Raw genomic sequence first — 144179 nt, 5'->3', positions numbered from 1 at the left:
GCTATTTTTGTTAAATACATACACACATCCACTGAAAATATTTTTGTTACATACATAGACACTTCATTAAAAAAAAAGGCCATTACGGCTGTCTAAACTTTCGATTTTCGTGTTTTAGACTGCCATAGAGTGGCGTCTCTTAATACATACTAAACAGTTTAATATTATATTCTAGTTTTGCTTGGTAAACCGTAGCGGCAATTTAGCGTGCACTAGATTGCCACAATGTACGGGAACTTTTTATGAATGAAATAAAATTATGAACACATGCATACACACACGAACTTATGTAGGTCTACAGTAGTCACGTCAAATTTAATAGTATACTGTGTAATGCAATGCTATTAGATATATAAGTTTTTCATGAGCTGACAATATGCTATTGGTCGTTTTCATGCTATAATAAACACAGTCATACACAATTAAGAGCACACACACGCGCGCAGACACATACACGCTATACACTGCTATTTTTGTTAAATACATACACACATCCACTGAAAATATTTTTGTTACATACATAGACACTTCATTAAAAAAAGGCCATTACGGCTGTCTAAACTTTCGATTTTCGTGTTTTAGACTGCCATAGAGTGGCGTCTCTTAATACATACTAAACAGTTTAAAATTATATTATAGTTTTGCTTGGTAAACCGTAGCGGCAATTTAGCGTGCACTAGGTTGCCACAATGTACGGGAACTTTTTATGAATGAAATAAAATTATGAACACATGCATACACACACGAACATAATAAATACACTATGATTAATTCAATTATTAAAACTCCACATATGACTTAAAGGAAATAATTAAGTATTTTGTTTCTTTCAGTTGTTTGCATTAAATATTATCTTGAAATAGTGATTTATGATTATATTTACTGACTTGTATATGCTATTTTTATTTTTATTCAGTTCATTTTAGATGTCGAAAGGATACCCTAAAATGTTCACTTTAGTGAATATAGTCGTTTATTATTTTTCTCTTACTCTTGTGATTATTTTTTTAATTTCTTCATTTCTATGGAATATTCATCTTTTTGTTTCCATAATTTGTGTTTTCTTTTTTTCGTTGTTTGTATGTATGGATATGTTATCGTTTATAATAGAAAGCAACTGGACTTTAAAAAAAAATAAAGATCAACCGGACAAGCACACACACATTATCATTTACAACACCCTTCACCATTTTAAATGATTAAATTATGTACTTTAAATGTAAAAGGGCTAAACAATAAAGATAAACGCATAAAAATATTCAAATGGTTAGACGAAAAAAATATAGTATATGCCTAATACAGGAAAGTCACTTGACACATACTTTAGCACAAACCTTAAAAGATGAATGGGACGGAGAAATCTATCTCAGTGGACAACATACTAATAAACAAGGCATTGCCTTTCTGATAAAAAGTAACATAGGGATCACAGTTGATAACCTAACAAAATAATAATTGGCAGACTAGCAAGTATAGATATAAAAATACATGAAACACAACTAACATTAATCAACGTTTACGGTCCTAACATAGATGACTCCACATTTTACGAAACATTACAATCCATTATAATTAATAACCAAGATAAAAATATTATAATCGGTGGTGATTTCAATACTGTCCTGAACCCAGTATTAGATAAAAAGAATGGAAACCTTTATACTCATCCTAAAAATAGAAATATTTTAAATAACATAATTGAAAACTACAATATGATAGATATCTGGCGTACAGTACACCCAAACGAAAGCAAATTCACCTGGCACTCAAACACAAAACCAACAATATTTTGTAGACTAGACTATTTTTTAATATCTGAATCTCTTTGCAACATTATTGACACATGTAACATAAAACCAGGATTTATGACTGATCACTCTCTAGTTGAACTTAAACTGCATAATATACAACCTGAAAGAGGCCCAGGATACTTTAAAATTAACAACAGCATCTTATTGGATACACAATATCAAACACAAATAAAACAGGAAATATTAAATACAGTTCAAAATAATAAAGATGCAAACCCAAACACCTTATGGGAAGTAATTAAAGGAAATATACGTAACACAACAATTAGATACACATCATTTAAACAAAAAGAAACACACAAACTTGAAACTGAAACCATCAAAACCATTGAAACACTTGAAAAACAATTGCATCAAACAAACACAAATGATACCACCGACATTGAAAATGAAATAACATTTAAAAAACAAATATTAGATGGAATCTATCATACACGTCTCAATGGAATAATACTAAGAGCGCGTGCACAGCATGTTGAACACAATGAAAAAAATACAAAATACTTCGCAAACATTGAAAAACGTAGAAGTGAACAAAAAACTATACACAAATTAGTAGTCAATGGCAAAGATATAACAAACATGACTCAAATACTAGAAGAACAACGTTTATTTTTCGAAACCCTCTATAAACGAAAACATGTTGAAAATAACACCCTTTTTAAAAATACACATCATGCTTTAAACGAAGAGGAAAAACAACTGTGCGACGGATTGCTTAATGAATATGAATGTGGATTAGCCCTAAAAGATATGCAAAATAACAAAAGCCCAGGATCTGATGGCATCACAATCGAATTTTATAAAATATTCTGGAATGATATAAAAACACATCTTATTAATTCACTAAACTATTCATTTAACAACGAAAACTTAACTACGCTACAAAAACAAGGTATTATATCACTTATTCCAAAACCTGGAAAAAACTTAGAATCCTTATCAAACTGGCGTCCGATTAGTTTACTAAACAATGATTATAAAATTGCAACTAAAAGTATAGCAAACAGAATAAAAAAAGTATTACCAGCAATCATTTCAAGATCTCAATCTGGTTTCATAAAGGGACGTTACATTGGTGAAAACGTTCGTCTTATCCAAGAATGCATAAACTATTTCAACAATTCAAATAATCCTGGTCTAATATTCTTTGCAGACTTCGAAAAGGCATTCGATTCGCTTGATCATTCATTTATGTTCTCTTGCTTAGAAAATATGAACTTTGGTGAAAGTCTCATTCAATGGGTCAAACTATTCTATACCGATATTAACAGTTTAATCATTAACGATGGCTTCTTTTCAAACAGTTTTAACATCGAACGAGGGGTTCGACAAGGATGTCCACTCTCATCATCGCTATTTATTATCTGCATCGAGTATCTATCACATCACATCCAATCAAATAAACACATAAAAGGCATATCACTAGAACCTGATGAAGAAATCAAACAGTCCCTATTTGCTGACGATGCAACTTATTTTTTAAACGACAATTACGATTCTTTCCATAACCTAATAGAATCGCTAACCCTTTACGGAATGACATCGGGTCTGAAACTAAACAAAAGTAAATGTACTGTGCTACGAGCAGGTAAATTAAAACAAAGTAATGTCCTATATAAAAAAGAAATGAAATTTAATTGGACATCCGATGAAGCCACAACGTTAGGAATTACTTTCACAAATAATGAAAAAGATACAGTTCTTAAAAACATACTACCTAAATTACAGAATTTTAAAAACTGCTTAAAATCATGGCATCACCGTAAACTTACACTTATCGGAAAAAACACAGTATTGAAAACGTTTGCACTTCCTAAATTAATTTATGTATTAACAGTCCTCCCAAATCCACCATATGATATTATTAACGATATAAAATCAGCAATATTTAATTTCATATGGGACGGTAAGCCTGATAAAATAAAACGAACTCAGTTAATTCAATCTGTAGAAAATGGAGGTATCCAATTAACGAACATTGACTCATTCTTGAATGCAATCAAATGCAGCTGGGTTAAAAGATACCTAGACAATGCCAATACAAGTAAATGGAAATTATTCTATCAGAAAATCCTAAAAAAATATGGTGACTCCTTACTCTTTGAATGTAACATCAGCAAATCTATCTTACATGAAATTGCAAACGAAAACATATTTCTGTCTGATGTTCTATCAGCATGGTGTGATGTCACGCATAACCTAGAAACCCAAACAAGCAGTAAAACTATTCTATGGAACAATAAAGACATAACTTCAAACAATAAGACGTTTTTCTATAAAGATTGGTTTGAACGAAGCATTAAATATGTCGACCAATTATATGACTACAGAATTAAGGATTTCTACTCTTTTAATGATATATGCTACATATACGGAATACCTTCAAATAATTTTCTGAAGTACTACACATTAATCAAAAGCATACCCATACATATTAAATCTGAAATCAATACAAATAATACACCATGTACTCAAACAACATTCGTAGAAAATATACTTGGAAGAAAAAACAAAACAAATAAAATATTTTACACACTACAAATTAAAAACCCAACAGAAAACTCAAAAACCCAAAATAAATGGCAAGTCCTTTTCGGAGTACATGAACTTAATTGGAAACACATATTTACCATGCCATATAAAGCAACTATTGAAAGCACTCTGAGAAATTTTCAATATAAATACATACATAGAATTATAGCTACAAATAAATACCTCTTTAAATGCAAATTATCTGACTCAAATCTGTGTGACTTCTGCAGTGAAAACATCGAAACTATAGAACACCTGTTTTGGGAGTGCAAACACATCCAGCCTATTTGGAATCATTTAACATCTTTTCTTGAACAACAGCAACTAAACGTTAAATTATCTTTCTTAAATGTAAGTTTCGGAATTTACTCATTGAAATCAAAAGATTGTAATAATATTGTGAATTTTATTCTTATAATGATGAAATTGTTCATCTTTAACATGAAGTTCAAAAAACAAGTACCAAATTTTAATTGTTTTATCCATAGTCTTAAACTTAAAGTCCAGATTGAGAAAGAAATAGCCCTCAGTAATGACACATTACAAAACTTTGAACAAAAATGGAATCGGATTAAATTCTCATGATGCTTGTCCACTTATATACATTTCACTCTAATGTAAGTTATCTTTCTAAAATATTTTTGTATGTTTTTTTTTCAATCTTATAAGATCATTTTGAATATACAACGAAACACACAAGTCCAGTATGCTTTCTTCCGACTTTATACAACTCATCATTTTTCATAACAATTCTTCTATTATTTTTTTCTATATCTTGTATAACATGTCTGAACTTTATTGCTTTGTACAATCACTATGTTGTATATATTCATGTATACATTGTATGTATTATATTGAATAATAAAAAAAAAAAAGTAAAAAAAAAAAAAAAAAAAAAAAAAAAGAGAACGGTTATCTATTTCATACATAATCGAAATATTCATGCAAGTCAACCGTATGTGTTTTCTGAGAGATATACGGTAAATCGACCTTATTTCGGTTTTCCACAAGAGGCGAATGCTATAGCAACGCATTTTGTGAGGACGGTTTTAGCATAACATTCTTTTAGGCAATCGTAAATATGTTATCTGTTTTACTCAAAGTCAACTAAACCCAATTAAATGTCATAAAGCATACACTAATTTTATTTAAAGAATATTGCCTTGATGTTATATGTAGCATAACTGTTTGTCGGCAGATAACCGTAGACCCATCCGGTCTCGGATTCGATCTCAACGTGCCAGTTGAAGTTGTGATTGGTTCCATTCCACTCCGATCCGTTGCCCAGCAGCATGGACTCGCACTTCCGGATCGCCAGGCTCCTATTGCCGCAATCGCGAACCTGCCGCCTCCGCCCCCTCCTTACTTGGGAGCTCCCGCGGGACTCTACAATGATACTTCGTATCCTCCAGCACTTCGTGAGTAATTCTAATCGACACAGATCGAATGATTTATAAAACAATAATAAATCTATGGCAATTTGTGCATAAATATGACATTTTTAACATATATTTGGGTAGAAATGAGGTTCATATCAATTGCAGCTATACAATCAATTAGTTTGACAGTGTATGTCCATAATTTGTCCATAATTAAAAACATACACGTTTGCTGAGGGCGCTCTTCTCTGTCAGTTGTCCGTAATCTAAAACAAGTGTATATGTCGCCGTATTTTAAGTGGTGAAGAAATTTGACAAGAGCTCAGTTTATCTTTTATAAGTCCATAATTCTAATTAAATATGTTATCTGTTTGAGCACAAACGACGTTCATTCGTCCATAATGGAAAAGAGCATTTTATACCTTGCCGTGTTTTAGCACAAACGACGTTCGCGCAAAGCGCTCTCGGAGCTCACAGCACCGCGGAGGCAGGCGACTCTGAGCACACCTATGGAAACACAAACTTCGAACCCGTGTACACATACTATAACTGGAGCAATCCGAGTAATAACACTCAGTTTGAGATCGAAGGATAGAATTACTCGTCGTTGTGCCGAATATTACATCCATGAAAATAGTGGGTTAAGTTTCAAAGGACAAACTACTGTATTTTTGGAAACCTCTTAGATTATTTTTGTATGCGTTCATGAAGCAATAAAGCCAATTTTGGTTTCATTAACTTTCGACAATCCACTGTTTTATTCGCCAATCATTGTATTCGCATGGTGACGGTAGCTATGCATTATCAACTTTCTTTTCGTGTGTTAATGTTTTATATATGTAGCAGTTTTATATCTGTATTGATCTGTTATATTTTAATATATATTGACACTGTACTAAAATAAAGTTAATCCAACAGTGTATGCATTTGTTTTGTCCTAGGGTTAAAGAGTTGTAAGCAAAACTAGAGGAGTTTCATTATTGTGATCTGACTGCATTTGAAAAAAATAAATAAAGCGACTTTAAAATCACGCAAACGCATGAAAATGACTGTCATTTAATGTATTTATGTTTCACAACTGTTATATGCTGTGTAACGCTAGTACGAGACTTTCATTTCATCACTACCCAACATACTTAAAAGGGTTTAACATACATCCCGTTGAACTGTCAGACAAGAAAGTCGCGAAAGCTATCTTGAATTATTATTTTGAATAAATCTAATGACGGTTTATGGCTTAACACATTAACGATTCGAAAATAGTAATATATTTGTCTGACTCATTTTTTTTCGCCGACAATGTAAGAAGGCTGAAACTATGTGGAGATATATAACTAAAACATCAATATGACATGAAAGAAAAGTATCAGTTAAGAGCATAATACACAAATAAAATGGAAAGGAGGACTATGGGGAACCAATCATCTTTTAAGTTCTACGAAGTGATACAAACATAGAGGATATTCACATGAGGCATACACAGTTACATACCCTTTCACAAAGACTATGTTGATTTGTAACATACCCTTGCACATAGACCGTGTAGGTTTGTAACATACCCTTTCACATAGACTGTGTTGATTTGTAACATACCCTTGCACATAGACCGTGTAGGTTTGTAACATACCCTTTCACATAGACTGTGTTGATTTGTAACATACCCTTGCACATAGACCGTGTAGGTTTGTAACATACCCTTTCACATAGACTGTGTTGATTTGTAACATACCCTTGCACATAGACCGTGTAGGTTTGTAACATACCCTTTCACATAGACTGTGTTGATTTGTAACATACCCTTGCACATAGACCGTGTAGGTTTGTAACATACCCTTTCACATAGACTGTGTTGATTTGTAACATATCCTTTCACATAGACTGTGTTGATTTGTAACATACCCTTTCACATAGACTGTGTTGATTTGTAACATACCCTTTCACATAGACTTTGTTGATTTGTTACAAACCCTTTCACATAGACTGTGCTGATTAGTAACATACCCTTTCCAATAGACTGTGTTGATTAGTAACATACCCTTTCACATTGACTGTGTTTATTTGTAACATACCCTTTCACATAGACTGTGTTGATAAGTAACAAACCCTTTCACATAGACTGTGATGATTTGTAACATACCCTTTCACATAGACTGTGTTGATTTGTAACATACCCTTTCACATAGACTGGACTGTGTTGATTTGTAGCATACCCTTTCACATAGACTGTGTTGATTTGTAACATACCCTTTCACATAGACTGGACTGTGTTGATTTGTAACATACCCTTTCACATAGACTGTGTTGATTTGTAACATACCCTTTCACAGAGACTGTGTTGATTAGTAACATACCCTTTCACATAGACTGTGTTGATTTGTAGCATACCCTTTCACATAGACTGTGTTGATTTGTAGCATACCCTTTCACATAGACTGTGTTGATTTGTAGCATACCCTTTCAAATAGACTGCGTTGATTTGTAACATACCCTTTCACATAGACTGCGATGATTTGTAACATACCCATTCACAAATACTGTGTTGATTAGTAACATACCCTTTTACATAGACTGTGTAGATTAGGGACATACCCTTTCACATAGACTGCGTTGATTTGTAACATACCCTTTCACATAGACTGCGATGATTTGTAACATACCCTTTCACATAGACTGTGCTGATTTGTAACATACCCTTTCACAAAAACTGCCTTGATTTGTAACATACCCTTTCACATAGAATGTGTAGATTTGTAGCATACTCTTTCACATGAACTGTGTTGATTTGTAACATACCCTTTCACAAATACTGCGTTGATTTGTAACATACCCTTTCACATAAACTGTGTAGCTTTGTAACATACCCTTTCACAAAGACTGTGTTGATAAGTAACATACCCTTTCACATAGACTGTGTTGATTAGTAACATACCTTTTCACATAGACTGCGATGATTTGTAACATACCCTTTCCGATAGACTGCGTTGATTTGTAACATACACTTTCATTTAGACTGTGTTGATTATTAACATAAATTTTACAAAGACTGTGTTGTTTTGTAACATACCCTTTCACAGAGAGTGTGTTGATTAGTAATATACCCTTTCACATAGACTGTGTTGATTTGTGTCGAATAAAACTTAGAATTCGATGCTCGAAAGTTAATATCGTACAGCCTCTGCTGTAGTTAGAGACAACTTTAAACAAAGAATAACATATCAATAACTAATATTGTTTCCAAATATTTTACTCATACCCCATGAGGTTTATATCAATACACCATTACACATATAAGTTAGTGTGACTTTTAGTCAACAAAAAGTACATATAATGACATTTATAATACAATGCGTAGAAGAACAGGACCATGCAATTATAAGCATTAATCACGTTTCACAGTGAACACATTGTATATGTCAGATTGTACATATAAATTGATCAATTCATTTGTTTCAAAAAGGCATTTAATTCCAAAAGTAAGTTAAGTGTGTAAAGTTTGCATGCATTTAGTAAAAAAGTGTTCTTACAACATATTGAATATTAGTTAAGTGAATAATAAGCGGTAAATATGAACTCGAATGGCAGATTGAAAATACAACATGACTGTATTCATGTCTGAATGATGCAACAGGAAAATACATTATACGAGGTCGGTATATACATCAGCTAACGAAATTACATCGTCCTTTAAACAAGTAAACATTGTAATAGGTGCTTCAAGTTTCACGTTGGGCACTGTTACACCTAATCAATAAAAATATTACTATAACCATAACCTATTTAATCCATTCGACGTTTATGTGTGTATGAAGACGTCCTTGTGCAACGTATAAAATTAAAAATAATGAAAAAATAGTAACAACTGTCTTTTATTATACATTTGTATCATTTAATTACAGTTTTATTTGAATAAGATTGTCATTTGTTTCAAAATAATTTTGAAATGAATATACCTTATCTTATTACATCTGTTAATTACGACTTATAATGTCGTTATTACCAATTTTCCAATACGTTTTAGACATCCAAAGTCTATGTTTACGTGTAAGTATCTGTCATTATTTGATAATGTATCGACCTTGAAATTAAAGGGGCCGACCATTAGATTTTGTCATGCATTGAAGCTTGTCATAAATGCTTTATATTGATAAATTTAAACATTTGAACTACAAATCTCCAGTAAAAAAAACAAGAATACAATTTAAAAAAAAAGGAAAAAAGTGACCCTCAACAGGGCTTGAATCACTGACCCCTGGAGTCTAGTAAAAAGTCTACCGCCGAGACCACTCGACCATCCATGCTTTTGATTAGAGTGGACGTCTTTTTTTACCTATATAAGCAATCCTCGTAGTGTCCCAAAATAAAACGACAACAACAAAACTTTCCATATTATTCAATCGTTTCGCGTCGCACGACGCATAATAATTTTCAGGTTTTTAAATTATCAAAATATGCATATAATAGATATTTTAGAGAATGGTAAATGGTCAGTATTACTATTTCCTCAAAAATATCATAACTACAACGAAAATTTGCGAATATGAAACAACTATTTTTAATTTTTTGTCAATTTACCAAAACGTGAAATCTGTTGGACGGCCCCTTTAAATCAAGAAACGACCAAGAGTTGCAAATGCACAGCCTTGTACCCGGCTTGTACAAAGATAATTAGCTTGGCACAAACCACAATAATGTCGTTCGCGATGCTTTATTTCCAATATGGAGTTTTGCCTTAACAGGCGTTCACCAAAAAATCTTTTTCAAAGCAATATAAACGATTTTCTACAAAACTAAGCTAATTTGCAATTGATTGCAAACCGTTAATGCCTAAATCGAGTAGACCGCATGTTAAAGGGGCCTTTTCACAGATTTTGGCATTTTTGAACATATTCATTAAATGCTTTATATCGATAAATGTAAACATTGGATCGTAAAAGCTCCAGTAAAAAATCAAGAATAAAATTAAAAAAAGGAAAAGAACATTGCCCGGACCAGGTTTCGAACCAGTGACCCCTGGAGTCCTGCCAGAGTCCTGAAGTAAAAACGCTTTTACCTACTGAGCTATTCCGCCGTGTACACATACTTAACGTATTTTATACCTTATATAAGCAATCTTCGTAGTTTCACAAAATTTAACGACAAAAACAGAACTCTCCAAATTATTCAATCGTTTCGCGTTGCAACGCTTTATAATTTTTAGGTTTTAAAATCGTCAAAAGATGCATATAATGGCTATATTAGACCATGGTAAATGTTCAGTATTACTGTTTCCTCACAAATATCATAACTAAAACGAAAATTTGCGAATCTGAAACAACTTTTTTCAATTTTGTCAATTTACCAAAGCGTGATAAGATACCTTTAAGAGTATCAAGATGAAATATCAGAAATATAGTTTTGCAACACTGCTACAGAGAGAAGTATCTTACAAATAATATCAATTAAAGTGTTAAACGGACATTATAAATTCAAATTGTTGCATATCGTTACTTTAATAAACCAATTTTCCAGCTGTATCATCGGACCTTTGGTACACTATACTCATAAAAAAGTAAGACAATAGTAATTGCATTAAATTGTACTCTGACAAAAACTCATTCAATACAAATTAACGGAGGTACATGTTTATCCATTAAATAAATTGATGTTTATGTATAATTTATTTCGTGATATTTTGCAGTTACATGCAGTTGGGATCAAACGGGCTCATATGAATTTACTAGAATAAGTAATTTTATAACATAGGAAGCCAGCAAGTGATTCCCAACTGCATTATCAGGTTACTTGTTCAGATGCGAGTAGTTTTGTAACATGTTGCACAGCTAAATATCAACACTGAAAATCGTTCCGATTGCAATACACCAGGAGAAGTATAAAATTCGCCGTATTCTTACATAAAATCGAGAATCATATAATTTCTAGTCGTCACAAATTATCAGCAAACAAAACGACAAAAACATAATAAATGCACAACATTGAGAAACAATCACAAAGAAAACATCCTTTCGAAAATAGAATAATAATCAGACAGATGTTTTGCTTTATTTTTTTTAAAGAAAATATGCGTATTTGTAAATAAAAGCTAGTAGGAATAGTAGGAATAGGTCAAGCAATGAAAACAGAGCCCCTTGCTTTCAATAAGTATTTTTAAGTTATAAGATTGGCCTTTGTTGGGTGGCCGTATGAGGTTCAGGCAGTGTAAAGTTTTCGATCCAATATCCATTTTATGAACTTATTCAAGTATTTTATCAAAAGATGATATGCTTTATATCAAAGTAATAACAACCATAAGTATAGCTTTATTTATTTTGTTACTTTTAATTTATAAAAGTGATTATACGCTATTCTTCACAATTAATTGTATCATGAAAAATTAAGAACATGCTTTTAAGATGTAACAATTAAACTTGATATAATGATGTGCATTTATTCATATGTATCTGATAATTATATCTTAATATAATTTTGATTTAAACTTTAAGTTACGAACATACTCGTCACTCGTAGTTCTACAGCTGCAATTTTAATTATTAATTTACGTGTATGTATATGGGCTTCGTAAAAGTTAGGATACTTTACAAAATAAGCATATTACGCCTGTGCATTTTTACATCCACACACAACCCTTTGAAGTGTTTCGCTATTCGGGATTTTCGTAACTAAGAAGTTGTCTCCCATTCGGGTAGGTATCACGAGTATCCCGGGTAAAAAGCGGTCCGTCTAAAATGTGTATATGACTCATATCCGCGGATATGACCGAAAAGTGCGGATATGGACGAATATAAGCAATATCGACACTTTTCTGCAATGTTTATTTCAATGTTTAATGAAAAATACACAATATGTATTAAATATGCAAGGTAAAATTATCTTATATTTGATTGTTACTATAGATTATAGTTTTTTGGTACGTAAAAATATGCACGTTATTTTATTTATTCAAATAAACACAGAATATCGTAGTGCTACATTTAAATGTTTCAAGAATGATTATAACCATTATAGTTGCGCTGTTATTGAAAAGCAATGTATGTCCCGGTAAAATGTAAGATTTTTCGTTAATATTTCAACAGTTCATATCCAATATCCCGATAAGTAAAAATACGAAGCCTATATGTTTAAGATTAATAATACAGCTGTTACATTCACTTTAAAAACATTAAGATTAATATTACAGCTGTTACATTCACTTTACCCGGAATACTCGTGATACCTACCCGAATGGGAAACAACTTCTTAGTTACGAAAAGACCGAATTGGTACATCAATGCTGATAATTCTGATTTAAATCTGTTTTGGGGCAGGGTTAATTAACCGGCAGAAGCGAACAAATGGAATAAATATAGGACATTAGGAATACAATCAATGCATGCAATTCGTTCTTTTCATGACAAGCCTGCTTAAGATCTTAAGATAAACTTCCATGCGCATGCACATCCACATATACCAACACACACATACTCTTACATACATGCACACACATACTCCCACCATAAGCATACACATTATTCAAACAAATTATTATTTATTTCACATATTGATTTATAATGCTTTGAATAATTTGTGATAAAAAGGAGATAAAAATGGATTTCTACCTTTTCTATAAAAAAATAATTTGATTGCACAATAATACGTATTAAGATTTCTTCATGAAAAGCAATAATCCTGGATATACGTAAATACAGAAATATAAGTAAACATTCAAATTAATATAGAATCATAAAAAATATTGTATCTAAGTTTCACAAACTTGATAACCTATGAATCAATCTAGTTTATACAACTGATCGTGAAAGGTGATATTGTTTTTAACAAGCAAATGCAAAATTCATAACCAGTAAAAGGCAGCAATAAAGTAATTTGGGCACTTGTCCAGTCAATACATGCATTACCAACACAGTCATTCGATGATTATCCAATCTGGATAAAAGTAATCCGGATATGCAAATTGACTACTAAGGTAAGATCCATTAATTGCCTTCTGTTTAGAAATGATAGTTTTCCCTCCCGCCAGCCAGGCCGCCCACCAGCCAAAAGAACCTGTTGTTACTATGGTATGGTCGCACAAACTCAAAACGGCCATATCAACAGCGGCAGGGTTATCCTCGACAAACGCCATTTTCCACTTGTTGGTGAAGATTGAAAAGTTACGTTTTACCCACTTTATGCCGTCAGAACAAAATACGAATATTATGTCTTCTCCAAACATTTTAGTGCACAGTTGTATTGCGTGAATAATATAGTCCTTCGAAACAGGATAATGACCGAATTTAATTTTCGATTCCAGGAGGAAGTCTCCTCTTCGAATGTGTACACCGATGTATGTGCGGTTTTTAAATATTGATGTGTCGTTAAACATTGAAGCGATGTCAAGTTTAATTTGTTTGGCCTTAGACAGTATACTTGTAACAAAAGTAAATTCCTTTCTGATATGTTTGTCAATATTATAAAAATATTTCCAGGACAATAGGTATCCGATAACATTAATATCCTCTTTATTACTGAACATGGTAAGTCTTTCGTCAAAAGCACAGCATCGCATTTCATCCACATGTTTGGCATTGAGCGGTATTGGACAGAAAGATACCATCTTGTTGGAAAGTTGAAACGATGATAACAGGTCATCACCGCCATCTAAATGATCTATAACAATATTGCTTAAATTCATCGTGTAAGCCAGTCCGAGGATGGAAGCGTACCCAAACATCTGATTTCCAAGTCGACCGTAAATAGCAATACTCAACGTTCCGTTCCGCATGGGTAAATGGTCACCGTATCGTGTGGACTGTATGCCGCTCTGCATGTGTACATTGCCTATATGACGTGTAGAAATAAAGTACACTAACATCTGCAGGATGGAAAGCACCAGGACGCCCAGACAGAGAGTTTTTCTTTTTGATGAACCTGTAATGAATATTTTAAACCATAAATTTTGATAGCCCCAAAAAGGATGTTCGCGTAAATTATAACGAATCAAACTAAATAATAAATAAATGAACCAGAAACTTACATATCCGTGCCATCGTATAAAGCTTTTTTGTAAATTTTCGTATTTGCCAAATATCCCGTATTTGCCTGCTTTTAAGCCGCCATGATTTGTTCACAAAATCACGACACACCGTTTTAAGCAACCTTAGACGCTATGCGCATAGACCATACAATTATATATCTGGCATTTGCATTGCGTTTTAAATCACGGTAAGCACACAAAAGGATTACATCACCAATTTATTGTATCGCCATGTGTCATTACAATCTTACTGAATAATAGTGAGTATATTATATTACCATAGTATGGTGACATAGAACTGTCGTACGAGTACCACATTAGTTTCGCGATTATAATTGCTTTGAACAGTTATGTGTCGAGCTACTTACATACTTGTTGCGTAAGGTCTCATGCAATTTTACAGACGTGAATTGTATCATGAAAAATATATGCTGACGTAAATCTTATCACGTTAATATTCACGTCAACATAAACACGATATTATTTCCGTTACTAGTTAAAAGTCAGTTATGTTTGTGTTTGTGGTTAAAGTTGAAAATAAGCAATAAAAACATATTTGTTCTTTCTAAAACTCAGTCGATATGTATGCCAAAAATCAACGTATACCTCCTCCAGGTAATGGTTGATTTTCAAAACACCATTTAAAAAAAAGATATCACAATAAACAACAAAATAGAGAAGTCAAGTATTAATGAGATTAATAAAATTACTGCATTTGACCACCCCTAAAAGTCATCGTATACAAAGTGTTTGCCTTCATATAAGGTGGCCCAGGCAAGTCTCCTTACCGTGCTCATGTAACGTGCAAAATAATGCATTTGAACACGCTGTCGATAGTCATTCATCAAAGTAGTAAGTCGATACGTACACCGGGTTTAATATATTGATTACATTGAATAGAGCCGTGTCACAGATTCACATTATGTCATTATGTTTAACACTGAACGGTTGGATCATCTTTTGTTATTTATTAAAAACTGGCAAACCTGTCCCGTTGTGTGTTTAAGGCGCAGTATGATTCGTTGCGATAATATAAAACAAAGGTACTGAAAAGTCGCTGTAAACCGCGTATGACTTTGTATACATTTTAATTGTTTTACATCTTCATAAATTCAATAACATATCCTTATAAGACGACACCCCTATGAATGACATAAAAAATGATTTCAGTAAAGCCGGACGAATCCCTCTGTTCTTTGTAATTTTCTCTAAAATATACCGCGGGTTTAACGTTTAAAATATTCCCAATGGTCATGCTAGTTCGGCGTGAGTCGTTACAAGATCCAGCCAATTTTCTCTGATAGACTAAAGATATATTGGATTCGTACCGTTTAATCACTTGAACTGAAGGTAGCGGCGGCAAAAAAACTTACGATAAAAAGAACGAACGAACATATAATTTTAGAGGAACTGATCAGCGGAGACTTACAGTCTACTTCCAAAAAGGCTTGTAATTTTATATATTCGAAAACAAAATAGTAATACGGCCAATCTTGATAATAATGATCATAATAAACATCTTATTTTAACTTTTACCTTGGTTGACATTCCAATGTAAATTATTCAAACATGTTATAATTTGGACTGTTTTGTAATGGAATAAAGCATGGTCTAGCATGCCATGGAGCATAGCCTTTTGCAGATTGAGTCAAGTCTGGCGACGTGTCATAACCAAGCCAACTTTCGTCGTTTGACGGTCGCCACGGGAGTGGGGGGGGGGGGGGGCTCTTGTTCTCGTGTGCTGTGCGTACTCGTTGGCCTTGTACTCTATTAACGAAATGTTGATCATTCTTGTTTGTTCAAATGCCAGGAATCCTGCATTCTTTGTCCGCGTGAAGCATCCAGGTTTCGCAGCCGTAAAGTAGGAGTGAGACTACGTGGAACTTTTAGAGACTGTATGATTTAGAGATTGTCATAGCGTGGTTTTCGTCGTCCGTCCGTCCGTGCGTTAGACTTTTTCTTGTTTACGTGATAAAGTCCACAGTTTTCATCCGATTCTTTTCAAACTTGTTCAGTGTCTTTATATTAATGAGGACTCGAACCGTATCGAAAATGGGTTACATAAGAGCAAAAAGTCCAGAATTATCTCCCCTTGAATTTGAGAAAATTGTGAAATAAGGCTTGTTTACGCAATAAAGTCCACAGTTTTCATCCAATCATTTCCCAACTTGCACAGTGTCTTTATCTGAATGATGTGTCAAACCCTATCGAAAATGTCCAGAATTATCTCCCCTTGAATTTGAGAAAAAAGCTATGACATAAGCTCTTCAGGCCTTCGGCTAAGAAGAGCTAAAAATGAACTACGAACTTATGTCTTTCAAACAAACATGTAAAATGAACTTATAAATATTATAAGCGTTATAATATTCGTTCAGTGTCAATCATGAGAAGTCTGTGGTAAACTTGACCTGACAGAGACCCTGGATTACTACACCGATTGATATTATACCATGGAAACTGTACACGGGAACACGCAACAGCAGCTGTTTGAATAACAAAAAAATGACGTACCGGTATTTGATATAATACTGTTATACTTGACAGATCCGATATTGTCGAAAAACGACACCGATTATCAAGACAACGAAAGTCCGATTACCGCAAGCAACTCAATAATGCATTAACTGTTTGAACGGGCATTGGTCACAGCTTTAAGAAAGACCCATTTTCATTTTTATTTTCAAACTTTTAAAAGAACGCAGTATATGATCATGTAGCGCATTAATACAAGCGACGTATATACATAATGAAATACATAGTATTTAAAAAAAAAAGGGTAGATCTACCCATCTGTTGTTTTCGTTTTAGTTTGTTTCATCACGTGACTCTTTAATACAAAAAGAATACTGGGTACATAGGTAATGCGTATTGTGCAGTACTCGCGTTTTCATGAATGTTCGAATAAATAGAATGCTTTCTTCTACAACCATTATGAAGTTTATTTTTGAATGGTTTTGTAAAATACATCTTTATAAAATGTGATTTATCTGCTATGTTATTTGTAACACGAGAGTAAAGTGCTGTTTTCTAATATAGATATATAGGATCTGGCACGAGTTGTCATATCATACCATATTTTATTAAACGAGTTCAGGAATTTTGTTAGTAAGCGAGCCTTTGGACGAGTTTAATAAAATATGGTATGATATGACAACGAGTGTCAGATCTTTTTTATCACATGCTTTTAAATGAGCAAATTAAATAAATATTTACGCAAACATAATGATTAATCCCGAATGTTGTTTACATTTCGTGACGTCATTTGACGTTGCAACGTCATTTCAGCAAAATAACAAAATGCGATTGGTCAATAAACGAAAACTAAGCCAATGAAAACGCTTAAAAATGTTGTATTACACATGTGTAATAAAAAATATGTAATTGTTGTATTACATGGGAAACAGGGTATATCATGTGATAAAACTATATACTATTGATCAGGGGTTCCTTTCTTGATGTTAACCTTATTTTCTCAAATGTGTTAGCACTCCGAGTCTTTAACTTTGGGAAACACACCGCGACATTTTAGTTTCAGAGATGTATTTTGTTGCTTATAGGGTCTATAGTAACAATAATAATTTTAAGAAATTCAAATTAAAAACTTGGATAAAGTTGTGTTAACTTCAAAGAAAGACAAAAAAAAATCCTTTATGCATACCTTAACGTCATAAATAACAATCTACGTAAGTTAGCATTTTGCACATGTACGTTGAAATGTAAAGACATCCTGTGGTAAAATGTCTGCCTAAAGACAAACAGACAGATTGACAGACAGGCAAACAGACGGAGAGGCCTCCAAGGGAATTCAAGTATACCCTCCTTTATCTCGTATCACATATGTCATACATTGTGAATAAAATAAATGTGGTTTGCTAAAATGGATCTTTCAATATTTCAATATTAAGATTTTCTTAAGTTTTCTATATCTCACCCTGAACGCCGTGTCCTACTCCAAATCTGAGAAACTGACAGACGACAGTGGCGTCCACATCGTCCCAGTAATCATCGCAGACTGTGCCCCATTCCCCCGCGCCTGCTAGATACACCTCCACGCGGCCATATGTTGGGTCTCCCTCAATGTTTACAAGGCGCACATTCGTCAACTCTGATAATTAACATATTTATTCGATGTGATAATCAATCATTATGTAAACGCGTTGTTTGTGAAATCCAGTGTAACTTTTTTCCAAATATTATAAATTTCACATTTGGATTTATATCTTGCTAATTTGCATTTAAAAAAAAACAAACAAACAAAGATACAGAAAATGGCGTGTAAAGGACAAATGTCCTCAGATTATATTAAAATTGATAAAAAAATAGTTAAAAATCTAAAAATAAAATAAAATGATAATCAGTTATTAAATATTTAAAATAAATACAATAAAAATCGAAATTCGTATTTTGCAACACAAAACACTGACCCATAAATCGTGCCAAAACATCCACGGAACTAACTACGCTGATATCTAATAATTTTCCTACCCAGCTTCTTATCAAAGCATCTTGCGGATGCATCATAAGAACTCTTTCTGCACAGGCTCGCGTAGACCCCCTCCATCTCGCTGGAGCTGTTGAAGCCTGTATGGCGACACTGCAGCAGGCTATCCTCGTATCCGTCACAGCTGACCCGCGTGAACCAAAGCGGCCCCTCCACCTGCCCGTATCTAGCGCCCACCACCTCCAGCCCGTCCTCGAAGCCAATGGTTCGGTAGAAGACGCGCGCGTCCCGAGAATCCCAGAGCCAGTCGCAAATGGAGCCCCAGACCCTGTTGTACATGATCTCCACCCGGCTGGGCTTAGTCTCACCTCTGCCTAGCCGGTACTTGAGGCCATCTACAATAAAGAGGTCAATACAAATGATGAGCGCTCTGGGAAAACGGGGCTTTAACCATGTGCAGGCTAATCAGGGATAACATTTTCAGTTTTTATGTTGTTGTTTTTTGTTTAAAGAAAGTCTTTTTGAACGACAGTCCTGTCTAGGAGGAAAGTGTGGCATCTTACATGCCTGTACTGAATGCAAAGGCTAATCTGGATGTAAGACCATTTATGCACATACCTTAAGCCCTATTTTCCCGGAGCGAGGCGCAAATGATTTTTTTTTCATGAAGGTTGTATCTAAAATTTTCTCATTCCATTATCGATATGAATTCTCAATGTAGATATTAATTTACATGTTCTCATTCACCGTTTTTAGTGCATTCTCCGTGCAGATGTTACTTTCCTTTTTCAAATTGGAAGATATTCCTACATTCTCCAGGCAGATATTATTTTACATAACCTCATTCAAATATATTCCTGCATACTCCATTAAGATATTACTTTAAATTTCCTCACGTATTGATATTCCTGCGTTCTCTATGAAAATCGTATACTTATCATTTTTCTTTTAAAGATCTCCTCTATTCTTTATGAAGACATAACTTTACATTTTTCATTCAATGATAGTTTTGTAATCTTTACGAAGAAAGTAATTTAAATTTACTCATTCAAAGATCTTATACAGTATTGTTTCCAAGAAAGCATACATATTTACGAAGTGTATGGAGAAAAACTGTACACATCCTAAAACATAATTCAAAATGTATTTCTAATTAAAGCTGTTCGCATTTTCACATAAATGCTGCCTTCTTATTTGATAAGCCGCTCATGTTAACAGTGTTTTGTTTCCCGATGAACTCAATAAGTTTGCAAATTAACAAATACATATTAATGACCGCACTACTTTTTGTTTAACAGGTTGTCAGATCCTGAAATTGAACGACATTGCTTTTCATTAGTCAAAACTAAAATTACGTCATTGTTTGTATGGAAAATAACACCTGATTTATTCATAAACGCCGTCAACATGTATTCAAATAAGGCGTTATTTTCAAGACCCAACAGTTCTTAAACCGATGAACTGCAGAAAAATGCTTATCAATTCTTAAGTTTTAATTCAAAATCACACAATTTCTCACAATATAGTATACGTTATAAGGACGGCATTTGGTAATTACATTTCTAGGTTGGATCCAAGGAAAAAAAAACAAGTAGCCGAATTTCAGCGTAACGATGACGACCACATCATAAGCTTATTTGCTCTATAAATGAGTGTACATGCCGCTTTGTGTGTGAGGTTATGAAATAATGAACAACTACATAAGTATTATCACATATTTATTGGTATCAAAATTATTGTAATGAATTATCGCACAAACCACGTCTAAATAAAATATTTTCCATCTTGAATCAAATGATTAATTTCATTACTTTCATATCTGTTTTTATTTATTTTCATGAACTGGCAGTTAAGGTATACAATGTCAGAGCCTTCCACAAGAATGTTTGCAGACGCCCCGGTTCTTGACGGGATGGGTCTTGCGATGGGTAACCCTCTCCGCCCCCTCGCCCTCCCTTATTATTTTTTAGGCACGTACTTGTCAAATGATGTTGTAAAAAATAAATACACGTCGTGAAGTCACATATTGTTTCCATATAATTTCAATGGGTGAATATTCTTTTATTGTGTGCTTTTATTCCAATGTACATTTGTTCAGTCTAAAATACTGCATGTACGTCTGTATTTAGTAACAGCAGAGACTCTGGTAACAGCACATTGTCTGTTGCATTACGCACGCTTTCCATGGGTGGAACTTGACATTGCAGACGACAGCAACAATTTCGCGCTTTTATTAAATAACATGGTTAACATCATCATGATATACATGTATAGTGAATAATGTATACTGTAGACGTGTGCAACGGGAAAAGGACTGTTAAATGCAAATATCATCACGTGGAAAGAATATTCGATATGCACATCATACTATCTCTTATCAATGGATTATCTATTATCTCGTGTGGCGTTTACGGCGATTGCACGTTGTATTATTTGTTTTAAGTAAAACTTGTTAAGAAGGCTAGAACTTCAAAAAGTCTGGGAAGCATACACATTAATGTCTATCAAAATATCATTATTTTCCATATTTTTTTAAATAATATTTTAGTTGCACAGTGAAACAGACATGAAACTGCAATTGCTCATTTGAATAAAAAAACTACTCGTAATATATGTTTTCACAATAAGTAAAGTTGAACGTAGAAAATATTATTTGTTTCTATTTTTTCTGCTGATAATAAAAACCTTGTCTAAAAGGACAGTATTGTCACATTATAAGAATAATACTAACTTGTGTCACTGAAGCAAAACACCCCTGCACGCTCGGCATAGAAATCACAGCCTGTGGTGGCCTCCCACTTGTTGTATGTACAGTTGAGGAGCGAGGTCTCGTCACCACGACAACCCACATTGTCCACCAGGATCACGTTAGAAATGTTCTTCGGAGGTCTGTAGGCGTATCCACTTGAAGGTTTAAAACACTTGGTTTTCATGATGCTTTATATTATCTCACTATATTTTTAAATGATAATTGTTTAAATATTTAATACACCGAACATGATATGGAAAGCAGCGTAAAAAGTCATTAAAATTTAAGAAATATAAATAAACAAGAGATGTGTTTGTAAGAAACACTATGCCCCCTATTGCGCGGCTTTAAAATAAAATTTCAATATATAATTTGGCAGAATTAGAAATTATCTCCCTTTTATAGCTTATTACTTCCTTTGGATTGTATGTTTTGACTTTTTACCTTGAAGGATGACGTTGACCTTAAAATTTGTTTTTGATTATATCCTTTAAAAAAATATTACTTCCCTTGTGAAAATGATCTGTACCTGCAAAATGATATAAAATAGAAATTATCTCCCTTTAAAGCTTGTTACTTCCCTTGAATTTTGTTTTTTGACCTTTGACCTTGAAGGATGACCTTTCACCACTCGAAATGTGCGCTTCAATATTGCAAAAGTTATGGCCAATGTTTAAGTTTTCGGACGGATGGACTGACTGACGGACAGTTCAACTGCTATATGCCACCCTACCGGGGTATAGAAATATAACCTATCACTATTTGGTGAACTGTACTTCTTTTCTTAGCTGACAATACTTGGATAAATAGCAAGTACCATTTATGTTTCATGTAAAAAGGAAAGCATATCTATGGAAAACAGGACTTGGAGATTTTCTAAATACTTTCTACTTTTTTATTGTAATTTGTTTTATCTGGAAACAAATAATTTTCTGCATTTTCAAAAAACAATGGCATATATAGAACATCTAAGTGGAAAAATTAGTAACGCATTAAATAGTGAGCATGCCCTCTGACAGAAATACATGGGTTACAAATATGCTGCTCTTGTGCTAATATGCTAAGATCTGTGTCATGCGAAAATGAGCCTTATGTCATATGTGGCCGGATAGCCCAAGACATGCCTGAGCTCTGATCGGGAGCTACCCAATCTGCCAATAAGACCACAAAACATTGAAAGATTTAATAGTGGCCAGTGTTGCACGTTTGTGCAGGCTGGTTGGAGCTGGGCTGGCAATGTATGGCACATGGTACTATTTGGAATGATCGTTACTTCTGTGAATGCTAGCATGACATTGTCCAAAGCGGAATACAGGACATTTGTTAAGATAAATCACAAATTCCTCTGTGGTAATATCTGTTGTTTTTTTAATGTAATACCTGCATAGCCCATCTGCTTGCAGGCAACAAAAGCGTTCTTGTCAGTCCAGTTTTGGTTACACACAGAGCCCCAAATCCCGTCCACGTGCACCTCCACGTAACCATGGAAACTGTGCATGGACTTCCAATAATTTGGGTTGATACGCACCTGGAAACCTGCAGCGGGACAAAGAATAATAGTACAACAATGCCTGTTATGTGCACTTGTTTCACTTATGAAATTTATGAATTTTTAAACACTTTTTTATAACAAATTAAAAATGTATAGCAATATCCAAAAGAAATGTAATGGGAAAACCTCTATCCCACCTAAAACACATAGGTATATAATTATGCGTGAGTGCGCTAAATGCACAAGAGCTTTTGGTACAGGTACAACTTTGTTGCAAGAAATAAAGAACTTATTCATTCTTCTCTCCTGAGGAAATCAGAATGAAACTGAGAGAACAAACCAAATATTTGTTCTAATATAATATTTAAAAATAAATGCTTCAACACATGGGTTAGTAATGATAACACATTTGTATTTGAGACCATGGCGATCAATATTATCTTGAGACCATGACGATCGATATTATATTGTTACATGCATTGAATTCACATTTAATGGAGTTTCAAACACATTTAATCCAGAATGAAAATGCATACAATATATATAAAAGAAAATACTAGTACCGGTGTACTTTTCTCCACTTTCCAACCAATAAATAAATACAAACACTCTCTGCCTTTAAGCGAGCAATGTGCATTAGACGCTCTTTTCAGAAAGCTACATTAACTATTATAAGAACCTTTGAACATCTTTTTTGCATCCATGTTTGTTAATCCAGATGCCTACCTTTATCAACGATATTCTTTTGGCTGCAATATACGGATGCATATTTTCCTGCAAAACTCCATGGAACATTTTTTGAAAATGTTTTCACCGCCCTTACACTGCTTTGAATGCACGCCTGTTTACAAATATAAGAATCATTAAATGTTGTATATATAGAGAAATATTCGATTTTTAAGATAAACTTTTTCAATGATGATTATTATATTTCCAATAAATAATATACTTATTATGTTACGTAAATCTTCAAAAATGTTATTTTTACAATAACAATAGATCTTTAATAAAATGGTTTTTATGTATGTTTGATGCAGGCATTTTGAAAATAAATATGTCTTTTCATACCATTGGCAAACAAAAGAAATAAAAATAAAAACAAGTAAAAAATTCCAAATTAATAAAAAAAACACTTATGAAAGCATTGCATATCAAAAGACATCAGCTACAGGAAAGTATACCTATAGGGCTAGAGACATTCCCGAAAGCTGAGCCGGGACTGACATTCCCATCAATGAAGCCTAGGGACCGACAAACAACCCGGGCATCAAGTGAGTTGAAGCTGTCATCACAGACCGCATACCAGTCATTGTTGTGGTACACCAGAACCGCGCCCATGGAGGAGTTGTACTCGCCACTCAGTTTCACTAGTTGAAGAATACATCGTTTTGTGGGTAGGACGTGAATCTTTTGTACCTCATATAGATACGAGCCTTGCTCTGGGAAAACAGGGCTTAATGCATGTAAGTTAAGTGTCGTTCCAGATTAACATGTCCAGGCTCATCAGGGACAACACTTTTTGACGGGATGCTTCCCAAAAATCATATAAAGAGGTTAAGGTATTCATATACTAAAAGTTATTGGTATCCGAGAAACTCTTTAATTTAAGATATCTAAATTGCAGAATGCGAATCAAGATATTTTTACATCAAGAACAACACTTAACAACTATTAATGTTTTCTCTTCAGAATTATAAACAGGAATATGGACAACACAGCGAGAGACGTTCTCAAATTTTCATAGTATAGTTTTCTCAATGGAATCTTATAAAAGTCCTTCATATATGCGCATAGCAACTTATATAATACACTTTATACCAACATGACAGTCACTTTCCTATCACAGACAAGCACAAAATTGACATTGCCACCAAACACAGTTCATGTTTATAAGTGCAACACAGTGAAATATAATTTTCATTTCTTTTGCAAGAGTAAATTCGTCGAACATATTTGAATCCAATTAAATGTTCATGCTATGATTGCTTACATATATCATATTGTTGTTCTGATAATCCCTTGCCACTCTGGATAATTTAATTTATTTCCTGCTCATCACAAGTGTGAAATAGAGGATACTTGTTCATGTCAGTGTAAGATCTTTATTTCAGGAGTGATGATAGACAATTATATTTTCACGAGTGACGTCATTATACCAGCAAAATTCTCCATTTAAACTCTTTTAGTTTTACAATGTAAATAAACGGTGAAAAGCATAAAATAAAAATAAATTTTGTTGAAATCGGTGTAATGTCGATTTTAATTCACTCGTGATCATAGAAAATATATATAAAATTATTTATGATAATCTAAAAATAGAAAAAAGAGTTCCGAAAATTTGTTATTTTCACCGGTGAAAATAACAATTTGTTTATTTTTACTGCTGTTATTGCAGAAATATCATATTTTATCATTAGGTATAAAAGAAAAAGTATTTTTTGAATGATAAACAATGATAAAAAAGGACCAGTCCCTGGGAGAACTGGGCTTTTAACATGTGTGTAAAGTATCTGCCTAGATACAAGCCTATGCAGTCCCCACAGACTCATCTAGGACAACACTTTCTGCTGTTATGGATTATTTCGTTCAAATGATGTCTGTTGTAAAATAAAAATCCATTTTAACATCAAAAGTGTCCTCCCCGGACTGCACAGGCAAATCAGGGACAACACTTTACGCACATTAAACCTGTTTATTCTAGAGACTTGCTTAAATAAATTCAAAAAATAAAAATACAAGCGATATATGTGAAACAAATTTTTTTCCACTTACAATCGTTAACACACAGCACTCCAGCATTGTCCTTGTGTGATTTACACTTCCACCATCCCAGCGACCCGTCCACTATTCCGCTGTTAAACCCACGGTGTGGGCACTTGTCGAGACTGGCTTCAGTGCCTGCACACTTGAGATGGCTCATCAAGATTGGGCTGACCTTGCTCTCACCACAATAGCCTCCCTTGATGGCGTATCCATCATGGAAATTCTGCTGGCGGCAGAAAACCTTGGCGTCATAGTCGTCCCAGGATGCATCACAGACTGTTCCCCAAACTTTGTAGATCGATATTTCTACGATTCCCTCTGACGTGACGTTGGGATTCTTGTCGTTTACTATTCGGTAGTCAATTCCTGTACAGACACAAAAGAATTGTTGAATTTCCAAACTTTCATATGCAGATTCATTAGATATGAGAAATAAGTTTTAACTCCAGCATTGCAAAAGTTATTACTTATTAAAATACTAAACAATTGTTGCTATGCTTGCGTTTCAATAACTTTTTGTAAAACAAGAAACCGTTGGAGACTGGTGATGCTCCCCAAAGGTTTTTTTTGTCACAATACTGCACTATATATTCAGATAAAAGGAAACATCTTGAGGGCACAGTAGTTAGAGGGACAATAATTTTTTTATAGAAAATTTCAAAGGGCCATAAATCTGTGAAAATCATCCGACCAGAACCCGCTGATAATATGCACATCTCCTCTTGGTAGTGAAGCTTCCCATTGAGTTTCATTGAATTCTGGTCATTAGTTGCTGAGAAATAGCCCGGACAAGAATTGCACTATATGTACAGTTAATGGAAAATGTCAAAGGGACATAACTCAGTAAAAAAAATCATCCGACCAGAACTGGCTGATAATATGCACATCTCCTCTTGGTAGTGAAGCTTCCCATAAAGTTTCATTGAATTCCGGTCATTAATTGCTGAGAAATAGCCCGGACAAAAATTGTGCACGGACGGACGGACACACGGATGGATGGACAGACGAAGCGGCGACTATATGCTCCCCCCAAATTTTTTAGGGGAGCATAATGACAGTGTTCTGTAAAAAATCTGCTTGCTAAATTGAGTAGACATTATGATAATTCCATCACAGTAACACTAACAAATAAAGATCTTCGTACAGGATTCCATTGATTTAAAATCATGAAGGACCTGAACTCCAACAATCAACAAACTACAAATCCACACCATTCTCATTGTTACATAGGACAGCTGCATGCATTCGGCTTGAGCAATTTTTCTCGTCTAGTCGCTCTTTGAATACGGAGTTGTTTAGGGACGGTTCGTGACCTGTACATTTGACATCACTCATCCAGTACGGACCACGTCCCATCAAGGGAAAGAAATCATTGTCTGCCTGCGGGAATGCGATGCCATGCTGGTAGGTCAAATTGCGACAAAATACATGAAAACATAATTTTTATCCAGTACACACTAAAACAATTATTTCAATAACAGGTATTTAGGTAGGTATGTGTTAACAATATTAGCTTCAAAAAAGATCACAGAAAGCTCTTTCCATTGACTTTAAATCAGAGTCCTTATCTTTTTAATCAGACGTTAAAATTATTAGTTGAAACTCACCATGATAACCAACACGTATTGAAAGACAAATACTTGTAGGTTATGCTTCTATAAGAATGTGTTGCGGAATAAGATTAATAACCTTAACCCTTTGCATGCTGGTAAATTTGTCGTCTGCTAAAATGTTTTCTGCTGAAATTGTAACATTAGCATTTTCTTCGATTTTTTTTTCAAAGAATACTATCAGAATAGCAAACAGTTTGGATCCTGATGAGACGCCACGATCTGTGGCTTCTCATCTGGATCCAAACTGTTTGCAAAGGCCTTTAAAATTCGGTTCCAGCACTGAAAGAGCAAATCATTCCAAAAAAAAACGAAGCAAAAACAATACCATAGGCTGTATTGACAACCTAACCAGTATTTTTGCCCAACATAATAATTTGCAAGTTTTCTATGAACTCTGCCAAACGTTATTTATTGGTCTTAACCCTAAACCCTATTTTAGAAGGCCAGGTTTATATTTCGATAATTTTTTGCTGCCTTTAATTATAATTTCATACAATGCTACATTCACTTCAACTTATAAAGAAACATGTGTTGCTAAGCAATTTTGAAGATCATTGAACATCCTTCATCAAGCGCAGTACCTTGAATATTGTACAAAAAGTTCAGACTGACCTACCTAACCCATTATTTTTGAGATATTATTAGAAACAAACAACTTTTTTGTTTTGCCTTTAATTTTAATTAATTAATTTACATGTATTTATTTATTTTATTTTTTTTTTGGGGGGGGGGGGGGGGGGCAAATAAAATGTATAAATAACTAAATGAAAAAATAATAATTAAGACAGCTTTTGTCATGGAAAAGCTCGTATTGGTATAAATTGTATTATATGCAACAAATATCATTCCCAATTGTAGCACATGCAACAAATATCATTACCAATGGCAACATATGCAATAAATATCATTACCAATGGTAACATATGCAACAAATATCATTACCAATGGTAACATATATGCAACAAATATGATTAACAATGGTACCATATGCAACAAATATCATTAAGAATGGTAACATATGGAACAAATATGATTAAGAATGGTAACATATGGAACAAATATCATTAAGAATGGTAACATATGGAACAAATATGATTAACAATTGTACCATATGCAACAAATATCATTAAGAATGGTAACATATGGAACAAATATCATTAAGAATGGTAACATATGGAACAAATATCATTAAGAATGGTAACATATGGAACAAATATCATTAAGAATGGTACCATATAGACAAATATCATTAAGAATGGTAACATATGGAACACATATCATTAAGAATGGTAACATATGGAACAAATATCATATCTTCATCTCACTGTGTAAATGTATTTATCATATGATTTATTTTTCCAAAAGCATGTAATGCTGATTATGCGAATAAATAAACCTATAAACATATCATAAAAAATTGTACCATATGGAACAAATATGATTATTAATGGTACCATATGGAACACATATCACTAAGAATGGTACCATATGGAACAAATATGATTAACAATGGTAACATATTGAACAAATATGATTAACAATGGTAACATATGAAACAAATATGATTAACAATGGTAACATATGGAACAAATATGATTAACAATGTTAACATATGGAACAAATATGATAACCGATGCGTCAATATCATCCCATCCCTCTGAGCAGATTTTTCCAAACAGTCCGTAGTGACGCACGGAAACCACACCTCAATAGTCCCCAGCAGAACCTTTCTCAATCGAATAGCTGTAGTCTTTGAAAAAACAAGTGGAATATGCTATTTAAATATGATTTTGGGATCCTTTCATTTTATTCTAATAGTTTTATTATACGTATTGTGTAAGTTATTTACATGTGTACATGCAATCTATATATAAATGTATAATTTATGTATGTGTTATTTAAATATGGTATGTATTTGGTTAAAATATTTGCTTATTTTACAATTCGAGATATTTAAAATGCTAAATCCAACAAGATAGCCTCAGCTGTACATGGTAAACTACCATTGTGAAGATGACTGTCTTTGTTTAGATAATGAATTTAAATTAACAACATTTTTATATACAGCGCCTCTTTAAATTCTATCTAAAGTATTTACAGTTAAACATCCATGTAGTCTTACAATAATGACCACAGGACTTTAGCACTAGAGTCTTGAGCTGACAATATTTATTTTTACTGACTGACATTGGTCAAATGAACTGTACAAATTATTAATCTACAAAATATTTCATTTAAATACATAATTGTGAATTTCCAAACATTAAACCATTTGAAAACAACGGTTTTATAAAAATTAATTTAACAATATCGGAAAAATTTAAACAAACATCATTTCCTAAATCAGTACAAATGTACCAACCCTCAGTGAGAGGCAGGTCAGAGTTCATGTAGCAGGCCTCGGAGGCATAGGAGTAACACTGGTTACACAGCCCGGCCATGAGACTCTGGTCTATAGAGGTGGCGTCTTCCGAGCATGACATCGTGTTGTTCTCAAAGATTTCCTCGTTTATCGTGCCAAAGGCAGAGCTCAGGATTGCACGCCAAGTCTAAAATCACATGATGCCATTGTGGGATCTTATTTAAGATTTCCTTATTTGCCCACCATTCCTTGACTTAGAATAAAATGAAATAAGAATTTTATGAAAAATAAGACATCTATAGAAAATAAGATTTTAAATAAAATTAGAATTTATAAAAAATAAGACTTTATAGAAAATAAGACTTGCATAGAAAGAAAGAGTTACAAAAACTTAAGACTAACACAGAAAATAATAACTTCATCTGAGATTACAGAAAACATGGCTTACATAAGAAATAAAAATTTGGCCTTAGACATAATACCTCAGAGATTGTGAATTAACAAGCTGGAAACATTGTTTTCACATATGTTATTATTATGTAAGGATAATCTACACAAATGACTTGGGTTTTTATATTTACAAACAAGAGATTGCCAAGAAATATGGTCCCCTACAGGTGAAACTCCACCATTGTCAGATTTTTTTTGGATTTTCTTTATTTGTTGCCATAGCAACCAGAATTCCTTACGTAGGAACAAAATGAAATTACGTTCATAATCTCCATATTGCCATCTATCCATGTTTCAAGTTTCATGAAAAAATATGAAGAACTGTTTAAGTTATCGCAGGATCCAGAAGTGTGACAGACAGACTGACTGACTAACTGACAGACAGAGCAGAGCACAAACCATAAGACACCTCCACTTTCACTGGTATGGGACAATAAACCCAATTAGTATGCAAATTAAAACTTGCATAATCATGACCTGATACAAATATCATAAGCTTTTATTGAAATAAGTACTTTTCCAATACAAAGATAAAATATAGAAAATGTAAAATTACACTCAAACTTGAATATTAACCCATTTATGCCTAGTGGACTCTCCCATCCTTCTAAATTGGATCAATTTATTTCAAAAATAAGGGATGTCTAGTATATTTATTTCTATATTTAGAATATTTCTTACAGAAATTCTTTTAAGCAAACAGCGCAGACCCTGATGAGACGCTGCATCATGTGGTTCTATGCTGTTTGCCAAGGCCTTTTTTCTAGACGCTATGCATAAATGGGTTAAAGTACTTTTAATGAAATATTACACTTTATAAATATAAATCATTCTCATATTCCTGTGCATTTTTTTAAATAATAGTATTACTAAATTTTAAACACAAAATATTGATTCAAATATCAAAGTATGAAGCTTGCAACATCATTGGTTATTTCAGTGGCTGTAGATAAGGCCAGACATCATGATTTGGTGGATGGAAGAAAACACAATATAGCCCTTAAGTCCATAAACACATGTTGAAAAGAATAGTACTTTGGAATGATCCCCGTATTTTGCTACTGTCATATAAGGCATACAAATGAACTGAACTTACATCAAAGCCCAGTTCTTTGCAGACCAGCGTGGCACTATTGTCATTTAATCCTTTATCACACACTGCCTCCCACACATTTTTGTAGAGTCAAAGTAGAGGACAGGTCCATTGGTGATGTGCTTGCCAACACCAGAACCGAGCTTCACATCAATACATAACCACTAGTGAGCAGAACCGAGCTTTACTGCAATACATAACCACTGCTGAGCAGAACCCAGCTTCACTGCAATACATAACCACTAGTGAGCAGAACCCAGCTTTACTGCAATACATAACCACTAGTGAGCAGAACCCAGCTTTACTGCAATACATAACCACTAGTGAGCAGAACCCAGCTTCACTGCAATACATAACCACTGGTGCGCAGAACCCAGCTTCACTGCAATACATAACCACTAGTGAGCAGAACCGAGCTTTACTGCAATACATAACCACTAGTGAGCAGAACCCAGCTTTACTGCAATACATAACCACTAGTGAGCAGAACCGAGCTTTACTGCAATACATAACCACTAGTGAGCAGAACCCAGCTTTACTGCAATACATAACCACTAGTGAGCAGAACCCAGCTTTACTGCAATACATAACCACTAGTGAGCAGACCCAGCTTTACTGCAATATATAACCACTAGTGAGCAGAACCCAGCTTCACTGTAATACAGAACCACTAGTGAGCAGAACCCAGCTTCACTGCAATACATAACCACTAGTGAGCAGAACCCAGCTTCACTGCAATACATAACCACTAGTGAGCAGAACCGAGCTTTACTACAATACATAACCACTAGTGAGCAGAACCCAGCTTTACTGCAATACATAACCACTAATGCGCAGAACCGAGCTTTACTGCAATACATAACCACTAGTGAGCAGAACCCAGCCTTATTGCAATACATAACCACTAGTGAGCAGAACCCAGCTTCACTGCAATACATAACCACTAGTGCGCAGAACCGAGCTTTACTGCAATACATAACCACTAGTGAGCAGAACCGAGCTTTACTGCAATACATAACCACTAGTGAGTAGAACCGAGCTTTACTGCAATACATAACCACTAGTGAGCAGAACCCAGCTTTACTGCAATACATAACCACTAGTGCGCAGAACCCAGCTTTACTGCAATACATAACCACTAGTGAGCAGAACCGAGCTTTACTGCAATACATAACCACTAGTGAGCAGAACCGAGCTTTACTGCAATACATAACCACTAATAATTTAAGAGAAATACTTAAAAACGTGAAAAGTTATAATTTTTTATATTAAAATGTGTATTAAAAAGTATTATTTATTTGACTTAATTTTTTTTTACCACACAGTAACAATAAAGTACCCACCTGATAATATTTTCGTCGTTTCTTTATTTTGATAGTTACCTATGTTTACTCAGTAGATATAAACATGTCAGTATTTTAATATAAAAACAAGTTTTTCGACTGAACAGCCAAATGTGACTTAAATTGATAACTAAATGTGACTTAAATTGATAACTAAAATACCAGTATCATCAGTATGCCATGTTTGCCTTGTCAATCTGTCGAGATCCAGAAGGTGCTTCATTTCACATTGAATATATCCTTCGAATTCTATTTATTGCTGCATTACTTAATAGCGAAACAAGCCGATTGAAGCTGTAAGAAAGTTTTGACACGAGTGTTATCAAGTCTCTCATTGGCGAAGCCATTGTTGTAGAAAGTGATCCATTCACATCGAATATATCCTTCGAATTCCATCCATTGTTGTCATTAGCGGAGATTTAGTGAATAAACAATTCATATGTCATAAGTGACAGCTTCTAAATAGCGAAACAAGCCAATTTATGCAGTAAGAAAATTTTGAATCGAGACTCTCATGGGGGCGGCCATTGTTGAATGTTGAAACACGAACGACAACTCTGCTAGGAGAATGTTATCAATGAAAATCAACGAGCAATCTCCTACGCAGTGGCGAATGCCCAAGGGAAGTAACTGAAAAATCGAGTTATCTCAATCGGACCGGCTCGGTCTTTTACATAGGTCGCCATTGTGAAGAATTTTTTTATGGTTATCATACCTTAGACGATGCTGTTCCAGCATCGTCAAAAAGTATTTGTTTCTTAAAATGGAAAAAGCAGTAATAGTTATTCATATGCGAGATTGAATAACTAAATTTAAGAATTTCCGATTGTCAGGTACGTGTTTAAAAGAAAGGCCGCTAAACTGGTGTCGGAGCAATAAGATATGCACAACGAGAGTGATAATTTATTTCTGTATTTTGTACATGCATTAAACGTACCACTGTCATATTATTATTCCCTAGAGTCACTGTCTAAAAACAAAAAGTCCTCTTTTTTTTCTTTAAATGGAAAAAGCAGTAACAGTTACTCATATGCCAGATTTAATGACTTAATTTAAGAATTTCAGATTGCCAGGTACGTGTGTAAAAGAATGGCCGCTAAACTGGTGTAGGGGAAATAACACGTGCACAACGAGATTAATAATGTTTTTCTGTATATTATACGTGAATCATACGTACCCCTGTCATATTATTATTCCTTAGAGTCATTGTCTAAAATAAAAGTCTTATTTTTATCATAAAATGGAACAGGCAGTAACAGTTATTCATCTGCCAGATTAAATGACTAAAGCAATATATATTGAGGCGCGTTTTGTTAAATATTCATTTTTAAGGAATTTAACAATGCATGAACAATTTTCATGAATGCGGTCTTCATTCAAAAGCCTGCAGACGAAATACTGTGTCACTATATTTGTTTTTAATATTATTTTAATTTAAAACTCAGTTAAACAAATCAAAAACATCCAAACGTTTCGAGGATTTTCCTCCTATAATTACACATAACAATTCATTTAAACGTATTTTCTCCGAACATCGTGATATATTAAATAAATATGTCATATATGCACGCGTCTGTATTGCAATGCATTTTTGATAAAAGCATCGACGCGCGATATAATTGTCTTCATGTATTTGGTAAAAACGTAAAATGTGGGCTTGTTGTTGTAAAATAGCTAAGAACGTCGAACGAATATTTGTTTAAAGTATTTTGTAAACAAATGATGTCGAATGTTTAAATACGTTCTCAATTTATTTCATCTGTCATCATCTAAAACACTTGTGTGATCCATCTAGAACAGGTTATTAAACTTTTAGAATGGTACACAGAAAATAGACATCCACAACCAATAAACGTACACAAATGTTGACCGCAGCTTATGCAATTTTTGTGGCCATCACATACATAAACCATCAACATTTAAATCGAGTTAGTTAATCATTTTGGGCTTAAGTTTGTTTATGGATGAATATATTAACTTTAACGTTCATAAATATAAATAAACACCTATACTTATGTTTAGCAGAACACATTTGTAAGTATCGGAAACCTCTACAAAATACGGTTAATTCACATAATGCAGAGCTCGTGATTAACTTGAGTTCAAAATGGAATCAAATACGCATACAAAGTCATTGATAGTTTCCCTAAAAAAAAATACTAGGTTGGTTGATGTCTGAGCCGTATGCATTCAACTTAGAGGAAAAGACCCCATACGTAATACATACCATAGATAGAAGCACTTGAAAAACCTGAACAAGCTCAAACATATGAACGTCCTGGGAGTAATTATTTTGATAATTCAATGTAATCGGCGTACGTCAAAGAAGCAAAGTAGACGAAACACAAGCTTCATATGAGTCGCGTTCTGCGAAAACTGTGCTTAATGCATGTGCGTAAAGTGGCAGTCCGCACAGGCTAATCAATGACGACACTTTCCGCTTCTATGGTATTTTAAGTTTCAAGGAAGTCCCTCCTTACCGAAAATTAAGTTTAGGCGGAAATTGTCGTCCCTGATTAGCCTATGCGGACTGCACAGGCTAATCTGGGATTTACTACGCACATGCATTAAGCCCACTTTTTTCAGAACGCGACTTATAATTATTATTGAAATCAGTTTAGTAATTATGAGTTGGTAATAAGTAATAATTCGACTCATTGCTGGTGACGACGTCGGATTAAAACGAGATTGCACCATATAGTATGATTGTGTAATAATATTGCATTTGCCATGCTTTTAAACATCATTAATGAATGAACTAACGTTTGATAATTGTTGCAATTTTATGTAAAATAAATATGTTTTCACGTTTGTGTAGTTTGTCGACTTAAATTTAGTGTATAATCAGCGGTTATTTGAGCTATAGGAATATAAAATGCTTTATTCTCCATCGGTCATTACTACGTATATATTTGGGACATAAATTGCGTAATTGGTAAGCAATTTATCATTACGTCGATAAACATTTAGCAATCTTGCGGTTATTTTAGCTAAAGGAATATAAAATGCTTTGATTTCCATCGGTCATTACTATGTTTGCATTTGGGACATAAATTGCGTAATTGGTAAGTAATTAATCATTACGTCGATAAACATTTAGCAATCTTGCGGTTATTTTAGCTTAAGGAATATAAAATGCTTTGATTTCCATCGGTCATTACTAAGTATATATTTTGGACATAAATTGCGTAATTGGTAAGTAATTTATCATTACGTCGATAAACATTTAGCAATCTTGGCTGCTGATACTATGAAACATTAAATTGGATTTTGATAAAAGTATTCTAGATTGTTGGCGTCGCACTGAAGTGCGGCGACTAGTATGTAATACGTTGTTTTTTGCTTATGGGAGGAGAAGTTATTTTACGGATCAATGTATATATTTTTGTTTTAAGAATATCTTGCTTAATGGTGATTTTTTGTGTAAATTAGTGTTAATAAGAACTGCATTTGTGCCTATTTCATTTACTAAAACATTTATTGCCAATAATGCAAAGCTAATTCTTTTAATTTATAACTAATCACAGGGACTGGGCAATAATACAAGATCACAGGGACTGGGCAAATACGCGAACCGGTGAAACTTTCTGGTTTTGTATAAAAACAAAACATAATCAAAATATATTTATTTTGTGGTTTTCCTAACAAAAGCGCAGACTTTTGCTGTTCGAGTTTTGGTTAACGCGCATTTTCTCCAATTTTACAAGACGACAGCGATAACACGGTTTATTGCTTTATTGATAACCGTTACACTACATACACTTATTAAGGCAGTAGGTGCCTAATGAGATCGGCAATAGTCGGTCGATATCGCGGTATTCGGAAAGCGTTTCGGCGATAAGCGATATCTACGGTAAAGTCCGGAATTGAAATGTTGTATATGATTTTAACTGCATACTGTTTTCTCAATCAATTACGTAGTTTGAACATCCACTCAACTTTGTTAAGCAATAGAAAAAGAGCTTCTCTTACAAATGACACAAAATTCACAATATTATTAAAAATGCAAAACACAAATGTTGTTATTTTGACGCGTATGTATTTAATATTGCTCTATTGTTATTTTGACGATGAGCTGTTTATGCTTAAGTTGTAAATAAACTGTAAATCTGTTCAGTTCTATATATCAAATTAATGTTAACTGCATGAACACATGTTGTATAATTGGTATAATGTTTTGCTATATAAAAGAAGAAATAGAACAATCATACAAGTTTTGTAACGACTCCAAGTAATAATTGAATTCCAGTCGTAAGTTAACGGATTTATTCTGCTCCGTAAAAAACAACGGTGGTTGATGTTGACAATAAGCAGTGGAAAAAAGTCTTGCATAAGATGAATATCAAATTAGATGATTTCGAGCGCGAGGCGCTATTTTATGGAGTAATCACGATAAGCTTCCCAGAAAAATAAAAATAAAGGCTACATTACACCGGATTCATTTAAAAACAAACGCGTTCCAATACACTCCCCACCTGATATCGAAGATATCACACAAAATATAATTTGAGATAAAATATTGGAACACAATGAAAAGTTTTAACAATGAACAACAATATTAATGATATAGTCGATAATAATAGCCTCATGTGAATTTATGACAAGCACATAATCATATTTATATGTCTCAAAACCAAGAAAATATGTTATTATTTTTCATAAACTGAAAATAAAGTTAAAAAAAAAAAACATCTTGTAGAAATGGAAACATACTACACAGTAAAGGTTTTAACAATGAACTACAATATTCATGATTTTGTCAATAATTGTAGCCTTAGTTGAATTTATGCCAAGCAGAACCAGAAAATATACTATTATCTTTCATAAACTGAAAATAAAGTTAAAAAAACATCTTGCAAAAATGGAAACATATGATTATGTGCTTGGCAAGACTTTTTTCCACTGCTTATTGTCAACATCAACCACCGTTGTTTTTTACTGTAACGACTCCAAGTAATAATTGAATTCCAGTCGTAAGTTAACGTTTTTATTCTGCTCCGTAAAAGACAGCGGTGGATGATGTTGACAATAAGCAGTGGAAAAAAGTCAGAATGTTTACGTCATCTGGAGACAGTATTGACGAAGATGCTCCTGATAAAGGATAATTGATGATTATTTGAACGTAAGACCCTATAAATATGTCGACATTACGTGACCATAGAACCAAGAACTTAAAAAAAGTCCATCATTAGTAACATAGCTTTTCGAATGTAAAAAAAACTATGTGAGTTATAATGTTGTCGTTTTCAACATTAAAGCATAATTATCTCACTCACAAGTTTCAGACAATTGTCTGTAATCATCTTTGGACACGTTCAAGTAATGCATCCATACAGTGTTTTGTATTTTACGTTCACGGTCTCATAGTTATATTTCGTTGTCAAGTTATAAAAACGTGTTGAGCATTTGTTCGGAACACCTCTAATTTTAAAAATCCTATTGCATACATTCTGTCTCTATCGAATTTCGTATTCGTACTTGTCGGCTCTTCCATATAAATTAGTCATGTTAAATAAAACATTTGTGGTTCAGTATATTTGGATATTACTGGATATAACTCATCGTATACTACATAATAAAACATATGTATCTCTGTTTGAGAGTTGACATCAATCTACTTACTCAATTGCCTTAGTAAATCACTAGCAAAATGTGTTGTTTGCCAAAGTCCAACCTAGGTTTGATGGTTATGGATAGGGGAAAATGGTAAATTCACCAATGCTCACGTTATCGTCAAAATAAAAAATATAAGAAGGGCAATGCTTTCGATTTGATGTATTGTGATGAGGAATCATCGCAACAAAATTTATTTTATATATTTATTTGATAGTTTACTAGATCCATCAACTTCCTTAAATATACATTGAGACCAAAACTGTGAATTTAATGTTCGCAATCTTCCAAACAAACGTACATCGGAGCAACACGTTATTTCTTTGTTTTAAACATAACGGTTCTTAGCATTTGACGTCCGATCGATTTGCAATTTTTCCCCTTAAAAAGGACTTTGTAAGACACAGTGAACTGACATTTCGATACGGTTACTTTAACAAAAGTCGAAGAAAAACATGTAATTTACAAATAAACCATATGAAACAGGACAAACACTTTAATATACCCCCTATAAAAAGAGAAACTAAAAAAAGGGGTTTGATTTTTCAGTTAAAAATCACTTTGGAGTCGCGACAATGTCGTCTGGTCGGACAAAAGGGCAGACTTAGACATTTTAAAGGTAGATCTCAATGAGTCGGAGTTTCACGTTTAACATAATTGATTTATTTCCTTAATTAAACTGTTGTTATTCGCATGAAACACACATAACGTTGTCTATTGTATTATATTGTTTTTCGATAATTTGAAAAATCGTTTGATCTACCTTTTGTATAATGCAATATCGCGACTTACTGATTTACTTGCATGCATATTGTTTTCCGGGGTTAACTTGTTTTATTCTGGTTTGTTTTGTTATTTATACACTATTGTGTGTGTGCCTTTCATAAACGTCAACTCAAATGAGTATTATCTAATGATATTAAGAACGCAACACGTGTGAACACTACGAAGTTTAATATAAAAGTGCGGCATCAGAAACAGGGTACCGAGTTAAAATTGCTGGAAGCTATGGTCCATTGCACAATTCAGATTGGTAGATATAATATGTTTCATATAGAATATGGTTGTCTCTGCAATTTTACTTCCACGTATATTTGTTTAAGTGAACTTGTGATTCAGCTTTTGTTTTTGGAAATGATTTAAACCATTAAGCATATAATATAGTGATATGCTGCTAACATGATTAAATATGTTTGATATGTTCTGTATTATCTGCTCACGTAATACAAGTTTGCTAAATAAAATGTAAACTAGCGTAAAAATATTGGAAAAGAACAAGCTTTACTTAACGTTTGAGTAAATTTATATTTTATGCAGATGCCGAATTCCCATGTATCAATATTCCTTAAATGGTATGTATCTGAAACTTTGGGACAAAATATACATATAATCGTTCAACTGCTTAATTTTTCAAATGCATTGTGCTCAATCAAAATTAGTTCAAAATATTAGTCAAAATGATAGTTCGGTCCTGTTTTAATGCGGGTCATTCAAGGTCAAACACGTTATGAATTTGTCGTTTGAAAAAAATAGTGTGAATACTGTAGATTTCCGTTTTTCAAATTCAAGATGAAACATTTCTTTAACATCAGCTAAAAATTAAAAAGTATAATATCTGCATGTAATACTCATTAGGGCCAACAATTCTTCTCTTTTAAACATATTTGAATTGCTTTATTTCTTTTATTTCTAGAGGTCATTTAGATTTAGATTAATTTATTCCGGTTTATTTGGATTCTTGTGTGGAACAATTGTTAACTTGTTAGTCAGCGAACATTATTGAACGATAGTCAAACATAGCCTGATTAAAATAATCTCAGTTGTCCATATATTTGACTTTCTTCTCAGGTTACCCCAGAATAATTGCAGGAACAAGACACTTGCGTCATATGTATTTAGAAAATAAATGAACCGAAAAAGCTACCGTGTGCTCATATTTTCTGTAGAGATTGCATGGACCAATCACTGCGCTTTAAATTTATCAGGTTGGATTCACTGTGTATTGGAATGCGTCCACTGAGTTTGAGACATTAAGAATGGCATTTTTCTGTCCGTTTGTCCGCACGTACGTCGTGGAGCTTTTGTGTTGAGTTCCTATTTCAATATTTTGTACATTATCGATGAAGAATTTTGGTTGCAAGAGTTTGTGGTAGGAATATGGCCCTTTGTCTATTTGTCCACTGTAAAATTTAAAGTCCTCTGACGCTTGTGTTTTCAGTTTCTCTTAAAATTACTTATAGATAGTGTCCTGATTGTGTTAGTTTACCTACATAACTTAAAGATAAAGTTCAAGTACCGTTCATGTCCTTGTATGATTAACGAAGTCACGGGCAATGTCATAAGGATTTGTTTAATAGAACTTTGTATTTGTCCACATAAATGACTTTCAGATCAAGGATGTGTTTCATTCTGGTTCATTGATATTTGACGAAGTAAAGGGCTTTGGAAATTTTACTATTATAACAGTTTCCCGGACTTTTTAAATGTGATATGACTGCTGTGCGACTTTGAAGTTGGTCAGATTTGTTTTTGACAAAACAAAAAACAGCTCTTGTTTTATTACAGTAGCATTTGTTCGTTGAACGTTTAAATGTGTTTCCATGTTTTGTAAAAATGTATTAATGTATTTGAATGCATTACATCCGTTCGGTATTACACAAATAGGTAAACATTTTAGCTTAGTTATCTATATTAACACGTATTATATTCGCATTTGTTATTTAGTGAGTAGATTTTTAGGTCTCTTGTGAATTGTTTGTCCGTTTGATAAATTGATTGAACTGAAGGAACTTATTTTGTATAATAAAAATTTACTTAGTTTTGTAATATTTAGCAAAACGCCACAATAAACGAATTACTTAATATTATTTTAGTAAAACAGTATTGGCAAATTGGATGTGGGATTGTCTCATGCTGTTTAAACTGTGGGATTGGCTAGTATTTTGTTAAAATTGGACTTTGCACAAATTAAATCTTTTCTTATCATATCGGACACAGCTTGAGTCCATTGAAAGCGAACAAGAAACTCCAACTGTCTACCTGCATCTGGATAAAACATGAAGCTCACCATGTTATAATTTTTATTTAGTGCCACAGTTTATATTTATGTTGTTAATGTTTTAAACGTCTTTATTTGTGTATGACCAGATTTGTTAGTAGAGTTGATATACCAGATTTCAACAGAAATGATACTTAAATATATACTGATTAATGATTAATGCACTCCTGATTAATGAAAACGCAATTCCAAAATACATTTGTTCCATGATAACTCTTTTTATTTAAACGTTATTTATTTATCAAACTTTTAGTTACATATATTGTTTTACCATGCGAAATGTATGTAACGAAAATGTTTTATGAAAGCAGTAGTTTTACTCACTCGTTTAAAAAAATGTGCATACTCTAACGTATGACGTATTTATCGTTGATTTCAATTCATTGTTTACCAAGGATATGAACAATATGGCATACAGTGGACGAATTGAAAGCTCCTATATACATGTTTGTCCTATATCATCCAAGAATACAAATTGATCAACATTTACAACGTATTTATCAATTTTCAAAAATTACTGCAGCTTAATATGCCATGTATTTGTTGGAACATTTATTTGTAGTGAATTGGGTTAAGAAGACCAGAAAATAATATAAACAAAAAAGGGTAAGAACCCCTTTTCACACCACTGCACTGCCCAATGAATGAACACAAATAGATCCTGCGCTCAACACTTTTTATACATAGCTTTGTTACAAGGATTTTAAAAAGCAGTAACTTATTCGACGTTACGAGTACTCGGGGATTAATTATGGCCATTTTGCTCACATCTTTACCATTTGTATAATTGACATGTAAGTTTTAACCGTCTGGATAATTTACAAGGGGGAAAGTTCAAAATTATTCTTAGACTGTCATTATTCTTAGATTGGTATTCGTATTCTTAAAACGTCTGGATAATGTTAAATTTACATGATTTATATTGTTAAATGGACCTGAATTATAGGTAACATGTATTGAATCATACATTTACATGGTCCACCAGGATGGTGTACTAATAAACCTATATTTGTTCATGCTTTACAACTATTGAACCTTATGTTTTTATTCGTTTCACCTGTATATTTGTTGAATAAGATGTATTGTCTTAAAATGAGATATTTTATACAATTGTTATGGCTACTTGGACCAGTAACTCCTCATTTATTAATGTATAACTTTTATCCAATGTTGGCTGAGAGTTTTTAAAGAAATTATACGTGTAGGCCATAGCTTGTTGTCGAATTACCCAAGTCTGAAAGTTTAGATTGATAGGGGTTGAATCACGAATGCGTGTATTTTATGAAATATTGATTAAAATGGAATAAAGCAGGCCTATTAAGATGTTTCTCTGCATTGCTTTCATCGTTTTTTGGCGCGTATCTTTCATTCACAAAACATGTGTTTGCAGCGCGGGCTCGGAATGTGTTTGCTCCGTCGTTAACTATGGCAGAATAACGTATGGTTGATTTACTTGTTTGTTTATATTTAAGTTCGCTTGTGTGGTACTAGAATTATTAACCCCGCCTAAGGCAGAGGTATATAGACTTGGCGTTGTCCGTCTGTCACAAAACCTGTTCAGGCTATATCTCAGAAACTATTTAAGATATCAACATGACACTTAATAAGTGTATAGATATCAATAAGGAGAAGTGCCTTGCATAAGAACCAATACCCTACTTTTTTTTAAAATAAGAGTTATCTCCCTTGTTTTTAAGCTGAACATTTTCAGGGCTATATCTCAGATACCATGCAAGATTTCAACATAAAACTTCATGGGCGTATTGATATTTAGATGGATAAGTGCCATGCTTAAGAACCATAACCCTTCACTTTCTTAAATTAGAGTTATTGCCCTTTTTTGCTCACCTGAGCACAACGTGCTCATGGTGAGCTTTTATGATCGCCTTTTGTTCGTCGTTCGTAGTGAACAGTTTGCCTTGTTAACACTTTAGAGGCCACATTTATTGTCTAATCATCATGAAACTTGGTTTGAAGATTTGTCCCAATGATATCTTGGTTGAGTTCGAAACTGGGTTGCGTGAGGTCAAAAACTAGGTCAGTAGGTCAAATAAAAGAAAAAGCTTGTTAACACTCTATAAGTCATATTTATTGTCCAATCTCCATGAAGTTTTGTCAGAACATTTGTCCCAATAATATCTCAGCTGACTTCGAAAATGGTTTTGGTCAGTTAAAAAACATGGCCGCCAGGGGCGGGGTAGTTTTCCTTATATGGCTATAGTAAAACATTGTTAACACTCTAGAAGTCTTATTTTTTGTCCACTCTTCATGAAACTTGGTCATAACATTTGTTCTAATGATATATCATCTGAGTTCTTAAATGGTTCCGGTCCGTTGAAAAACATATCTGCCAGGGGGAGAGCCAGTTTTGCTTATATGGCTATAGTAAAACATTGTTAACACTTTAGAAGTCACATTTACTTTCCAATCTTTATAAAACTTGGTCATAACATTTGTTTCAATAATAGCTCGGTTGAGTTTGAAAATGGTTCCGGTCCGTTGCACAATATGGCCGCCAGGGGGCGGGGAATTTTTTCATTTTATGGCTTTAGTAAAACCTTGTTTACACACTTGGAGTAACATTTATAGGCCAATGTTCATGAAATTTTATCATAACATTTGTTCTTATGATATCTCAATTGAGATCAAAAATGGTTCCGGTCCGTTGAAAAACATGGCCACCAGCGGGCGGGGCAGTTTTTGTTATATGAATATAGTAAAACCCTGTTAGCGCTATAGAAGTCACATTTATAGTCCAATCTTCATGGAACTTGGTCCTAATATTTATTCTAATAATAGATTTCCTGAGGTCGAAAATGGTTAACATGGTCGCAAAGGGAGCGGCAGTTTTCCTAATATGACTATATTAAAAGCATGTTAACACTCTAGTTGAAATGAGGATGTTGGTGCACAATAATGATGATGAACACTCGGAAATTGGCCCCAATTAACGGGGCACTCCCAAGACCTTTGACTGATGTCATATGAACACCATTCTTAAGATAGATTACTACTTGAAAGGTTTTGACCTACAGTTTTTAGTCAGTCAGTAGTTTGTGTTTGGTTATCAAAGATTTCTGATTGTAACAGGTTTAATTGTTGTTTCAATAGGAAATATCATTGCAAGGTGAGTCTGAAAATTGTTCCAGTTGTTTAAAAACATTATGTCAAAAATGTGAACAATTTTGTAGAAAAAAAACAACAACAATAGTATATCACATCTTTTAAGAAGCACAGAAAACTGTTTGGTTAAAAAGAAAAGTTGTTTTGGCAGTTGTTTTTGCAAAAGTAATGTATTTGTGCTACATATTTGTGTGTGCATTTAAATTACAAATAGTTGTTTTGATATGATAAATGTTCCAATATCTTGTGTGTGTTTACTTCTATATTTGCACACATTTGTAACTATGAGATAGGTCCAGTGATGTTTTGTACCCTATAAGAAGACCAATGTTGATTTTCTAGTACATATTCCCATACTCATTTACTTCTTTAAAACCGACTTTGATATATGATAACAATTTAACATATTGTATTTAATTATGCAAAATCTATTTCATAAACACTAAATCTATTGATAAAATACAGATGTTTTCGGTATCGGAAGCTGTTCTTGCAAAAACAGGTTGAAACTAGTCATCCCCTATAACATCCAAAGATGCTGAGATGCTTATTTCATGATCTAAAAGCTGGACAACAATTTGTGAAAAAAGTACTTCCATTTTCTTTTGCTGGTGATTATTATTAAATAACTGTTCTCATATTACTTTTTTTCAAAATATAGCTTTGTTGCAACAGGTAAAAATGTATATTTTGAAAACATAAACACACACACAAAACTACTTATGACGCATCGATGTTTATATCTGCCGAACAAGAAACCCTTTCTTTTCACAAAACAACATTAACAACCATTGCTTTACGTTAAAACTACTCAGGTGAGCGTTCTAGGGCCACCATGGCCCTCTTGTTGTGTTTTTATGATGAAATTTTTCAGTGCTATATATCAGATACGATACAGCATTTCAACATGAAACTTTGTGGGTTTGTAGAAATAAATGGGAAGATGGAAAGACGTGCCAAGCAAGAACCATAACCTGCACTTTCTTGACTAAGAGTTACTGCCCTTTGTTGTGTTTTATGATGAAACTTTTCAAGCCTATATCAAATACTATAAAAGATTTCAACATGAAACTTCATAGGTGTTAAGCTATCAATGAGGATAAAGGCAATTTACAAAAAAAATCAATTACCCTTAACTTATTTTTTACCTAAAAAGTATAACCTTGCACTTAATGAGTATACTGTATAGCAAGGGATTTGCATCGATCCTTATCGTGTATAGCGAGGGATTTGCACCGACCCATAAACAAACTTTATATTGCTGGGGTTATCAATTCAACGAATTTTCTTGTTATAGAAGATTCACGGTTGATATATTCTATCAAGTACTTCTATTAATTTAAATAATGTGCGAATATAAAGGGTGTTGTTGAGAACTCTTGTACCATTGTTTACATACACATTTACATATATATCTATGGTTCCTTAAGTTTTACATTCAAAGACAATATATTCCTATTTTAAAATCGTTTCACGTTTTACAAAGAGCTTGTGTCGTATGTTTATGGCAAGTAGCATGAAATAAGAAACTGTAAATTAATCAGATGGCATAATAATTCCCATGAAACGCAAACTTGCTTCAAAACAAATTGTTTATTTGCTTGTTAGTCTACTATTCGCACCATTATATAGTTTTGCTCTTATTAGAACGCAGTGCTTTCGATGAGGTATTGTGATCAGTTTATGTGCAGCGTTTTAGATCATTAACACTCTAGAGGCCACTTTCGTGGCTCAGTCTTGACGAAACTTATCGGATTGTTTATCTTGACAATATATTGGCTAAGTTAGAGCCTGTGTCACATGCGCCAAAAACACTAGGTCACCGGTTAAATCTTATACAAACATAGAAAACCCGTGTAACCTTTTTTAAAGACACGTTTCTATTTCAATATTGATAAAACTTTTTTTTAACTAATCTAGGCAAAGTCTGAATCTGGTTAACGAGTGTAACCAGGTTATTATTCATTTATAGAACAAATTGTATGTTTCATAAACCTGTAAGCAACTTTATTATGTACATAGTCAAGGATGTAAAATTGTGTTTAAGTGGTAAAACGAACTGCTAATAAAGGACATATTTGGTGCAAGATTTGGCAGATATATCAGATCGCGGCATAGGCGATGTTCCGCCATGTTAACATGACAAGATATTTCAGGCCTCCGCACTGCCACGAAGGTTAATTATTAACAGCTTATTAATTTTGAAATTCAGAAAATTAGTATATGCGGTCTGAGGAACGAAACATTAACGAATTATCGCCTTACCGCTCCGTAAACCTTATAAATGACTTAGTATTTATGAAAAATGGTCAGAATATTTGTCTTGATACTATAAAGGCAAAGTTTGAATCTTTGTCAAGTGGTGTTACAAACTAAGTCACCAGGTAAAGTATTCCACAAGTGTACATTAAACTCAGGCGAGCATAAGTGTTCTATGCATTATACTACAAGCAGTTGTAGTATCATTGTAACATGTCACTATATGCATGAAAAAGATTTTATGCTTGTCCATTTTGTAAGCGGATGTTTGTTAGATTTTAAGTCTTTATATATTACAAGTAAAATATTATCAATGCATTACATACTTTGCATAAAAATCATGTTAGTGATGTTAACATATTTATGCAAAATTATTGATGCAATTTGGAAACTGATAAAATACATAATACTGGTAGATACTAATTTAGATAACAATTTTACCTACGGCTTCTTACGCCATAATAAGACGAATGTAATTAACGTTACCTCAATAATTGCATCCTATGCTGCCCTTGTAATATTTAAGGGACTTACGCTTACTTTGCACAGTCCTCACGAACATCATATGCAACGATCATTATGACATTGTAAACGCTGGTGAGCTTCTTAATGCCATATTCGTCCTGTTATTTGCAATTGTTACTTTAATTAAATTATAACACATGATGCGGATATTTCATTTTAGCTTTGAAAGTCATTTAATTTTTTTTCATACATTCGAATTGTTTCTAATACAAACGTTTTGTGTTGATGTAACGTTTGCAATTGCATATACCATATGGGAAAACATATGTGAATCATTTGTGTTGTTTTGTATTATATGAGCACGTTTGAAAAAGCGTGAAAACAGATGTGAATTGCTGTGAATGCGTATGGTTGAAACAATTTAAAAATGCACACGATTTCAAAAGTAATCCTTCGAACGAAGACTTATTAAGAAATACTTTGGAGTTCAACATTTTAAGCATACGAGGACATTCTAGATACTGTAACACATGTATACCTTAATGGGTAGGTTAATGTTTATTTACTGTTTGGTATTTAACCTATGTTTTGAGTGCGGTCTGCAGTTAAGCTATACAATTGTTTGAGACTCTAATGATAACAGACTTGTAAATTTACCTGGATTACGAACTTAGCGATTGTTTGAGTATAAATCCAGATTTTTGTTAAGTTATTGTAGACATGTTCACTTAGTGTTATCTAACCCTAGGTGGCGTTGTAGCCGAGAATGACGTCACTACTACGTAAACAATCTGCTGTCAACTTTTTTGACCGTATTCATTTTATTGTTTTAATGTTCTTTTCTTATTGTAAACAGCAAATATGCAGGTAATTTTTGTGTTATTATATATTATATTGTTGATACATAGTGAAATGTTATATTTTTCATTGAACAATCCAAAGTTATTGGTGATTCTGTCAGTCTTCTGCTGTTCACGTTATGACATTGTATTATTTAGCAGAATTCTGCGTTAACTGGTCCCCCGTTGAATATAACCGTTGACTCCGTTGACTATAATATACAACAGGTACAGGCTAATGTATTTGCGATTTTAATTGGATAACGCGAAGACCAATCGGAGCGTGGTTTATAACGTTTTATGGGAAACACCACGCGCCAACATAAACATTGTGACGTCACATTTTAATACAAAGATTCACATGCTCACAAATCAAGAATATCCACTTTTAAGTAACGCGAGGATATTATGTATCATGTAGTATTCAAGTTGCATATGTATTATGAATCTTATTGGACTAGAACGAGCTTTTATTCTTACCCGTCAGCTGTCAAAAAGTTCGGGAAAATAAACCGGAAATGGTACACAAATAACTTCCCCTGAGCCTCGAATAATCTCGCGATATGTTTCTAAAAATAACCGGTCCAATTTTGTACAGGTAAAATTAGCTTGTACCGATCCCTATATAGAGAGTATGCGATAGATAAGGTGAGGTAACCAATCTAAATTATGCGGTGACAGCATTTTTGATGGTATAAAAGGCCGTGAGTTCTGAGTTTGAATCACTCTAACCAGAACGGTTGGGTCGGTAGGTGGTAACACAAAAATAAGAGAACAAAAAAGACAAAAGCTTTAAAAGCTGATGGTTTGTAATTAACAACCTCATAAGAAAAAGAAATTACATACAAATATAACAGAAAAACTTTCAGAATTTTAACAGAAAACTGGCATAATTTTAACACGTAATGTTATCAATGACATGAATGTTTAATGTATATAAATATGTGATATGTTGAAAATAATAAACAATATATTTGATAAAATTGTCATAATGTGTTTATTTTTCACATCTAAACTGAAAGAAATAATTAAAAAGAAATTGATTTTTAAAATGACACGATTCGCTACCGCCTCCGAAGGTATTTTATTTTCACAAAAGTCAGAATCGTTACAATACCATTTTACTATGTTGATTGTCAAATGTATTTTACTAGTTTTAACTTGCCGTTCTTCGTGTCGATGATCTGTACATACACTGTCCGAAGTCGTCCTCAGTTTGACAAACACTTGGCTTGCAGATTGTACATGTTAACTAGATACCGTGCTTCCACACACTAATTACAGATATATAACAGATCGGACTTAAAGGGATCTTTTCACGCTTTGGTAAATTGACAAAATTGAAAAAAGTTGTTTCAGATTCGTAAGTTTTCGTTTTAGTTATGATATTTGTGAGGAAACAGTAATACTGAACATTAACCATGCTCTAATATAGCCATTATATGCATCTTTTGACGATTTTAAAACCTAAAAATTATAAAGCGTTGCAACGCGAAACGATTGAATAATTTGGAGAGTTCTGTTTTTGTCGTTAAATTTTGTGAAACTACGAAGATTGCTTATATAAGGTATAAAATACATCAAGAATGTGTACTCGGCGGAATAGCTCAGTAGGCTAAAGCGTTTTTACTTCAGGACTCTGGCAGGACTCCAGGGGTCACTGGTTCGAAACCTGCTCCGGGCAATGTTCTTTTCCTTTTTTAAATTTTTTTCTTGATTTTTTACTGGAGCTTTTATGATCCAATGTTTACATTTATCAATATAAAGCATTTAATGAATAAGTTAAAAAAATGCCAAAATCTGTGAAAAGGCCCCTTTAAAAACAGAAAAAATGCAAATGCCATTTAATCTTACTTCTGCATATTATCTATTCATATGTGTAATACAAGGCCATATAATCATAACAATGCTCATACAAAATTATGTATTTCGATTGTCTTAGATTTACCAAATATACATTACACAAAGACACAAAAAATGTTAGTAAACAAATTGTGCTGTTTTCCTTTATGACCAATATCTAAGAAAAGAAATATGCGCATTCTCTAAAAAGAGACAAACAAGCATTTGATATTCTTATTTGTGACAGGTTCCAAAACATGTGAAAGCGTGTATTATTAATATCGCTTATCGCTGTAACGGTTAAGATGTTACTATTAGATCATTTTTATCAAGAAGTGCTTATATAGGTGGCTGACCAGCGTCAGTTGTTAACGTTTTGCTTCAAATGACGTCTCATTTAACGTTTGGCAGATGTTCTTGCAGGTTCAGGAACGATCCATGGTTATCGCTCTATCACAGTTGTTCAAGTCGTTTAAAATATATTTGATTTAAACGTTAGAAACTTCACAAATCTTATTTGAAACTGCATGGCTAAGAGTTTGAATTTTTGGTTAATAACATCGTTTAAAGGCTATCTACAAAGGTAGCTTGTAAATCTTCCCCCAGGATCGAAATGTTAACGTCGAATGGTGTAAAATGATTTATTTAGACTACAAAATCAAACTAACTTCATAAATCCCTACAACGACAACGCGTATGGGTATCGCACGGTGGTCTTCCAAGTATATTCTACCAGGTCTGTTCAAATCATAATCTTGTGGTCAAAATTTGCTCCGCCCTGTGGGTAACTTATTTCCATTAAATGTCAATGTATTCAGTGAAACCTTTAAAATCTCCTTAACGTCAAGGCCCAGACCCATGGTGTTTGGCATGTGCCACTGTATGTTGAACGTCTGCCATTGCATCATTCCCATGGGGTACAATTTGGCGCCGCCCAGGGAATTACTTTTTTCCATTTACGTACATAGTAAAAACTGTTAATATCCTCTCATGTGAAGCCACAAGGCCCAAAGTTTGATATTCGGCACGTAATATCTTATAGTGTGTATTTACCAAGTTTGTTCACACCATGGCAATAGGTTCATGTTTTTCTCCGATACATTTAAAATGGAACATTGTATGGTGGTTATAATCTAATTTGTTTTTCAATTCTGAGTTCAAAGACAATCTAATTTGAAACCAAACCACACGGCCCTCCGGTTAAGTATTTCGCAAGTGACATTTTAGGGTGGAACTCGAGCAATGTCGTTAAAATCATTTATATGCGCTGCCCGGTAAAATTGTACAAGTGCCAACCTTTCCAATAATTAAAACATAAACATCCGACTAACAATCGTAAAAAGATAGGGGTATTCGCGTAGAATATTCACACATTGCTGAAGTGATGTCTAAATTGTGCCTTACCGTTAACTAACACAAATTTTATCATGTACATCTATGCAAGATTTTATCAAATACCCTGATTCAGCCTTCATACTAAACCACTGAAAACTGAAAAGAACATACATATACGTTTTAACGCGTGGCTATTCTTCCGCGGAGTGCATATTGACCAAGCATATTGTAGTTCGAATACATTATAATTGCTGAACAGGAATAGCCTACCGCGCTCAATTGGATATAATGTACAATAATTAATTTAATTGCATAAGCCTGTCCTAGCGCTAGATAGTCTAATCATAGAAAAGAGTAAAGGATAAGTAAGCTCTGCTCTTCAACTATATGTATATTTAGTTTAAATAAACATCTGTCGTATATAAAACACCCCTAATATCACGCTTCAATTCTTACAAGAAATAAAACAACATTCTAAATTTATTAAAGATAAATTCCAAATATAATTATACGAATGTAAAAATATTAAGACGAGACACGTTTCCTTTATAAAACATTACCGCTTTCCTCGCATCCCTTTAATTTAATGTTGCCTCAAATTTACGTCAACTAGTATTGCCGCGCCCCCGATTTTCGAAAGAAAGAAGCTTCCAAAAATGCGAAATACATCCGTTTATACCCGGTTGTAAATTGTCCTTTCTACGTACGTTAGAACGTCAGTGAGTTCAACTTACATCCGTTCTTCGCATATAATGACGGACGGACTACGCCCTACCGGTCCCTAGTACGTAAAAGCGTTAGAAATCGCATTCAAAGACATGGTATAATTTAGTGAAAGCTATTTTCAAGCCTGGTCTAGATATTTCGTTTTTCTCTGAATTATTTGGACCATCTGTGTCAACATGTTATTATACATATGCGGTGATATAATTAAGTTACATCTTTTTATCGCAGCAGTTCAATAAGCCTTTGGCACAGGCCAGGCAATGTGGAGGCCTGCTGTCTAAATAAAGCCAAGTACGAACCCAACAAGCTTGCGATCATCTCCGCCGCTAATGTCGTTTTCATTACTGTAGCGATTTGATTTTGCACCATGGCCTGAATAGTATACACATGTGAATTGAAATGATAAAATATTGGACGTACAGTATAATGTATACAGCATTGATTGGTTATCGTAAAACATATCGCAAATGTTTAATAGTGTTATCTAACTTGTTACCTTACATAATACCATATAAGAACATTTTTCTCTTAATTAAATAACATAATATGGTGATAGGGTGTAGCATACAATTACCTGAATATCCGAAAAAGCATGTGCATTGTGTAAATTTGATGGATTACTTGATTTGTTCTTTTTTATCCTTTTTTACGCCTTATTAGCCCTTATAATTATTTATATTTTACCAAGTTTGCTTTCGCACTTTAACATGATGTTTTAGGATTTACAACTTGTTTAAAGATTTTGATTGCAGTATCGCATGAGACGTTTTAAAGTTGTGTTGTCTGGAATGCGGGTGGTATAAAATAGCAAATGCTTATGCCCCCAAACAGAGGCATTTATTTACTGTCGATCATCCCGTATGTGTTCTCGCACTTTCGGGTTTCCACTCTCTAATTAAACCAGTTGTCCACGGTTTTATGCCAAATGTCTGAAAATGTTAATGCTCATAATATGAAGGCCAAAGTCAATAACCAGCTACAAACCCACATGTTCTTTGGAGTAAGGGGCATTGAATTATGTCCCTTTTTATTTGTGGTCTGAAGTTTTATCCGCAGCATATCTAAAACAATTAGAGAGGTATCAAGTTTAGACTCCAACTAATTTGGGGATGTGCATAAAAACCATAACTCTTATTTCTCTACATTATTTTCACCATAGAAATTCAAATTTACATATACGAATCGTGTATACAGAACAGTTTATCTGAATGTACTGTCAGAATGTTGATAGATTATTATATTAATGCAGACAAAAATAACATAAATGCTTAATTGCATTTTGAAAAATTCACAAAAATGCAGTATATTCAAAATACGGGTGTGATAATCAATATTTATATTAGATCTATGTGTAATGAAGAAAAAAGTGCATTTTAAGTCCGAATTTAGAAGGACTTCCGTTTTACCCCTGACAAAAAAGATATATAAAATGCAGAAAAAAGAAAATACATGTACCATATTGCCAAAACTCGTCACAGTCAAATCACCTTTCGTTGAAATCATCTACATATTTAGATCATTCAGTTTGATCCAAATCCTCCCAATAGTAAGAGGGGTTGAAAACACGCTTCGGAAAGTCCATACGTACGAGTGCAGAGCTTAATGCCTCCCAATCTCTTGGTGATATAACAGGCAGACAATGAACAAGTTTCTATACTTTTTTAGCTAGCCCAAGGGCACATAACTGATGTGATTGTGTTCAAACGGTACAATATATCCATTATATTCGTAATGTTCATATTGTCGGCCTTTCACCGAAAAAAAATGTAACTGAAGGCGATCCATCGCCAGGTAACGCTGTCCCATAGGCGGTGGAACACAATAACGAATACAAGTCCATAAAGTGTTCATTGATGTTTATTTTGCTTCTTAAAGTTTAACACAAACGCTCTCTAAGTACAAAATTATTTTTAAAAAAATAACAAGATACCTTCGCCCGCGATAACAAGACATGATGACCTATCTGACCGGTTATCTATCGTGTACTGACTTTTTTTTACAAAAAGTTACTGCTTAAATACCAATAAAATACTAGTAGTATGTAAGAACAGGAAAACATCAGTTAATTAACAAAGCGGTGTAATTAATGAATTACATATTCGACTATCGGATTGGCAGTACATCGGGAAGTCGTCTGAGTAAATTAATTAATAACTTGTAATAAGGCTACACCATACATCCGCCGTTTATGTACACAAAATGCCACTCAATGAACGTGATATCTTTTGTACATAAATGATTTTTCAAAAATAATTACTAGATTAGATTATTACGTAACAACGTGAAATTATAATGTTAATCAAAGTTATATTAAGATTATTCAGATTCATGAGAAGTAATAGAGCTCAAACATATTCCCGAAGTACAGCACAAAAGCAAAACAAACACACCAACACAATCTGAAGCACAATACGCTTTCAATATGGCTTATTTTCAGATTCATACAAACAAAATGGCATACTTAATTCGCGTAGTTATTTGTAAATAACAAAGCCTTTGTGAAATAATATAAGTCATTTACATAATTAAAATAAATGTTCAGCAAATAGTATACAATTACACAAGTACGTTTCCAAACCTTCTTTATGTACATGTTTACAATCATATATTTTTTGTATAATTTGTGCCGTTCCCTATACTTAACATTTTTGGATAAACTACATACAACAGACAAGTAAAACACAATTAGAAAACAAATAATAACCTAGATCTAGTTCGAGTTTCAGATATTGGATAGCCATGGTTTTTATAGTCCTTTATATATAAGATTGATCATTAATTAAAAATAACATGCACTTTTTATGTACGTCAAATGTACGCAAAACTCCAAAATATGGAGCGTTTTCGTGAACAAATAATGTCCCTAAGCCATAGAACATAATTACTATTTATATATCGTGGTGTTCTGTGACAATGGTGTTGTTTTGACGAAAGAAACATAAATGATCTACAGATACATTTACACCATGGCAAGAAAACTCAATAACGCTGACATGAACAATAAATTGTAAAACTAATACTAATTAAACAACGCATACACTGTGTTTATGTGCTTTCGACACACTTTTTTAAGCATGATTATACGACAAAATACATATGATCAAGTGCCATCACTACAAACTGGAACCGGAAATGAAACAAGTGTATGCCACGCAGTATTATAAACTTTCACAACTCCATCACACCATTTTTAATTATTGGGAAACAAATATCGCACAGTACTTCTACTTTTGGGTATAAAGCATGCAACTTTTCTACATTAATTCATGTAGAAGTATTTTCAAATATATATTGACGCAGTCTTTTATGTCAATATAAATTGTATTTCTGTTCTTTGCATTTACTTCGCTTGTACTTTATAATACTTACGATAGTGAACTTGCTCAAGTCAGTTACTTTACCAAGTTTATCTACCTTGGTAAGTTGAACACAATTTGTCTAACTTTTAACTTCGATTATGGTTTCAGATTAGTTTTTATGGACTAAAACAATTATTTACAAATCTAACGACCAATTAACCAACCAGCAGCTAACTTTCGAAAAAAAGGTTAAAACCTGCCGTCCTTCCAACTTAAAAGAATACAATTTCTATCAATAGAATGGTAGATGGCATCCTATGCCCTTTGTGATCGTATCCAATTCGCTTTGGAAAGCAATAGCAATTATGGCAAGCGGTTCGACGCATAAAGAACCTAGGTTCTCACAATGAGAACCTAGGTTCTCATGAGAACTATGGTTCCCAAATGAAATCTTGGGTTCTCCTGAAAACCTAGGTTATCAGAAAGAACGACGCAAAAGCTGTCGATAACCTAGGTTCTTGTGAAAACCTTGGATATCAAACGAAAACTTAAGTTCTCAGTATGATAACCTAGTTTCTCATGAAAACCTAGTTTCTCATGAGAACCTAATTTCTATGTGTCTTTGAGAATCTAGGTTCTCATGAAAAACCTAATTTCTCATGAGAACCTAGGTTGTCTAGCGTAAACAAAGGTTTTCAAATGAGGACCTAGGTTCTCATGACAAACCTGGTTTCTTGGGATTTCATAAACCTAGTTTCTCATCAGAACCTAGGTTCTCATGAAAAACCTAGTTTCTCATCAGAACCTAGGTTCTCATGAGAAAACTGGTTTCTTGGAATTTCATAAACCTAGTTTCTCATGAGAATCTAGGTTTTTGATGAAAACCTAGGTTCTCATGAAAAACCTAGTTTCTTGGTATTTCATAAACCTAGTTTTTCATGAGAAACCTAGTTTCTTGGGATTATGCATCGAACCGCTTGCCATAATATATTAACCTCCATTTGTCTCCAATTACTTTGTACACGCTGGCGGCATATGTGTAGAATGATAAGAAATAGACGTGAAACAGTGAATGTTACTCCCCAATAACATTTTTTGAATAATGTTCAGACAATGCTTAGTAATAATGGGCGAAGACGACATAGTCGCAGCCAGGGCGACTTTTGAGCAGATCCGGTAAGAATTTCTACATTTTTGGACAACTAAAAGAGTAGATACTTTTTTATTAAGTGCATCGTTTAAACAACCGCAATTCAAAAATAACGGCAGAACTTTTATTGGTTAAAATAACTTACTACACTATGATTTTTTCATTTACGTGATATATATTGACTCTAGCTACATATGTGTATGCAGGCTTCTATTGATCCATTTTGTAATAAAAGTATACATTACATGTGCATGTGTGCATAGTGCATTAAAGACGATAAAAGACTGAAAAGCGAAACTACTTTTTTGATTATTTGTTATGTTTCGTCAATTTTTTTGTAAAGAAAGTTTCAAAAATGTTGGTGAATCACAATTATCTGGCAATTTTGTATATTCTATTCGCTCGGTAATCCACATATTAAAATTATTATGTTCTATTAAAGAATATGTAATAATGTATGTATATATGACAATATAAAGGTTTTATTTAGATTTTGAAGTCGTGACCATTGTATCGGCAGTGGCGGATGTTGTTTAATTAAAAACATTATACCTTAAATTCATATATAAATAAATAATGCTCTTTACTGTTGTTTGCATCATCGTGTTAGTTTTTGGCATAATATTATATTTGTATGTATATAGAGAATATATGGTTGGTGACTTTTGATATCATGTGATATAAGACGAGTCTGATATGGCGTAGGAAAAGGCGAGGCTTGCCGAGCCTTTTCACACGCCATATCGGACGAGTCTTATATCACATGATATCAAAAGTCACCAACCATATATTCTATTTATTATGCCACATTTTAAAGTAAATAAGAAAATATTTACAAAACAAACAAAACAAACAACCACTAAATTTCATTGATGTAGATACGGTAGTAAATATGCAAATTAGTAGCAACCTGATTACATCCGCTAGCGTCTATGCATATATATTTACACATAAAAAAATAGTTCGCAAGTAATCAACAAACAATCAAATTTAAACGCACATAATTTGATTTTTTTTTACAAAAACTGAATCGAGAAATCGATACTTACAAGAACAATTTCTTCACTAAAAACACAATACCAATATTTTATTTACAATAACACATTCGACATGTACTTCCAAGAGTACACACCAACCGTTATTTTCAAAGCGAATGTGTAGAGTGAAAATTTCAAACAATAAAGACAATAATCAAATGGACCGGGATTTTATCGTAGTGCGCAATTTGGAAGTGATAAGAGTGATTTATTTTTCAACTTGTCCATCTCCGTAGTATACGTTTAGTTGTGAGACGTTAACAGTTTCCCCAAAAAACAGGCCTTCACGTGCGAAGTCAAAATGGGTGGGGAACGCGACTACTTGTGTATTTCGAGTCGCTGGAACTTCATAATGAAGCTGCTTTTGTGCAATATTCAGCGACGTTACCAGCTGTGTGTTAGACGAAACGAAAATGCTTTGGTTTTGCATCGTGTTTTGAGACTGTCTGGGTTACATGATGGATTAATTGCAACATTTGACTGACAATAAATGAACATATGTTTGTGTTTGGAGATTGGTGAGGTTAATATCTTCACAATTGGGAAATCCCAACATAGGTTGATTACCAGTCTGACCACTGATCTGCATAATATCAGTGGGAGAGCATGCTGAATCCCACAGCTTCTGCACCATATGTTTCCTGGCCGAATGGTTGGTAAGTTTCATTGTTATGTATACATGCTTAAACACACATGTTTCATTATTTGTGCCATTTTTTACACCCATTCTCATGCTGATGAACCAATGATCAGTGCCAGTTGTTCTACTGTCGCGAACTGTTTATTCAAAATTGTGGAAAAATGAGTTGCGCACTGTTCGAAATTGTGAAAAAATGAGACACGCACTGTACCAAAATTTAAAACAATGAGTCGCGCACTGTTCAAAATTGTGGGAAACATTAGTTGCCCGCTGTTCATTCTGATTTCAAAATTGTGGAAAAATGAGTCCCACACTTTTCATAAATAAAATTTTGAAAAAATGAGTCACGCGCTGTACAAAATTTGTAAAATGAGTTGCTCACTGTTCAAATTTTTGGAAAAAAATAAGTCATGCACTGTTTATTCAAAATTGTGGAAAAATAAGTTGCGCACTGTTCAAAATTGTGAAAAAAATCATGTCACGCGCTGTACAAATTTGGAACAATCATTTGCGCACTGTTCAAAAATGGGGGACAAATTAGTGGGGCACTGTTCATTCAAAATTACAAAAAAATAAGTCACACATTCTTCAAATTGTGAAAACACATGAGTTGAGCACTGTTCAAAATTTGTAAAAATGAGTCGCGCACTGTTCAAAATTTGGAAAAAATGAGTAGCCCACTGTTCATTCAACATGGTGGAAAAAATGAGTCGCACACTGTACAAAATTTTAAAAAATGAGTTGCACACTGTTCGAATTTGTGAACAAATTGAGTCACGCACTGTTCATAAAAAATTTCACTGTTGAAAATTGTGAACAAATGAATTGCGCGCTGTGCAACTTTTTTAAAAACATGTGTCGAAAACTGTTCAAAATTGTGTCGCCCACAGATCAACATTGTGAAAAAATTAGTTGCAAACTTTTTTTAAATTGTGAAAATTTGAGTCGCAAACTTCTTTAAATTGTGAAAATTTGAGTCGCAAATTTCTCAAATTAGAAAAACACCTATTCCCTTAATAAGCAAAAAAAGCCCCGAGTCCATAATAAAAATAGTTTTAGTTAAAAGAAATTCTTAATTATTTTTATATAAAGTGGAGTTTATACATTTTCATTTTGTATTAATAATATTGTAATTATTAAAGTTGTAATTGTTCAAGTTTTGCCATAAAAATGTTATTAATACACTCTATTTTGAAATGTTATCTCCTGTTGGAATTTGTTTTATTTTATTATAATATGAAATGATTTTCTTTTAATGGCAGAAAGTTGGGACCACACATTCCATGGGTAATGATATCTACCAAAATTCTTGGCGGCACAGTTTTACCCTCGTCAGTTGCACTGGTCTGAGTCTTTAACTGCCTCTCAACCAACTCGAGATATACCCCCCCCCCCAACTGCATCCCGGCATAGCTTCACATCAACCCATCTTAATTAATTAGTCGGAAAGGTAATACTTTTTTGTCGACAAATTTATTTTTGAGAGTATTTATGTTATTGTTCTATCTGAACGTGCTATAAATCTATATGTCACTATATTTATAAAGTTTAAATTTTAATACAAATTATATATCTGGATTTTTATTATTAAAGCAGTTGTGCAATGCGTGTTTGATGATGTTTTTTTTTCTAAAGGATTCTTTATTTTATTTTCAGGTTGACTACACAAATTTCCTGTTTGGTTGTGGAGATAGAACCATTTTTTTGTGTAAGTTTGATTTCAGACACTTAAAAATTGAAATTGTCATGTATTATTAGGCATGGCAGGTATTAGCAAAGCATCTCAATCAAGTATCAATTATTTTACTTTGTCAATGTTAATTCATTGTGTATGCTATTCACCTGTTTGCCTTGCTTTTTATAAGAACGACACAAAAAAGGAAAGCATCTGTAAAGTATTAGTTAATTTATTTATATAATCTTAGACGAGATGTTTAGTGAATATTTGTAATAAATTCTTCTTTAAATTGATCAAATCTGTCATTTTTTATTTAAAACGTGTTAAGTATATTTGTGTTACGTAAAATGTTTATCATTACTGTTTTAAATTGTGTTCATCTGCAGCCAATGAATGGTAGCGGTACACATTTGTATTTGTTTATTTTTTTCCATTGATTAATGCTCGTTTAATTCATATTTCCCTATAGATAAATACTTAATAAAATGTTAGTTTAAAAAAAAACAAACTTCTTGTTTAATTATGTTCTAACTTCTGAATAAAATATGAATCGCTGTTTGTTTCCATTTAAACCAAAGAAGCGACATACCACGCCTACAAAAAGTAGTTCTCAGAATGGGCGGGGCTAAAACATGGAACGCTAAAAAATTTCATTGACTAAACCAAATATGGGCGGAGTTTTAAAACGGATATTGATGGGCGGAGCTTAAAACTGTTATCGGATGGGTATCCGATAACACTTTAAAATATCATGTCAGCGTCTCCAACGTAAATGCGCTGTCGTGGCATAATAAATTAGAAGATTCAGTAGGCCTCTTATCCAAGCATATTTTATTAGCTCACCTGAGCGATAGCTCGGGGTTAGCTATTGTGATCACTCAGCGTCCGGCGTCCGTCCGTCCGTCTGTAAACAATTTGTAAACATCTTCTTCTACTAAACCATTGAGCCAATTTCAACTAAATTTCATGTGGAGCATCCCTAGGTCATGGGACAAAAGAATTGTTAAAAAAAATTTGATCACATAACCAAGATGGCCGCCATGACCATATATGGTAAAATCCTTAAAAAATCTTCTTGTCAGAAACAGCTCATCAGATTTTCAAAAAATTTCACAGGGATGACTTTTGAAGGCTCCCCTGAAAAAGTTGTTCAAAGAAATTTGATTCGTCAAAAAACATGGCCGCAGGAGCTCGTTGAACTTTGCATGTTTATTCGTTTTTGCCTATTTTGTGAAAACTTTCAAAAATCTTCCACATTTTTTGTCCGATCCTTTCCAAATTTGCACAGTGTCTTTATATCAATGAGGACACAAACCCTACAAAAAAATGAGCATTATTGGTCCATGAAGTACAGAATTACCTCCCCTTGAATTGAGAAAATGGTGTTTATGCAATAAAGTCCAAATTTTTCATCCAATTCTTTCCAAACTTGTAAGGATTTAGCATGGTTCAAACAAGGGAAACAACTACGGTTTATGCATGTTCTTTTTATTACAGATTTGCCTCCCTTTAATTCATTCAAAATCTCATTTTACAGCAGAGATTCCAAATCTGACCTGTAAATGAGCCCCATATTTACTGCCAGTGCTAGGTTACCTTTTCCCATTTGATCATTCTTAAGTATTGGTCTTGTAATGCTGCTACTGCTACTGCTTCTGCTACTGCTACTGCTACTACTACTACTACTACTACTACTACTACTATTACTACTACTTCTACTACTACTACTACTACTTCTACTTCTACTACTACTACTACTACTACTACTACTACTACTACCACTACTACTACTACTACTACTAATTCTACTACTACTACTACTACTACTTCTACTACTACAACTACTATTACTACTACTACTACTTCTATTACTACTACTACTACTACTACTACTACTACTACACCACCACCACCATTCACAGTGACAAAAAACGTATTCAGACAATGGCTGCTACTACAACTTATAGCCCATATAGGGGGGCATGCATGTTTTACAAACAGCCCTTGTTTCTATGGGATTTTAACCACAACTGTTCATGTTTATCTCCGACACATATTTTTAGGTCACCTGTCATGAAGTGACACGGTGAGCTTATGTGATCGTGTGATGTCAAGCGTCCGTTGTGCGTGCCTGCGTGTGTCCGTGCGTCCGTCCGTCAACAATTTGTTTGTGTAGACAGTAGAGGTCACAGTTTGCATCCAATCTTGATGAAATTTGGTCAAAATGTTTATCTTGATTAAATCCGGTTTGGGATTGTATTTGGGTCATCTGGGGTCAAAAACAAGGTCAATAGGTCAAATAATAGAACAACCTTCTGTAGACAATAGAGGTCACAGTTTTCATCCAATCTTTATGAAATTTGGTCAGAATGTTTATCTTGATAAAATCTGGGTTGGAATTTTATTTGGGTCATCTGGGGTCAAAAACTAGGTCACTAGGTCAAATAATAGAAAAACCTTGTGTAGACATTAGAGATCACAGTTTTCATCCAACCTTTATGAAATTTGGTCAGAATTCTTGATGAAATCTGGGTGGGATTGTATTTGGGTCATTTGGGGTAAAAATCTAGGTCAAATAAATAGAAAAACCTTGTGTTGACAATAGAGGTCACAGTTTTCATCCAATATTTATGAACTGTGGTCAGAATGTTTATCTTGATGAAATCTAGATTGGGATTGTATTTGGGTCATCTATAGTCAGGAACTAGGTCACTAGGTCAAATCATAGAAAAACATTGTGTAGACAATAGAGGTCATAGTTTTCATCTGATCTTAATGAGTCAGGTGAGCGATTCAGGGCCATCATGGCCCTCTTGTTTTAAAAGATCTGATTAATCACTATGCTTTAGCCACTTGTGTCTAGATTGTGTAACTATTGTCTCATGCTCTTGCAGGACGAATTGTCACCGCATGCTTGGCACAATGCAGCCTGGATTACTCGAAGATATTATATCAAACCCCACAGCCGTTGTGCACCAGATACATGTGTCTGTTAATGCGCCACAAGATGTCCAATATACAAACAATGGAATTTATGGTTATACAATTCTGCTTCGAAGTTCAACGTTACTAAAATTATTAAATAATGATTGTATATTATACCGATAACATTAGTTAATTATCAGAACAGAACAGAACTGTATTTCAAACATACGACTTGAACAATTTCCCAACCCATATTTGCCCACGCAGGCCCGATGATCCATTGAATAGTTGTTTGCAATTAACATTTACCCTGATCAGACAGCTCCTGCAAGATCTGTCTGATCAAGGCATACTTTATTTGCTTATGTTGCGTAGCTATTATTATGCTATGAAACAAAACCATCAAATATAGGTCGAATACATGAAACAAATTCATGCCCAATTAAACTTACAATAAATTTATAACATCAACATCACACGCGAATTGCTATACACGACATAATATAACATTTACAATCATGAAAACAATTGGGAGTCGCCGTTTGATAATTAAGTTTCGATGTCGTCTGCTTTTGTGTTGAAATTCAATATATCTTGCTATGGAAAGGCGTCCTGACATCGGAGGTGTCTCGGGTGTCTCCCCTACAAATGAAGATACTATCAGGAATAATGACAATATTTTTTTTGGATATTTTAATACACCAAACTCTGAAATATAAAAATTAAAATTATTAACACATAGAGGCCTACACAGTTAAATTTTCTAATATATATTGCTCTGTTTGATGTTGATTATAAGCAAAACGAAGTGATCAGTTTGAAAAGTGAAACTTCCCACTTTTCCAGTTTATATTTCCATTGTATTTTAATGGAGAAATATAGTTCAACTGTTAAGTGTTGCACAACCTAAAACGATGCGCTCTAAACTTATGTTATATCTCGTCGTCTTAGGCGGGTTTCGGGTTAGACATGGTGCGCGGTGACCACCGAAGTACCACATTGATCAAGACCAATTGCAGCTCCTGCTGGATAGGGGATTCACAGTGAAGGGAATCGCCGAGTATGGTCTTCTTAGAAGCAAAATGCACAAGTGAGACACTTTCCAGTTTAGTCTTGCTTGTACAAAATGTACCAGTCTGCAGCCTGTGGCGATAATGCCATAATTGTCTTCCTTATGTGTATAATACATGAATTTCTGCTAAATATACAAGTCTGCGTAAGTCAAAATAGTCAAACGGTTTGAATTTTGTGTTGATTGACACTTTATTCCTACTTAATTATTATATATCTTCATTTCCTCCGATTGTTGGATAGAAGAGAAGAATAATACATATAGTACCTGTAGCAGCGATGTAAAATTGAAATGTATGTTTCATCAAGCTACCTTGGATATCAATTATTTGCCTTCTCTTATACGAAACGAAATAACAAGAGACTTTTAAAACCGACAGTATTGATATAAGTAGTCTTATGTATGTAATTAATGTTTAGTGCAAAGTATTTTCATTTCTATCGAACGAATGAAAATGCACAGTACGAACATCACTTGTCTGCAAGCATATATAGACTTGTCTATTTTTATTTCTTTACTTTTTAGGAGCACTCTATTCAGAATCATGAGACGAAATAGAATCCTTCACCCTAGGAGAGTATATAATGTATCTGTTGATGTACTGAGAGATGTTTTGTTTAGTTATATAAAGGATCAACCTAATTCTGGTAAGTTTAGTAGGTACATTGCACTTGAAGAGTATAAATGAAAATGCAAGTTACAGGAAACAATTTCAAATCAATAACTGATTAACCCAATCAACAATTAACTAATGTATTAATGTTTGGTAAATTGAAATAAATAGAAAGAGATGAGTGTCAATGACACTCATTAGCATCGTCTAAAACAAGGAAGAAAAACTACAATGGAAAATTACTGAACCATTTAACGTAGTCTTTGTACTTAAATATATCTGTAGCGAGTTATAGTTTAGCAGGATCTCTTATTACACGAGCAGTGAAAATAAGATAATCAAGTTCAAAAGATTTTGATATTTATGTTCGCGATTGCAGCCTAATTGCTTGACACATGTCGCTCTTCTCCAGTTTTATTAAGTTTGACCTTTTATATGTGAACTTTTTAATTAGCAACATTACTTGGATGAGTTCAAAAATGGTAACCTTTGCTTGAAAAAACATGGCTGCAAAGGGGCGGGGTATTTTTCCTTATATGGCTTTAGTAATATCTTGTTAACACTCTAGAGGCCATATTTATTGTCCAATTTTTATGAAACTTGGTCAGAAGATTCATCCCATTACTATTTTGGATGAGTTTGAAAATGATGCTGGTTGGTTGAAAAACATGGCCGCCAGGGGCGGGGCATTTTTCCAAATATGGCTATAGTAAAATCCTGTTAACACTCTAGAGGCCACATTTATTTTCCGATCTTCATGAAACTTGGTCAGAAGATTTGTCCCAATAATATCTTGGATTAGTTCGAAAATGGTTTTGGTTGCTTTAAAAACATGGCCACCAGGGGTGGGGCATTTGTTCTCATAAGGCTATATATGGCTTTAGTAAAACCTTGTTAACACTCTAGAGGCCACATTTATTATGCTCCCTCAACATTGTTTGGGGGGAGCATATAGTCGCCGCTTCGTCTGTCCGTGCGTGTGTCCATGTGTAAGTCCGTCCGTGCACTTTTTTTGTCCGGGCTATTTCTCAGCAATTAATGACCGGATTTAAATTAAACTTTATGGGAAGCTTCACTACCAAGAGGAGATGTGCATATTATCAGCCGGTTCTGGTCGGATGATTTTTCACAGATTTTTTATGGCCCTTTGAAATTTTCTATAAACTGTACATATAGTGCAATTCTTGTCACCCTCCAACTACTGACTGGAATTCAATGAAGCTTATGGGAAGCTTAACTACCTTGAGGAGATGCGCATGTTATTTGTGGGTTCTGGTTAGATGATTTATTTAGAGAGTTATGGCCCTTTGTAATTTTTAAGTTGCTAAACCATCCATCGTATTATTTTGTCCAAAGTTATGCCCCTCAAGACGTTTCCTTTTATCTGAATATATAGTGTAATATTGTGACAAAAATTTTTTGGGAAGCATCACCCGTCTCCGACGGTTTCTTGTTGTCCAATGTTCATGAAATTTGGTCAGAAGATTGGTCCCAATGATATCATGGATGAGTTCGAAAATAATTATGTTTGCTTGAAAAACATGGCTTCCAAGGTACGGGGCATTTTTACTTATATGGTGTTAACACTCTAGAGGCCACATTTACTGTCTGATCTTCATAAAACTTGGTCAGAAGATTCATCCCGATAATATCGTGGAAGAGTTAAAAAATGATGCCGGTTGTTTGAAAAACATGGCTGCCAGGGGGCGGGGCATTTTTCCTTATATGGCTATAGTAAAACCTTGTTAAAACTCTAGAGGCCACATTTATTTTCCGATCTTCATGAAACTTGGTCAAAAGATTTGTCCCAATAATATCTTGTTATCTCAGGTGAGCGACTTTGGGCCTTTCAGGCCCTCTTGTCTTTTTAATTTGAAAATAATACATAAATCTCCTATGTTACAGGCTGCGATTGCCGCAAAATCAAACGTTATAGCCATCGTTATCGTGATTTGATTCACTCTATCTTGATCCTGGACGCATTAACGGCATCTTATTGAGTTCTGCGTGATTATCTCACACCTTGGAAAGTATTTACCTGAGAATTTATTTCAGTAAGGAATTGAAGCGTAATTTCCAAATGAAAAGCTTAAGTCCCGTTTTCTTCTGACTTTTAGTTTTAGTTTTCACAGGAAGAGGTCTCTGATATGCAAGAAAATGGCAAAATAACGTTGTGAAATAAGTAAAATCTAGATGAAATAAAGAGCAGTTCTATTTAGTAGTGTTTAACTTTAACCTAGCTATTTTCAGATGTCCCCTATGAATATGTATTGCGCATGCGCTGTTGTGACATATCTACTTTTACATGCATCTACTTTTTTCCGTTGGAACGGTTTGACATCTTGATTGATATCTTGACTGACCTTATACTGTCAAATTTGTATGCCCCCAAAGGTGGCATAGTGATCGCACTGTCCGTCACACTTTTTTGAAATATGCTCATAACTTATATGTCTCTTAAGGTATTAGCTTTATATTTGGTATCCATGTGTATATGGACAAGGCCTTTCCATACACACAAGAAATTTCACCTCTGTGACCTTGACCTTTGGGTCCGCGTTTATTTATACACCAAAATAAGAAAATTTCTATAAATGTTTTTGACATAAAATGGGGTGGATAATTTGATAATCAGTCATTTCACACCAGGCTTTTCAGAGTTATTTCAATTTGTTTATTAAAAATGTGAAATTTGCTGTTTCCACATTATTATTTATACAGTGTTCATCGAATCTTAACTGCCATTTGTAATATTCTGATGTAACAATGAGAGAGAAAACAAATATCAAACACACATATAAGTAGTTTATCAGCCAAAGCTTGACAAAGTTCAAACTGAACTAGAGCTTCGTCACAGACGTGACGTATACCTCCACGTGTCGCATTGACACAGACTATTTTGCATGCCGACTTCACATAACAAAACAATCTAATTTATGGCGATTTTAAGAATTATTATGCCATTATTATTTATGGCCATTTTGACCTTTGAACTCTTGCATTTATTCGCATGACACGACTGTGAACACAATTAATGTACAGAGTCATTTTAAAATCTCACAATGAATGACATAGTTACGGCCCGGACAAGCTTATTAATTTCCATTTTTCAATTTTGAACTCCAAGTGTGACCTTGACCTTGGAGATATCGACGTAGTTCTTTCGCATGACACATTGCCCAATGATTGTGAACAAATGTACGTAGTAATTTAAAAATCTCACAATGAATGACATAGTTATGGCCCGGACAAGATCATTTATGGCCATTTTTGACCTTTGAACTCACAGTGTGACCTTGACCTTGGAGATATCGACGTAATTCTTTCGCGCGACACAAAAGCCAAAGATGGTGAACTAATGTGCAAAATGATTTAAAAATCTCACAATGAATGGCATAGTTATGGCCCGGACAAGCTCATGTATGGCCAGTTTTGACCTTTGAACTCAAAGTGTGAACTTGACCTTAGAGATATCGATGTAATTCTTTTGCGCGACACACCAGCAAATGATGGTGAACAAATATACCAAGTACTTTTAAAATCTCACAATGAATGACATAGTGATGGCCCGGACAAGATCATTTATGGCCATGTTTGACCTTCGAACTCAAAGTGTGACCTTGACCTTGGAGATATCGATGTAATTCTTTTGCGCGACACACCGGCCAATGATGGTGAACAAATGTACGAAGTAATTTTAAAATCTCACAATGAATGACATAGTTATGACCCGTACAAGATCATTTATGGCCAGTTTTGACCTTTGAACTCACAGTGTGACCTTGAACTTGGAGATATCGACGTAATTCGTTCGCGCGACACACAGTCCAATGATAATGAACAAATGTGCCAAATGATTTTAAAATCTCACAATGAATGACATGGTTATGGCCCGGGCAAGCTCATTTATGGCAATTTTTGACCTTTGAACTTAAAATGTGACCTTGACCTTGGAGATATCAACGTAATTCTTTCGCGCGACACACCGTGCAATGATGGTGAACAAATGTGCCAAATGATTTTAAAATCTCACAATGAACGACAAAGTTATTGCCCGGACAAGCTCATGTATGGCCATTTTGATTTTTGAACTCATAGTCTGACCCTAACCTTGGAGATATCGACGTAATTCTTTCGCGCGACCTGCGTCCAATGAACAAATTTGCCGAATGATTTTTAAATCTCACAATAAATGATAAAGTTATGACCTGGACAAGCATTTGACCTTGAACTCCAAGTGTGACCTTGAACTCCAAGTGTGACCTTGAACTTGGTGATATCGACGTACTTTTTTCACACAACACACCGTCCCATGATGGTGAACAAATGTACCAAGTTATTTTAAAATCTAACAATAAATGACATAGTTATGGTTCGGATAAATTTTCGGTTTAAAACACACTAAGTGACCCCGTGACCTAGTTTTTGACCCGGCATGATCCTTATTCAAGCTTGACCTATACATCATCTAGATACAACTTGTGACCAAGTTTGGTGAAGATCGGATGAAATTTCGGGACAGACCGACCGACCGAAAAAGTGACCCTATATAGTCCCAATGGTAATATGGGTATAATGAAGACATCAAATAACTCTAAATATGTTAAGAATGCCGAACAATAACTACAAAAAACAAATTATGCACTTAATCTAAACTGACAAATTACATACTGAAAGTACAACAAAATGTGTATGAAGAAAACATGAGCCCATGTAATGAATAATAATTGGTGAAACATGCTCTGTATTCTAGTTATATGAGTTGGGCTTCCTCCTATTGCACAACATGAGAAAGAATATTAAGACGAAAGAATTGTTGTTTTCAAGTTTTAGAACTTTAGATATAAATTGTGCTGTGAATAAAAATGATTTAAAGTTTGAATGTCAATAACCAAACTCTTATATAGTGAGAAAAAAGAATTTCAGAATTGTCATAGATTGTATTGCTCTTCCAACTTTAAAACCTCAATATTAACGTCGTACTTACATTGAAACACTTAACTCAAAATTGCTGTATAATATAAGCATGTTAATGAGCTGGATTCTGAGAAAACCAGACTTAATGTATGTGTGTAAAGTGTAGTCCCTGATTAGCCAGTGCATCCCGTTAAGGCTAATCAAGGAAGACACTTTCCATGTTTATGAAATTTTTCGTTTTAATGTTGTCTCTTCTATATTAAAATCAAGTATATGCAGAAAGTGTCATCCCAAATAAGCCTGTGCTTCTAAATATGTAGCACATTGGTGCTTCAAGTAATTATCAGGTATTTGCTTATATTTGTTTGGCAAGTTAATACATTTCTTTGAATTATTTTCCAAATTAAACTTGCAGGCTTAAGATGTTGTTTGTAATAAAATGCACCAAAACAATGCTTTATAACTTGCAAAAATATATCCAAATGTTGTAATGGAATGCAAATATCTAACAATACGAAACCATTTATTATAAATGCGCTAGGCATGTTACATCACTACTGAACATAAACAGTGATGCAGACTTCATGTTGACAACAACTTAATAACCCCAATTACCACTGCTACATCAAAATCTAGAAATCTAGAACACCACACAGCACTGGTCAACTTCATCCTTGGTGTTAAATACACAAAATACATTCATGTATACAATTCATGTAATTTCAGACTTATCATCACACACCAATCTTGTCAAATACAATTGACATGAAAATACATGAACATTTGAATGAAAATTAATAACATTTAAAGCATAGAACACATCCAATCTACATTTACGCCACTTTTCATTCTATCATATCAACTTTATATCCACGGTTTTCTGACCATATTTTGTATGCATACTTTGTTTTCATACAAAAAATCGTTAAACGAAAGTACTTATTTTTCACAAGCAATTTTAAAGGCAAGAACACATTTTTGTGAGCACTTAAAGTAGTTAAATGGTTTTGTATTATTCTAAACAAACTCGAAAAAGTAATTAACACCTCATCTACTTTCAAAATAAATAATTTGCCAGAGTAATTATTGACTAGAGAACACACATTTCAATTATACTATCAAAACATAGAAGACACAAGCACAATTGAGAATCGTTCATCAGTTAGGAATCACAGAGCCAGAGTAGTACATTCTACTGAACACCAGGAGCTTACACACAAACAACTTTTTTTTCTGACCTTTCTATATAACCCGAAGATTATCAGGAACATGAGCAATTTATGTCCCAATCATACCGAATAAACCAAATCAGGAAAATGACCAGGCATTCATATAATAATGAATAATTGTAGAGGGGAAATCATGTTCAGGAAAATTAAGTTGTACCCTTCTTGTTCACATGCATGGTGCTGTATAACCACTAAAGCTTCAGTAGAATGTACACAGTCAAGCCTCCGACTCTGAGATTCAAAACATTGGGAAATATCCTCATATTTTTTTAAGCAATAATTTTCATAATATTGAGTCACAGAAATGTTTTACATCACTTCCTATTTTAATATTGAAAAATTCAAGATTGACATTATATCCGCTCAAAACAACCAAGGATTTTCAAAATAAATTTTACAATTCATATCCCTAAAGAAAAGTAACAAATATATCATTTACAATTGTGTTATGACTGCTAATAATGTCTATAACAAGAGATGTGTTCGTCAGAAACACAATGCCCCCTATTGCGCCGCTTTGAAATTATTATATTTTTTTTGTTACCTTTGACCTTGAAGGATGACCTTGACCTTGAACTTCCACCACTCAAACTGTGCAGCTTTATGAGATACACATGCATGCAAAATATCAAGTTGCTATCTTCAATATTGCAAAAGTTATGGCCAACGTAACAGTTTTTTTTCGGACGGACGGACGGACTAATATACTGACGGACAGTTCAACTGCTATATGCCACCCTACCGGGTGTTGTACGATTCGCACATATTCTGTAATAAATAACCACTGTGTGGGTTGGAAACAATGCCAGTTATAACATACAAACAAGACCAATCACAGTCACAAGTCATCACAACAAAATCACAGTCAGACCCTCCTACAGAATAGCACATGGTTGCCGGGAACATTTATGACCAGTATCATGCACAACTTGGTCTTATGCCATATGCGGCCAGCATAGATTTAGACCAGCCTGCTCATTTGCGCAGTCTGCAAAGGAGCTACCCAGACTGCTATAAAGTCACACTAGAATGCATGGTCTCATATGCAGACAGGGTTGCTGGAATTATGCTGGTTGCATTTGGCATAAGACTGATTTTAGCATGATGCAGCTCATATCATATACAATACATACAGTATTTAGTTATTATCAATCTCTTTTGGAGCCACACATGCCAGGATTTCAAATGTCCCTAGAGCATACACCCACATCAAGAAAACCTTACACGTAATCAACACACTAGATCATGTTATTACTTGTATTGTTTCTGTTACTTCAAAGAAAACATGCATGATTAAACTACCGGTAAGCCTCAGAATTGAAATGTGCTCGAAAAATAAAACGTGAAGAGCACAGTTTTAAGTGAGTTCAAAATGTAAATTGAAGTGCTGTGCCTAAGCATGTTTTCTCCAATTGTATATCGCAACATTTAAGCACAGTGTAATTGTACACCCTCAAGGACATCTATTTAAAGCAAAGTCTCTTATATACCAGTATTCAATCTGGTAAAATAACTTATTTTAAACAGTCAGGAAACACATTAACTATTTTTCTACCTACATGTTACTTCCTTTACAATACAAAAATGTACATCCACCAAACTAAACCATATAACCTAACTTTTCATAAAACCATATGATTCTTTTAAAGCCCTGTACATAAGTTTGGAAATCATATCAGGGTTATTGACTCTTGGTAACCACAGCTGGAGAGCACAAGTTGAAGCAGATGGAAGTCTGTCTCCACAAGTGTAGAAGTCCACATCTATCAACTTCGAAAATCCACAAGGTGGGAAACAGTCAGCCCCCGTCACAAAGGCAATAACTTCTGATAATGTTACATCAATGTCACCAGCTGAAAAAAAGCATATTATATGAAATAATAGGGAAAAGATGCCCTTATAGTACCCAACAGACCTGATGAACAAAGCAATGTGTAACTATATAAAGCTTTCCAAATATCAACAGGTTTTGCTATGATTTGACCCTGGAACCTAGTTTTAAGCCCAGCAGTACCCAGATTCAAATTTGACCTTGATATCGTTCAGATAAATATTTGTTTAAGATCATAACAAAAATGGCCTTTGCAGTGTTCACTTAGCTTTTGTTAAGATTCAAGTCATGAGTTTTTGACCCCGTATAACCCAGATTCAAACTGGACCTAGATATTGTCTATTTGAACATTCTGACACATTTTGGTTGATACTGTGGCCTTTTAGAGTGTTTATTATAGTCCAATTGTTGACCAAAACAACAAACACTGAAGGATCAGAAATGCTTACCATAAAAGCTTTGTTCTCAGGTGAACAAAAAATTAATACTGAGATTTAATGAAATGGTCTAATTTTGCAGAATTTTGTGACTCAATAATATACAAAAATATCTTTGGCCTTCAGTGTTGAAGCTAAAATGATTCATTCATTATTTTAAAATTCAACCTATGTTATGAAATATGAACTACAATATCTACCTTCAATAGACTGTAGAAACGCCTCCCAGCCATATACTGAAACATCTTCAAGGGCCCTGTCATTGGACCCCACCAAACTGTAGTTCATTTTGAACAATCGTATCATTTCTTCACCTGTGATCTCTTTTGGATGAAAGCAAAACAAAGGCTCGAATAACTCTGCGTGTGATTTGACCATGTCCCATGCAAGGTTGACATCATTCATTCCGGTAGTAAATTGAGATATTTCTCCTGATATCCTGCAGAACATAAAAGAATATTTGCATTAAAATACAGTAATATACCTTTATTAAACGTAACTGTTCTCTGGATGGACAAATGAAAAAACAAGAACTGTCACTAAATATGATAATTACCTCCAAAGCTACAGTTTATGCTATTTTCATAAAATTAATAGCTTAAAGGGGCCTTTTCACAGATTTTGGCTTGTTTTCAAGTTTGTCATTAAATGCTTTATATTGATAAATGTAAAGATTGGATCTTAAAATCCCCATTAACAAATCAAGAATAAAATTTAAAAAAAAAGAAAAAAAATTAATCCTCAGCAGGGCTCGAACCACTGACCCCCGGAGTCCTGGAGTATAATGTCTACTACTTAGACCACTCGGCCATCCTTCTGGACACAATGACAGATGTATTTTATACTTGATATAAGCAATCCTCGTAGTTTCACAAAATATAACGACAACAATAGAACTCTCCAAATTATTAATTCGTTTCGCGTTGCAACGCTTTATAATTTTCAGGTTTTTAAATCGTCAAAAAATGCACATAATGGCTATTTTAGAGCATGGTAAATGTTCAGTATTACTGTTTCATCACAGATATCATAACTAAAACCAAAGTTTGCGAATCTGAAACAACTTTTTTCCATTTTGTCAATTTACCCAAATGTGAAAAGGCTCCTTTAAATTCCCAAAAAATGCATGTTATATGTTGCCCTGTATCACCCCTTCAGGGCCTTGACACAAAACAGATTATAGACAAAAGTCGAAAAAAGAAGATAATTTCATCAAAATAGAAGAATAAGTTATGGAACTTGACATGTCTAGTTGTTTTATTGCCATTTACAGCTGTGTAAAGTTTCAAGCCCAACTCCTGAGAAATGAAAGAAAACACAGTTTTGGGACATTTTCTTAGTTGAAAAGGGGAATAAGTTCATCAATATATAAATCAGATTAATGGAATTTGGACTCCCAATTTGTTTTACAGCCATAAAAAGGTTGTGTTAAGTTTCAAGTCAATATCTGTTTGAGTTCAAGAGATATTCAAGAAAATATTTAGATAGGACAGAGAGGATGGGACACACAGGACCGGATGGTCTTGAATCCAAAATAGCACCAGCATCACAAAGTTCAAAGAAGAAAATACATAAACTGCCAAAAGATATGCTAAATAAAAAATTTGCAAAGTGGTGATTCATAATCTGGTCATGCTCCTGATTGTAATGTTTCTGACTTTTCTTATTTACCCTGATGAAAACATGGCATGGCACAAATTAATGTTAAGTATTGTTTCCTTTATGAAATTATACAACCACATATTTCAACAATGTAGTCAAAAGTTTAAGGCACCTACCTGTAGTAAATGTATTGCTTCTTGATGATTTGAATTAAATTGGCCTTTTCATGCCTTACTAAATGGTTTACGTTGGGAATGCCAAGATCTAAGAGATGATCAGCATATCTTGAGAGGAACTGGTCCTTTTTATCCTCATCATCAGCATCTCTCAACTGTTAAAGATAACTGATAATAATAAATGTACGAAAAGTAATAATGAAAACCATGTCATATCATTTCTTTGTACACACAGTACTGTACTTTTATAGTGGAGTGCTATCAATAGGCCACTATACTGTATTTCCCAAGTGAAGTCCAATAATTTCTTCAACCTTGACTCCATATAGCTTTATTACGTGATTGCATCAGGAAAGGTTCCACTGGCCTTGAAGCGCTCATCTGAGGCAGTTCTGATCCACAAAGGAACTTATAGAGAGGACTCATACATTGAATGAACATTTTCTTTATACCGGTAAATAACTGAACAGCCCATTCGAAGGTCAAATGTAATGGTGGGCCAACTCTAAGGTGAGCTAAAAATGCAAAAGTAGGGCGCTGGGTAAAGATAAAGGTCATCTAAGGTCACCCAATCAATTAAGCAATCCATATAGTACAACTTGTCTAAATTTCAAATCAAAGGCTCAAAATATCATACACATTTAAGAAAAGGTCACTGAGTGAAGATAAGGGTCACCCAAGGTCAAAGTTCAATTGAACAAACTTTGTTGTACATGTTGCCCAAATACCAAAGCAGTTATACATTTAAAAGATAAAAACTGTACCATGTTTCGTTGTATTTGACCAAGCAGTATTGGAGGAGAAATTGTTTAAATAATCATCTAGACATCATCTAGATACAACTTCTGATCAAGTTTGGTGGAGATCGGATGAAATTTTTGGGACATACCGACCGACAGACCGACAAAGTGTCTCCTATATGGGAGTATAATAAAACAGATAAAGTGTAAGTGCATCAAATTTTCAACCCAACGTGTGGGTGCGGACGCAAACGCCAACGCAAGAGGATGATGGTAAGCTCTCTTTTTACTTCGTAAAGTTGAGCTAAAAAGGTAACGGACGGACCGACGACGGAGATCACAAAATCATAAGAACGAATCATGAGCACTTGTTAGACGATCCTTGGTGGTACGCGCTTCAGACAATTCAGACAATTTTTTAACATAATGGATTGTTTTCTGTTTATATCCTTAACCTTAATGTACTTCGAATGTAATAGGTGATTAAAATTGAGAAATAATAAAAACCTGAATATTGTATACCTATTTCCAAATAGTCCTAATTTAATAAAACACTGGTTTTATTGTGTTAAATCAAGTGATATATAATGGGTACAAGAGCAATAAGATTACTTCGATTGCTGCATGAACAGAAACATTCATTCAAAATCATCTTGTAGTCATACCTGTTGTAACATGTCACATGTGGTTGCAGGTAGCAGTTCTTCAAGGTCTTCCATCTTTGATGGTTTGCCAACCATTAGGTTGTACAGGTCAGGGTGAAGGAAATGGATGCCAGGCCCACCATGAACCAGAGACAATGCCACTAATCTTCCAATAACCCTATACTGGTCCGTGTCCAACAATGAAATGTTGTGAGAGAAGATTTTAGTAGTTTCTGGTCCCTCAAAGAACCCAGAGTCCTGCAAGGCCTTCAGTGCTAATCTGTAAAGACACAAGAGAATCTGATAAACATAGGTGGTCTTGTTTTTCCTCACATTAGATCCATATTCATATTTAACACTGTCAAGATAAACAAACTTTCGGGACAGACAGACCGACAGACCGACAAAGTGACTCCTATATAGCCCCCATTACCAATGGTAATGGGAGTATATATATAACAGGCATTATCCAGTGATAACAGTGCAAAAGGTGAATTTAAATGACAAATTTATACACATTCAGTGAAAATGTATTTATCAAGATAATAACATTCTACCTTGACATAGATTTTGTTAAGATAAACAAGTATCATTAAATCTTGGTCATAATTGTGGCATCTTGAGGTAAGCGAGCCAACTGTTGACGACTGCCACAATAGACATTGACCACAGACTTCATGCTCAGGTGAACTAATAATTTACCTAAAAAACTCTCTCCTTGGACCTCCCTGATCTTCTCCTATCTCTCCAGAAAACTTGACATAGAGAGATGATTTGAAGTTTATTTTCTTTCTGTTCAAGCCTTTCAATGCCGTATTTAAAACATCACTGCGCATGACCAGCAGTTTTGTTACAGATTCTTTATCAACTGTCCCAACCTGGAATGCCTTAAGGACACTTTGCAGATTGTCTTCAGGGTCAAGATCAGTTCTAAATATTAAGAGATCACTGTTAACAACCCATCACTTTAGAAATGTAATAATCAAGCAAACGCAAGATTTCATGACCACATACATGTACATTTACTGCAATGATATTTAAGGATCTGAAAGTGGTTTGACATAATTTATCTGTAGCCAAGCCTATGGCGATTACCTTTTATATCTGAAATAGGAGCTCGGAGCCAAGATCACCCTTTTTTCAGCTCTTTTTTGCATTTATACAATGACCGAAGAAGTCAACTCAACGTACATAATTATATTTTGCCCAAATACAAAAAACTTTTGTAATTTATCGCTAAGGTTTCGGTAGTCTAAAAATAAACAAGAGGGCCCAGAGTGGCCAACCTGAGTCATCTTAGTTCTGATTTCAACAAATTACATGACATATCAATGGGTCTATACATGAAAAGGGCCATATCAGATCTCCCTGGGTCGATAATTTATAAGAAAGTAGGTCAGAATCATTTAAGGTGTTGATTAAATTTGGGATTCTAAACTATAATGTGAGGTTCAAATTTCATTCAAGTAGGTTAACCAATAGAAATAGGTCACTAGGTGAACTTAAATTCAAATCAGATATAAAATGAATCTTCTATCATGCGGACAAGACATTATTGATGGACGGACAGACGGACATCAGGCGATCACAATACACACCATGAGCACAAAGTGCTCAGGTGACCTAATAAGATGGCCAAGATGGCCCTACTTTGCTCATCTGTAGAACATGCTGAAAATTCGTCCTTGGGTCAAATTCAGACAATCTGGGCCGGTAGTTTAAAAATATGTGGTCACACCTAAAAAAAACTAGAACATAGTTCACTATGTCAAAATTCAAGTACGAGTATGCTGATATTAAAGTTCCATTCTACATCTAAAACTGTGCAAATTTTATGGCTTTTAATAGCTTTTAAAAGACAGGTCAGCTGATTTAAAAGTTATATTATACATCTTGAACTGTGCATACTTTTAGCTGTAGCTACAAAAACAAGAAGTAAGTCACTATGTCAAAGAAGTAGGTCAATAGGTAGAGATCCAAAGATCATGATTTGAACTTGGTACAGGTCCAAATAAAAAATCTTATATATCTAATATTTAAGCTCTGATCTAAGGGGACGATTTGGGGTGTTTCCATATAGAAACCTATGTAAAATCAAGTGACAAATGGGGTAGGTTCAAAATTAACCCTGAAGTCATAATTTGAACAAATTTAGCATAAGTTCACTAGACAATGCTATACAGTCTATATCAAAGGTAAAAGCTCTAGGCCTTATATTTTCTGGCTAGATTTTTAAAGACTTTCCCTATATAATCTTTTGTAAACAAGTGATCCCTGGGGCATAACGTACACACGGACAACGGCAAATACAGATCAGAAAAGCTCACCTTGTCACTACATGACAGGTGAGCTTAAAAGGAGTGATAGACACCATTTTATCAGCAATTTCGTTACAGAGTGACTTCCCTTGATTTGGGTTTATACCGATACATTCAAATTTAAATTAAATTATGAAAGGTAGGTTTGGGGCAAAAAAGATCATACACCTTGAGTTTACTTCTTGGGTCAATGTTTAAATGCAAAACTGCACTGAAACAAGAGATGTGTTTGTCAGAAACACAATGCCACCTACTGCGCTGCTTTTAAATAAAATTTATATTTATCATTTGGCAGGTATATAAAATATCTCCCTTAAAAGCTTGTTACCTCCCTTGGATTTTGATTTTGACCTTGCATGATGACCTTGACCTTTCACCACTCAAAATGTGCAGCTCTATGAGATACAGATGCATGCCAAATATCAAGTTGCTATCTTCAATATTGCAAAAGTTATGGCCAATGTTAAAGTTTGCGGTTGGACGGACAGTTCAACTGCTATATGCCACCCTACCGGGGGCATAAAATAACAATCTCGACGTTGAGCTCCTATGTCTTATAATACATTTATAAAGAATGCAAACAATAAAAATGTTTTTAAAATGCAAATATCGCTTAAAATACTTAAAATGTTAACGAGGTTCTTCCAGATTTGACCTGGTAATTTTTTTGTTCCCATATGGCTGTTTTCCAAAAACACCCTTTAGTTGCTAACATCTATTTATCACATGCTATACCCTGTTTCCCATGTAATACAACCATTGCATATTTATTTATATTACACAGGTGAAATACAGCATTTTTTAAGCGTTTTCATTGGCTTAGTTTTCGTTTATTAACCAATCGCATTTTGCTATTTTGCTGCAATGCGTCAAATGACGTCACGAAATGTAAACAACATTCGGGATTTATCATTATGTTTGCGTAAATAATTGTTTAATATGCTCATTTAAAAGCATGTGATAAAAAAGATCTGACACTCGTTATCATATCATATCATATTTTATTAAACTCGTCCAGGAAATTCGTTAGTAAGCTCGCCAAAGGCTCGCTTACTAACAATATTCCTGAACTCGTTTAATAAAATATGGTATGATATGACAACTCGTGCCAGATCCTATATACAGCTTTTTCTAAGGCGTTCACATATGGTATTTGATAATTTTTGCAAACATAAGCAAACAAAAGATTACTGAATATCTGGTAGATTTACAATGGCTTCAGAGCTTTCAAGGCTCTCTATCAAAGCAATCTGAAGTTCCTCATCTTCACTATCAAGTATTTCCACCATATCAGGTACTGGCTGAGTTTGATGATGTTGTGTTTCACTGAAAAAGCATATATATAACAAATGCAAATGTAAGAACTATAATTTTCAAAGGCATAAAATAAAGAATACTTAATGTACATGTAATAGGCTTTTATATATGTTGCTCGCATTGTTTTATACAATTAAAAAGTATACAAACTATACAGTTGGAAGCATGTGTATAACTGTGTCACCTTCATATCTTAATGATATATTCATCAAATTGTAATTTAAATTATCTACGCTTATCAAAAAACATGATAATGGATCATATTGAAAACGTTTGCATTGTGATTACATGACAACTCCTTTACATTAAAGTTTTAAAAGAGGAACTAAACAGTGCAACAGCTTGCAACCAAGGATTCTTTCTAAAAATGAAATTTAAAGCAGTCATTAACCAGTCATATAAAGTTCCTATTAAATACAATAGGAAAACTCAAAAAAGATGATCACAATAGATTTCCATGAGAACAAGGTATGCAGAAAATATAAACTGGGAAAGGAAAAACAAACAAGGGTTGTTTGTAAAACATGCATGCCCCCCATATGGGCTGTCAGTTGTAGTGGCAGCCATTGTGTGAATACGTTTTCTGTCACTGTGACCTTGACATTTGACGTAGTGACCTGAAAATCAACATTGGTCATCTGCCAGTCATGATCAATGTACCTAGGAAGGTTTATGATCCTAGGCCTAAGCATTCTTGAGTTATCATCTGGAAACCAATTTACTATTACGAGTCATTGTGACCTTGACCTTTGACCTAGTGACCTGAAAATCAATAAGGGTCATCTGCCAGTCATGATCAATGTACCTATGAAGTTTCATGATCCTTGAGTTATCATCCGGAAACCATCTGGTGGACGGACCGACGGGCCGACATGTGCAAAACAATATACCCCCTCTTCTTCGAAGGGGGGCATAATAACTAAAACTCCGCGAGCCGGATGTGTCGCTTGTTGAGCAATAACTTAAAAAGTATGAAACCAAATAATTATTGCATCTGTGCACTGCACTTCCCCTCAATGCGATATATACATTTAATAAGTTTCAAGTCAATATCATAAATACTTTTTAAAGATATGCTGTGGACAAAAAATAAGTATTCTAAAATCAAAGGGAAATAACTCAAAAAGTAGGGAAGCAAGAGTTATGATTATTGTGCACTGCACTTTCCCCTAATGAGATCCGTACATCTATCAATTTGCAAGTCGATATCTCAAATACTTTTATATAAGATATTATCCGGACAAAAATTAAGTATTCAAAAAACAAATGGCAATTACTAAATAAGTAGGTAAACAAGGATTATGGTTATTGTGCACTGCACTTCCCCTAAATGAGATCTTTGCATCTATAAAGTTTCAAGTCAATATCTCAAACACTTTTAAAGATATACCCTGCACAAAAATTACGAATTTCAAATAACAAAGGGCTATAACTCAAAAAGTAGGGAAGAAAGAGTTATGGTTCTTGTGCACTGCACCCCCCCCACCCCTCTCATTGAGATCTATGCATCTGTGAAGTTTGAAGTTGATATCTCAAGTACTTGAAAAGTTATGCCCCGGACAAGAAAACAGGGGACGCCGCCGTACAGAAACAAGATATTTACACTGATATGGCCCAGTGTACTGGGATACAACACAGTGTCAATACCAAGAATGGATTTATTTGCATATATGATAAAACGTCATTATGTTTTACCTATGTTTCTCAGGATCCTCCACCATCTCAGACGAAACCTCATAATCCGATACATGTCTACACGCAAGAAAACTTAAATAAAAAGGGCAGAAATAGAATTAAAAGTAATTTGGTACTTAATTTGTATACACACCATAATTACACTATGATTCATATATGCATACATGTTCAGATGACACAACTTATGGTCATATTGCTCCACATGTTTTTAATACATGTATAAATTAAAAAAGCTTCACAATTATAATTCACACAACTATTAAATCATTGACTGCTTATATAAAAGCAATATTATCATTGAAGCGGGTATGCACGATTTTGTCAAATATTTATTAATTTATATAAAATGTGTAAAAAAACTTATTATGCATATTCAATATAAATTAAGATAAAAGTTAAGACGAACATGTGTCGAAAAATGCAAAATAAGCCAGATATTTAATTCTGAAATCGAAATTGTATGTACAGTCGAATTCGCCAGCATGTCTATCATGCATGTACGATATGAATCTAAATTGATACCTGACCCTTGACCTATGGTGAAAAAAGAGGGTCTTACATAATTATGAAATTTCCCTTTAAATGTTTACCAAGCCTCATTCAAGTAACATCAGAAGTTGTGTATAACAAAAGGCAGAGACATGGACTTACGAACAAAAAGATACAGACAATGGGATCAACAGACAGACATAGATGACAGACAGAATGTTCACCTCAAGTACCCTCTGGTGAAACTTGTTAAGAGCTTTTACATATTTGTGTAGGACAAAAAACACTTGTAAGTAAATATGTTTTCATGAGAATATAAAAACCTTTACAACTTTGAATGCGAACACCAAACATAGCATGTGTTAGCAGACTGAGCGAAATGATAAATACAAGCACTCATGCAGAAAATCTAAATTAACATATGTATGCCATCTAAAACTTTCATGGTGTGACAATGATTACTTCCTTTTTAAGGGGTGAAGGCTTGGCTATGATAAAAACAATATGAATGTAAAATTTAACAGCATATTACAGTCTACAACACATAGCAATTCCAAACAAAAATAAAAAAAACTATCAAAATACAGAAAACAAGATATTTACACTGATATGGCCCAGTGTACTGGGATACAACACAGTGTTAATACCAAGAATGGATTTATTTGCATATATGATAAAACGTTATTATGTTTTACCTATGTTTCTCAGGATCCTCCACCATCTCAGACGAAACCTCATAATCCGATACATGTCTACACGCAAGAAAACTTAAATAAAAAAGGCAAAAATATAATTAAAAGTAATTTGGTACTTAATTTGTATACACACCATAATTACACTATAATTCAATACATGTATAAATTAAACAGCTTCACAATTATAATCCACACAACTATTAAATCATTGACTGCCTATATTAAGGCAATATTATCATTAAAGCGGGTATGCACGATTTTGTCAAATATTTATGAATTTATATAAAATGTGTAAAAAACGTATTATACAAATATTCAATATAAATTAAAACAAGGGACAAAATTGTCACAAAACCAGGTTTTCAGTTGAAGAAAGTCTGATAAAGGGAGACAATTCAAAATGTGTATTGTTAACCCCCTTGTGTAAAATTGACCTTGATTTCAATTAGAAAAAGAAAGATATGTGTTCTTCAGAAACACAATGCCCCCTTTTGCGCCGCTTTGAAATAAGAAAAAATATTATTTATTTGTTTGACGTTTGACCTTAAAAAATGACCTTGACCTTGAACTTCCACAACTCAAAATGTGCAGCTTCATGAGAACGCCGCTTTGAAATGTGTGTGTGTGTGTGACCTTTGACCTTGAAGGATGACCTTGACCTTGAACTTCCACCACTCAAAATGTGCAGCTTCATGAGATACACATGCATACCAAATATCAAGTTTCTATCTTCAATAATGCAAAAGTTATGGCCAACGTTAAATGTTTTTTTCGAACGGACGGACAGACTGACAAACACACATACACACATACTGACATACTGACGGACAGTTCCACTGCTATATGCCACCCTACCGGGTTCATAAAAAGTCTGATAAAGAGAGACAACTCCAAATCAAAATGTGCATTGTTACTGATTTTTCATAGTTACATAGTTGTTTCAAAATCTATTTTTAGTTGTGGCGACCTTGACCTTGGAGATATTGACTTAATTCTTTCGCGCGACACACCGTCCAATAATGGTGAACACATGTGCCAAATGAGTTTAAATTGTCACAATGAATGACATAGTAACGGCCCAGTCAAGCTCATGTATGGTCATGTTTTACCTTCAAACTCAAATTGTGACCTTGACCTTGGAGATATCGACGTGATTCTTTCGCGCGACTCACCGTCTAATGATGGTGAACAAATGTGCCAAATGATTTTTAAAATCTCACAATGAATCACAAAGTAATGGCCCGGACAAGCTTATTTATGGCCATTTTGACCCTCAAACTCAAAATGTGACCTTGACCTTGGAGATATCGACGTAATTCTTTCGCGCGACACGCCGTCTAATGATGGTGAACAAATGTGCCAAATGATTTTAAAATCTGACAATAAACGACAAAGTTATGGCCCGGACAAACTCATTTATGGCCATGTTTGTGCTTCAAACTCGAATTGTGACCCTGACCTTGGAGATATCGACGTTATTCTTTCGCGCGACACACCGTCTAATGATGGTGAACAAATGTGCCAAATGATTTTAAAATCTGACGATGAACGACAAAGTTATGGCCCGGACAAGCTTGTTCCGCCCGCCAGCCCGCAAGCTCGCCCGCCCGCCGACATTCGCCAATCTAATAATCAGTTTTTTCCTTCGAAAACCTGGTTAATAAATGTTAAGACGAACATGTGTCGAAAAATGCAAAATAAGCCATATATTTAATTCTGAAATCGAAAATGTCTGTACAGTCGAATTCGCCATCATGTCTATCATGCATGTACGATGTGAATCTAAATCTAATTTTACGGATCATTTGAATTTCCTCAAAGATATATATTCATACGACACACGAACACTAACTCCGATCCTTATAAAAAGACGAATGCTTCTGTTATTGTAGGAAACTATGTCCCTAAACAAGAATATTGCATTTGATTCATTAAATTAATATTAAAATAGTGTACAAGGTCTTCATGTACAATTCCTCCACACACAATTTCATTGCAATACCTGAATCCAAATTCAAGTTATTGAGCAGAAACTTGTTTTTCTAAATTTTAGAAGTAGCGACATAGACTTCAACTAACCCTAGTTGTATAATGCAATTCCAGGCTTAGTCTGAGCATAAGCTACCAGCACACAACATATCAGAGCAAAACACCCAAAAAAACTCATTGGGTGGAATGTTTCTTCAAATAATTTTATGTACATGTAACCGAAAACTTGAAAAACAAGAGCGTATCACAGTAGTGCCAATTCCCCGCCGAAATATGTTTGTTTGTATGACAACATTTGTTTTAGAGAATAGAATTATATTTGTAAAACATGGCACCTGTGTCATCTATTTATATTTCAGGGAGCAATTAGTTATATTGTGTAGGAGTTATGCTGTAGAGAATAAAATATACGGAAATGAAAGAAAGGGAGGTAATTAAAAAAAAGAATATAAACAGTTATGTTCTTGATCACTGTACTATTCCTTAAAATCATCTATTCATGTTTCAGTGAATATTTCAGTCTTCAAATTAAAATATTATTGTAAAATTAGATAAAGGGAGAAAAAATTGAAAAGCTAAAATATTTACTATGATATTAAATGAAATATTTATTTAAAATTATAAATAAATAAAATATAAAAAAGGGAGATAATTCAAAAACTACGGCTGAAAGATTTATGGTTCATGTTCACTGCACTTCTCCTAGTTTCCATTTGTTTATATTTCTAGTTTTAAGTAAATCCTTTCATAAGATTTAGAGTTATGCTCCGGACAAAAATTTAACTTGAAATTAAATAAAGGTAGATACTTCAAAAACTAAGGTTGATAGAGTTATGGTTCTTAGTCACTGCAATTCTTCTACTTGCCATCTGTTCTATTTCAAGTTTCAAGTAAATCCCTTCAGTAGATTTAGATTTATTCTCCGGACAAAAATTTAATTTGAAATTAAAAAAAAAGAGATAATTCATAAAATAAGGTAGATAGAGTTATGGTTCTTAGTCACTGCACTTCTGCTACTTGACATCTGTTTATATATTAAGTTTCAGGTACATCCCTTAAGTAGATTAAGATTTATGCTCCGGACAAAAATTTAACTTGAAATTCAATAAAGGTAGATAATTCAAAAACTAAGGTAAATAGAGTAATTGTTCTCAGTCACTGCACATCTCCTACTTGTCATCTGTTTATATTTCAAGTTTCAAGTAAATCCCTTCAGTAGATTTAAAGTTATGCTCCATACGAAAATGTTTTTTTAAATTATATAAAGGGAGATTATTCAAAAACTAAGGTAGATAGTTATGTTTCTTGGTCACTGCACTTCTCCTAGATGCCATCTGTTTAAATTCTAAGTATAAAGTAAATCCATATAATAGATTTGGAGTAATGCTCTGGACAAAGTTTCGGTCGGAAGGACGGACGCACAGACGGACAGGACCAATTACTATATCCCCTCCGATTTGTTTTTCGGCGGGGATAAAAAACAAAACGAGTTACAATGCAAACCAAAGAAACCATACACATTTAATACCGGTTCACACAATTTCAGCACAATATGTCCATGCAAACATGAGGTTTCCAGCATAAACTATGTTATATACTATTTTGGGTAAAGTGAATTTGACTTTATCACCATTGGTCCCAAAATGACTCTCAAACTAGGTTCTCCATAAACTTCATACAGACGAATGTCAGTGTAATACCTTGATCCAAACTCACGTTATTAGTGAAAAAACTATTTGTTTGTTAGTGACATTGACCCTGATCCAAATAATCCCAAATGCACCATCAAACTTGGTCTGCATGTTAGCTACCTACATCCAAAAAATAAATGCAATGCCCTCATCTCAAATAACTGAGCAGATACCGGCTCCACCATTGTCAGATTAAATTTTTTTTTTATATATTTGTTGCCATAGCCACCAAAATTTTCGACGTAGGAACAAAATGAAATGACGTGCATAATGTCCATATTGCCATCTATCCATGTTTCAAGTTTTATGAAAAAATATGAGAACTTTTAGTTATCGCAGGATACAGAAAAGTGTGATATACAGACAGACTCACAGACAGACAGACAGACCGACAGACAGACAGACACACGGAGCGAAAACCATAAGTCCCCTACGGTGAAACCGGTAGGGGACAATAAAGTTTCTGGTTGGATGTGACCCAGATTGAATATTGTCAAGATTTACCAAGTTTCTTTTATATCAAGTCAAGCATGAGGCGTGTAGAGTGGTAACAAGGTTTAAATAAAACTTGACCTGATAACTTAGTTTTAGGACACAACTGACACAAATTAAAACTTTGTCTTTCTTTTGTCAAAATAAATATTCTGACTTTGTTTCATCAACACTGTGTAAAAAGTGGCTTCTACGGGAAAACAATGTTTTGCTAAGAATTGACATAGTTTTTGACACGTGATCCAGGTTCAAACTTTGCTTTAAATTGGCAAAGATCAACATTCTGACAAAGTTTCATCATTACTTCGTCCTAAAGGTTGCTTATATCGTGGGAATAACATCTGTCAGATCGGATGACTTAGTTTTCATTAACATGCTTGATACAGTTAAGATAAGCATTCTGATCTAGTTTAATTTTGATTAACTCATCAATTTGCTTTTCAGAGTGGTACAAAGGATTTTTCAGAATTTACCTTATGATCCAGTTTGTGAACACATCTAACCCAGATACAATCTTTAATAAGATATTTCAAAGATAAACGTTCTGATTATGTTGAATAAAGATTAGGAAAGCACGTGACCTCACGAGCTAAGTATTGATAACACACACTGTACAATGATATATGTCAGAACATTATATTATGTTAAGTTGGAACACAACATTAATTCTAGAATAGACTGTTTCAGCTTCATTTGCTTGGTTTTTACCATGCAAATGTCAGTGGTCATAAAAACAACGATTAAAGCCATAAATTATAGAGTTATCAATTAAAAATAGATGGACCTTTACTCATGCACCGCATGGGCAAACTCCCTTTGCTCATGCACGGTATGGGCAAACCCCCTTCTCTCATGCACCGTATGGGCAAACCCCCTTTGCTCATAAACATACGGTGCGTGAGCAAAGGGGTTTTGCCCATGCGTATATGAGCAAAGGGGGCTTGCCCATACGGTGCTGAAACAGTCCATTCTAGAATTAATGTCGTATTCCAACTTTACATAATAGACTGTTTCAGTCATGAATGTAAGTTATCACAATATCTCATCTGTGTGCTCATGGGAGCTAAAAAGGAGCTAAGGCTTTGTGGCCAAACACTGTCTTATAGTCATAGGGAATGACAATGCAAAGTAATTTCAATCCCATCAGATATTCAAATGTCACAAAACCAAAGATATTGCATGACATGTGACAGAAAAAAGTTTGATTGACCATTAATCAAAGTGAATGCGAGATGTTCACCGCATGACAGCTGGTCATGGGAAGGATTATACATTTCAATATTAAAATACACATGTGCTTTAAAACCTGGCAAAGCAGAAATTAAATCTCAAAGGACAACCTACACACCCAATATTGGATTGACATAGCGACTTCTTTATGCCCTTATTCAGGGCCATATAAAATAGTTCCTTAACAACCTACCCTGTATCTTGTTTGCTCTCCTTTGGTGACAATATCTGTTGACATTTTGTGAAAACGTCATCTGCTTCTTCTTTTAATGCCATCACCCTCATTGAACACTGGAGATTCTCATCTTTTGTTTTTGTCCAAGCAGTTAACAATGCTTAAATATGCCAATATAGTATAATGATACCATAACATAGGATAGTGGACAAAATGTTGTGTAACCAGCATGATGCGAACAATAAACACAGCTAAGCATGTATGTAAGTTTTGTTACACATAATAGTTAACCTAAAAATCTGAGAAATACGCCTGGAAAAAAGTTGGCGGGCATTTTTTAGGCATGGCTTCTTCTAATGTTTTTTTTTGGTATCTAGATACCCTCTGCTGAAAATCTAGAGGGGATGTCACCTTCTCAAGTGCTTGGCATCCTTTTAATTAGGTCAAAGATCAATTGGTACAGTTTTCAGTTGTTTAGGAGATGACATACATCTCATTGTGATTTACAACCAAAGTTTAAAAGTTTAAGGCAGAAATATTGTCTGAAAATGAACCTGCTTAGATCTAATAAAATTTTATCTATTCTAGTGTTCACTTATATAGGTCAAATGGTCATTTAGTGCACTTTTATGCCAAAATAAACATGCCAACTGGCATTGAAAATCAAGAGAATAAAATATTATGTTCAAAAAGTATTTGTTAAACAATGGAATAGTTTTTTTTCTAATTTTTGTTAAATCTATATACATATTTGTAAAGTCAAAAGAAAAATTAAAAGGATCGATTATATATATAATGAAGTACAACGTACGCTTTCAAAAAACTGAAATTCATTTGTGTATTTCAGTATCTTATTACATTGTTTTTAAGTGTACATTCTTCATCTTGTTTTAACTGCATATATCGTAAACTGCTGATCTAATCCCTGGTGAATTACTAGAAAAATTCGACAAAGAGAAAAGTGAAGTTAAGAACTTTTCTATCTGGAATTCCTACCTATATTAGGTTGACATCCTTATGAAGTTCATTTAAGCCAAAAGAATAGGCGATTCCATGGTGCGTATTGAAGCCTTTTTCGAGATGCTACCGTGGCTAATAGTGTACGCCCACACAAACTATGCCCGTTGGGGTCCTGTATATCTAGCATACATATAAGCATTAGAATATGCAGCACCTGAAGTGTTCAGAGAGTTGATAGAAGGTCACTTTGCAGTCACGCTGAATAAAAAGCATTCAACGGATTACCTGTCGACCAAGCTACTGAGTGGATAAGCAGAATGTGTAAAACGACAGGGGGTATCATTGGAATAACAAGACAGGACCAGGCAAGAGATAGGTTTTGTATCATGTGGTCAGACAGATCTGAAGTTTCCAATAGTACCATGACATTTTTCAATCAAAATTATGATGACGAAGATATTGGAATATTGAAGAACAGAGCAGATGGAACTCATTCGAGAGTTTTTTTTAGAGGAAGAGTGCATCAAAAAATGAGGCAGCTCTTTGGTTCATATAATATATTCAGAGTGCATGAAGATAAAAACAGACTGTCCTCAATAGCATCTAAGGACGTTGCAACTAATGATATCACAGATGATTTATTAACCAATGAAATTTGAAGTAAAACATTACTCAAGGAATTTGCAGAGAAAAGGCTGAACCAGCAGAATGTTGAATTTTATGCTCAGAATCAAAAGGTACAGTCCAAAACATTTGCATATCTCCATAAGGAGACAGTCAGTGAAAAGCGGAAATTGACAGAGATGTTTAAGGCTGACAGAGGGCTAATGCAGAGACTTTTTAACGCAGCTTATTCAGGGAGAGCTGTTAAAACAGCATCTGTTCTAGAACATGAACTTTCTGATGTGCCATTATCATTTGCAAAAGCTAGTTTGAAAATGCATGAAACCAAGAAATCAAACATGCTCCAAGAACTTACAAAGAACAATTATATAGTAAGCCTCAAGTTGTTCCGACAAAGACTGATGTAACATGTGCAATAATTGATGGATACGCGCTTATACAAAGTGTTGGTAAGCCTATGGACTGTCAAACATTTGGACAATATGCAACTGTTTTTGTAACATCTGTTTTAAGGCATTTCAGCGTTAACACTACCCGAGTTGATGTGACTTTTAATCGATAAAATAAGGAGAGTTAAGAAAAGCGTCGACCTATTAGGAAGCTCATAACAAGTGCAAACGTTCCTCTTCCGAAAATATGGGAACCGTATATTCCACACGATGACAATAAAGCAGACTTGGCTGAATTTCCTGAAACGAATTACTAAACAATCAGAAAATCTTCCAGCAGGATCAAATATAGTTGTAGGGGATGGATTTCCAGGTGGTGTTGATTCAAAGTCGAGTACTTTTGATGCGATAAACCTATGTGTAAATCATTCGGAGGCAGATACGCGGATGATATTGCACTCAAGGGACGCTATTGATAGAGGCTACAGGCGTTAAGAAGTATATTGTAGAGACACTGACGATGTGCCCTTGTTAATATACCACATTGGAGCTGACGCCGAGGTATATAATTATGATATCTGGTACAGGCAAACAAAGAAAATGTTATCATGTGCACAAAATACCTGAAAAACTAGGTGACAATGTCAGAAGAAACATTTCGGGGTTTCACGCATTGACAGGATGCAACATCACGTCTGCTCTAAATGAAATAAGTAAGAAAACCGCCTTGATGAAGTATATCGCACAACCTGATACATTTGAGGGTGTTGGTAGAGATGGTGATGCTCTATGAGTTTCTATATTTCTGTATGTGCTGTATGGCTGCTGTCAGGACCACCCACCAAACATTGACACAAGTATGTATCGGTTATTTTTGAAAGACAGGAAGAGTTTGGATTTGTTACCATATGCAAATGATGCGCTTGAACTTCACATTAAAAGGGCAAATTATCAGGACAAGATATGGCTAAATGCCACAGATAAGGATTTTCAACGTGATGATCCTCTTAACATGGCGCATGAAAACTTGAAGAAAATTCATTGAAACCGACATGAATTGGGAAACCAAAGGTCCCTGCAGCATGTGTCAAGTTAGTATCATGTGGCTGTCAAACCAATTGTAGTACAGCACGATGTAAGTGCTATCGATCTGACCAAGGATGCTTGTTTAAATGCGCATGTGAAGCAAATGGCTGTTTAAACCCTAGATAATTATTGGAAACGAAATAAGATAAGGAGATACATATACTGCCATAGTAATGCGTGTTTGGAACAAAACTGTGAATTTATGTAACGTATGTTAAATAAATGATCACACAAGACCGACATTATCGTCAGCATGATAATACAGTAGGTCATTATAATGCATTGAAGTCAGATGAACATTTGTTTTATATTATAAATGGTACATCAAGATTTTGAAATATATTACTGAAAAGATCACTGTTTTTGGTAAAATGATTCTGTTTTACATTATTCATATCTATTACAATTAATACTAATTTGGTGAAGTAAAACTAACTCATCTTGCATGAATATGATATTATAGAACGTACATTATTAAGAACTTCATTAGATTATACTATTTGAGCTAAAATCTTTTATGTAAAATAGAATTTTGCATAAAATGCATATACCGTAATTACTCTATGTTTTCGGACACTTAAAAATAATTAATTTTTTTCGTGTCCGAAAACATAGGTACAAAAAATATTCACAAAATGCAGGTGTCCGAAAACTTAGAGTCGAAAATTGAAGTGTCCGAAAATAGCGTCAATTGTATCAAAGACTAGCGGTAATAGCATGCGCTTGTAAAATACCATGCCGTACAGTATAAATTACAGTTATATATATTTGCACTGCATTTAAATAATTTTAAATGCTTAATTTATTTGACAGAAAGTTACTACAAGGTTGTACTTTGACCAACGAGTTCAAAAATGAGAATGTGACGTACCGATACTCGCTAGTATGAACCGGTAATTAACGCAAAAAAAGCAAACTTTGAATTCTTTTTTTGAACATTTCAGATAGTTGTTTTCTAACACCTTCCATTGTTCGTTAAACTTGCAATAGGGTGCAACACACTTTGAAGCGTTTAGTATTTGTCACAGTTATTTTTTTACTTAGAAGGAGTAAGACTATTGCGGTAGATAATTGAACTGTTAATTGGTACTGCCCCTGGTAAGTGTCATAAAGCTTATGCCATCGGGCGAAACCATTGTTTAATACCGGTTTACCAGGTTATTTACCCAATAACGCAATGTTATGGTCCGTTGCTCTCAGGCATGCACCTTCCATGGTTTATGATGTTAATCTGGTTGTAAAACCCCGTGATCGAAGTGCCAATAGTTATCGAAAACAGGACCGAAATTTGGTAAAATAGCGCTGTAAAATATTCTGTCCGAAAACTTAGAGACATAAATAATGGACGAAAAATCGTGTGTCCGAAAATTAAGAGTCATGAAAAATAATTATTTTTGCTAAGAAAAAGGGGGTGTCCGAAAACTTAGAGTGTCCGAAAACATAGAGTAATTATGGTAAAACAATATATTTATTGAGACTGTAATGTAGATCACACATGTTTACATGGTTACTTGTAATTATACTTTCATTGTTTAAAGTCTCGTAATTGTATTGATAGGATAATGCAGAAATAAGTTTGGTTCTTATTATAACAAGAGGGCCAAGACGGCCCTAGTTCGCTTACCTGAGAGGAGTCGGTTCATTCAATCTTTACCTAATGTCAAACTTGACCTAGATATTGACCAGACAAACATTCTGGTCAAGTTTCATCATTATTGAACCAAAACTCTGGCGTATGGAGTGTTTTTGTTTTTGTAAGATTTGAAATGGTGTCCTATATTTTGAGTTGACCCCAATTACCAAACATCAAAGTTTGCTTTCAAGGATTTTGTATAATATAATGAAAATTTGGACAATCTAAGGGCAATAATTATGACATAAATTATGTGATTGTGCTCATCATCAAACTTGACTGAGATCTTTCAGCAACTTTAATAAAGAATGCTTGAGAAATGTGAATGCTAGAGTGTTTACAAACCAAATGTGGACGGACGGACAGTAGACAAAGACCAATCCTAAAACCCCACCTGAGCAATCAGGTGAGCTAAAAAGTGTGTTTCACCGATCTGAGCCATTTTCCAACTTGTCCAAGAAATCAATAAAACCAATGTATTGACTAAGTTTCACGATGATTAGGCAAAATATGTGACCTCTATAGTGTTTGATCACTGGGTTTCTCTCTATATAGTCAAATAAGGAAAACTGCCCCACCCCCCTGGCAGCCATGTTTGTTGACCCATCGGGACCATATGCAAACTCATCTGAGCAGAGGGCCAGATAAGATGCGTATTTGCGTAAAATACGCATGACAAAAAAGAAAATACGCATGACTTAAAATTTTGTTGAGTAAAAAAACTCCTGACTAAATTCGGATTACGCATCGTGTGCAATTTCAATGCGTATTAGCCGTTTATGCATGCTATAAATTCATGTAAAGATGACACACCGGTATAAACGTGGAGACATCACCATCTATGTATAAAATGTAGTTCCCGACATAATTTACTCCTCAGTCAGAACGGTATCATTTAATGTTGGCCCACGATAAAGGCAGATGTTGACACAACGGGCTCTCCGCTGCATTGTTGAGAATCGATAAACGCTTATGGTGAAAACATTTGACATCACATTTGATAAAACCCGAATCGCCCAACTTCATGCATATAATTTATGCTTTCAGTTGATCTCTTGTGTGGCACTATGGAAAAACCTTTACATCCAAGCACTGTTTAAATGGCGCCAAAATACACATATAATAAACAAGTTTTGTGGGCCAAGCTTAGACGATTTTGATCGTGGCTGTACAGTGTGTGCTCAACAATGGCTTGCCAAATCAAGACGGAAGAAGAGATTAATGGCTGCTTATAAGCCGAGGGCAAAAAACTAAAAAAACACTATTAAATACAAAAAAGTGATTGCTTTATTGTGTACAAGACTGCTTGTTATAGCGAGTTAACATTACATGTGTAATTTATTATTAATTCTGATCCTTTGAACATAAATACTCCTTAAAATTATCTGATTTTGATTTTCACTCATCAATGAAAAATTTCATGAGTGAAATACCCCTCGACTGAAAAAATTATCTGGAGCTCTGCATCTGAGATATATATAAAACCAATCTTTTCACCAAGTTCATGATGATTGGGCAAATAATGTGACTACTATAGTGTTCAAAAGTTGTTTTTTTTAACTATATAAATATAAGAAAACTGCCCCCCCCCCGGCAGCCATGTTATTCAACTGACCGGAACCATTTTCCAACTCAACTCTCGTATCAAGGAAACAAATGTTCTGACCAAATTTCATGAAAATTAGGCAAAAAAGGTGACTTCCAGAGTGTTCACATGTTTTCACTATATACATTTTGAGAAAAATGCCCCGCCCTCTGGTGGCCATGTTTTTTCACCGATCTGGACCATTTTCGAACTCGTCCAACATATAAAAAACCAATGATTTGATTAACTTTCATGATGATTTGGCCAAAATTGTGACTTCTAAAGTGTTTACAAGGTTTCTCTGTAGCCATATAAGGAAAACTGCCCCGCCCACTGGCGGCCATGTTTTTCAACAGACCGGAACCACTTTTAAACTCAACGTAACATTAAGACAGACATTTAGACAAAGTAACATGAAGATTGGGCATTAAATGTGACTTCTACAGTGTTTAAAAGCTTTTTCTTTTTCTTTGACCTAGTGACCTAGTTTTTGACTCAGCATGACCCAGTTTCGAACTCGATTGAGATATCATAGGGACAAATCTTCTGACCAAGTTTCATGAAGATCGCACAATAAATGTGGCCTCTAGAGTGTTTACGAACAAATGAGGACGGATGGACGACGGACGGCTGACGGAAAAAGACCAGTCACAAAAGCTCACCTGAGCAATCAGGTGAGCTTAATAAACATCCAACGTCAAATAGCAATTAACACATAAATGATACACACAACTACACTGTATTATTATGAAAACATTATTAGTCAAAAGGGAGTAACTACTGTAAACTTAAATGCAATATTTAAAGGAGTTGTCTTGCATGTTAAATGACCCTAATTCATGATTGTTTACAAGCCTTTTTACTATATAACATAAGGATAACTGCTCTGTCCCCCTGGCAACCATGTTTTTCAACTGACCGGAACCATTTTCAAACTTAACTCACATATCTAGGAAACAAATGTTCTGACAAAAGTCCATGAAAATTGGGCTTAAAAGATGACTTCTAGAGTGTTCACATGTTTTCACTATATACATTTAGAGAAAAATGCCCCGCCCACTGGCGGCCATTTTTTTCACCGATCTGGACCATTTTCGAACTCGTCCGAGAAGTCAATAAAACCAATGTTTTGACCATTTTTCATGATGATTGGGCAAAAATTGTGACCCAGAGTGTTTACAAGGTTTCTCTACAGCCAAATAAGAAAAACTTCCTGGCCCACTGGCGGCCATGTTTTTCAACGGACCAGAACCACTTTTGAATTCAACCAACATATCATTGTGACAAACATTTTGACGGAGTACAATGAAGATTGGGCATGAAATATGACTTCTACAGTGTTTACAAGTTTTTTTTGACCTATTGACCTAGTTTTTGACTCCGCACGACCCAGTTTAAAACTCGACAGAGATTTCATTGTGACAAAGCTTCTGACCAAATTTCATGAAGATCGGACAATAAATGTGGCCTCTAGAGTGTTTACGAACAAATGTGGACGGACGGACGACGGACGGACGGACAGACGACGGACAAAGACCGGTCACAAAAGCTCACCTGCACAAATCAGTTAAAAAATGACATAACCATTCAAGTATCAAATCTTTAAAGTCAGTTCAGGAGTAAAATCAGTAAACGTATCTGATATTTCACAATTTTGGCAATCTTACCTCAATTTTTTATGCAAACATGCACTCATTGACCTTTTTACCAAATTACAGGTTCGTCAAGCATCCCAGAGGGTGACACCCCACCCTTCCCTCCATATAAAAAAAATGTATTTGCAATCATTATAACATTAAAGGAAGCCATGCTTAAGAAATGCAATCCATTGTCAGATTTCCGGAAATTTTAGGCCAACTATAACCCTATTTTCTAAGTGTGACTTGTCCTTGAAGTGAGCGCCATCTTTGATCATCAAAATGCTGTCTTTATATGATGATCGAATATGACACCTTTTTTCAGAATAACGTTCGGGAAACTAACGTTTAATTTTGTTTAGAAACAATAGAAGTACCACTCTTCTTGTGAATTAACTGTACCTCGAGTGTTATGTAACTAGAACAGACATGTAGTTGTCTGAATTACCAAATCATCATTTAGATCAACAAGATAACTTTAGCACACACCCTCTTATGGCAAGCGGTTTGACGCATAATCCCAAGAAACTATATTTTTCATGAGAACCTAGGTTCTCATTTGAAAACCTTAGTTTACGCTCGAGAACCTAGGTTTTCATTTGAAAACCTTAGTTTACGCTTGAGAACCTAGGTTCTCATTTGAAAACCTTAGTTTACGCTCGAGAACCTAGGTTCTCATTTGAAAACCTTAGTTTACGCTCGAGAAACTAGGTTCTCATTTGAAAACCTTAGTTTACGCTTGAGAACCTAGGTTCCCATTTGATAACCTTAGTTTACGCTCGAGAACCTATGTTCTCATTTGAAAACCTTAGTTTACGCTCGAGAACCTAGGTTTTCATTAAATAAAATTAGTTTACGCTGCTCGATAACGTAGGTTCTCATTTGAAAACCTTAGTTTGGGCTCGAGAACCTAGGTTCTCATTTGAAAATCTTAGTTTATGCTCGAGAACCTAGGTTTTCATTTGAAAACCTTAGTTTACGCTGCTCGATAACATAGGTTCTCATTTGAAAACCTTTGTTTGCGCTCAAGAACCTAGGTTCTCATTTGAAAATCTTAAATTCCGCTCGTGAAACTTGGTTCTCATTTGAAAACCTTAGTTTACGCTCGAGAACCTAGGTTCACTTTTAAAAACCTTAGTTTACGCTCGGGAACCTATGTTCTCATTTGAAAACCTTAGTTTATGCTCGAGAACCTAGGTTCTCATGAAAAACCTAGTTTCTTGGGATTATGCGTCAAACCGCTTGCCATACCCTCTCATGTGAGTTGTGTGTGTGTGTAGGGGGGTGTATTTGGTGAAATCGCAAGCTTAAAAGTAAGCTATGCATGTTTTTTTAGTACAATAATGCCTGCAAACTCCACATTTGTCTAAAAAAACATGTGTGTTAAGCAAAAAAACTTGAGTCCAAATACACATGATTGTAAATATGTTTGAAAAGTTCAATCCCTTTAGCAGCAACATTTTTGAGTATCGATCAAACATGCGTCACAAGTTTAAATATATTTAAATGTATTTTAATTTCATCATTGTGGGCCGTAACTTTGTTTTGTTTTACCCTTCCGCAAGCAATACTATTGGAGAAAAGCCAGATATAATATTTAATATGCCCTTTATGCTCAAAAAGGCCACCACTTCAATTATGTCAGGATGATAGGAGCACAAAGTCACATGCTGGTAAGTTTGAGGGCAAGCTACAAAATATTAAAACGAGAGACGTGTTTGTTAGAAACACAATGCCCAATTATGCTCCGCTTTGAAGCCATATATTTGACCTTTTACCTTGAAGAATGACCTTGACCTTTCACCACTCAAAATGTGCAGCTCCATGAGATACACATGCATGTCAAATATCAAGTTGATATTTTCAATAATGCAAAAGCTATGACCAACGTTTAAGTTTTGGGACAAAATGACAGAGTGACAGACAGACAAGCCAAAAACATTATACCCCCGATCATTCAATCAGGCATTAAAACGACATACCTTGGCTTAAAATTGGTCATGACTCAAGTTATGTAAAACCTTTTTATTTAGATTTAAAGATGCACATGCTGGTTAACATGTTTGCAAAGCATCATATCTCTAGCAGCAATACTTTTAGAGTTAAGTGCAACACATATAGTCAACAATACAAACCAACAAGATGAAATTTATACCCCTTGACCTCCCTGGGGCATACAAAGTTACTGAATATGGGAATCTTTCATACTTACGATACCATGCATAATAATTATTCTGTGCTTTCTCTAACAGTTCTTGTTCCGTCAAAAGTATGTACACTGTGCGTACATGTCCTTTCTTATTTGATGTCTCAACTGCTGACAAAATGCTTCCAACAGTGTCTGAAGATGATCAGTGGTATTTTAACAAGACTTCAATAAGAACATTTACTGTAACTGTAAGATACTAAAATACAATAATGGATTAAGGCCACTAGCATATTGTGATTGTTAATATACTTAAATGCACAAAAAGTCAAATTTATATGCCAACTATTCATTAGACACAGTAAGAATTTACTTCCCACCCACAAACACAAAACGAGAATTTATTTTTAGTTAATTGTCTATTACTTATAAGCATCTTGCATTCTTGCTTGATTAATCATGACGTAAGATGGAAGATGTAAAATGTAAAGCAAATATTATAATGCTTTTAAAAGAAACTCTCAGATTATGTTTCTAAACATAGTATGGTTTATATTTTGTTACCATCCAATTGAAGTTAATCAATGCAAATATATTTATCATGTATTCTTTACTAAATAGTGTTAATTCAAACCATCTGTTCCTTTGCAAATGCAGAATACAACATCCATAACTTTGGCTTCGATACACATTTCAATTGCATGTTTGACTGTGATGTGAGTTGGTGATGACAGTAGAACAATATGTCCCCTTGCCAGGCAAACATCTGTTAAACAAGATAATTATATAATTATTATAAAACATAATAAATACTGGTGTGTATTTTCACCGTCAATACATAATAATTTTTGTAATAGTTGTTTTGTTCCTTGTTGATTTTGTTTATCCAATTTGTTGGATCTCAAAAGTTTAGCCTTCAGTTTCTATGAATAAAACAATTAGGCACTTAATTACATTTAACTATTTTATCTTTTGTTTATTTGTATTGTCAATTATTATGCTGAGATTGCTGTTTACTTACACTTGGTATATTGTATGTATGATGTTTGGAGCCCTAGCTTAATGAATCCCGCTGACCTTTTAAACGCACAACAGTTTCCTCAGTTCATGCATTTTTCTTTGTGTTTGTTGCATGATTTGTATGTGTCTAGTGTAATTATTTTCTATCAGGCATTAGCCAATTTGTTTATATACTTTATATTTATTATGAACAATGAGTGTTTGCAGGATAGTCAATACTGATGATCAAGCTGCTTTCTTACTGATTTTAAAGTGTTAAAGTGTATAAAATCAAGAAATGTTTGTAAAACATGTATGTCTCAATCTCTATCTCTTAATATATTTTAAAAAGCTTTAAAGGGACCTTTTCACGTTTGGGTAAATTGACAAAATTGAAAAAAGTTGTTTCAGATTCGCAAATTTTCGTTTCTGTCATGATATTTGTGAGGAAACAGTAATACTGAACATTTACCATGCTCTAAAATAGCCATTATATGCATCTTTTGATAAATTAAACAAGAGATGTGTTTGTCAGAAACACAATGCCCCATCATGCGCCGCTTTTTTTGTTGTTGACCTTTGACCTTGAAGGATGACCTTGACCTTGCACTACTCAAAATGTGCAGCTCCATGAGATACACATGCATGCCAAATATCAAGTTGCTATGTTCAATATTTCAAAATTATTGCAAAACTTTACTGTAAGGTTAAAGTTTTGGGACAGAATGACAGTGACAGAATGACGGAATGACAGACAGACAGACAGACAGACAGACAGACAGACAGACAGGCTAAAAACAATATACCCCCGATCTTTCGATCCGGGGGCATAAAAACCCGAAAATTATAAAGCGTTGCAATGCGAAACAAATTATTAATTTGGAGATTTCTGTTGTTGTCGTTATATTTTGTGAAACTACGAGGATTACTTATATAAAGTATAAAATACATCTAGTATTGTATTCGGAACAATGGCCGAATGGTATAAGTGGTAGACTTTTTACTCCAGTACTCCTGGGGTCAGTGGTTCGAGCTCTGCTGAGGGTTAATTTTTTTTATTATTTTTTTAATTTTTTACTGGAGCTTTTTGTATCCAATGTTTTCATTTATCAATATAAAGCATTAAATGAAAAACTTCAAAACATGCCAAAATCTGTGAAAAGGCCCCTTCAATTTGCTATCTGCAAGCAACTACAATCACTGTATGGCTAACAATTTGGATTTAATGTTCAAGACTTGTTCAGCTCTCAATGCCATAATATATCCAATGATCCTTGAATTGAGTTGTACAATGTGTTGATCAAAAATGAAAGTATGCTCAAGAGATGTCTATCATGGGTATTGAAGGTACTTAAAATGATTCATTCAGTTATAATTTTACATGACCTATATAATGTCATTATACAACCCTCTGTGACCCTGACTTTTGACCTGTTTTCCACAAAATCAATAAGCACTTTGTTTCACCCTAAGATATCATCATACAAATTTGCATAATTGTAGGTCAAATAAGGGAATGGTCTATGGACTTACCGACTGACCAACCTACTGAATGACAGACAGGAGAAAGCAATATACCATTCTTCGAAGGGGCACAATAATTCCAAAAATAAAATTCTTAATACAAGCCATAAATTACCCAACAAAAGCAGTAATTAAAATGACAGTGATATAAATTCGCTGATCACATGAAGATCTTAGGAAGACCCTTAAATATTGACATTTACTGTAATTGATAATTGTTTGAAAGTTAAATGTGAGCCATATAAATATAAGTGTATTACTTTAGGTTTAACAATGGAAAATTATTTCTTTTTAAGGTTTGTATATCTTAAACATTCCTTATATTATTTAAGTTAAAGACAAAGTAAAATATTCAAGTTAGAAAATTAATTTATTATGAGTAAATGATTATTACCCACTTCTCCAACGTTATCATCCACTGTCACATTAAATATGATTGCTGAGACTGGCAAACAATTTTTAACCAAACTTGAAGTGACATGTATTTTGACTGTGTCAATCACTCTGCTTATGCCTGGAAATCCTGAAATGACATACAGAGGAAAAAGGTCATTTATAAGTTGTCATTATTTGGATTTTTGGCATTACCTCAGTGGACATCTATATCCCTCGTCCACTTCAAGATTTCTTGTGCAAAGTAATAGATAAACAGTAAGATTCAAGCTGTTTATTTCCCAAGCCGACAAAATAATAAACAAGAAACCGTCGGAGTTGGGTGATGCTCCCCAAAGGTTTTTATTGTAACAATATTGCACTATATATTCAGATAAAAGGACATGTCTTGGCATAACTTTGGACAAAATAAAACGATGGATGGTTTAGCAACTTTAAAATTCCAAAGGGCCATAACTCTCTAAATAAGTCATCTTACCAGAACCCACAAATAACATGCGCATCTCATCAAGGTAGTTAAGCTTCCCATAAAGCTTCATTGAATTCCAGTCAGTAGTTGGGGGGACAAGAATTGCACTATATGTACAGTTTATAGAAAATTTCAAAGGGCCATAACTCTGTGAAAAATCATCCGACCAGAACTGGCTGATAATATGCACATCTCCTCTTGGTAGTGAATCTTCCCATAAAGTTTTATTGAATTCCGGTCATTTATGCTGACAAATAGCCCGGCCAAAAATTGTGCACGGACGGTTGGACACACGCACGGACAGACAAAGCGGCGACTATATGCTCCCCCCCCAAAAAAAAAATGTTTGAGGGAGTATAATTATAAGACTTATAAGCATCTTCAATCAATTATAAGCAGCATTATTAATAGATTATTACAATATGCCTATATAACAACTGTTTATTATGGAAATTCTGATAAGTAATGACCAGAGAGCTTCAGCCAGAAGTACATAATTTGGCACTCAATTATGGCAATAGGAATAACGCTGCCGTGTTTAAACAGTTGTATGGTATTCACAAAGTTCCTTTTCTCGTGTTAATTGTTTGTAGAACATGTTAAGATATTTAAATGAATGGGCATTAATTCAACTTGGACCCCGGTTCGAAGATTTACCAAATATGTTTACCTACAGTTTCTCTTTCTGATAAATAGTCTAATGTAGATTAAGCATAACTTGAAAAAAGAGCTTCTTGATGAACATCATTTTGTTAACTGAATATGATATAATGAACACAGCCTATTTCATCATGTATATCTGTTGAAGATATATAGTAAATATTAACTTTGTCCAGCCAATTGATTAAGCTTTACAAAAAGCCTGACCATGCCAAGAAACTAATATTACAATTTTTAGCAAATTAATTTACTTAAATTTATAACTCCAACTGGATCCATATGGAATCTAACCTTCGGCCTGCGTGTAAGCAACCAACATAATAACAGCACAAAACTCCATTCTTACTCAAGTTTTGTTTTCTATTTTAGATACAGTGACATTTACCCTCACTAGCACCTCAAGCAAAGTTATGCTGGACCAGCAGGTAACCTTGGTAGAGTACATTGCACCATTTCAGTACAATAACTTCATCCTAACTGAAGTTATTGAGCATAAACATTTTATTTATTTTTAGAAACATTTACCATGAGCTTGAAACAACTGTCCCCGAATTCAATGCCACCCATGTTAATTTGCATGTGAGCTATAGAAAGAGATGTTACACACAATAATTGGCATAATTCTTTTAACTTAAAGGTATGGGCCTTGGTTAGTTTTCAAACATGATGATCTTAAAGTAATGTGTGAAGTTCTAAATGAATGTCTTAAGTAACATATATGTTTGGCACATCAATATTTACCCAAATTTTATAATGCATGAAAATATTTACCTGATACTTAGGAGAGATAATTCTGCGAAAAAACTGGCTGCATTTATAGGTATAGATCAATGACAGTTTTTAATGAACACATGTAAACACATATAAATTTAATATATCTTGCAGATATACATATATGTGAAATAAAGTCATAATGAAGTATGAATAAGTCATATGACAACACAATCGTAATGAAAAAAACATAGCAACAACAACTCACCAACATCGAGAACACTCTTATTCTTTGGTTGAAACCCATCACCTTGTATTCTAAGATACTGCTGTAAAACAATTAAATACCGCATTATACCTCGTGTTGTCTAGGTTTTTTCTCAAAAGGTAAGTATTTTGTATAATCCAAGAAATCTCAAAATTTCATCAATTGTATAAAAACAAAGGTTTGAAGGATGCAATTCAGGAGTTCCCTTGTAGTCAGAAAATTATCCATTTAGCACAGAAATATTATTTAGTGAACTAGAAATGTAAGGTCAGGTATTCCCACTTATATCAGAGAAACCTAACCAAATTATGAAGCTGCGCAGGTTTACACAAGGGGTTAATATGCATGCAAAGTTTCAGTCCTCTTACAGCAATACTTTTTGAATTTAACGCCTAAGCCACGTTAAACAAAATTTGCTAAAAAGAGGACTGGTTCATATGCTTGTAAACATGTGTACACAGCCAGTCATAGCCCTCTGCAGAAATACTGTTTCAGTTAAAGTGATATTATGGGCATCTAACAGTATATAGGTGTCTATTTTGTTTATGTTTGGTGTTTTCACTTCATACATTTATATTTGTTAATGCAGCATCAACATACTTAAACAATATCCTGAAAAGAGAAAAATAATCCATTTGAATATCAACCATACTTTTGTTCTGACTGCCAACAACAGAAATGATTTGATGTGCGATGCGAGTCTTAATGTAGTGTTCATGCAGATTTGTTCATATGACACAAAGACACAATTTTGTTTTACGAATCATTTCAGGACTGGGTGAGACATGTAAAATATCAAAAATAATATTTATTTTTTATAAACAACTGGTAGCAAGATGAGTTGTAGATAATTGGTTACTTACCACATTTTAACTAATTCTTTTGACCAGTTAATTCTTTTTAGCTCAATCCAACAGTGAAAACTTCCCATAATATAACTTTAAGCATGACACAACTGAATCAATTCTTCATATAAAAGGGTGCCATAACTCCTGTTGTCTAAAAACACCCGCTAACCAAAATATGGGGATGAGAAAGTTCACATGGTGGTCATATGTACATGTATGTGAAATTTCAGCCCTTTAGCAGCTACATGTATACGTTTTGTGTTTTGCATGAGACATGTTGAAAAATATCATTTTTTATTTTAAATGGTCCATTTCTCTGGTTGTGTCAAGAATATCTTAACACAAATATTGCAATGCCCAAGTTCACAAATCTGAATAACACTTGCAAGTTTCATACCCCTAACACAAATACTTTTTGAGTTACACAAAAAAGTCGGAGAGGTAGAAATATGTACAAAAAAAAAAATCTATATGCCCCCCTTTATCAAGTGTTTGCATAAAAAAGGCTGTGCATATTAGAGTCACTTTGCATTACAATTCTGCTAATGAACAGGTAAGAATTATTGAATTTTGTAGGAGACCTGACAAGATGACTCCAAAAACAAGTGTACAATTTAAATTTAATACCTGAATAAGAAAAAGTGAACTATAAAAGAAGACCATCTCTGGTAAGTTTGATGCAATTCCACTAAACTGTTTTGGACATGTCATTTACAATCTTCCCATTGACATTAACTTTAGCTACAGTGACCTACTCATGAAACATACCAGTACTTGAAAAAAAATTATATCTAAATTTCATATATATTAGCAGTTCAGGAGTAAGTGTCCTTTAAAGATAACGGACGCAAAAATGACACTGGACAATCAGTTATCTGTGGCAGTAATTGACAACATAAACATGAAAATTCAAACATATAATTCTTATTTATGTGCATAATAATAAGAGAAATTACCTCATACATGTCGTCTTCAAGGACAACAAAGACAACTGTTTCAAGAGTAGAAAATAGAGCCTCATACTGATACTCCTCGACAGCCTGTAGCATGGCATATTTTGTCTCAAGGACTGGATATCCAAGTTTTCCCATACCAATAGATGGAAAAGCAATTGACTTGCATGATTGCTTATTGGCATGCATTAAGCACAGTTTTACTAAGTCTTTCACATCCTGGAAGACATGTAAGAATATAAGCATAAATTCAACTATTAACTGTCACAAGACTGTTTTTGGATACTTAAGAATTATAGTCCAGGTGGCTCTAGAATATACACACTTATCCAGGGTGTATACTTATACATCAAAATAATAACTCAATCTAGATTTTAAAAAAGCAGACTGATAATTTTAAGGTAGCGCACCCCTAATGATTTCCCTTGATTTATTTTACGATCATTGACGATCTTCAATGATCGGTTATTTCCGAGTGATGCATTTTTTTTCAAACTTCGAATTTTGATATATGTTTATGTTATTCCTTTAGAATACATTATTTTCACAATAAATATTGACTTTGATCCAAATATTTTCTGAAAAATACGATTTCGCGATTTCTTCAAAGATCGACGAGCAGTTTTACCTGTTTACTTGTGGATATATAATTTAAGCTGGCACTAATGTGAAGTTGTCGTGGTCGAGTGGTTAAGGCGATGGACTAGAAATCTTTTGGGATCTTCCCGCAGGTTCGAATCCTGCCGACATCGCATACTTTTTGCGACGCGCTTTATTTCTTTTCTAACGTAATTTGATTTAATATAGCATATAAGCTATGTTTATTGTTAAATATGTTGAAATTGTTATGCACTTCCTTCAATTTTTAAAATTAAATCAACATTATGGCTAAATTGGGTGATTTACTGCTGAATATACGATTGATGCATGTTTCATTTTTATTTTTATTTCAAAAAGTAAACGGTAAATCTGTCTATTTCTTGGTATTTTTGCTGTATATAGTGTTTCTATAAAAACTAGGTTTCAAATAAAACTTAAATGATACTATTTTGAATTTTATTACACTTTGTTTTTAATCAACCCAATTTTTACCTGGCTGAAAGCACTAACATTTCATGGCGCTCTTCCATAGATAAAAAATTGGTAAAAACTAATGTCTGTAAAAGAATACTTATTTCATCATATGTACATCAAATTAGCGATTCTTACTCATATATTTGACCTTTGACCTTGAAGAATGACCTTGACCTTACACCACTCAAAATGTGCAGCTCCATGAGATACACACGCATGCTAAATATGAAGTTGCTATCTTCAATATTGTTAAAGTTATGGCAAATGTTAAAGTTTGCACAAACAAACAAACTAACAAACAAACAAGCAAAGCAACAGACAGGGCAAAAACAATATGTCCCCATGGTTGGGAACATAAAAATGATATGAACCATTGACAGATGAAACATTACACTTTGCTATTACTGAAATTGATATTTATATATAGGACCACAAACCTTTTCAAATACCGTTTTGTTGAAAACTGGCAACACACAATGCACAATTCTTTTAACACCAATCTTTGCCAAGTCTCCGGCGCTGGTAACTGTACAATTCCTCTGTGGTAGCCCGTTTGGGCATGATTTATGGCACTCATCCTGTATTCTCTTACCACAATGTTCATAAATAAGCTTGGACACCTGACCTTTGTTAAGGTCAAGTGAAGTGTCTACTGTGTTGACAAGCACATCAACCTATAGTAATATATGACACACAGACAGACATTTATAAGGTGTACATATCACTTAAAATTATGAGTGTTGAATGTGTTTGAGCAGGTTTAAGTGATGTTGAGCTTTGCAGACAAACCATTGGCATGTGTCATAAAGTTAGGACCAAAGGCTATTAAAGGAAAATTTATTTTCTGCCAGTCAGTTTTCGTTTGTTAATATAATAAGATTATTATTTTAAAAGTGTTCTGCGGTCAGAGACAAATGCCCCTCCCCCCGAAACAGGGCTTTGAACTAGTGACCCCAATTTAAATAGGGGTCATCTACTGTCCAAGGCCAAGGCACATGAGAAGTATCAAGCCAATCAGTGAATCAGTTGATAAGTTATTGCTCGAAAATGATTGTACTCTTAATGTTTAACAGTGACCTTGACTTTTGACCTAGTGAACCCAATTTCAATAGGGGTCATCTACTGTCCAAGGCCAATGCGCATGTAAAGTATCAAGCCAGTCGGTCAATTCGTGAGAGTTATTGATCAGAAACAAATTTCAAACTAAGTGTAATAGTGACCTTGACCTTAGACCTAGTGACCCTAATTTCAATAGGGGTTATCTACTTTCCAAGGCCGATGCACATGTGAAGTATCAAGCAAATCAGTGAATCATTTGACAAGTTATTGATGGGGAACGATTTCACACTTAAGTGTGTAACAGTGACCTTTGACCTATTGACCCCTATTTCAAGAGGGGTCATCTACTGTACAAGGCCACTACATATGTGAAGTATCAAGCCAATCGGTCAATTGGTTGAGTTATTGATCAGAAACGATTTTCACACTATGTGTGGTAGTGACCTTGACCTTTGACCTTATGACCCCAATACCAATAGGGGTCATCTACTGTCCAAGGCCAATGCAAATGTGAAGTATCAAGCCAATTGGTCAATTCGTTAACAAGTTATTGATCGCAAACGATTTTCACACTTAGTATTATTGTGACCTTGACCTTTAACCTAGTGACCCCAATTTCAATAAGGGTCATCTACTGTCCAAGGCCAATGTACAAGTGAAGTATCAAGCCAATCGGTCAATTCGTTGACGGGTTATGGATCCCAAATGAACTGGTCTACCGACATGGTCTACCGACATCACAGCCAGCAAAACAATATACCCCTTCTTCTTTAAACATAATTTGAATATTATTTTTGGTAACAAAACATTAGAACAAGTTGCTTGTTTGAGTTTAACTGCCATACAGAAAATTCATTCAACCAATTCTAAAGATAAACATTTCTGCTTAACATGAATAAACAATTGTTTTAAATACCTGCTGCTCAACAATTGAGCCTTTCCTAATTTTGACCGCAATCTTATGAAAACCTGAAATTAAAACAGTGAAATATTTAAGCATTTTTTTTTAAATATGTAAAGGTAATATTTTAAAATGTGCAAAAAACAACAACATGTAGCAACAAATCATTTTAACATGCAAGAACCCCTTCTTTTAAGTTTTCGCACATCAATTGATGGACAATTTCAAATACCAGACAAAATGAACTCTTACACAGGATCTTTGACCTTGGTTTGCGACATTTATCTTGGAGCTTAGGGCATGACATTCTGGCCCCTCATGTGTTTTAATTATATCAAATTAATTTATATGACCTTTCATTCTGATTCTGACATTCTGGACCTTATTCAAGCACGCCATACTCTGACTCATCATTTCTACCAAGCTGGATAGTTATCTTCATAACAATGGTAATATATGGGCTGAGTATCTAAATCAGATGTGTGACTGTAAATGTTTACCTCAACCTTTGATCTTTGGACTTGCTTTTTGCACATAACACTTTTTGCATCATGTTGATTGCTTTGGCCAAGTCATTTAAAAATACATCCATGCTGGAACCACATAAAGCTCCAGACCAAGTTGTGAAGACTGATTTCAACAACTGGTTCATTAACTTTTAATTAATATTTTTATTTATTTATGCTAACTTGCTAAGGCTCTGGTTCTTGTGCGCAGCTATCTGACTGAGCACGCTGATTGAATATGAGAACTAAGTTGAAAATCAAACAAGATATGTGTTTGTCAGAAACACAATGCCCCCTACTGCACCGCTTTGAAGCCATATATTTGGCCTTTGACTTTGAAGGATGACCTTGACTGTTCATCACTCAAAATATGCAATTTTATTAATGAAAGCATGTTCAATAAAGGTATGTTACCATGATCTAAAGTGTGTGCATGTTTTGTTGGGGGACACTCTTCAAACAAGTAGTTAAAAGTTTGCACAATTCAAATAGTGTGTTTGATTTTTTTTTAACTTTCCTTTAACAAAAGTAATGCTCAATTGTTTATTATCATTAATCAGCATTGGAAACTATGTATCGAATAGTTTAAGCTTCTATGCAATTGAAACTTTGATACATTTCGATATGACACAGCATGTTAACAATGTATTTTATACATGTACATATAATCTACTTACCAACAGTTAGCAGCTCACGTTTCCTTTTCATGTTGTGTTCAGGAAATAATGCAGATCTATTTTTTAGAAATCGCTAAAAATAACAAATCATACATTCATTTGAAACATAATGTGCTGAAGTTCAAATATATACACAATCAAATTAAAAAAAAATATATTTTGTTAACTTATAAAATTCATTACTTTCTTTAAAAGTAATCTACAATGATAATAATATGTTTTTTATCACAAATATGATGCCATTGTTTGTATAAATTAAACATGATTTATCTATGTTATAACAAAGTGTGTACACATGGTAAAACAACTTTACTCCACCTCATAATTTTTATTTTCTTGTTCCTTATTTTTTTCGAAAACAACAAAGATAACAGTTTCTATATTTGAAGAGACTGCCTCAAATTGGTACTCCTCGACAGCTTGAAGCATCGCATACTGTGTCTCAGAAATTGGATAGCCCAGAGTCCCCATTCCAAGTGATGGAAATGCAATTGATTTGGATGCTTTTAAGTCTGCATTCAGTAGACAAAGTTTTACCATTTGTCTGATGTCCTGCAAAAAAATATTCTTCTAAAACATATCTATAGTAAATTTATTAATTATAAAGACTCACAAGGAAAACAAATAATGCAATCCTGATTGAGTCCTATGAGTTTCACTTTCAGATAGGCCGATATATAGAATCAATATGAGTTGACCGCACAACATTTTCATTAAACTGTTTTAAAGTATACACATGCAAAAACAGATTACAAACCTGTTCAAATTGTGTTTTGTTGTAATCTGGCAAAGCACAATGTAATATTTGATGAACTCCATTCTTTTTCAACAGACCAGCACTAGTGACTGCACACTGCCCGAATTGCAAACCTTTTGGATGAAATTGTTTGCACTCATCTTCGATTTCTTTGCCAGCCTTTTCATAAAATAACTTTGACAACTGGCCATTTTGAAGGTCAAGGGACTTGTCTACTGTGTTTACAAGAACGTCAGCCTATGGATAAATATAATCATGAAAACGGTTTGCATGTATATTTATAAACAGATGACTAACCGTTTTGAACAAATGCAAAAAGTAGCTAGGGTGTTTGACATACAGCTAGAATTTTAAGTCACATCTTATAATGATTCTTGTTCAAAATTGATACATATTAGATGATGATCAAAGCCGCTTACCGAAGGAATAGTCTGCGTATTGTGGCTTACCATTGGCTTTTTAAAACGAGAGGGTGATAAGGCTCTAAAAAGCTCACCAAAGTTCAAGGTTCACAAATTGTCCAAGACTTGACATGTTGACCTAGTGTTTTATCCCACTTGACCCATATTTAACCTTCTTTCCTAAGATTCAACATGGCGACCTAATGTTTGGACACATCTTATCCAGTTTCAAACATTAGAAGGATTTTGTTAAGAAAAATATTCAGAAATAGTTGCATCAAGATTGAGTCATGCATGTGCATAGAAAGGTAACAAGCTTATTCTCCAATTTGACATGTTGATCGATTGTTATGACACCAAGTGACCAAAATTAAACTAAGCATGAGAACATGCAAGATTCTGATACAATTTTGTCAAGATCTCAAGTAAGTTTATAATGTGGATTCCAGAAAGATTTTTCTCAGATTTAATTTAAACATATTTATTTTAGCTCGATTGCATCGAAAGCCTTAGTCTTATATAAACGCTCTTGAGTCCGTTTCCTGGGCCTAGAACCAGTACTAGGTGTCTTTGCGGGAGATCTAAAGAACGCTCCAGCGATGGGGATCAAACCAGTGACCTCCCGGTCGCTAGGCGGACACCATATTCATAACACCACGGCGACCTTTCTCAGATTTGACCCAGTAACACAGTTTTCAGACACATGACCAATATATCAACTAAGTATCTTATAAAAAAAATACCAATAAGACCATTGTCATAAAAATTGAGCCATAAACATGACTTTAATGTTTGTAACAAAGTTTTATTATATTTAAGAATTAAGACCTTGTGTTTGACACACTTGTAATCCTGATTTAAAGTTGGTCTAGATTGTCAAGATACAAATTCAGACCAGATTATTTCAAGATTGATGCATACATGCAGCTCCACAAATGACAAATAGATTCTTGTCAGAGTTGAACTGGCAATCTAGTTTTTGGGCACAAATGTGACACCAATATCATTAGTTTAATCCATATTCAGTCATAAATGGGGCTTCAACAGTGGATCAAACATTCTGACAAAGTTTCAAGTTTGGTTAAAAAATGTAGCCATTAATGTGGTTATGAGCTAAAACACATCACTGAAGATAAAAGCCGAACGCCAGCTGACCACAATTGCTCACTTTGAACACTTTGTGTGCATCTTGCCCAACTTTGGACTCAAAACACTTACAGCAATGTTATCGAATGAATGATACACAAATTATTTCAAAATAAATTACAATGTTGAAATGAAATAAACAAACAAATAGCATACAACTACAGAATAAGAAATGCAATAATATACATGTAATTTAAAAATACCTCTTGCTCAACAATCGAACCTTCTCTAATTTCTACAGCAATCTTACGGAATCCTGAAACATATGAAGCAAAAAATATTTTTTTATTTACAAAAAATGGTAATGTTTAAAAAAACAACACATAAATGTAACAGGGTATTCACTGTGACACTTATCCTTTAATAATACTAACCCAATCAAGACTGTTAGCAAGTATCAGTGTGTGTGCTAATTGGTGAGTGAATAAAGGTTACTAACACTGCATGTTTTATGTGAGATGTTTTAAGCTATAGAGTTTCACTGGTTTTATAAACTTTTATAATGTCATTCCTTAATAAAGTCTCGTAAGAGATAGATGTAATTTCATATTGGCATTTCCATTTGCCAGTACCTATTTATTCCAAGATATAGTCTTCTGGTCGCTGCAGGTGAGTGTACTTTTATTGTTCATATAAATACATTGTATTGTATTGTTAATTGTTATTCAAATGTATTTCCCTGATTATTGTGTATTTGAATGCAATATGTAATTTAATATTGTAATTTGAATTTGTTATTCATAATTGTTTTTGTTAATTTCAGGCCATCATTGTCATCATTATTGACATACATAAAACAAATAACATATACAACCAACCCACTTTGTGTTATGAATACACAACCCGGCTACATAAACAGTAGCAATAACTCTACACAAGAAACAAGCAATCATACATTTACAAAGAAACAACAACATACTTTTCTAAATATACCATTGCAATATTTATTTGCTATTTTTATGGGAGCAGATTTGCATTAATATACATATATAACAAGAGCTTACTCAAGACAGCATGCTCAATTATCAGCTTTGGTGGTATAATGAAAATTTTCTGTGAGCGTTTTTTCTCTATATAAAGTTGGTAACATAAACAATAGCTGTCAGAGGACAGTGCGCTCGACTATTCCAGTGCTTGACAGTATGACGTAAGCCACCATGGGGAAATTGTTCATATTCAATAATTTATTAGCCGATCTTTCAAAAATAAAAAAATGAAAAAAAATGGGGGGTAGGGGGGTGAGAAGGGGTATAATGTGGGGTGTGGTAATTTATACGATGTTTAAAAAAAATGTTTGGGGGAGGGGGGTGAGAGGGGGGTATAATGTGGGGTGTGGTAATTTATTAGATGATGTTTAAAAAAATCTTCTTTTTTTTGGGGGGGGGGGGGTTGGGCGGGTGGGTGGTGAAAGGGGGTATAATATGGGGTGTGGTAATTTATTAAATAATGTTTAAAAAAAATGGGGAGGTGGGGGGATAGGGGGTGGGGGGTAGAGGGGGTGGGGTTGAGAGGGGGTGGGGTTGAGAGGGGGGTATAATGTGGAGTGTGGTAATTTATTAGATAATGTTTAAAAAAAATGGGGGGGGGTGGGGGGATAGGGGTGGGGGTAGATGGGGTGGAGGTGAGAGGGGATATAATGTGGGGTGTGGTTATTTATTATTATGATGTTTAGTTTTTTTTAAATTGGGGGGGTGAGGTTGGGGGAGGTATTCTGGTAGGGGCGTGGGGTATTGTTTGGGTGGAATCCATAGTGGTATTCAGGTAAGTGTTGTTTTGTCAAAGTAATAATAAAATGACTATGTGATCATAAATAAAGAAGTTATGGCAATTTAAGCAAAATGTTCAATTATCTAAGAGTAAAAGGGGCCATAATTATGTCAAAATGCTTGGTAGAGTGGTCTGCTCTTGTTTATAGGTTGGGTCATGTTGGTTAACAAGTATGCAACATATAAAAGCAAAATGTCAAAGGATATAGGAAATATTTGGGGTAGTACGCAAACTTTAACATAGATTTATCAATAATATGCATATTCTAAGTATAAAAGGGGCAATAATTATGACAAAATGCTTGATAGAGTTGTCTGCTCTTGTTTATAGGTTGGTGTGATGTTGATTAACAAGTATGCAAAATATAAAAGCAATATGTCAAGGGACAATGAAAATAAATGGGGCAGTACGAAAACTTTAACATTTGCTGCATATTCTAAGTGGAAAAGGGGCCATAATTATGACAAAATGCTTGATAGACTTGTCTGCTCTTGTTTTTAGGTTGGGGTCATGTTGGTTAACAAGTATGCAAAATATGAAAGCAATATGTCAAGGGACAAAGAAAATATTTGGGGTAGTATGAAAACTTTAACATTTGCACGCAGACGCCGATGCCAGGGTGAGTAGGATAGCTCTACTATATATATTTCATAATATATAATAGTCGAGCTAATAAATGGGGTAGTACGAAAACTTTAACATTTGCTGCATATTCTAAGTGGAAAAGGGGCCATAATTATGACAAAATGCTTGATAGAGTTGTCTGCTCTTATTCATAGGTTGGGATAATGTTGGTAAACAAGTATGCAAAATATGAACGCAATATGTCAAGGGACAATGAAAATAATTGGGGTAGTACGAAAACTTTAACATTTGCACGCTAACACGGACGCTTACGCAGACGTTCACGCCGACGCCGGGGAGTAGGATAGCTCCACTATTTATATTTCATATATAATAGTCGAGCTTAAAATGCACCATGCCCAATGAGACCATTATTCCAATTTTAAAGTATAAAAAAATATATTCTTTTTAGTGACATGCCACACATACTAAATAATGTATTTTTTGGATAAAAAGGGTTACAACGCATGTTAAGACCCAAAAAAAAAATCCGTATATAAACATGTGCTATTGCTCATGCTGATTTATATATCTGTAAAGTGTCAGCCCTCTAGATGGAGTAACACGGGAAACACAAGTGAAAAATGCAAGTGTTTCGGCTAAAATTGGTTCAAACTCCAGTTTTGTCAAAAACCTATTCACCAAAATATTGAGGTGTACATGTAAAAATGCTGGTACTTGCAGCAAAACTTTTCAAATTAAAACACAAGCTCAACAAGAGCTCTGCAGTCAGAGACAGATGCCCCGATCCTCCCCCCCCCCACCCCCAAACAGGGCCTTGACAGGATTTTTTGAAACAAAACTGACCATAAGAGCTAATCTTATCATATTAGCGTGACTTAGCAACTTAAAAACGTTTTTAGAAGGCACAGAATTATGCAATTCTTTTAAATCATCGTTATAGTATAGGTGACCTTGACCTTTGGCCTTAAGACACCAATTTCAATAGGAGTCATTAAGTGTCCAAGGCAAATGCACATGGGAAGTATCAAGCCAATCGGTGAATAAGTAGACGCGTTATTGATTGGAAACGATTTCACACTTACCGTAATTACTCTAAGTTTTTGGACACTCTAAGTTTTGGACGGCCTTTTTTTAAGGACACAAATACTTATTTTTCATGACTCTTAAATTTCAGACATACAGGTTTTTGTGCATAATTAATGTCTCAGAGCTATTCTACAGACTTCGGCCCTGTTTTCCTTTATCTTGTGACACTTAGATCATGAACTTTTGCAACCGGATTAAGGTCATAAAACATGACAGATTACATTCAGGTAATTGGGTAAATAACCATTTTTACCAGGAAGAAATCAATGGATTCACACGACAGCATTTGAAACAGTTTCGTCCTATTAAGGAAGCAGAATGTTATATATTTTTCCTTTTTTGTACTATATCATTTCAGGCAAGAGTGTGTAACGTATAGCATAATGCATATTGTTTATTCTTATAACATAAATATTATGTTATACAATATAACAATATGATAGAAATTTAATTACAGATAATATTAATAATGTGATATGAATTTATAGGTTAATTTAATTATCATAACTGTATGTCAGAAATTATCAAGAGATGTTTTAATAATATGACAAAATCATGTATGCATTTCAGAAATTAAATAGATGTTTTAATAATGTAAGAAAATGTTAGTTTATTTACATCAATATCTATAAATAAAATAACTGTTGTAATTGATGATACATCTTATATCATAATAATAAGGTTTCTATAAAGAAAGTATTTGAATGTTACAGAGCTCCAGATAAGGTGTTGTGAAATTCTTAACGTTACAACCAGATTTTCAAAAACAATTCTTAACTCTGAAATTTTATTCTTAACGTTACTTCTCAGTTTTGGAAAATAATTCTTAACTTCTCTAAATGACCTAAAATAAATAATAATGGTTATTTTCATGCAAAAAATCAAAAAAGAAAACATACTAGCAACTTAATTTAAACGAGTTCAACAGTGTCTATTCAGTAGTATACAATTTTATTTTTCAAATACCTTCATATGCCCAAACTGTGCTTAGATTGCATGCCTTCGATAAATTTTTACATATTTCACAATGAAAACGGGTCTCCCCTTCAATCTTTTCAACGATTGGCCACGGGAATTGTCCTTTCGACTCATTCATTGTTTTTTATTAAGTTTGGACCGGTCGTGTCGCGTTTTCTTTAGCTTTTCCAACTGTTTCGGCAACTGAACATAAAACATCGTATAAGATCTGTTCTTAAATGTCTTTCTTTACATTCAACTTCGGCTCACTTTGCGTACAATATGTTAAAAGCGTGTTTTTGCACGCTTTGCAGTTTTAGGACGCTCTCTGGGAGCCGCCATTGTTTTTTGACAGATAGACTGTACATGCCGTTTTATTGGAAAAAATGCGCTTTGTAAAACAAACCCGATAACCATTTTATATAAGCACCGAAAAGATCTTTAATACGCAAAACTAAATAAAAATCGATACGAACCGATGTAAAAATAATATTCGTAACTTGATTTTGTAATTCTTAATGGTACGACAAGATTTTAAAATAAATACGTAACGGACTTGAAAATAATTCGTAATTACGAAAATACGACCCTTATCTGGAGCTCTGCTGTTAGAAACAATAATAAAATAAATGAAGTTTGGAAATTATATAGCAAATCTTTGTGATAAATTGGCCATGATTATAGGATTTGAAGATTACTATTCTCTCGCAAGTAGAAACATAACATACCTTTGCATTCATTGTTAAAGTAGACTGAATCAACAATTTGAAAGGTCAAAGATAGTATATTCTAGATATGTGAATCTGCTACTTAGCGACGTGTATTTAACAAGGTGTTCCAGTTGATAAAGGTGGTCAAAAGTATTGACACGAGAATCTTAATCTTATTAGATTATCTTTCACATCCATTGAACTATACGATTACACTAATGCCTTTCTATCACCACAGAAGGATTATTCGATAAATGGGAAAACACATACATAATTTGGTTAGTGTGAGTTGGGGGAGTGCCATGTCAGAACAGTATTTTAGCGGTCAACCAATCGAAAATTAGCATATAGCAAGGAAACTCTATGACCAAACCAATTAGAAATCAACAAGTAGTCAGTGAAACGCTTTGACCAATCAAATATGTTATAAAGAATATTATTATTTTATGTTTATGTGTATTTTAGTATAAAACGAGATGTTTTATGTAGCAAAACATTTCTGCGGTCGGTTCGATTTGTCACGTTTTCTTGTCGTCGCGGCCATATTGGCCGCTGCGCTGTAAAATTGTATTTCACGAACCTAAGCAAGCATTGTATTAGAAAATATTCAACATAAAAAAATTGCGATGAAAATAGAAATGAACTTTGTTTGTTACTGTGTGTTCTCCATTAACAATACGTAATTACGCCACAAGTTATTAAAGCTGTGAAGTTATTTTTTTAAGCAGAATTATTGTACATTATTTTATTGCTCTTATTTCAATATAATTATAAGTTTCGGACACCTTAACTTGTGTCTCTAAATTTTCAACATAAAAAAATTGCGATGAAAATAGAAATGAACTTTGTTTGTTACTGTGTGTTCTCCATTAACAATATGTAATTACGCCACAAGTTATCAAAGCTGTGAAGTTATTTTTTTTAAGCAGAATTATTGTACATCATTTTATTGCTCTTATTTCAATATAATTATAAGTTTCGGACACCTTAACTTGTGTCTCTAAATTTTCGGACACCTGTAATTTTTTAATATTTTTTGTATCTAAATTTTATGTCAAAGTCATATCTCTTTTATCAGTGACCTCAACCATGACATTGAAGACATGTGTGAGGGATTTCCACTGAACATCCATTGCAGAAACAGATATTAAAATAATCTTAATAATCCCTAATGCTGACAAGTGGGTAAGTGGTATTTGTTGACCAAAATCCATTGCGGAAAATTCAAACAATATGTGAAATTGCATTCCTAATATGTAACATTTGAGTCTTTTTAACTTTTCAAAGCCATTCCACTGTTTTACATTATATAAACGCGACAACTTTCCCTTCAAATTCAGTTCTGGCCAGTTTTGATCCCAGGGACAGAATACGGAAACTCATTATAATGGAACATTCTATGATATTTAACATACCTTATATGTAATTTGATTGAATGTCTTTATTATCCCCACGCTTGTCCTGGCCACTATCTCCTCCTACACTATACGCACTAGAACCTTGAAACTTGCACACATGGTAGCTATAAGCATATGTGCGACCCTGCACTATTTGGAATTTTGATCTGACCCCTGGTTCAAAATTTATGGGGCTTGGGGTGGGGCCAGGTCAGAGATTTTCACTCATTATTTTATGTTATTTTACATTAACTTCTTCATTTCTACACCCATTTACTTCAAATTGATACTGAATATCTCTTATGACAATACGATCAATCTCAAATATACATGGCCCCATTATCAACCCTGGGGCGCCTCCTGGGTCAAACATGCGGCTTGGGGATACGCGTCGGCCTCTGCCACGCCATTTGTAGTAATGAGAATGATTTTAATTCAAGGGGTTGCTGAACGATTTAGACTAATAAAACATAAATAAAATCCAAATCAGTATTTTAAAGTTCCTAAATCTTGAATTGTAGTTTCCTCGTTAGTGGAAATTACATAATATATTATAGTACTATACAACCTTGCACGTTGTCAAAACGAAGATTTCTTCTAAGGTTGTGTTGACCAAGAAGAAGGCTCTGTTGAATGACGTTGTGAGTGGGTACTATTTCTTCAAAACTTTGGCAGCAAATGTAGGACACAAAGTTCCATTGAACAGAGGTCTCAACAAACGCTTTAAGAAAATATGGAACATTTGTTTCATCAATGACAGATGCATGAATAGCAACTTTGGAAAGACCCTTCTCTGCAATTTTTTGAAAGGCATTTCTAAAACAACTTCTAAGCTGATCATCCCACGTTGCATCATCCCTTCGTTTACTGGCGTTTTGTACAACAACAAGACATCGTTCGGGTGTGTTTCCAGAAAAGAATACATGTCCAATTGGAAATTTAGTGTCTTTTATGGATAGCTGTGAATCTGAAACAAACATGACATAAACTACTGCATTGGGAAGAACTTTTACAATGACATGGTATTTATATTTTTAGTAAGTTTTTAAATATTAAAACTCATGCATATTCCTGTGTAGAAATCTTATTTTAAGGAAAAAAGTTATCGTATCAGTCATAAAGGAGGAAATCATGTTTCTTGTACATTTAAAACATGAAAATATACATATTTAAGACAAAGAAGCAATGTTGTAAATATCCATCAACAATATCATTATGGTTTTAAAATTGTATCAAGACACATTGATTTTCTTTCCTTTCTTTGCATATTGCCCATTGTGATGGTAATCGGTATCCAAAATCAAAGTTAAAAACAATTTACTGCACAATGAACGATTATCAGACATTCAAATTGTATAACCCTCAATAATTTGTTCCTTTTTTCTGAACCATGTATTCATAAATTTCACTCTTATAAACATTGATCAAGCAACTAATTAATTTGGAATACATGTGCTTTTATACATTACACCATTACATTTATGATAACAAATTAAGAATAATTAACAAATGTAATAAAGAAAACACAAGCATCCAAATGGGATTTATCGCCCCTCAGAAATACAGAAAACAGACCATCTCTTGACATAAGTAATTATCATGCAATAAAAAATGGCACAACAGAAATATAAACGTTGAAGCAGTCTATTATGTATTCTTAATTGAAGTTTAGTTTCAGTCTGTAAACAAGTTCCAGTTTCACTTGCATACCAACATTTAATACAAATGAAAATATCTTTCAACATACTTGTATATGATTGGTTCTCAATAAGTTATAACAATGTCAGCATGAGAAAACATGAACAGATACATATTTATAGTGTATTTTCAATCCTGATTGAACATGTCGAAGTAAGGCATTTACACTGTTGACTGGAATTTGTTTTACTATATGCAGTTAAACTAGGTGACCTAGTTTTTAACTTTATTTTCAACAAGAAATATCTTTAAACAAGAGGGCCTGAAAGGCCAAAAGTCGCTCACCTGAGATAACAAGATATTATTGGGACAAATCTTCTGACCATGTTTCACGAAGATCGGAAAATAAATGTGGCCTCTAGAGTGTTACCGAGATTTTACTTTAGCCATATAAGGAAAAATGCCCCGCCCCCTGGCAGCCATGTTTTTCAACCATACGGCATCATTTTTGAACTCATCCAAGATATTATCGGGATGAATCTTCTGACCAAGCTTCATGAAGATCGGACAGTAAATGTGGCCTCTAGAGTGCAAACAAGATTTTACTATAGCCATATAAGGAAAAATGCCGCGCCCCTTGGAAGCCATTTTTTTCAAGCAAACATAATTATTTTCGAACTCATCCAAGATATCATTGAGACCAAGCTTCTGACCAAATTTCATGAAGATTGGACAATAACTGTGGCCTCTAGAGTGTTAACAAGGTTTTACTATAGCCATATATAGCCATATATGGAAAAATGCCCCGCCCCTGGTGGCCATGTTTTAAAAGCAACCAAAACCATTTTCAAACTCATCCAAGATATCAGTGGGACAAATCTTCGGACTAAGTTTCATGATGATCGGAAAATAAAAGTGACATCTAGTGTTAACAAGCTTTTAATATAGCCATATAAGGAAAATAGCCCTGCCCCTGTGGTGGCCATGTTTTTCAACCAACCGGCATCATTTTTTAACTCCTCCAAGATATTATTGGGATGAATCTTCTGACCGAGTTTCATGAAGATCGGACTATAAATGTGGCCTCTAGAGTGTTAACAAGATTTTACTATAGCCTTATATAGCCATATAAGGAAAAATGTCCAGCCCCTTGGCGGCCATGTTATTCAAGCAAACATAACCATTTTAAAAAAACTCATCCAAGATATCATTTAGACGAATCTTCGGACCAAATTTCATCAAGATTGGACAATAAATGTGGCCTCTAGAGTGTTAACAAGGTTTTACTATAGCCATATAAGGAAAAATGCCCCGCCCCCTGACGGCCATGTTTGTCAACCAACGGGCATCAATTTCGAACTCATCCAAGATATTATTAGGATGAATCTTCTGATCAAGTTTCATCAAGATTGGACAATAAATGTGGCCTCTAGAGTGTTAACAAGATTTTACTATAGCCATATTAGGAAAAATGCCCCGCCCCTTGGCAGCCATGTTTTTCAAGCAAAGGTTACCATTTCTGAACTCATCAAAGATATCAGTGGGACAAATCTTCTGAGCAAGTTTCATGAAGATCGGAAAATAAATGTGGCCTCTAGAGTGTTAACAAGGTTTTACTAAAGCCATATTAGGTAAAATGCCCCGCCCCCTGGCGGCCATGTTTTTCAACCAACCGACATCATTTTCAAACTCGTCCAAGATATCATTGGGACGAATCTTCTGACCAAGGTTCAGGAGGATCGGACAATAAATGTGGCATCGAGATTGTTAACAAGATTTTGCTATAGCCATATATAGCCATATAAGGAAAAATGCCCCGCTCGTTGGCAGCCATGTTTTTCAAGCAAACGTCACCATTTTTGAACTCATCCAAGATATCATTAAAACCAATCTTCTGACCAAATTTCATGAAGATTGGACAATAAATGTTGCCTCTAGAGAGTGAACATGGCAAATGTTGACTTCGCACAACGGACAACGCACAACGGACAAAAGGTTATCACAAAAGCTCACCATGAGCACGTTGTGCTCAGGTGAGCGAAAAAAATATACAGCGTTGATTGTGGTTGGAGTTGGTGAAAGGTAAAAAGTTTAATGAATGAGATCACAGACAGCGAATGTCTTTCCATGCAGTTCTAAGCTGCATCACACGGAAAACGGGTTGTTAGGCGGAGTTTTTGCAGATTATTTCACATTATTACATATATCATATATCTATAAATACAAAACAGAAAAACAAAAGAAGAATGGAAGTAAAATTAAAACATACAACTCAACTGACCACACGCAAAGTATCCGTACATATTTGAAATATTTATAGGCGTGTTCTTCGAACAAGCCTGTTAGTGGTGTGTTAAGGCATTGCTGTTTGATCAGATTATAAACGCTCGATTGGTCATTGTCGGCTTTGGTACTAACTTACATGTACCCTGGGTACTCTTAAGTATACTTACATGCACCCCGGGTACGGGTATATACTAAAACGTACCCTGTAATTTTAACGCTTCATCAGTTGTTGGCCTTATTTTTAAAACTTAATTATGTTCACATTTATGTTAATTTTCTGTTAAATGGCTTCTAAATTATCAAAACTCATACTGAAAAAGGATGTTGATGAAGTTTTTTTAAAGGAGAAGTTTGTTTAAGATAAACAATATCGCTTTACGGTTATCAGAAGCGCGTTTTCGACATCAGATTTTAGATGGGAATACAACTCGGGTACAGTCTAATATCAACCGGGTATGTTTAAGTAAATTTACCGTACCCGGGTTGCATATAAGTATACTTAAGAGTACCCGGGGTACATGTAAGTCGTACCCGGGCTGACAATGACCAAACGAGCATTATTAACAGTATCGAGAATCATCGCGCTCATGCTTAACAAATTGGTCAAAATGGTGGAATAATGCTCGTTTAATTGATAAAAAATTATTTATCATGGTATTGTTGAAAACACATTAAGAATCTATGATTGACCTGCCATAGTATATCGCCAAATATCTTCATTTAACATATTTCTGTTCTAAATACAATTCCAGTTCACCTACGTGTATGTTAGCGCCTGTATTATAGAAAGATTCGTTTACTGGCCGCGAACTGACCCTGATACTTTGAGGGTTGGAATGCAATGCATTACAGTGAGGTCACTGCTGGAACGACAGCTTGTTTAAAACTTTATACTTTCACATGTATAATGTTCGATTTTGAAAATAATTAAAAATGGTAAGGACAAAGCGACTATAAGGATAGGGAAAACCGATTGTTTTATGTTCAACTACAATATACTAGTACACAGGCAGCAATATGGTAGTAATTACTCAATATGAGAATCAGGGATCATATTTTTTTCGGTTTTGTCGGTCCTAGACCGATTGGGGTCATAAAAGACCGATTGAAAATCCCAAACAGTCGGTCCGATTCTGTTTGCTAAAATTCCCATGTGATGAAATCGAATACACAGTGCACATGCAAACACACCCAAATGACATTCTTATCTCGATTAGGTGCGATTAACCATTCGCTGCAGTCTCTAAACCGGTTAGGGCTGATTTATTGCACGTCAAACCAAAAATAAAATTTTCATTGAAAACAGAGCATTTAAGTACAAACGCTCTGGCACTGACAATCCTCTGAATATAAAGGGGCATACAAAACTGTATTGATGTCAAAAGCTGAGAGTAAAACTGTTCTATCCATCAATCCTTTTCATTATAGATAAAATTGTTTTAGGCTGAACACGAAGTAAAACATTGTTACACGCTATACTACAAAGCCGCGGTCATATTTCCAATGGTCTGGGGGATTATGCTCAAATCAGCCAATGGAATAAATGAAGTGTATTCATTCGTATCTAGCCGCGGGAAAATTTATTTGAATTTTATTGGACACTTACAAAGGTCAGGTTAGGTGAAAAGCTGGCTTAGACAGCTATGCCAAACAACTCTTTAATGATTCAGATAAAATCACTCAGATTTTACCAGAGAGAAATTATGTTTACCGGTAAACACTTTATAGAAGACCACTTTAAAATTCTATATACAACTACTTCAATTTTTCTTCAAATGGTCAATTTTTAATACAAATCTATATAAATCATGCGAACCTCAAGTGCAGCTAGTTTTGGCCCTAGGGGAATGATAGCAGTGAGTTTTGTAAAGATCTTACAATAGTACTTTGCTACATACCAAATATTTAACATATGGAGTAAGTGGTCAGATGAAGATTTTTTAGTAGAGGTTTACTACACATATTAAGAACTATAACATTCGGGGCTTTTTTTAAGCGGACGCCCGCTTGCCCGTGCTGGGATAAAATCATCGCGGGCAAGTGATTTTCCAAAGTAGATAGTCCGCCGGGCAAGTCCGTTTCGTATTAGCATAATTGCGGTATTTTTCGACTTTTCCAATTGTATCTATTTATTTTCTTTGGGTCAATATATTTTTTATCAATTACAAGTAAAACGAGATTTGATTGGTCGCTTGCGTTGTATAAGCCAATCTAAACGCTCAAAACAAGTTCTACTCAGCAGACGTTTCAACATGGCAGACGGAAGCGTCAAGCCGATCTTTTCCTTTTTTAATAAAAGTAACTCGAAACACTCAAAAGAACAAACCAAAACAACCAAAAAGTAAGGAAGAAAAAATATGAAAATGAATCACGAAAGCGTAATTTTCAAACATCGTGGCTTGATGAATTTCCATGGCTTGAATTTGATACAGAGTCGCGATTGATGAAATGCAAGATTTGTCTCAAATTTGTGACTATTCAATGAAATAAGACTGTCCAGATTTTGTTTTTTTGACAACTTTATATTATAAAAACGATTATTATTTTATTTTTGATACATCGAATATAGCTGAAATTAAAACTAGCATAATAATGCATGTGAATAAATGCTTTAAAGATCAAATGACAATAAACAAGCAAATGCGTTGAATTGATATCCCCCGCCTATGTACTTCTGGACACAAAAGTGTTATATTTGACACTAAAAAAGCATTTTTTTGAAGATACAAAGGGCCATAACTCTGTTATTATCAGATGATGTACAATGCCATTTGGCGTGCATCATCCTATTATCAATATATATACTCATACCAAGTTTCAATGAAATCCGCAAAAGCACTTCGAAGATATGGCTCCGGACACAAAAGTTACGGACAGACGGACAGCCGGACGGACAGCCGGACAACGCCAAAACAATATCCCTCCGCCTCTGGCGGGGGATATATACTCGTACCAAGTTTCAATGAAATCTGCCAAAGCACTTCTGTTTTTAACAGATGGTATACAATGCCATTTGGCGTGCATCATCCTCTTATGCATATATATACTCATACAAAGTTTCAATGAAATCCGCCAAATCACTTCCAATATATGGCTCCGGACACAAAAGTGCCTATAGTAAAAAGCATTTTTTCAAGATACAAAGGACCATAACTCTGTTTTTAACAGATGGTGTACAATGCCATTTGGCGTACATCATCTCTCTTATGCATGTATATACTCATACGAAGTTTCAATGAAATCCGCCAAAGCACTTCCAAGACATGGCTCCGGACACAAAAGTGCCGGACGGACGGACGGACAGCCGGACGGACAACGCCAAAACAATATCCCTCCGCATCTGGCGGGGGATAAAAGTTGACTTCAACATAGGGCAACCAGTTTTTAATGAGGGCAAGTAGATGTTCAAAAAAACTTGCCCCCCGAGCAAGTGAGTGTCAACCCCTGACATTCTGTAGATCGTGTTGTTTAAAAGTATATAGCTAGTAGAAGTTATTTTTAATATTTATAATATTATAGCATGAGGAAGTTGAAAAAAGGGCATAACCTTTATAATTTTAATTTTATAGCATGAGGAAGTTGAAAAAGGGGCATAACCTTTATAATTTTAGTTAACTTCAAATATGGCATGTTTGGAAATTTAGGAGAACTCCTTTGTATATTTATGTTATAAAATGTTTAAAGGGGCTTTTTCACAGATTTTGGCATGTTTTGAAGTTTGTCATTAAATGCTTTATATTGATAAATGTAAACATTCAATTTTAAAAGCTCCAGTTAAAAAACCAAATATAAAATGTAAAAAGGGAAAAAAAGTAGCCCGCAGCAGGGCTCAAACCAGTGACCCCCGGAAACCTGAAGTAAAAACGCATTAGCCAACTGAGCTATCCTGCCAAGCATACATTAAACCAGGGAATAATCTCCATGCGCGTCCCGCGTCTATGACGCACAAATATCGAAATAGACGCATCGTTTTGAAATATGTGCGTCCAATCGGACGCATTGCTGAAACGAATCCGTTAACGCAAACGCGAATTACGATAAGTACAGGCTGTCAAGTGACCTTTTTAAAAAGTAGGAAAAAATAGGAACTACTTTTGCAAGAAAAGTAGGAAAAAAGTAGGAAAAAGTAGGAACTTTTCCCTCAAAAGTAGGAATACATAATACTTATTTTTTAGACACAGGTCCAGGAAACATAGCTTGAAACAGAGCAGGAGTGCCATCACATGTTCTGTATGGATACCCACTTGAAGCTACCTTAAGGGCCCAGAAGATTTCAGCCTTTTGTACCTGTTCCTTGTGTGATGGATGTACTTGCATACAGATAGATTTATCCCCACAACCCTGAAAGCTGCTTGGCTTTTGGGCACTTCCAAACAAACGCTTTTGTGAATTATCATGCATGTATTTCATGTTTTCCTTGTGTTTTTATCCATCTGCATGACTTATAAGTTTATTAGCACCAGAATTACTACAAGATGGACTTCATTCAGACAGTACAATATCTTGCAAACTCATTGCCGGTATCTCTCTTGCACCATGATCCCAGTGTTTTTCCACTGTTGTCCAACTTCTCCATCCATGAATGGTTAAACTTTGTTTTCCCACTAGAAATTTTAGCACTTATAGTGTATCTATGATAATTAAGTTTCAAGCAAAGCTACCCTGATAAAGAAGTATACATGTAATTAGATGCTGTTCATTTTGGTGTATCATCAAATAAGTGGTTAGAGGTCTTCTGTGTATCGATATAAAAATGGTAATTATATTGTGCATGTTATATCCTTAAGCAGAAGACCAAATTTATTTAGTGATACACCAACTTGTTGTACAAGATTAATACTAGTATATAAAGCAGTGTAAATGCTCTGCTACAGCTACATTGTGAAACCTTTAAATTGACAATAGGGTGCAGTTATAATGACTTAAGTTACATTCAAAATGACTGGTCATTGCAGAGCAGATTATGCAACTGGAGATAGGACCTTATCACCTGACATCTTTTATGACAGCATTGATTGGGTAATGAAACAGTTGCACTACATTGTTTATTCCAGTTTCAAATAATGGCTTTTACATTATTGATGACTTTGCGGGAGTGTAATAATGCCGTTTAATAATTTTAATACTTCGCTTTAACACCTTGAAGTTACCTCACTAGCTATGGCATCATTAGACAAGAATTGTGTTTGTCCGAAACACAATGCCCACTATTGCGCAGCTTTGAAATAAAATTTCAATATATCATTTGGCAGGTTTAGAAATTATCTCCCTTTTAAAGCTTATTACTTCCCTTGGATTGTATTTTTTAACTTTTGACCTTGAAGGATGACCTTCACCTTTCACCACTCAAAATGTGCAGCTTCATGAGATACACATGCATGCCAAATATCAAGTTGCTATCTTCAATATTGCAAACGTTATGGCCCATATTAAAGTTTTCGGACGGACACACACACACAGACAGACAGACAAACGGACTGACAGTACAACTGCAATATGCCACCCTACCGGGAGCATAAAAATGTATCAGGGCATTTAGGCTCTGTGCATTTATCTTTAATTACTAAACATGATGTACCTATGATATCAATAGAACATCATATCCGTTGTCATGTAATACAGAATTTATTACATTATATTTGTAAATGATGAAAACTAGGCAAAGCATCAGTTTTATCTTTTTTCCAATAACTTGTGTAATAAATTCCATATTACATAACCACTCAAACAATACATGTATCTCTATATCTCTACATTCCAAACAGCAATATCATGTAAACATACATAAGGTTTGGTCAAATTGTTGTCAATGGAAACAAAATAAAACTGGAATAAACAATGGGTTCCCTCAGCTCTTGCATCACTGGGAACTGTGTATGGTAGTGAAGTCTGCAGTGTACAAATGCTAAGAAAGTAAACAAGGCACTTTTGTTACTTCAAAAAAAAACTTGTCAATAACTTTAAAAGTTACATAAGAAATAAATATTTATGCTCCTGAAGAGGTGCTAGCAGACAGTCAGCATGGGTTGTCAGGTCTCATCTAGATGAATGCACATTAACAGGGATACAGTCATGCCATAGATTCATTCATCCTGCAAGTTTACTAAATAAAATCTTTAAAAAAAAAAAATTCTCCATTGAAAATGAAAAAGTAGGAATAGTAGGAAGATTTGGTAAAAAAATAGGAAAAAGTAGGATCCTGATGAAAAAGTAGGAAATAGTAGGAAAAAGTAGGAAAAAGTATGACCGCTTGACAGCCTGTAAGTACGAACCATCTTGGGTATGAGACAACTGTGTAGCGATTAACGCTGAGTTTAACCGAATGAGGCTTAAATACTGCAACAAGTCTTTTGATTGGCTTAAGTCGAGCCGCTGCTGTATAATACGAAACAATTAGAATCGACCTTTTGAATAGAGTGTGTTATGATATTTTCAAGAGTCCCCAGATGAAAACCTGCTTTAACTTTGTGTAACTTAGTCATAAATAATACAGAAAAAATGCCTCCGAAATAAGGTAATGAAGCTAAATCCAAAACAAACAACTCTAAACTTTAATAACGGTAGATCAACGGCTCACGATTCGGACGTTAACAATAATATTATCAAGCTCACAATTCGGATGTAAACTATAATATTATCATCGATTTGAATCAAGTTGGAATGTTGTAACAGGTTACATTCATGTAACAGATAATGTTATAGCCTATGTGAAGGCAAACAAGATTGTGATAACCCTGACTTTGTTTTTTTGGTTTCAACAAGTTTTTGAGATTATTAAAAGTTTAATGCAAAATATAGTTATTGAGATAGTGTGATTTAGACTCATTTTCTTCACTACTTGGTATCTTTCAAAATTTGGGACCCATTCTTTTTCAAGGTGCCTAGGTGGACTCATTAATTTTGGCCTGGGACTCATTGGTCTAAAATCTGCGAGTTCAGGGACCCATAGATAGTAAATTCTAGATTATTTCCTGTTAAACACGTATTTTATACGTTATATAAGCAATCTTCGTAGTTTCACAAATTTAAACGACAACAACAGAACTCTCCAAATTATTCAATCGTTTTGCGTTGCAACGCTTTATAATTTTTAGGTTTTTAAATCGTCAAAAGATGCATATAATGGCTTTATTAGACCATGGCAAATGTTCAGTAATACTGTTTCCTCACAAATATCATAACTAAACCGAAAATTTGCGAATCTGAAACAACTTGTTTCAATTTTGTCAATTAACCAAACCGTGAAAAGATCCTTTTAAGTTGAAAAACGAGCAAACTATAATTTGTAACAGAGGATGATAAAAATCTTAAATCCACAACTTCATATCACAAGGAAAAATGCCTTCATGTTTGAATGTTGTATGTTGTAGCACGTGGGATGGGTGGGCATACCACAAACTTACCATTTCGAAATCCTTTTGCTTCAAACAGCGGGAATAGGACGTTTGTTGTCAAAATAATTATGGTGTCAACATGTAATGCCAACAGATCACCTTTGACTAAATATATACCGCGTCCCTCAGAATTTAGCCAGCTAGCAATCACTTTCCCACCAACATCAGCCTCTTTATTTGGTGCATTCACTGTTATGTCCACAGAAAACAAATTTCCATCACTTACTTTTTGTAATTCATTATTTATAAAATGAACTTTTGACACAGGTACATTAAACAATGTTTCTAGCTGTATGTACATATTTCTCCATGTGGACATCAGTTCTCTTACACTTTTCTTTGTCCCCTTCAAACTCAGAAGTTTTGCCTGTTTTTCAAGGCTAACCACAGTAACAGAAAGTGCCTTTGAAAGGTCAATCAAGTGAGTATCAAGTTCGTGACATTTCACCAGTAATTCAGTTTCATTCAAACTGACCTGTACACAATGCATATAGATTGCATTTCTGTCCAGATCATCAAGGACATCATGGGTTGCTACAAATTTTGTTGTAAAACCACTTGTGCAACATGGAATCAGCTTGGCAACATTATACCATTTTTCAATGTATGCATGGATATATTCAATTTCTGACTGTGTATAGACCATTTCAACAATTGCACACTCTATTGTTTGTGGTAAATTTAGCAAATCATTTATGACATTGCTATATAAATAACACATTTGTGATTTAATGTCAACATACAACAAAACAGATTCTCCACATAAATGTTGCAAGAAGACCATAACATTTTGGTTTAATTTACCGGTATCATTTACAAGCAATAACTTGAAGGCTAAAGTACTTTGGAACTGTACTGGTTTTGAGTAAATATTGTTTGTCACAAATTTTTTGATAATTTTTTTTAAATCATTCTTTTCTTTTGTACTAATAATGCGTGCGTCATCAGTATTATCCTTGTTCTCCACAACAATTATATTCTCCGATTTAAGATACTCCACAATATTAAAATGAGATAAAACTGACCATGGCATTTCAACTCCAACATCAGTCAATGTAAACATGGCACCTGAAATAAAGAGAAAAAGCAAACATATTCAAACATGGGTTAAAATGAAATAAAAGAAAGTATATAAATTGTTTGTCATAGAAAAAGAGCAGCATATAGCCCAACCAATGTGAATAATGTGATTAATGTAAATAAAGTCAGTATCACATTAACCATGAACTCTAACAAATGAGCCAGGTTCATATAAAGCGCTCAGCTGAGAAGAGATTTAGATGAAGATCATTATAATGCTGGGACAGGTTTGAGCATAATTGTGCATTTGAAAAGGTTGTTTAGAGCTCTTCTTTGAGTAATTGTTAAAAGATTCATATACGTGCAACTTGGGTAATGAAAAGTCATCAATGGTTCAAATTCAATAAAAAATACTGATTTTTCTCAAGATTGCATGATGAGTCATTACAAACTATGCACAGTTTTGTACCGAGCTTATAATGACCATTCTTTGGTATCTGGTTCAAGGTTGCTTATATTTTATATGTAATTTGTATAAACACAGAACTGTGAACAATTAGTGAAGATAGGTTCGAACATTAGGTTCGTACAATAAAAACTTAATTTTTTTATATTTAATTAAGACACAAAAGGCAATAACTCCAGTGAGTCATCATTCTTGACTTGATAGTGTTTTTATTAAAGTCCTATGGTTTCTAAAAACTGGGCAAATGAAGTGATAATTGGATGACAAGTAAAATCTCTTTCTTAAATAATGTCTTAGATCTTTGGACAAAGAGGAATAAAACTGATGGGGCCATGTAAGTGCCTTGTTTGAAATTAACATTAAAAATAGTATTATGGACACAGACAAGCTTTGCAAGATTGGTGAACTTTGAATGACCAGAGGGCAAAGGCAGTAGCTTGTTCAACTGAGAAAAGAAGGATCAGTTCATTCATAAATTGGCTTTTATGATGTTTGCATTGTAATGGCGGCCATGTTTTTCAATTTATGGGAACCATTTTCCAACACAGCCGAGACATCATCAGAACAAAATTAATGTTCTCAGCAAGACGTACGAAAGACAAAAGGTGATTACAAAAGCTCACCATCAGCATGGTGTTAAAAGAGCTAATACAAGAGGGTCAAGGCCCTAGTTTGCTCAATTGAGACCCAAAGACGCTGAACTGTGCTTATTAGCTTAAGTGATGTTTTGATAACCATTTTAGAACTAAGCCAAAATATCATCAAAGTATATTCTGAAAAAGTTCCAAGAAGATTTAACAAACAATTAAATTCCCAAATAAATTCCCAGGCTTTTGAGTTTAATTAACTCAGTGACCTAGTTTTGATACCATGTCTCCCAGTTTCAAACTCGGGCTTAGATATCATAGACAAAAGTTTGATGCACGTTTCATAACGATTGAGCAAACAATGTGGCTCTCATTCATGCATTTCCATTAGAAAGTTTGATCAAAACCATCATATTCAGCGAGGAGTCAGCCAATAATTATGCAGAATTATCGCACTTTATGATCGAACCAATATACACATGTATTGGTTCAAACCGGAAGTGACATCGTCGTTCATGACTTGCTTGGAGTTAATAACAAAAGAATAGTATCAGCTATTGTCATTGTAAAGTTTGACATAAGAGTACCTTTTTTTCTTATTACAAACAATGGACAACGTATCTAAATAGATTTCATTATCATATTATTATTAAATCCAGAAAATTATTAATGACACATATTGAAAAGTAATAATTATAACCAGAAACTGATTGATGAACAAATGCAGGACCTAATAATCGGTTCAACCTTTATAACACTTTAACAATGAAGTCACAATAAATAATGTTGATTTGAAATAATATATTCTTATGTTAATGGTCTAGTCATCTAAAACTGAATAATTGAGAATACATGTGTATTTATATAATTTCTTATGCTTTTATCCTGACATGGCCATTTTGTTGACAACTGATGTTGTCCCTGCACACAATTTTTCATTTATGGTAAATTGATCACGTAGCTGTCACCATTAACTTCGCAGGTGAGTATTACATCATTTCTGCTATCAATAATTTGTTAAAATAATTAGTCTTGTTTTGATTTCATATAAATACGACACAATTTTATTATTGTTTTAAACTCTCCACAAGTCCAGATATTGTTTACCTGACTACTTTTGTTATGGACAAAACTTGGTGAATTAGTAAAAAGCACCAATAAACAGTGTCAGATTAAGTCATTTTAAATTGAAGTTGCCCTGGGTGTACGCAGTGGTGAACAACTATGTTATCCAGGAAAATAGAGGCCGACAATGCCAAACGTAATACAGAAATTACAGATTATCAAAATCATTGTTTTTAAGCTCTATATCAGTTTTTTTTAAATCATTTCAATGTTAGCATATGGTTTTCCTTTATACAATATGTTTTTTTAAGTCTGAACATGTCTGTTGATCTTTAACACAATACAATTTTTAAGTTAACAAATGAAAACCGTTACTCTATTCTGTATTACAATGACCATGAACTTCACTGTAACTCAATATATTTCAAACGACAGGGTCAAAGCCAAAATACTTTATAAACAGTTAATTTTGCATTGTAGTTCTTAGCTCATTAATTCATAAAGTGTTGCCATGTTGTGTTTTCATTTACAGACCCATACATATAAACCTTACTGTATCATAACTGTATACATAATGCATCTCTAATGTGCATATAATACATCAGATAATCCAATAGAATTAAAATATAAATTCAAAAGAATTATTCTCGCTATTTTTTACAATGAAAGTGTTAAAGAATTTCATAAACACTAACATACACCATTTTTCAGAAGTGTTAAGTGTACAGTGCATTATGGCACAGCGGTTTCATGTGGCACTGTTCAGATCTAATTATGACAATCTATGCCCAAACTGCAATCAAATGCTAGGTCTTCATTTAAGTTATCTACACACATTATTTGAATGCAATATACCTCCAATTTTATTGAGAGCAAACCATTATTCTATTTGTATCACTGACCTTGATCTAACGAGCACCAAATTAGATCCTGTGCTAGGCCTTAATTCTAGCTCACTACATATTTTAGGTTTCCTCAAGATTTGCTTTTAACCTAAAGAAAACATTAAATAATATGCCCAAATAAGAATAATTTTAGGACCATAATTTAAAAGTGATTCATGCAATTGTGGTGGTTATCAATCTTGGTGGAGAATAATGCCCACAAATACTAACACAAGGTACCTTTATCTGAGTTAGCAAGCAGACAAGGTGAATTTGGCTTTCTTAAATTTAATTCAAGGACCATAATTTGGAAGTTTAATGTGATCTGGCCGGTTCTTGCATGTGATCGAGGTACAAAATTATTATCAAGTTTCATGATGATACCATTTAAACTGTTTTAGTCATTGAGTGGACATCATTCTCCTGGATGCCACCCCAAGTCTGCCCATTGGATGGGTCCCCTTTAAAAAAATAGCTACAGACACAAAGCACATCTTGCTCTAGTGAGCTGAAAATCAACAGCATTTTATATTTCTAAATTCTTCTTTTTAATTTAAATGTTTTCATGTTAATCTAGCGTTGTCATTGTACATTTACGCGTACTGATACAATTTATATAAATATAACAACCAATATACTTTACCAATAGTTGAATTATGAGACCCCTTGTGGGTAAAATGTTTTTCCATGTTGTTGTTTTTTGTTGATACCCAAAACAAAGGTGATCTCTTTCCAGGATAAAGCTGCTATAAGCTTTTTTTCAGGGACATCTCCTGAAAACAGATTATTAATTTAAAACAGTCTAAGAATTTCAATCACCATATCAGTTTTGACTATGTTTTGATCCTTATTAGCCTTCATTAACAGAGATGTAAATTTATTATATTTTGCTGTGTTTTTTAGCCTTTACAAAACTCAGTGGTTAAAGCTTAATAATGAGTGATGATAACTGTTGCATTAACCTGTCAGACTGCTCTTCATTGGTTCGCGTCAATCTTTAACATTGGCCATTATTTTTTTGCAATATTGAAGATAGCAACTTGATATTTGGCATGCACGTGTTTCTCATGGAGCTGCACATTTTGAGTGGTGAAAGGTCAAGGTCATCCTTCAAGGTCAAAAATCAAATTTTGCAATATTGAAGATTGCAACTTGATATTTGGCATGCATGTGTATTTCATGGAGCTGCACATTTTGAGTGGTGAAAGGTCAAGATCATCCTTCAAGGTCAAAGGTCAAGGTCAAATATATGGGGGGACATAGTGTTTCAAAAACACATCATGTTTCTTATGTTTTTTTTCTGGTGTAACACTCTAGAGTGTTAACAAGATTTTACTTTAGCCATATAAGGAAAAATGCCCCGCCCCCTGGCAGCCATGATTTTCAACCATACGGCATCATTTTTTAACTCATCCAAGATCTTATCGGGATGAAACTTCTGACCAAGCTTCATGGAGATCGGACAGTAAATGTTGCCTCTAGAGTGCAAACAAGATTTTACTATAGCCATATAAGGAAAAATGCCGCGCCCCTTGGAAGTCATTTTTTTCAAGCAAACATAATTATTTTTGAACTCATCCAAGATATCATTGAGACCAAGCTTCTGACCAAATTTCATGAAGATTGGACAATAAATGTGGCCTCTAGAGTGTTAACAAGATTTTACAATAGCCATATAAGGAAAAATGCCCCGCCCTTGGCAGCCATGTTTTTCAAGCAAACATAATTATTTTTAATTCATCCAAGATATCATTGAGACCAATCTTCTGACCAAATTTCATGAAGATTAGACAATAAATTTGGCCTCTAGAGTGTTAACAAGGTTTTACTAAAGCCATATATAGCCATATAAGAAAAAATGCCCCGCCCCTAGTGGCCATGTTTTTAAAGCAGCCAAAACCCTTTTCAAACTTATCCAAGATATCATTGGGACAAATCTTCTGACCAAGTTTCATGATGATCGGAAAATAAATGTGACCTCTGGAGTGTTCAAAAAGTTTTACTATAGCCATATAAGGAAAAATGCCCCACCCCCAATGTGGTCATGTTTTTCAACTAAGCTGCATAATGTTTGAACTTGCCCAAGATATTATTGGGATAAATCTTCTGACCAAGTTTCATGAAGATCAAACTATAATTGTGGCCTCTAGAGTGTTAACAAGATTTTACTATAGCCATATAAGGAAAAATGCCCCGCCCCTTGGCAGCCATGATTTTCAAGCAAACGTAACCATTTTTGAACTCATCCATGATATCAATTAGACAAATCTTCTGACCACATTTCATAAAGATTGGAAATAAATGTGGCCTCTAGTGTGTTAACAAGGTTTTACTTTTGCCATATAAGGAAATATGCCCCGCCCCCTGGCGGCCATGTTTCTCAACAAAAGGGCATCATTTCTGAACTCGTCCAAGATATTATTGGGATGAATCTTCTGACCAAGTTTCATGAAGATTGGACAATAAATGTGGCCTTTAGAGTGTTAACAAGATTTTACTATAGCCATAGATAGCCAAATAAGGTAAAATGCCCCGCCCCTTGGCAGCCATGTTTTTCAGGCAAAGGTTACCATTTTCAAACTCATCCAAGATATCATTGAGACCAATCTTCTGACCAAATTTCATGAAGATTAGACAATAAATTTGGCCTCTAGAGTGTTAACAAGGTTTTACTAAAGCCATATATAGCCATATAAGAAAAAATGCCCCGCCCCTAGTGGCCATGTTTTTAAAGCAACCAAAACCATTTTCAAACTTATCCAAGATATCATTGGGACAAATCTTCTGACCAAGTTTCATGATGATCGGAAAATAAATGTGACCTCTGGAGTGTTTAAAAAGTTTTACTATAGCCATATAAGGAAACATGCCCCACCCCCAATGTGGTCATGTTTTTCAACTAAGCGGCATAATGTTTGAACTTGCCCAAGATATTATTGGGATAAATCTTCTGACCAAGTTTCATGAAGATCAAACTATAATTGTGGCCTCTAGAGTGTTAACAAGATTTTACTATAGCCATATAAGGAAAAATGCCCCGCCCCTTGGCAGCCATGATTTTCAAGCAAACGTAACCATTTTTGAACTCATCCATGATATCAATTAGACAAATCTTCTGACCACATTTCATAAAGATTGGAAATAAATGTGGCCTCTAGTGTGTTAACAAGGTTTTACTTTTGCAATATAAGGAAATATGCCCCGCCCCCTGGCGGCCATGTTTCTCAACAAAAGGGCATCATTTCTGAACTCGTCCAAGATATTATTGGGATGAATCTTCTGACCAAGTTTCATGAAGATTGGACAATAAATGTGGCCTTTAGAGTGTTAACAAGATTTTACGATAGCCATATATAGCCAAATAAGGAAAAATGCCCCGCCCCTTGGCAGCCATGTTTTTCAGGCAAAGGTTACCATTTTCAAACTCATCCAAGATATCATTGGGGCAAATCTTCTGACCAAGTTTCATGATGATCGGAAAATAAATGTGGCCTCTAGAGTGTTAACAAGGTTTTACTATAGCCATATAAGCAAAAATGCCCCGCCCCTTGGCAGCCATGTTTTTCAAGCAAACGGAACCATTTTGGAACTCATCCAAGATATCATTGAGACCAATCTTCTTACTAAACTTCATGAAGATTGGACAATAAATGTGGCCTAAAGAGTGTTAACAAGGTTTTACTACAGCCATATAAGGAAAAATGCCCCGCCCCCATGGCGGCCATTTTTTTCAACCAACCGGCATTGTTTTCAAACTCGTCCAAGAAATTATTGAGATGATTCTTCTGACAAAGTTTTATGAAGATCAGACAATAAATGTGGCCTCTTGGTTGTTAACAAGATTTTACTATAGCCATATATAGCCATATAAGGAAAAATGCCCCGCCCCTTGGCAGCAATGTTTTTCAAGCAAACGTAACCATTTTCAAACTCATCCAAGATATCATTGAGACCAATCTTCTGAACAAATTTTATGAAGATTTGACGATAAATGTGGCCTCTAGAGAGTGAACAAGGCAAATGTTGACGGCGCAGACGGACGGCGGACAAAACGCAATCACAAAAGCTCGGTGAGCTAAAAAAATCTCCCTTATTTTTCAAAGTGAGGGAGGTATTTCCCTCGTACTTTTGATTTCTAGAATGTACACATTCTCATGTATTTAGTGTATATCCTTTGTCTTGACAACAGTGCACAAAATGATGCTGCACATGTACATATGTCATCAGCATTGAAAGGGTGGGTGAACACTGTATTGACTTTTACTGTTAAAATCTTTGTAGCCCAGTGAATATTGAGCTTCATTTTAACAAAATTATAATGCAAATAATTTTGAATTGATATCTCATCTAAATTAATTAAAAATCACACTGTATCTTTATTGTTATGATCTTTATGATAAGTAATAACCGGGTTTTTTTTCCAGGTTATATGTCACACCTGAATGTATGATGCATCCACAATTTTTTACCTTTTTCGCGATTTTTCCACATATAAGGCGCATCAGCGTATACAACACATATATTCTATGATGAACTATTCCCAAGTATGTATTCAAAATGTTTCTCAATGAAAATTTGAATCCTCTTATATATAATGCTTGATTTAAGATCAAATGTATGAATGTAACGTTAAATGTTTTAACCAGTCAATCATTGAGAAGTCGAATCAGCCGCAAGTTAAACCCTCTCGAAATACGTCAAGTGTGCATCTTCGGTGATTGTTTAATCAATTTTGATTGGGATTTTTTTGTATTTTTTCGAATATTGGGATGGGTCCGATTCATTTTGGGAAAGGTACGTAACATTGGGAACGGGTTAGTTTACCGGACCCGTCTAAAGAAGGAAAAAAATCACTGTCTAAGAATATCATTATGAAAGACATTATCAAAGTTACTTTGCCAACAAGCTGTTTTATTGCAAAAAATTGATCTTTTAACTTTTAAGTGTGACCTTTGATAAATGGAGAATTATTTTTTTAACAGGATTTTTTTCGGTGTCTTAAGATGGAATACATTTGGATAGACATTTAAAAATCCACTGATATATGGCAAAGTTACGGCAGGAATAGGAATTATCTCCCTTTAAAGTTTGTTACTTCCCTTTGATTTGTTTTTTTGACCTTTGACCATAAAAGATGACCTTGAGAAGTTGATCTTGATCTTTCACCACTCAAAATGTGCAGCTCCATGAGATACACATGCATGCCAAATATCAAGTTGCTATCTTCAATATTGCAAAAGTTATGGCCAATGTTAAAGTTTTCGGACAGACGGACAGATGCACAGACAGACAGACTGACGGACAGTTCAACGGCTATATGCCATCATACCGGGGGCATAAAAACAACAACACATTCCATACAAAGGTTAATTACAACAGGAAGAACCCTCAAACAACTAACGTTGGTGTAAAAACATTTAAATTTAAACATTCTGCAACTCTTATCTAAAATCTTATCTAGTATCTAAAAATCGTTTCACAATGTCATCCTTTTTCATTTTACGGATGATCACGAGTCAGGATAGGATTCATTTGATTTGCATTGGTTTGCATAAAATCTGCAGATGCTGTCATCCTATCCCGAAATTCAACTGTGTTTACAAACCCCTTGTGGACCACGTCTTCGTCATCTTCAGCAGTGAAGTAAATGAATTTGGCCTTAAATGATATGTTCATACTTGTAAAATTATTTAATATTCAAACTTTTTTATGAACGACACAAACGTCATGTTTTCTATGCTGCCTGAAGCATGATCCCACTTTCCCTTGTAAACATTGGGATATTGTTGGCGGAAATTCTAATGGAATATATTGTTTCACAAAAATAAAAATAAGCATTTTGAATCTTTTTATATCAATGTTACCAGATCAAATCAAGCGGTGAAATTTTGGCTATTGCTATAAGCAATACTGATTTATTAAAGGGTTTACTTTAATTTATAAAGTATTTGTTAATTTTGAGCATTTACAGATCTTCAAAATTGTGTACACCTTAAAGGGGCCTTTTCACAGATTTTGGCATTTTTTAACTTATTCATTAAATGCTTTATATCGATAAATGTAAACATTGGATCGTAAAAGCTCCAGTAAAAAATCAAGAATAAAATTAAAAAAAGGAAAAGAACATTGCCCGGACCAGGTTTCGAACCAGTGACCCCTGGAGTCCTGCCAGAGTCCTGAAGTAAAAACGCTTTAGCCTACTGAGCTATTCCGCCGAGTACATATTCTGAACGTATTTTATACCTTATATAAGCAATCTCCGTAGTTTCACAAAATTTAACGACAAAAACAGAACTCTCCAAATTATTCAATCGTTTCGCGTTGCAACGCTTTATAATTTTTAGGTTTTAAAATCGTCAAAAGATGCATATAATGGCTATATTAGACCATGGTAAATGTTCAGTATTACTGTTTCCTCACAAATATCATAACTAAGACGAAAATATGCGAATCTGAAACAACTTTTTTCAATTTTGTCAATTTACCAAAGCGTGAAAAGATCCCTTTAAAATATGAAAGTCAGGGGCGTAGCTGCTATTAGGCACAGCTGGCCCGGGCCTATATTTTTTTTTGAAACATGAAAAAAATAAAAGTGCTTCAATTTCGTAAAAAGCATTAAAATGTTGACCGTGAGGGGGTTAGGTATAAAAAATCTGCATTTCATATTGACATAATCCTCAGACAATGGATTCTGGTTGTGTTCAAAGGACATATCTTCCAATTCTCAACTCTACTTCTTTCTATGTGCATTGATTCTAGCTTGCTTCTTTTCACGTGACTTGCTTGCTGTTACAAGTTTACATAGATCTACATGCAGATCTACTTGTCTCCCTTTCAACACTACAGTAATTTGTTATCGATTATTGTTGGATTTTTAAGAAACATTCCAAATGATGTTTATCACTGCGGAAATTTAAAATGGAGCACTTGCCCAGTATCACAATCCATTGACTGAATCTGGGTCGGTTCGGTCCCTTGATGCCGAACAAAAACAAAATTTAGTTCCCTGACATTGAGATAAAACAGTAAAATATCAAAGAAAAAGAGGCCAAAGTCTTAAATTTTCTTATCTTATTATTTGTCTGCTTTAAATCTCACCACAGGCGTTATAGGATTAAAAAAATTTATGTGGAAGGACCCCTGGACCCCCCTTTTTTATGTATCCAGTGATATTTTTTTTGCTAAAAATTACCGCCGGTTTTCGGCTGCTTCCCAATCGCAAAAATCTACGTTTTTTGGCGAAAAGCTCACCAAAATTTCCCAAAAAAGCCCAATTTCCCCCCCAAAAATATTTTTTTTTTAAGAAAGAAGTCTCTGATGACTTATGATTTCTTAACTCTAGATCTCAACTTTTTATTTAAACATCTTGCAAAATATATAACTTTAATTAAGTCTTTTTTGTTGATAAATAATTCCCAATTTTGCCACTTTTATCAATTAACACAATCCCAATTTGACCAGACTCCTTTTCCCAAAATGGCTAGAAAAATAAATGAACATGCACTTAAGAACAATTTTAATTCTGTTACTTATAATCATATTTACAATGCTTAATTTTCCCCAATTTCATGGTTTATCGTGCTATTTTTGCCAATTTCATGGTTAATCGCGCTAATTTTCCCAATTCAAATGGCACAGGCTGTAACAAATAAAAACAAAAAAAATCACTGATATCATATCCGGGCCTACAGCTCAAAAAATGCTAGCTACGCCCTAGTTCTGGCTACCATAACTTTAAATGTCGCTTTTATGATTTTTGACTGGCGCAACTTTATAGTTATGGACCAACCCCATTAGGAAAGTCAACCAGAAATTCCCGAAAAGTTGACAGTTAACAAAGACCCGTCCAAAACAGCTTTTAAATGCAGTTGTTGGCCCAAATCAACCACTTGATCGGAAAGATTGACATTTTTCACATTTAACTGATATATTCTTTCACAAAATACTATCTTAAACATTTAAAATGTATCTATTCTGCTCTTACATATCCAGAAAAACAGCGATGTGACAGACTTTCTTGAAATGCGAATCTCCCGAGATTTCACGGTCATATGACGTTATTTCTATTTTTAGTAACAAACCATGTGCTCAAGTGTTTTCAAATTCAGAATGACATTTCCCGGTATTTTAATTATTCAGGCTTATTTTGTAAACAAATTGTAGTGTCAATACAAAGTCAAAGTAAATATCATATAAAACTACCAGATTCACAATGAAATCAGTCTTATAATCCACCAGACCTAAGTTGTTAATCACAAATAATGAATTTCAGAAAACGAAAGTAACGTTTACAATTTCAGCATAAAATGTCAAGGTCGATCCGAAAGTATCCAAATGAAAACTTGTCACGTGACAAAGTGACAATGGCGTCCAAATTGTGAATTTCAGACGGATGAGAGTTATTTTCATCTATTGTAAGATGCATTTGAAACATTTGAACCTTAAAATATTCCTCGATGCAGTAATTTATATTCATTCACCAATATATGTAGAAATGTATCCAAGAAAATGAGCTTTCTATGATTTATAGTGTGACATAAATATGTTACGACTCTGGTTCACTTTCGATACCGGGTTGGCTTCAGCGTACAGGTATGTCAATACTATATAAACTGTACGCTGAAGTTTCTTTAACTAGCTACGCCCCTGAAATTATTAGGATATTGTTCTCCAACCCTCAAATACATGATGCTAGTTAGAGATAAGCTGTAAAAATGGCTAAAAAATAACAACATTAAGAACATGCTCAATGCTCAAAGTTTTAAATACAAGCTGCATTGAATATCATATAGGCATATGTTAAAAGAACTAGAAGCCATCAACCGATATTGGCCTGAATTGCATATTGTAATGTTGCAAAAACGCTAGTACAATTTATATAAAATAAGCATACGTAAGTTATAATGTATAACGAAGGAAATAACTAAAAGCACCACCAATTTATAAAGAATTCTTTTCAATTAATATAGCTTGTTATCGAAAACGAAAGTAGCCTTCTAAATTATCAGGTTCATAAAAATAAATTTGTGGAGCAAAAGCGGAAAGTGGCGTTTTCAAAATCGAAAAATCTGAAGAAAGTAAATAATACACTACAATTATTCAAAACATTGAGATAATTTATTACACCAACGAAAATATTTACCACTTAATAAAATGCACTTTCGATTTCATCTCCTCCTTCCATTATCTTGCGGTTCGTGGTGGTTGATTACGCGTTAATGACGTCTTAGGTTAAACTTCACCATTCGAAGACTGGTACCTGGCTGCGAAAATAACCAACATATTTGCTAAAGACATCTAATGAATACTACCAATTTTGTTTGTTCCCATCAACCCTGACACATATTTTATGATACCATTAATAACATTAAAATATTTAAAAAGTCAATCATCTTTTAGTCGTCCTGTGTTGAAAAAAAAGAAAAAATGCCCAACAGTAAAACACTTTGTTCACACAGTCATACCACAAAATAATAATAATAATTTTAAAAAAAATCAACAATAACCGATTTAAAAAAGTCAATCTCAACCATATCCGTTTTATGGCGTCAAAACCTCACATATAACTCAGATTTTTTCACAAAACATTTCAGTGTCAGTAAGTGGGATGTTCCAATGAAACTGAGTTCGTGCAAGGCACATATTTAGACAAAGACACTTCAACCAGTACATAATTCTACTTACTATGATTGTTTACTGCCATGTCACAGACGAGGTCGGTGAATTCATTTAATGTTACTGGAATAACATCTGTTTCTATGCATCGAATGTGTCCATATTACGTACCACGGTAAATACACTATAACGTACCCGGGAATTTTAACGCTAAATCACTCGTTGTCGGCTTAAAAAATCATGTTTATATTTATGTCAATTTCCCATTTAATTGCCTCAATATGATCGAAACTCATATTCAAAAAGCATGTTGATGAAGTTTTTTAATAGAAGTTTAATTCGTTATGACAGTAATCGGTAGCGCGTTTTACGACATCGGATTTTGGGCGGAAATTAAACTCAGGTACAATCTAATATTGTCCGGGTACGTTTTAGTATATTTACCGTGCCCGGGGTACATGTAAGTATACTTAAATTTACCCGGGGTACATGTAAGTAGTACCCGAGCCGACAACGACCAATCGAGCGATAATAACTGTGTGTATAGCTTGGAAATTTTGATAGTTCAGGAATCCCTCCTTTGTTGATTTCTGTAAACCCAAACTGTCAGTTCTGCTGGATAGAATGGCTTGTATGATGCCCAGCTCTTGCCTTGGCAGAACAGCTTCTAAAACCGGAAAACCAACAAATATCTTAAAATTTGATCAATAATGCAGACAATTTATAAATGTCTTGTTTTTTGTTGATTTCAAATCTGGAAGATTATTTACGTAAGATTGTGGTACGAAAATCCAACGGTTTCGGATTTTGTGGTTTTAGGCCTAAACTAATTATAGTGATATGTAACCTTTCGGGATATCGGTTAAGTGCGAGCAGACGAGGTGTAAAAACGTTAAAAAATAAAGCTAAAAGACTAAAAAGTTAGATCGGAATA

General features: G+C 34.2%; 4 protein-coding genes and 2 long non-coding RNA genes across 15 annotated transcripts; all 6 read right to left on the bottom strand.

Moving 5' to 3' along the window:
- Nucleotides 1–11089: 11089 nt before the first annotated feature.
- On the bottom strand, nt 11090–14566 carry LOC127834834 (galactoside alpha-(1,2)-fucosyltransferase 1-like). Its single transcript, XM_052360895.1, has one exon. The coding sequence runs from the start codon at nt 14523–14525 to the stop codon at nt 13623–13625; it is 903 nt and encodes a 300-aa protein (XP_052216855.1). The 5' UTR covers nt 14526–14566; the 3' UTR covers nt 11090–13622.
- A 4086-nt stretch (nt 14567–18652) lies between these two features.
- LOC127835628 (neurotrypsin-like) lies at nt 18653–22106 on the bottom strand. Its single transcript, XM_052362064.1, has 3 exons — nt 21905–22106; nt 19218–19568; nt 18653–18837 (listed from the first exon to the last, which is right to left on the bottom strand). Exons 1-3 carry the CDS (start codon nt 22104–22106, stop codon nt 18653–18655), a joined length of 738 nt encoding a protein of 245 aa, XP_052218024.1.
- A 1218-nt stretch (nt 22107–23324) lies between these two features.
- Nucleotides 23325–24844, bottom strand: LOC127834110 (uncharacterized). Its single transcript, XR_008027816.1, has 3 exons — nt 24718–24844; nt 24141–24255; nt 23325–23458 (listed from the first exon to the last, which is right to left on the bottom strand). It is a non-coding gene; the product is annotated as an uncharacterized LOC127834110 (long non-coding RNA).
- Nucleotides 24845–26000: 1156 nt separating this feature from the next.
- On the bottom strand, nt 26001–27599 carry LOC127835627 (neurotrypsin-like). Its single transcript, XM_052362063.1, has 3 exons — nt 27389–27599; nt 26187–26543; nt 26001–26011 (listed from the first exon to the last, which is right to left on the bottom strand). The coding sequence occupies exons 1-3, from the start codon at nt 27531–27533 to the stop codon at nt 26001–26003; spliced, it is 513 nt and encodes a 170-aa protein (XP_052218023.1). The 5' UTR covers nt 27534–27599.
- Nucleotides 27600–67504: 39905 nt separating this feature from the next.
- Nucleotides 67505–68958, bottom strand: LOC127834275 (uncharacterized). Its single transcript, XR_008027856.1, has 2 exons — nt 68494–68958; nt 67505–68007 (listed from the first exon to the last, which is right to left on the bottom strand). It is a non-coding gene; the product is annotated as an uncharacterized LOC127834275 (long non-coding RNA).
- Nucleotides 68959–71609: 2651 nt separating this feature from the next.
- On the bottom strand, nt 71610–142854 carry LOC127834252 (uncharacterized). Of its 10 annotated transcripts, none has more exons than XM_052359939.1 (24): nt 142773–142854; nt 134274–134403; nt 129618–130676; nt 118859–119257; nt 111989–112041; nt 110239–110475; nt 109800–110033; nt 109482–109554; nt 108314–108366; nt 106776–107012; nt 105268–105483; nt 103464–103524; nt 101357–101485; nt 99074–99205; nt 98506–98634; nt 88398–88539; nt 82803–82874; nt 81619–81690; nt 79798–79932; nt 76991–77218; nt 76310–76568; nt 74905–75059; nt 73327–73565; nt 71610–72711 (listed from the first exon to the last, which is right to left on the bottom strand). In XM_052359939.1, exons 2-24 carry the CDS (start codon nt 134317–134319, stop codon nt 72473–72475), a joined length of 4599 nt encoding a protein of 1532 aa, XP_052215899.1. In that variant the 5' UTR covers nt 134320–134403; nt 142773–142854; the 3' UTR covers nt 71610–72472. The 10 variants fall into 10 exon arrangements, with proteins under 10 accessions (XP_052215899.1, XP_052215902.1, XP_052215900.1 ...); XM_052359942.1 differs by having other exon boundaries at nt 81619–81675; XM_052359940.1 differs by having other exon boundaries at nt 82803–82859.
- Nucleotides 142855–144179: the final 1325 nt, after the last annotated feature.

Source organism: Dreissena polymorpha, chromosome 6 (genome assembly GCF_020536995.1).
Source record: "Dreissena polymorpha isolate Duluth1 chromosome 6, UMN_Dpol_1.0, whole genome shotgun sequence".
Lineage (NCBI taxonomy): Eukaryota > Metazoa > Mollusca > Bivalvia > Myida > Dreissenidae > Dreissena > Dreissena polymorpha.
This window is presented reverse-complemented; position numbering and strand designations above follow the sequence as displayed.

Coding starts and splice junctions, on each gene's coding strand:
- LOC127834834 (XM_052360895.1), bottom strand. CDS start 14,525: ATGCAGAGCGGCATACAGTCCACACGATACGGTGACCATTTACCCATG.
- LOC127835628 (XM_052362064.1), bottom strand. CDS start 22,106: ATGAAAACCAAGTGTTTTAAACCTTCAAGTGGATACGCCTACAGACCT. Junction 19,569..21,904: donor GTTTTGCTTCAGTGACACAA/GTTAGTATTATT, acceptor TCTTTATTGTAG/ATGGCCTCAAGTACCGGCTA. Junction 18,838..19,217: donor ATGCTTTGATAAGAAGCTGG/GTAGGAAAATTA, acceptor GTTAATTATCAG/AGTTGACGAATGTGCGCCTT.
- LOC127835627 (XM_052362063.1), bottom strand. CDS start 27,533: ATGGGACGTGGTCCGTACTGGATGAGTGATGTCAAATGTACAGGTCAC. Junction 26,544..27,388: donor CCTATGTAACAATGAGAATG/GTGTGGATTTGT, acceptor GTGTCTGTACAG/GAATTGACTACCGAATAGTA.
- LOC127834252 (XM_052359939.1), bottom strand. CDS start 134,319: ATGGAAAAACATTTTACCCACAAGGGGTCTCATAATTCAACTATTG. Junction 101,486..103,463: donor TAAGAGTGTTCTCGATGTTG/GTGAGTTGTTGT, acceptor ATGTCATTTCAG/GATTTCCAGGCATAAGCAGA. Junction 77,219..79,797: donor GTAAATCTACCAGATATTCA/GTAATCTTTTGT, acceptor CTTAATATTTAG/AACTGATCTTGACCCTGAAG.